Consider the following 143046-nt stretch of genomic DNA (forward strand, 5'->3'; position numbering starts at 1 on the left):
TGACTAGTTCACTACAAAGTTAAAGTTCTCTCCTTTATTTCCTATAGTTTTCTATTCGAAGAAAGTAAAGTTAATGCGTATTGCAACTTAATTGTAATCACATGCATAATCCTTTCATGTCTCTATGTATTTATCAAGCATCAATTAAACGAGATGATTGATACATTTAGTAAAGTTGTTTTGTCTTATGTTGACTGTTAAGGATAAATATACATGAATGTAGTGGTAAACGAACAAAGAAAAAGAAACAAAAGAAAGAGTAAACAACTCCTGCAAGCTTTCGTTTTCCAGTCTAAATCTTTCATTTTTTATGAGAAATCGGAACCAAGATCGTTGAAAGCTTAATGGGATTTTTATTTGTATTTAGGGATGGCAGAAATCCCTATGGGGCAGGTCCCCATTGGGTCCCCAATTCTAGCTAACAAATATAGATTTTTAAAACAAAATTCATATGCAAACATGTATAATAATCTATAAATTCAAATGATCCAAAGATAACGAAAATAATAAAACACCATAACAAATATTGATTTTTAAAAAAACAATTCATATGCTAACATGTATAATCAACAAATTCAAATAATCCAAAGATAACGAAAATAATCAAACACCATAACAAATATTGATTTTTTTTTTAAACAATTCATACGCAAACATGTGTAATCAACAAATCCAAAGATAATGAAATAGTCGAATACCATAACAAATATTGATTTTAAAAAACAAAATTCATATGTGAACATGTATAATTAAAAAATTCAAACAATCCGAAGATAACGAAAATAATCAAACACCAAACATCACCTTTACATTAGATAACTACTATACATACTAACGCAACAAAAACATTCGAAGTGAATCAATGTAGGGGGTAGATTAGAAATCCTCATCAATTGGATGACTAATGTAGATTAGTAATCGCATACCATTCTATGATAGAGGTAGACAAAAAACACATATTACTCTCTGTTGAGGCCTGAAAAATCCAAAGGCTGGGCCCAGGCTCATTCCTAGCCCAGCACAAACATTTAACCACAAAAGGAGCCCAATTGGGATATATGAGAGCTTGTGGGACGCACCCGCACTAGTTGTGGGCCACGTGCTGCGCCAAGCAAACAAGCGCACCTGCCATGCAAAAGGGTCAAAACGCACCGGCTCTATAAATTCATGCGTACCGACCTATCAAGTGCTATTTGGCCCGATCATAGCTTATTACGGCATAATAGAACTCAAGCACAAACATGCTAAATAAACATGCGATGCCAAATAAAAGGACTGCTATTCTAATGCCAAGTCATGCTACATGCTTAAGTGGGCCCAAGCCACGTAAATATCCGGGGCTTGCTGAGAAGGTTATGGTATGGATAGGTATGAGCACTCGCAAGGCCCATTGAGGATTCAAGGAATGGGAGTTTTGGGCTGCTTGGGAGCACTAAAACTCAAGCCCATTTCTTGGGCCCAAGCACATGGGTAAGCATTTGAGAGAGAAAAGTGATCCAATGCCTTGGGAAAAATATCTAATGGTCCACTGCAACACTTAGGAAAAACCCACATTCGTTAAAACATCCAACACCTCGTAAAAAACGAAACAAGTAAACTACTTCCAACAGCCTGACGAAACCAAACTCACAGGTTGCTGGAAATAGAGTGCCAATGACCCAATACCTTAGGAAAGCCCAGCCCGGCGCCTTATAAAAAATCTAGCATCGTGTTCAGCCCTTTGTCAAAGCTCCATAACAGAGTCAACGAGAAGCCATGGCAAGAACCAAAGGAAATTCACATGTGTAGGAGGAATACCCGTTGGGCAAACGCTCTATCCATTCTCTTTTTCCTCTGCGAGCTCTAATAGGGAAACCCAAAAGAAAAAGCGGGCAGCGCCTCACCCACATGGAGAGGTCCAGTTGCATAAAAATCTTGGAACCCCAAAGAACTTGTTACCCATGTGTTCTGGTTAGTGAAATTTCACCAAATAGGAGTGAATGGAAAGGAGTGAAGGAAAAGGAAGAAGGAGGTTCGATAAAGTTAGGGGTTCTAAGTGCCTATAAAAGCAAGCTTTCTCTACCCAACAAAGCACCCATCATTCAGAGCACAACCAAGCTTTGTCAAGCGACTGGAAATTTACTCTAGACACCCTATCTTCTACTTCCATTGTTTTCTCCCCTTTTTGAGATAGAAACCCTCCTAATTTTCCTATCCCCCCACTCTGAACCTTTTCTTTATGTAAGAAGTTCATGCTTTTCTCTCTCTCTCTCTCTCGAATTGCTAAACTTGTGAAGGCTTAGCTCCCATGCCACAAGCTCCTCAAGCAAGTCACATTAGTAATTTGCCACGGGCATTTGGCTTATTGGTGAAAGTAACCCAAGGTGTTTTCTAAGGTTTTCCGCAGACTTTTCAAAACTCTCTTGGAGCCTGGTCTTTGAACTCAGGAACAAAGGCAATTTTATCTATTCACCCCTTACAGTAGCCCAAGCCCATTCGTCTGGCTGCTGGAATAAAAAACCCCTACACTCTCATAATCAAGGTATCCATATACATATATGGAGGGAAGAAGAAGAGTCATATCCATGTACAGTTTTGGTGTTGAGAAAGAAGAAGAAGAAGAAAAATAATGAGACTTTTAACAAGATTCACAAAAATTATATGTCACTAGTTCACAAAAAATATTGTGATATAAATGAAGCATGTTTTTTTGACTAAGTTATGGACTTGGATTTATTTGTGCTTATTTTGATTAAGTTGTGTACTTATTTGTTTTTGTGAGATTGGGATGGAGTTTGTAAGATGATGAAGCTTTCAACTATTAAATGTGTTTGTGAGATTGAGATTGAGGCGATTTTAAGTATTTGAGTTGAATTTTATAATTATATTAAATGTGTGTAATGTTAAATTAATGTGAGAATAAATATTTTTTATTACAAAATTCGGGGAATCGAGGTAGGTGTAGGGGATGGTCCCCCAATGGGTACGAGGTAGGGATTCCCTGAAACCTATTAAACGGGGATTGGGGGGGGTGGGTTTGGGAATCGGGGATGGGGATGGTATTGGCATACCCAGACCATACCTGGCCCGTTGCCATCCCTAATTGGGATGCAACAAAGAAGATAATCATAGTTGATGAAGAGAATGTATGGGAAGAATATCTGAAGGTAATTATATATTTTTATTTGTTTTATACAAAAGAAGAGTTTATTGTAGCTTTTTTTTTTGGTGTGAATAAAAGGTTATTTAACTTTGATTCTTTACTTAACAATCTCATGAAGATGCTATAACTTTTTTATGGAAAGTAATTGCAAACTGAGATGATATAGTGTATTTGAAGGAAAACCTTAGGATATTCTAAATTCATTAAGCCACAAAGATGAGATTATACTTAATCTCTAGGCAACAAAAGTAAAGATTAAAACTTTGAGCTTAAAAACAAAATCTAACCCAAGTATCATTAGGCCTAAAGGGATTGAAGCACTTAGACACTTCTACAAACTACTAGAGAGAGAGTTTATGTAACCTTTAATTTATCTTTTGGAGTTTATGTAACCTTTAATTTATCTTTTGGCTAAGATTTATGTGTCAGTTAGAATATGTCCCTTTCACTTTGTGTTTGTGTGGTTTATGCATTTTGTTCCACATATCCTTTTTACATCCGTTTGATTGAGTAGGAATAATTCTTATTTGAATATAATAAACTTCATATAAACAAAATGTTATTAGCTATGCTAAAATCTTAGTAAATTCTATGACTATTCAAACACTTGAAATTGTAATTTCCGTTATTTTCTAAATTCTACGTGCATGACATCTAAACACTAGAATTTGCCTCTGATGAAATTTTAAATGAGCACTTCCAAATTCCATCATTTAAAATTTCTATTACAATTACAATCACTTCATTCAAACATACCTTCCGTTTAGATGAAGGAATTGAAAATTGCATAAAATTCTTAAATGATGGAATTTAGATCTCCATCGTTTAAATTTCTGGCAATTAATAATTTTAGTGTTTGAATTTATATATATCGAATTTTGTAAATGACCGAAATTACAGTGAAAAACGAATTTCTCCTTAGTAGAAATTGCAAAATGATGCCTCTTTTGGCAGAAATTAAACTCGGGAATCTTGATCCCCAATTTCCATGATTTTTCCCGTGCGTCATTTAATAAGTTCCATACTTAAGTCGCTGAACAATGGAAATATCAATTTCTTTTAGCTAACTCGCAAGTTATTTTCCTCCATCCAAATAGAGGGGTATAGAACAACTTGTCTGTGGTTATAAGGTCATATTTAGGGGGGGGGGGGGGGGGAGATATCCAATCCTTACTTATAAAGACTTTTTTAAGTGAGTGACTTTCATAGAGTTGACAAATTCTTAAATACTTTCATAGAGTTGATAAAAGTTACTAGTTGTTGAGGCCCAAAAAATCCAAGGTTGGGCCCAAAAATATTCCTAGGCCAGTACGATACCTTACTAAGAAGAAACCTGATTTGGGCACGCGAAAGCTCGTCATCCACGCTCGCACGAGTCACGATCCACATGCCATGCCAAATAAATATGTAATCCGCCACGCTAGAGCCTATAAAATGCACTGCCTCTACAAGCCCATGCTAATTATCCTGTCAAGCATTATATCCCTTTTAAAGGGGACAAAATTCAAGCACGCCAAGCGACATGCAATGCCAAGTGAAAATCATTATTATTACACCTAGCCACGCTACAAGCTTAAGTGGGCCCAAGCCACGCAAATGCCTGAGGCTTGCTGAGGGGGTTGTGGTATGGATGGTTACGAGCATTCACGAGGCCCATTGATGAGCCAAGAAGTGGAAGTTTTGGGTTACTTGGGAGCACCAAAACTCAAGCCCATTTCTTGAGCCCAAACATATGGGTAAGCAAAAGAGAGAGAAAAATGACCCAATGCCTTAGGAGAATGTCCAATAGCCTGCAATACTTAGGAAAATCCTGCACCAGCTAAAACACCCAGCGCCTTGTCAAAAAACGAAGCAAACAAGCTACTTCCAGCAACTTGACGAAACTATGAAGCCTTAGCTGGTTGCTAGAAATAAAATGCCAATGACCCAATATCTTAGAAAAAGCCCAGCCCAGTACCTTATAAAATATCTAGCATTGTCAAAAGACTCATAACCAAGTCAAATAGCAAGCCACTGCAAAAACCAACGGAGATTCATAGGAATACCCATTAGACTAACGCCTTTACCCTTGTTTATTTCTTCTGCAAGCTTTAATAGGAAAACTAGAGTAAAAAGAGGGTGGCGCCTCACCCACATAAAGAAATCCAGCTGCGTGAAGATCTTGGAACCCCCAAAAGGGCTTCATGCCTAGGTGCGCAGGCTAGGGAAGTTTTACCAAATGGGGTTGAAATGGAAGAAGCAAAGGAAAAGAGGGAATGGAGGATCGATAGAATTAGGGTTCTAAGCGCCTATAAAATGGAGCTTTCTCTACCCAGCAAAACAACCACATTCAGAGAGCAAGCTTCATCTCTCATCCCTGAAACCTTCACAATTTCGAGCCCCATTCCTCCATCTCTTCCCATTTTCTCTTCTGGTAAATCATCCAGAGCGCGACCAAGCTTTGTCGAGCGGCTGGGAATTTACTTAAGACACCCCATTCTCTATTCCCATCTCTACCTCTCTTCCTTAGTCAAAAATCTCTTCAGATCTCTCTATCCCTTGCCCTGAATATTTGTTTCCATAAGAAATTCAAGCTTTTGTCTCTCTCTCAAATGGCTAAACTTGTGAAGGCTTAGCTCCCATGTCACAAGCTCCTCAAGCCAAGCATTTCCATTGCTAATTGGTCACGTTTATTTGGTTGAATGGTGAAAGAATCCAAGGTGTTTTCTAAGGTTGTCACTACTCCTTTCAAAACTCTCTTGGAGCTCGGTCTTTGAACTCAGAAACAAGGGCAACCTTCTCCACTCATCCTTTACAGCAACCCAAGCCCATTCGTTTAGCTGCTGGAATAAAATGACCCCTACACTAGTAAATTAGCAAGAATTTTGCTATTAACAATTAGCCTTAAAAGTATGGAAAAGTCATTCATTTAATAAGCTTTTTAAAAGTCATTAACTTTTTGGATACCACCAACTTTTAAAGACTTTTTAAAAGTCACAACTGGATACCACCGAACTTTTAAATACTTTTAATATTCATCACTTAAAAAAGTCCCTTTCGCTTAGGTTAGGGTTTTGTCTTTTTCACTTTACAGTTGGTGCGCCGTCTCTTCCTTGTGAGGCATGGTTGGTCACCCTTCGGTCCTCTCCTGTATGCGTGGGTTGGTGGTGACTACTTGTGGTCTCCAATCTTGGCCTTTTTGTCTTCTTTTTGGGAGTCTACGCAGCCTGGAATGGGTGATGAAATCAATGGATAATATTGTGAATGGCTTCTCAAATAGCCTTGCGCTATCGGAGTCTAAGACAGTGGAGGTTGCTGGGGTGGAGGAGCTCACACACCTCAGAGCTGTGATATAACAAATATTTCGTACATTTTTATTATCTTTCTCTTAGATTCTTGCTATGTTCTTGAGTGAGTTTAGTCCATTTTTACTGAGTTTTGTGTTTTACTAGGTTTGAAGAGTAAAGATGGAAAAGCAAGCAAAAGGAGCAATTTTGGGATTCAAATACGATGTGCAATCCTGGGAGCAGAATGTGCTGTGCAGAACAGTCAACTTGACAGAATATACTGTACTTCCTCAGAACGAACCAGATGTTGAGCCTTATATCGTTGGAAAGATACAGATGTTAGATTTTTGTGATTCAGACGTGTGTGGAGAGAGTAGTGATCGTTTTAGTACAGACAGTTTGGGCAGAATGCGTTCTGCGGGTTTGGCAAAATAATCATTTTGAAGTTCAATCTTTGGAGTTTAATTTGTGTCAATTACATTTGGGAAGTGTCTATAAGGATGCAAGGTTATTTTCTAAGGTCTGATCCTATATTTATTAGGATTTTGGATGCCAACTCATCAAAAGACAATTGAAGCCAAACTAGGAAAGTATAGTTACCAAGTCAAAAGAGGATTTGTTCCTTATTTAAAGTAGACCAGAAAATAGGATTTTGGGAGGCTGGAATTGAAGGAGAGTCAAGAGTCGCTGCCATCGTCAAGTTCTCGAGCATTGTCACAATGCATAAGTTGTATTTTATGTTTTCTAGTTTTTCAATTATGTTTTCTTTGAACATGAGTAACTAAATTATTCTCTAGGGCGAGGATGACGCCTGAGCATGGATAGTCATGATTTCTAATGTTATTTAATGGATTCTAAGTTTCTTTTAGATGAATGTTTAATCACTATTTTAATTGTTGCTATTTGTTTAAGTTCTTTGACTAATCACCTTAGAGCTTTGCATCTAGTAAATTAGAAGATGAATTTGAGGCAGAACTCGCAATATAATTCAATTAGCTTCTTGTGATTAAGTGTGGTGAATTACATTATTGTTTGACGAAGAATAATGGTTTGCTTGGTTCTATCGTTTTCTAGAATGTAATGAATCCAACTTGTTAAATTTATGCCTTAACCAGGATAGATTGCAGGATTGGGTATATGATCTTTTTCTGAACTAGAAAAGAATTGCAGGATTGGGTATATGATCTTTTTCTGAACTAGAAAAGAATCTTACACTTAAGAAAAACTATGGTCTGAGTGCCTGAAAAGGACTTAGATATGGGAATTATCATATAAAGAATCGAAAGAATCTGTTGAATGCATTGAAATCTAATTTGGATTGCTTGTGGTTGATTCTGAAACCCTAGACCTTCATCATTGTTTTTCAACCTTAAAACTCAACCTTTTTATTCTCAATTATTTTTATTAATTTCTTTGTTTCATAAACTTTCTCAACAACAATCTCTATAAATTTACTTTTGTATCAGTTAGATTAAATTTAGGTATTCGAATATTAGATTAATTTAGAATCCTGGTGGGAACGATACTTGGACTTGTCAAACGCTATACTACATCAATCTTGTGCACTTGCAAGGACAGACCAAGCTGAGCGATTCTTGCTAGTGGGACGATTGCTCTCGAGTAAACCCTTCAACGATGTGCTACTTGGTACTATGCGAACTATCTGGCACACGAGGGAAAGTTTTACAGCAGTCCCTTTAGAGGATTCGAAGTGTCTACTTTTCTCTTTTAAATATGAGTTTGATAGAAGGAAGGTTTTAAAGGGATCGCCTTGGACATTCGATCAAGATCTCTTGCTATTGACGCTGACGGATGGATGTGTCAATCTGTTGTCGATTCCATTGGTACAACAAGAGTTCTGGATTAGGGTTCATCATATTCCTCCCATTTTTCTGACGACAGCTATGAGGGAGAAGATTGGGAACTTTCTTGGTAGCTTTGTTATGATTGACAAGGGTTTGAACGATGATTGTCTGGGAAGTTTCTCAAAATTTGGGTGGGACTGCTTGTAACATCCCACATCAACCAACGGAGAGAAGGTGATGTGCCTTATATGTACATGCCCACCTCCATCTAGCACGAGGCCTTTTGAGAGCTCATAGGCTTCGGATTCATGGGAACTCCAAAGTTAAGCGAGTTAGGGCTAGAGCAATCCCAGGATGGGTGACCCACTGGGAAGTTGCTCATGAGTTCCCAGAAACAAAACCATGAGGGCAGATAGAGGGGTCAAAAGCGGACAATATTGTGCTACGGCGGAGCGATCCTGGATGTGTCACTACGGGTGCTTGTGCCTCTCAAACGTTGTATTACCCTATGTCTTGCAACGGATGAGCCAGCAAAGCAGTACTAGATTAAATATGAACGATTGCCTTATTTTTATTTGTACTGTGGTCGGTTCGACCATGTGGGGGCAACTTGTGAACTTAAAAAGCAAGGAGTGGTGGAGGAGGAACAATATGGGCATTGGAAAACTATGGTGAAGGATGTTTACACTATACACAAAGAGAATGGTTTAAAGGATGTTAGCTATGGACTGGGGGGCGACACCACTCTACGACCAATAGTCCATGAACCTTTTCCTAATATTAATGGGCTTAGTTGAATTCATATGGTGGCCTTTGATTCTTTAGCGGTGGACACGTCTTTCATGGAGGATGGGGAATTGATGGCGATGTCTCCACAGCCAAATAAGAAATGTAGATTGGAGGTGGATGTGATTGAAGGGGGGTATAGTATTAGGCGGGAAGTTGAGAATGCCAATTTGAGTGAGGTCCAAGTCCAGCTGTGCTCTGAGCTTGTTGGGAGTCCAAGTTCAAGGAGTCCCTATGATGGTTTGAGTGGGGAAGCTGAATCCACTTTGTAGGGTGGGAGATCCGGTCCGAAGTCTCGGTTCGATATGGATTCAAACTCTACTAGGAAAGGATAGACAATGGGGTTAGTTTTCTTATGTATTGCGGTGCTGTGGTACTTTTTTTCCTTGACCGATTTCCTTCATTTGAGGTTTTTATGGCAAGGTTTTAATGAGGCCACTCTGTAGCACCTAGAGAAGTCAGGAGCTTTGGTTGTATTGATGTTGCTTCTTTATGAATGGAAGTTCTCATTATGATAAAAAAAAAAAAAATAAGAACTTTTTAAAAGTCACAATTGAATACCACTAGACTTTTATAAACTCATTAAAAATCTAAATTGAATACATCCAGACTCTCTAAACTCTATAAAAGTCATTAAAAGTTTGAATTGGAGACACCTCAACATGAAATTAGTCATTATGTGTAATTTAACTTTGAAACCCCAATATATTAGATACATTCCAATTTCAAACAGAGGGGTATAGAACAACTTGTATGTGATCATTAGATCATATTTAACATGAAATTAGTCATTGTAATTTAACCTTGAAATCCTAATATATTAGATACATTCCAATTTCAATCCAACTATTTTCAGAATTTTTGGATTTTGGAACTTTTAGATATCGAAATTGATTTGAATTTATCAAAAGTCAAAAATTTAGGATCGAAATCAGGAGGAATTGGAATTTCAAATTCAACTTGCACCCCTATGCGTGGATTTAAAAATTAAGGATTATATTGATTTGAAAATTTCTAGACTGAAATAAGGAATTTTGGAAAATTCAGGTAGAATTGACTAGAATACAAAAACGAATTGAAAAAGAAGACTCCCAAAACAAAAATTGGAAAAGAACAAAGAAAGAAGCGAAAAGACCAACAGCTCATTTGAACTTCTGCAGGAAAGAAAAAAAAAAACAAAAGACCAGCAATTCCCTTTGTTTGTTCTGCTCAGTGGCGAGGGCACTCCGATCACCGGATAAATGGTTCCGGTGGCCGGACCTTACACAGAAAAGCCCACAAATTCCCTCTAATTTTGGGGAAATACCAAGCTTAATGGATTCTCAGGAGGTCTCTGAGAAGGGCAACATGGCCTATTTAATACTGCGGTGGTCTCTTGCTCTCGTTTTACCTATCGTTGCTATCTTTGCACTATCACTTTTGGTCGGCTTCGTAGCCATTTTCGTCGCCAATTCCTCAGTTCCTAGCCCAATTTCTGTGTCCTCTCAGTGCAGGATCGTCTCCAGCAGTAAGTCATTTTTCAAAATTAATACATATAAATATGTATGTTCTGAATGAAAATTGAGTTGGGTCTGTTTGGATGCTTGAATGTCACTGTTTGGTTGACTTAAAATTGCGAATAGGAATAAGAAAAGTAGGATGTTTGCAGTCTGTTATATATGCCAAAGATATCATCCGGGTTGATTGTTGGAGCTATGACCAAAATTGCTTGCTTTTCTCGGGTTAGTTTATTCTGCTTTCATGAGTTTTACTGGCATTTTGAAGGAAGGTGCATTGAAACTACATACTCAGTATGTTACTTTGCTCTCTCATGAATACAAGTGTGTTAATTGAAATTCATGTCTTATGGAGTGGTAATTTTCCTATTCTTATATATACATATACAGGGTTCTTCTCTCCTGAGGTTCATAAATAATATAAGTCAGCTTTCTCAACTGTCTGAGATCATATATGAACTGAAAATTTTATATATGCATAATACATATAATTTTCTTAGTGCATTTTTCGATATAAAATTTTGTTACATTTGTCCTTTTTCTGTTAGTGTTATGTTTTTGGAAGATCCGTTATTATTGTGGTACCTATCTTGAAATCATAATAGGCATAGCTCTTCCTTTTTACAGGTGTTGACCTTAAGTCATCTAAGGTGTGTGAGCTTGGACTGTTCAATTACAAAGCCAAGCACGTGTTTTATCCTTTTGAAGGAAGAAGATTTCGATGTCGTTATGATTACTATTGGGCTTCAATTTTTAAGGTTAGCCTACCTTACCATCAAATTGTATATATGATCATATTGTTCTATTATATGCACAACTAATAGTAGCAATTTCTGGATTGTACCTTTACACGCAATTTGTAATTAGAAGTTTATTTTATTAAAGGTTTGGAGTAGAGTGCATGTCTATTAGTTTTTTTTATATAAAAGTTTGAGGTAAATGCAGTTCATCTATGAACCAAAAGAGTTGTATGAAAGATTCCTTGTGGGGTGGTCAAATGACATTTTTGAAGCCTTCTTGGCTGAAAAAGATAGTTGGCATGTGGGCTTTATGGGTGAGCTGGTAGTGCCACAGTTGTTTCAGTTGAAGAAATTCTGCTTTAAAGTCATGCTATGATGATTAACTTGACAAGAGTTAAAACACGTAATGTTAACTCTAATTATATGGGTCTCTTCAGTCAAATATTAATTCTTTTCTTTCCTGTTTGCAGGTGGAATACAAAGATCAGTCTTCTGGTCAGACTCAGCTTGCATTGGCAGAGGCTCCAAATGAGGCCCTTCCTCTTGATTGCAGACCTAATTTTGGTGCTGCATGGTTGACCAAAGATAAGTTCAAGGTAATTGCAAAGCTTTTTTATTATGGTGTGGTTCAGGGTTGAAATTATTATTGCACTTTGGTAAAATTTGATATTTATATGATATTAAATTTACTATGATTAAACATCATCGTCTGTAACTCCTTGATAGACATTTTTCATTTTCTCACCTTTGTTTGCTCAGGTCAATGAAACTTATGACTGTTGGTACACATATGGCATTTCCAAAGTAAGCTTATATCATGATGGTTTCTTCAGTTGCCAAGCTAAGGATCCGTCTACCTTTGAGATGATTAGAAGATATTTCATCCTGTGAGTAAACTGACTACTTTTTCTCCTTTTGTTTTTCCTTTTATCTAATCAGTTGTGCTCTGTCTTTATGGATTTCTTCACTTAATCTTATGAACACATTAGGATACTCTTCTAGATAAATAACTTATCTCATACGCAAGGGAACAATATTGGCATAGACGCACATATCGGGTCCCAAAAGATGAAAACATTGATAACAGCACACAAGAGAAACAATGAAAATAAGAGAAAAATATGAAAATTTTGAATGAAACTTCAAGAGATTTAACCATCTACCATTTGATTAAAAAGAAAGAAAAACATAGGTGTATTATAGATTTGTATTATCTAGGTCAAATACAGTGCGTGGTGAGAGACATTGCTACTTAAAACTATTCAATGCTCAATGGAATTGGACTGAATATATTTAAAATTTTCAATACTAATTTTAAACAATTGTTTACGCTACTTTTCATAGTGAATTAGACAAGCAATGGATACCACATAGAGTTCTTAGCGGTTTATTATACTTAATAAAAATTTAAACGAACTGGAAAATGTAGAGCTCACTTATAGGTTGTCTTTATTGGAGAATGGTAATTTTTCTTTTTTAAAGCTGCTAGGTCAGATTCTAGTAAGTGTGGTTTTTCATGCGAATCATACTTTAGAGGTTGTGTTAATTCATCCCTTCCCACTTTTCCTCTTCTTTAATTTGGAAGACTAAGGTACCTCCTAAGGTGCAATTTATTGCTTGGATAATTGCTCATGGGAGGGCTAATACCTGTGCTTTGATCGAAAGAGTACTTTTCTTTCGTCCAATTGGTGCATTATGTCCCAAAGGAAAGGGTAAAAGTGCAGATCATCTTTTTCTTCACTGTCCTGTAACTTTAAATTTTTGGTTCAGGTTCAGAGAAATGCATATATGTTGGGTATTTCCGGCCGGTTGATTTTCTCTTGTTTGTGAAAGGCAGAATGTGTTTGTTAGGAAAACAGCCAATAGAGTTAGGGAGTTTCTGTGTCTTAGCAATTTTTCGGTTATTTGGTTGGAGAGGAATAACTGGATCTTTTAGAATCATGTGGGGTGGGCTGAGGTGTTTTAGGGTAGAGGTAGACTTTTGTCTTCACTTTGGGTTTCTGTTTCATATGCATTTTGGGATATGCTGCTTTCTTTTATAATTGGAGCTTGGAAAGAAATAGTAAGTTAATAGTGTATTTTCAGTTGGGGTTCTGTTTGTAGTGAGAACTCTTCTGTTTTTCTTCTTTTTTGGATTCTTTTTATTTTATTTTATTTTTGTTGACTACTTACTTGTCCACCTTGTCTGCTGTGATTTACTGTATTATTTTCTTTATATAAAGAGGGAACTATTATTGGCACTCCAAAAAAGTCATCCTGCACTCCTTCCAAATTTTTTACAAAGGAGGAGTGTGTGATGACTTTTTTGGAGTGCCCCTAATAGCTCCTAGAAATTCATGTTTCTTTTCGAAAAAGAAAAGGGATTTACTATCTTCATCATCTCTGTGTAGTGTGGCATATTGTAAAGAATGATTATCAACTAATAATCTCCATGCTAGTTTGCTTGCAGTCATTACCAAACGAGATGTATGAATCTTGTATTGGTTTGTGCTTGTTTCTGCTCGTAGTGATAGTATGATCAGGGCACTGATTAATTTTGTCTGTGACTGTAGTCATCTGTTTCCATGATTAGGTACTTGGTTTCATCCCATAATAAGTGATTGTGATGGGTGATGTGATTTATGTGTATGATTGCATGGATTTATACGTGTACGAACGACATCTTTCATATCAAAATAAATGCTTGGAGATTATGCTTAGGACATTTGTATGTGAGAGCTTGTGATGAGGACATCTTTGTCAAACCCATTAGGGTTTACAAAAGAAAGAGATAGAAGAGGAAGTCATTTAATTTGGTCTTTAAATCTGGCAATTTTTTAATTCCTGCGTTTAGTTTCTAACTTGTTCTCTAAGTTTTCCAGATTTTAGTAAGATTTTTAAGTTTTCCAGATTTTAGTAGGATTTATAAGTTTCCTATTTTATTTAGGTTAGAATTTCTGTTTTAGCAAGGTATTTTTTATCCTATTGTCTCTCGGTTTTAGTTTGCTATAAATACCCCTCTCATATAATTCATTATGGAGTTCAGTTATTGAGATATAAAGAAAAGTTTATTTTCCAGAGATTGGAGACTACTTGGTGTGAAGCCAAACCCCTGGAGTGATTCCAGACCTGTCCTTGTTCATTCTATTTTCTGTTTTCCATTGTTTTTGCTTCCGCTTAACTACCTAAATTCTCAATTCACCCTTGTCCTACATCAGCTTGAATTCTTCCTCAATTGGGGAGTATGGAAATAACACAAAAGGGCAGAAACTGCCCATTCTTCCCCAATTCCTTTTCGGAGGTCATTGCTACCAGTGTCTTCTTGCTGAACTTCTGCTCACACTACTACATTGGCACAAGAATGCTAGTTCCATAGAAGGAACTATTGAAGGAAAGGAGGAAGTATCTGTGTTGTAATGCAGAGAAAGAGAGGGCACGACTGTCATCACTGTCCTTGTCATATATAGTGCATGTACTCTTTCTTATCATAGTTGTTTCTCACAAAAGTGTTATAAGTCTCATCCTATTCTCTTCTTCCCATGTCACCCTACTACATTTACATGTTTTCGATGTGTAGCCAGGTTATCTTTTTAGTGGCATGTCTATTCCAGCTTTTCCGTAATCTCTAGCATTTACATTATTTTCACATTATTTTCATAAGCTTTTCCACATTATTTTCATAAGCTGCAGGCATTTCTCTCCAGTAGGAAATAATCGTAACTAGTCCAATAAGTCTCTCTTGGTTGAGGTATCATTTTTATATTTCTGAGAGAATTTCTCTCTGTTTAACAATGGTTGAGTACTTGAGTTGCATTTAAATAATGTCTCAATCTAGATATGTTTTATGTTTGTTCTTGTAGTACGGTCTTAGTAATGCATCTACTTTTCAGTGCGACGAAGATTTTACACTCCTGGTTTGTCAGCCAGGAACAAGCGGTGTTTTGGAGGTGGGAAACTATAGCTGGAGTTATTGCTGGTTTTTCAACTTCATTAATCTCCATAAGCTTTATTAAACTCCTGCAACAAATGAAATCTCGGTTGCCTCAACTTTTTGCTGCAAGAGTGCTTCCTCTCTATATGATCCGCTTCAGGCGCACTTGTTTTCTCGTGGCATACATCTCTTTTATGAGTTGGCTGGCTATCCAGTACGGGAAAAGGCTTGGCCTCCTGGAGATCATCACTCTTCTTAAGAAGTAGGGGCAACACTCTTTTTTGGAAATGCAAATTCCTTTTTGTCTCCATGGGGTCGTAGATTCTGCAAATTTCGAGTTGCAGCAAGCAAATGTATCATTCCCTGTACAATGATATACAATAGTGGATACCAAATGCACTTAATCATCTTGTTGAATAGAATATATTGAGCAGAGACAGAAACTGTATAGGCAACTTACCCCAGTTGAAACATCAGTAATCTTGATATGTAATGTGTAAAAGTATCTTTGATAATGTACTCTATTTTTCAGTAGCGAATTTTCTGGCTCTCTGGAATACAAATACTTCACAATCCCTGAGAAACGACGTGTTTAATGTCCACAATTTCCTTTTCTTCTTTTATCTAGGTTAAAAAAGGTGCAAGCAATTCAGTACGGAGATGGAAGCCATTCAAGCCTTTCTTATTTATTCATGCATTTAATTTATTCATAATTTGGTTTCTTTTTTTCCCTGCTTTGAGATTACCCTATTTGATCCTTCCTCTAGAGTTCTGTTTCCCAACAGTCGCTTGCTGGTGCTGTGCATCAGCCATAAGCCCTACAATGGGGGAGGGAGGAGAGACCATGACAGTGATTCCCAAGTCCAACTTATGAACCATCTTTTGGTGATTTTGATTTGGTGGCAAGATTTGCACACAACGTATGACTCATCTTGGCTTAATTGGTTTGCAACTACATTTTATTCTCAAGTTTAATTACTTAATTACATCGACACCACTAAAGTTTTTCGTGTTTTCACATAACTCCTTGAGGTGTGCATTAACCCTTTTGTTCACCGTAAACATGAATCATTCTGCAACACTAATCTCTTGTTACTTGATAGCATCAAATCAATCTTGAGCATATTTGTAATGACCTCAAAAATAATATTTGGTTTTATTATTTTTGTGGAAAATATTATTAAGTCGTGTGACTATTTTGGATGTTGTATGATTTTGGTTTGGTGTGGAAATATTGGAATTAAGTGACTTAATCCCAATTTGGGACAAAATACCTTTATGATTAAGTTTATGATTTTTCAAAGGAAGTATAAGAAATTGAAATGAGAAAATTATGATTTTTGAATTGGAAAATCGAGATTGATCTCACGAACGCGTAGGCGCAAACGGTTCGTGAATCCGAGTTGAAACGAAGAAGTTATACTCGTTTGAAGTTTCAGGGACTAAATTGCAAACAGAGACTTTGCCTATAAATTTAAGATGGACACTGTTTGGATTCATAATTTGCAATTGAATCCGGAAGTTTGAGAGCTCGTCGGAGAGGCGATTTCCGGCGGCTTCTACGGCGGCGTACGGTGGAGGTGATCGACACCACCAATCCAGATAGGAAGCCTGCTATCTTGTGAACATAACCCAAGAAGAATCGGAGCCATCGGAGGTACGGTGAAGGCTGGGCGACGCCGCGAAGTTGGTTAGTCAATAGTGAAATCAGCAACTTCAACCGGCGGTTTGAGTCACTTACGCTTCGAATTGGACCTCGAGGTAAGAATTAAAGTTGTTCTACTCAGTATTACGAACATTTTGGCATAGGTCTTGACCGGCGATTTTAGGGTGGTCCGTCGCCGGAATAGTACCCGAACCACCACCGGCGGTGGCGGCGCGTGGCGGCGCTGGGTGGCGGTTCTGAGTTAGGGCTTTAGAGACAGATTGTAGTGCTGGAGTAACTGAACATGTTTTTATGTTTAAAATTGTTGAGATTCCGTCGTTTAATCGACGATCGGAGCCTCACAAATGTGGACCATTGATTTGAGATTATCGGACCGTTGGATCGTGTCCAATTTTGATTATGTTGTAGCTGGTGTTGTTAGGAGTCTGTGGGTTCAGACGGATTGATGATCGGACGTCCCGATCTTAAGTTATTAAATTTCAAAGTTAAGGCGAGCGATCGCCATTCGATCGTGTAATGTAGAATTATCCGACCGTTGGATTGGGCCCAAATTGTTGCAGGGTGATGTTGGGACTATTTAGAGTCCATTGGTGAGATCGGATTTGGAATCCGAGGTTGTGGGCCCAAGGCGGATTTTTGGGGTGTCGGTTAGACATGTGGGACCCACGGGACCCAAATAGTGACCTTTTGGACAATGGGTGTCATTGGTCATGATTTGACGTCGACAACACGTACGTCACAGTTTTGGAGTTGGTTGGATGAGATTTGATCACTTTGGATTCCCGGTTGGTCCAAAGGGCAATTTCGTCATTAGATGCGAAATCTTGGATTTTGGAGTTTTGTGCTAAGTTGAGCTATGTACTTTGCTTAGGCACTGTTGGAGTTTGAGTTGCTCGTTGAGGTTTGAGATTGAGGATTCGTTAAGTTGTTGAAGACGCAGCTTGGACGAGAGGTGAGTAAAACCATCCGAGTCGTGAGTAAAATCACGAATTATTATATTTATTATAATGCGACCTTGGATAATGTTAATGGCTATAATTAACATGTTGGTTGTGATTTTATAAAATGTTTTAATTGATTTAAAAACACATGAACTTGTTCTTCAATGGTTCATGAGGTAATTGAAATATATTTTGTTTTGCATTAATTATTATTATTGGAGTTTTGGTGTTTAACCATATAACATATGTTGTGGATGTATGGTGGAAATTCATTCGTGAATAACCACATAAATATATATAATAAATATATATTGCTGTGATTGGTGTATTTGGCTATAAAACAATGTTTAATGTGAAATGACATTTTATATTGTCAACACCTATGCCAAAATGTTCCGGCGACGGACCACCCTAAAATCGCCGGTGGTGGTTCGGGTACTATTCCGGCGACGGACCACCCTAAAATCGCCGGTCAAGACCTATGCCAAAATGTTCGTAATACTGAGTAGAACAACTTTAATTCTTACCTCGAGGTCCAATTCGAACCGTAAGTGACTCAAACCGCCGGTTGAAGTTGCTGATTTCACTATTGACGAACCAACTTCGCGGCGTCGCCCAGCCTTCACCGTACCTCCGATGGCTCCGATTCTTCTTGAGTTATGTTCACAAGATAGTAGGCTTCCTATCTGGATTGGGGGTGTCGATCACCTCCACCGTACACCGCCGAAGAAGCCGCCGTAAATCGCCTCTCCGACGAGCTCTCAAACTTCCGGATTCAATTGCAAATTATGAATCCAAACAGTGTCCATCTTAAATTTATAGGCAAAGTCTCTGTTTGCAATTTAGTCCCTGAAACTTCAAACGAGTATAACTTCTTCGTTTCAACTCGGATTCACGAACCGTTTGCGCCTACGCGTTCGTGAGATCAATCTCGATTTTCCAATTCAAAAATCATAATTTTCTCATTTCAATTTCTTATACTTCCTTTGAAAAATCATAAACTTAATCATAAAGGTATTTTGTCCCAAATTGGGATTAAGTCACTTAATTCCAATATTTCCACACCAAACCAAAATCATACAACATCCAAAATAGTCACACGACTTAATAATATTTTCCACAAAAATAATAAAACCAAATATTATTTTTGAGGTCATTACAATATTGAAGTATAATGTTTTGAGGCCATGAAGCAACTGTGAACCTATTTTATATTGCATTGGGTGTTTACAGCCACATATGGATGCAGCTTAGATATAGATTTCAAAATTTATATATAGTTTTGGCACATATCTTTTACTGCTCCTCATCCTCAGCTATTCTTGTAATCAAAAGGATAATAGAGCCGCAACAAAGCTTGTCACCACAATGTGGCACTAAGTTGAAGCTTTAGTTGATAAAAATTGCATGTAGTCTTAACAAAGTTTAATCTTTTCAACTTTTCGCCCAACTTTCCTATCGACTTTCATAATTTTCAAGTTATGAATTATTATGAAACAAGTGGCTTTCAATTTTTTTTTAACTGACATACATTTCTACATATTTAATTTTACTTCCTTCATCAGTTTTGTCGTGCTTCAAGCCCAAATTTGCTATTACTTAAATTATATACTTCTTCGTTTTAATTATAACCAAGTGAAAAAAACAAACCTCTTTTAAAAAAATTGAGTTATTTACACTAACAAACCAAAGGATCCACAAGTGTAGTAGTTTGGAGCAATTGCTCCCTTAGGTAAGGTCCTAGGTTCGAGTCCTAGTATCCATGTAGTGTGTGTGGTTTTTGAAACTTCAGGGGGTTTTGTGAAAAAACTGAAAACCTTAGGGGTTGTTAGTGTAAATAACTCAGAAAAGTTCATATTCACATGATACATACAATTTCTATACACATTCACATGAAAACTAATCCGTTCATTGGTATTGCACCTACATCTAATCCCGTCTTCATTTTGTCACCCGAGTTTCTTGTTTACGTAATTATCAACTTAATTGTATGTTTAAATATGAAAAAAAGGTTAAAATAATATTTTAGTTTTTTTTAGTACAAGCCATAGTCTAAACTAGAGGGGAATAAAGGTTTCACACACACACACACACTATCACGACACCATGGAATTTCGAACCTAAGACCACTGATTTGCAAATCAATGTCCTTTTCTACTGGGTTAGACCTTGATGGCAAAATAATCTTTTAGTTCTTTTATTTTATAGTAACTAGCCTCTCTGCACGTGCTTCCGCGCCTGCAAGAGGCTTTTTAAAAAAATAAAAAAATAAATTTATTTTAGGATTAAAAAAGATAATGGATAGTTATGCTCCATAAAAATAGGATCCATTATCTGATTTTTCTTTTAATTTTAATTTTTTAAATATGAAAAGTGTGAATTTACCATATTATCCTCATTTAATTAATAATTTTAATTCTTAATGTTTGTATTAACTAAGGGTATTTTCTGGTATTTTGAATGTTTCACCATTCTCTGCCTTTTGCTTTATATATATAGATACAAACGACGGGTGTAGAATGGGGAGCACATCTGCTCTAGCCAACTTGGCTAAACCCATGTATGCAAATAATCTTTTAGTTTAAAAATTCCTATTCACGTGAAGTGTCATTGGAATTAATGTGGCTCTTTATTTTTGTAACCGATGTATTCACGTGAAAGTACTGAAAATTTTGGTTTGTAGTTCAACAAACTTATTCCTAGGTTTTTCCGTCCAAAGATTTTATAAATCTACCATCTTCATCTTTCAAAACACACTAATTAAGTGACGGTTATCAATTTAGAATATGAGAAAATTAGAATTAGGAATTGCCCTGCGCTCTCCTCATTAGCCTTTTGCACTCAAGTTGAGGTAGACTCTAGGGCACATGTGGACCTCGAGATGGCGCCTTCCGAATATTCTCCAAGAAATATATTTTCCGATAGAAATGCGTGGCATGGGAGAAATTGAAGAACCAGAAGTGCTCTTCTAAAACATGGCATCCAAGCCTACGGGGTATATTTCCACCACACTAGCTAATTGCTTTCAATTTTTTAATTAATTTTTTCAAGTGATTAATATTATTCAATTAAAAAAAATCTTATGGTTGATTATTAGATTTGTGCTAACATGACAAAAATGTTAATGTTGTATTCTTCACACCCTCCTCTCTTTCTTGTGCAGGGGAGGGGAAACTTGACCTTGAAAACGGCAATGCATAACAATGAACAAAAAGGGATCAAGTTTTTCTTCAATAGTTGTCCTCGTTTGGAGACTCATCTCATACAATCGAAATAACCCTAAGAGAGGTTGAGATGAAGGCTTTCAAGGGGACACCAAATGAGCTCAACAATTGGATGCAATCAGAAGAGTGGCCAATTTGGAGCGGCCATTTACTCTATGTGATGAGAGAGGCAGCCATGCACCAGCTCAAAGAAAAGAAAAAGAAAAATTATTTGTTCAATTTCTTTCTTTTTGAAAAATTTGGACGGGTTTATATATAGTTATTGTTTTAAAAAAAAATGATGTATCTTAGGTCTCGTTTGGGAGTGATTCTAGATAGATCAATAATCAAGATTCATTGTAAAACAATTGCTGTATTTGGACATTGTATCAATATCCATTGTTAGTGATTTATGAGGACACTACGAGGAGATTATTAGGATCCATTGTAAATCGCTTAGTCTTGCCTGTTAAGATTGTTGAGAGAAAAAAAAAAAAAAAAAAAAAACACATTTTATTTTCAATAATATGAATGGTACGTTATTTTTCAGCAACCATTTGCTAAATATCGCGAAATTTTGCTGATAAGTGACCAAACATATGACCAACCAAAGTCTCTCCTTTCTCTCTAACCCTAGCCCCTCTTTTGAAACCTGTTGCAACGCCGCTTTGGGGAGGAGGCCTTAGTTCCTCCTCCCCTCTCCTTAGTTCCTCTACCCCTCTCTCCTTCCCACTTCCTCCCTCTCTCTCCTCTGTGAGAGTCTTCTCTCTCCTTTGTGAGAGTTCCTCTTCTCTCTCCTTTGTGAGAGTTTCTCTCTCCTTTGTGAGAGTTTCTCTCTCCTCTATGAGAGTTTATGTTTACTTCTTTGTTTGGGTTTACCTCTTCTCCTCTCCAACCCCTTTCCCTATATCTGAATTTCTCTACCTTTTTCTCTTCACCCTCACCTTAAATTTTCCTAAATTATGCCCAAATTTGGAAAACCCAAATCTGTACTTCCACTCTCCTCTTTCTTCCACACCCATAAATGTTGTTCTTCAATCTACTATTTTCACCTCTACATTCCTTGCCCCTTCTCTGTTACGGTGTCCTCCACATATTCCCTCCGGCTGTGTCCCGACCCGAGATCTCAACCACTAGCCACTGCTCCTCGGCTCCATGGATGAGGATGCTTCAAAAGTGCTCTTTGCACTAGCTTCTAGGATTATGGTAGCGCTCTTTGCGTGGGTGGTTTGTCCACCACCATTCTCCGTTCTAAGCAATGGTTTGTCTGGTTACTGGTTACCCATCTCTGGCGATTGTGGATTTGCGACGGCGGCGTAGCAAGGAGGTAGTGGCGGCAGTAGCTTCTCAGATCTAGGGTTCTTCCTTTGTTTTTGGTTTTGGGCTAGATGTTTGCTTTAGGGTTTTTATTTATGTTGGGCTGAGGCCTTGTACCTATCAGTGTTGGGTTGGTTTTTATTTTTAATTTTCTGACTGTGTAATCTCTTTCATATTTATGGAATGAATTACCTTGACCAAAAAAAAAAAAAAAAGTGACCAAACATATATTCGAGGATAAAATATAAAATATTGAGGACGGATGAAAGAATGATTTTTTTATTATTTAATTTTGGACGCGCATTCACAAGAGTGTTAATTAAGCTAATTTTACTACTTTCTTATTTCTTATTTTGTTAATAAGTTGCTCAGTTTATTTTCCGTTTCATGTAATGTTCTTTCAATAAAAATATAGATATTTAGTTATATACCCATTCTTAGCACTAGTGATATCGATAAACCTTATATCATTTAATTTTTATAAATAAACCAAAAAAAAGCCCCAAAGATGACAGCTGACCTTATTGAATTTAAATTTAATTATTAAATCACTTTGATACCCTATTGAGTGTTTTGGGTTTTGTTAGGCCTTCTCCAACTCATTTGGGGCTAAACCCAAATTTTTCCCCTAAAAAAAGTAACTATTTGGGTTTTGCCTGGTGTTGCGGTCTTTTTCCTTCCAATAACCAGATGAATGGGCTTGAGCTGCTGTAAAGGATGAGCGGAGAAGATTGCCCCTGTTTCTGAGTGCGAAGACCGAGCTCCAAGAGAGTTTTGAAAGGATTAGTGACAACCTTAGAAAACACCTTGGATTCTTTCACCGATCAACCAAATAAACGTGACAGATTAGCAATGGAATGGCTAAACTTAAGGAGCTTGTGGCATGGGAGCTAAGCCTTCACAAGTTTAGCAATTTGAGAGAGAGACAAAAGCTTGAATTTCTTATGGAAACGAATGTTCAGGGCAAGGGGGAGAGAGACTTGAAGGGATCTTGACTAAGGAAGAGAGGGAGATATGGAAATAGAGAATGGGGTGTCTTGAGTAAATTCCTAGCCGCTTGACAAAGCTTGGTCGCGCTCTGGATGATCGTCCCTTTGCTGGGTAGAAGATGCCTCCTTTTATAGGTGCTGGAACCCTCAATTTTATCAGGCCTCTCTCTCCCTTTCCCTTCACTTTCTTCCATTTCAACCCCATTTGATGAAACTTTCCTAGCCTGCGCACCTAGGCATGAAGCCTTTTTGGGGTTCCAAGATCTTCACACAGCTGGATTTCTTTATGTGGGTGAGGTGCCACCCTCTTTTTACTCTGGTTTTCCTATTAAAGCTTGCAGAAGAAAGAAATAGGGGTAAATGCGTTAGTCTAATGGGTATTCCTATGAATCTCCGTTGGTTTTTGCAGTGGCTTGCTATTTGACTTGGTTCTTAGGCTTTTGACAATGCTAGATATTTTATAAGGTACTGGGCTGAGCTTTTTCTCAGATATTGGGTCATTGGCATTTTATTTCCAATCGCCAGCTAAGGCTTCATAGTTTCGTCAAGTTGCTGGAAGTAGCTTGTTTGCTTCATTTTTTGACAAGGCGCTAGGTGTTTTAGCTGGTGCGGGATTTTCCTAAGTAACGCAGGCTATTGGACATTCTCCTAAGGCGTTGGGTCATTTTTCTATCTCTTTTGCTTACCCATATGTTTGGGATCAAGAAATGGGCTTGAGTTTTGGTGCTCCCAAGTAGCCCAAAACTTCCACTTATTGGCTCATCAATGGGTCTCATGAATGCTCATAACCATCCATACCACAATCCGCTCAGCAAGCCCTAGGCATTTGCGTGGCTTGGGCTCACTTAAGCTTGTAGCGTGGCTAGGTGTAATAATAATGATTTTCGCTTGGCATTGCATGTCGCTTGGCGTGCTTGAATTTTGTCACCTTTAAAAGGTATATGATACTTGACAGGATAATTAGCATGGGCTTGTAGAGGCAGTGCATTTTATAGACTATAGTGTGGCGGATTACATATTTATTTGGCATGGCATGTGGATTTGATTCATGCGAGCGTAGATGACGAACTTTCGCGTGCCCAAATCGGGTTTCTTCTTAGTAAGGTATCGTACTGCGCTCGGAATATATTTGGGTCTAGCCTTGGATTTTTTGGGCCTCAACACCTGGACTCAAAACGTTTTTTCTCCCAACCTTCCGGACTCAAATTTTAAGTCCGCAACTTTATTAAATTGTTTAAGGATGGTTTAAGTCTAAAAAGTAACTATTTGGGTTTTGCCCGGATTCAAACTGTTTTTTCTCCCAACCCTCCGGACTCAAATTTTAAGTCCGCAACTTTATTAAATTGTTTAAGGATGGTTTAAGTCTAATATATTTTTTTTGTGGAAAACTTTTCTTCATTTAATCTTTTTAAATAACTTCCTAATTTAATTTTTTGAACAATCTGACCTTAAAAAAAATTGAAATTCCACAAATATAATTTTATTCCAAAAGAAAACACACAACATAAAATAAACACACAAGATAATTGAAACACAAAATGAGGATTGAAACAATTGTCGACCTCATTCACCATCTTCAAAACTCCTCTAAAGGTGATCGATCAAATCATGTCGGAGACTCTAATGCACATGTGGAGATCTAACTCTATTATGACGAATCATGTAATTAGAGAGAGTCTACCTATCGTGGTGGTACTCGTATGTAATGCTTGGCTCCAGCTCATATTGTCTTGCTCTGGCCCTCCTGGATAGTTGTGGACACATATCCTCATCATCATATTTCTCTTCAACATATTCGTACTCATCCTCCACAATCATGTTGTGCAAAATTATACACGTCATCATGATTGAGTGGAGGTTATCCTTGCACCACATATGTGCAGGGCCCCGAACAATAGTTCATCGAGCCTGTAGTATTCCAAATGGATTTTTATAGAAATGTCACCTGAACTTATACCTCAGTTTCACTTTGTCATCTTAAAGAAAAATTTAAGAGAAATGTCACCTGAATTTTTCAAAATATATAATTTGTCATTTGAATTAATACCATCCAATTTTTCATCCATTATTAAGAGTATTTTAGTTTTTCTATTTTCAAGGGAAAAAAAAAAGTATTTCTCTTCCTCTCCTCCCCCATCCCTCTGTTTTTATCTCACCTGCGACTTGACCACCCGATCCTCACCTCACCCACAGCCCCAGCCCCCACCCGCCCCCACCCTCTCATTCTATTTGATGACTGCCTGCCAAGTACCTAAGCGAAAAACAAACAGCACGTAGAGTGCTCTCCCTGCCAACATATCAATAATCCAAACTCTAAATCCTTAATTTAATAAACCATTTATTTTTATTTCAGAAAAGTTTAGAAACTTTAGGAATTGAAACAAAGAGAAAAATTCGCAAAAATAAAAAACACAAACTCACAAAATATTATTATCTTGGTAAGCAGTAAGATAGTTTTATCCATGGGAGTCAAATACAGGGAGAGGGTGGGGGTGGGTTGCGGGTGGGGATGGGGTGCTCAGGTTGTGGGGGAGAAAAAAAACAGATGAGAGGGGAGGTGTGGTTGGGGACGAAGGGAGAATAGAGAGAGACGACAGGGGGATGGAAAAAAAATGCAATTTTCAATTTTCTTTCTTTATTTTTTTAATTTTTTAATGTTTGGTAGGAAGGACCCTTGATTTTTAATGGTTTATTTTAAAAGATATATATGCAATTTTTTATAATGATTTTTCCATTTTTAAACCACTCTTAAAAATGAAAAGACTAAAATACCCTTAATCATGGATGAAAAATTAAATGATGTTAAAGTCAGATGACAAATCATGGATTTTGAAAAATTAAGGTGACATTTCTCTTAAAGTTTTCTTTAAGGTGACAAATTAAAATTGAAATATAAGTTTAGGTGACATTTCTACAAATATCCCTATTCCAAATGCTCTTTCAACATCATTCCTGTACGCTTCTTGCATTTGTGCAAAAAGCCTCTTCTTTGGGTTATCAGGAGAAGAGATGGTCTTCACCAAAGTAGCCCAATGGGGGTAGATCCTATATGCTAAATAGTAGCCCAAATAGTATTGATTTTCATTGACAATATATTCAACATGAGGAGCCACTCCATGTACCACATCATTGAACAATGGAGAACAAGCTAAAATGTTGATATCATTGTTGTACTTCTTCATGAGTGCTTCGAATGGCTTGTTACAGAAGTGGCTGCCTCCATCACTAATGACAGCCCTTGGAGTACCAAACCTTGTGAAAATATTATCCTTCAAGAACTTCAGTACCACCTTATAATCATTGGTTTTGGTGGCTATGGCTTCCACCCATTTAGACACATAATCAACAGCAACAAGTATGTAAGTATAACCAAAGGAAGATGGGAATGGTCCCATGAAATCAATACCCCACACATCGAAGAGCTCCACAACAAGTATGTTATTCAATGGCATTTCATTCCTGCGACTTATGTTCCCCATCCTTTGGCACCTATCACACTTAACACAAAAATTAAATGCATCTTTAAATAGAGTGGGCCAAAAGAAACCAGATTGCAGAATCTTAAGTGCTGTTTTCTTAGCTCCAAAGTGACCTCCACAGGCCAATTCGTGGCTATGCCTAAGTATGCTTTCTTGCTCTTCTTCTGGAACACATCTTCTGATGAGTTGATCCGGGCAATGCTTGAATAAGAAAGGTTCATCCCATACATAATGTTTCACCATGGAAAAGAACTTCTTCTTATCCTGAGAAGTTAGATCATTTCTAAGAACACCACAAGCAAGATAATTAACAAAATCAGCATACCATGGCTCTTTGACTTGGGCAGCATATAGTTGTTCATCAGGGAAAGTCTCATTCAAGGGTAGCACAGCTCCTCCTTTTTCTTCAACCACAATTCTGCTCAAATGATCAGCTACCACATTCTCACATCCCTTCTTATCTCGAATCTCCAAATCGAATTCTTGCAACAAGAGAATCCATCTAATCAAGCGTGGTTTGGCATCCTTCTTAGTGAGCAAGTATCTAAGGGCTGCATGGTCAGAATAAACAATTACTTTAGAACCAACAAGGTAAGAACGAAATTTTTCTAAAGCAAAAACCACAGCAAGCAACTCCTTCTCTGTTGTGGAGTAGTTGATTTGAGCATCATTCAAGGTCCGGCTAGCATAATGAATCACATGGGGCAGCTTGTTCTTCTTTTGACCTAAAACTGCACCAATAGCAAAGTCAGAGGCATCACACATTATTTCAAATGGTAAAGACCAATCCGGAGCTATGATAATAGGGGCTGAAGTTAGCTCCCTCTTCAAGGTAGAAAAAGCTTCCATGCAAGCTTCATTAAACTCAAAAACAGCATCCTTAGCAAGGAGATTACACAATGGCCTTGTAATGCTTGAGAAATTTTTGATGAACCTTCTATAGAATCCAGCATGACCTAGAAAGCTTCTAATTCCTTTAACAGAGGTAGGGGGTGGAAGATTTGAGATGAGATCGATCTTGGCTTTATCCACTTCGATTCCCTTGCTTGAAATCACATGGCCTAGCACAATGCCTTGTCTCACCATGAAGTGACACTTCTCCCAATTCAAAATCAGATTTGTTTCCTGGCATCTTTTAAGCACTAGAGACAAGTGGTGAAGACAATTATCAAAAGAGGAACCAAAAACTGAAAAATCATCCATAAATACCTCAATGAATCGTTCCACCATATCTGAAAAGATTGACATCATGCATCTTTGGAAAGTTGCTGGGGCATTGCACAAACCGAATGGCATCCTTCTATAAGCAAACGTACCAAATGGGCATGTGAATGTGGTTTTCTCTTGGTCTTCCGGAGCAATGGGAATTTGATTATAACCTGAAAAACCATCAAGAAAACAATAGTAAGCATGGCCAGATAAACGTTCAAGCATTTGATCAATAAAAGGTAAGGGGAAATGATCTTTTCTAGTGGATGTGTTCAACTTCCTGTAATCAATGCAAACTCTCCAACCAGTGACAGTTCGTGTAGGAACTAGCTCATTCTTCTCATTCTTCACAACGGTGATTCCGGACTTCTTTGGAACAACTTGCACAGGGCTCACCCACTTAGAATCTGAAATTGGGTAGATGATTCCTACATCGAGTAGCTTTAAAACTTCAGCTCTAACCACCTCTTTCATGTTGGGATTTAGCCTCCTTTGGGCATCACGAGATGGTTTGCTGTCTTCTTCCATTAAAATCCGGTGCATGCACATGCTTGGACTAATTCCTTTGATGTCTGCTATGGTCCACCCAATGGCTGTTTTATGCTCTTTTAGAACTTTAATTAAGCTCTCTTCTTCATGTGAGGAGAGACCTGCAGCAATTATAACAGGGAGAGTTTCGTTAGCACCCAAATATGTATATTTAAGATTATTGGGAAGAGGTTTAAGTTCTAGCTTTGGTGGGATGACAATGGATGGCTCCAATTTCGTGGATGATGGTCCAAGAGGCTCGATTGGTGGCCTAAAGGATGGTGGGTATGGCGGAAACACTTCTAAGGCAGCCACCACTTCTTGGAACTCCGGTTCACAAAGATCTTCCTCTTCTTGTGTTAAGACAGCTTCTAGAGCATCATTAGACTTTCTCTGCAAAATTTTTGAAGAAACCTCATGATCCACAACATCAATTGAAAAGCAAGAATCAAGAGAGATAGAAGGTTGAGATAGAGCATTAAGCATTTTAAATTCAACAGTTTCACCCAAAACAGTCATGGAGAGGGTGCTATCTTTCACTTTGATGATTGTGTCTGCAGTGGCCATGAATGGTCTGCCTAGGAGAATGGGATCAACACGATCTCCATTTGGATTGTCTTCCATGTCCATCACTACAAAATCAGCAGGGAGAATTAGTGTATTAACTTGAACTAGAATATCTTCTACAATACCTTTTGGATATTTTATAGAATGATCAGCTAGTTCAAGTCGCATTGAAGTCTTCTTCATCCCTTCTAAGCCAAGCTCTTGATAAACTGAATATGGCAAAACATTGATGCTTGCTCCCAAGTCCAACATGGCTCTTCCAACCTTCTTGCCTCCAATGTTAATGGGAATGTCAAAGCTGCCAGGATCATCTAGTTTTGGTGGAAGCTTCCTTTGCAATACAGCACTTACATTCTGGTCGAGCTTTACTCCTTCATTTGGAGCGAAATTGAGCTTGTGAGTTTTCAAGTCCTTGATGAATTTTCCATATGCAGGAATCTGTTCAATAAGATCAAGCAAAGGCAAATTGATATTAACTTTACTCAAAATATCATAAATCTCTTTAAAAGCCTTATCTTGCTTTGCTTTCTTAAGACGGCCTGGAAATGGAATCTGTGGAACATATGGAGCGGGTGGCACGTATCTATCTTCTTGAAGATGTGGTGGCACAAATTTGTCATCCCTTTTATGCAATTGGAATTGATCGGATTTCTGAGAATCTGATTTGGCCTTAGGAGCAGATTGAGAAGTTTTGAGTTGTTCTCCTTCCGTGGCCATGGTCTCCTCCTCTTCATTTTCTACAATCACAACATCATTTGAAAGATTAGAATCATCTTTATTATCAATGATCTTACCTGATCTGAGCACATGAATGGCCTTGGCTTCTGGGTTCTTTGGATTGATCTCAGTTTGGCTTGGCCATTTCCCAGGCACTCTTTGAGTTATTTCAGCAGCTATTTGGCCTAATTGGACTTCCAATTTGGAGATGGCAGCTTGTGTAGTTTGCTGAAAATTGGATTGGTTGATTGCCATCTGCTTCACTATATCTTCCAATGATGATGATGATTGTTGTGGCCTTTGGAATGAAGGGGGATTTGCTTGATTCTGGGTATTTCTCCATGAAAAGTTTGGATGATTCCTCCAACCTGGATTATAACTTTGAGAGTATGGATCATTTCTTGGACCTTGGTTGTAGGAATTTACCAACTTAGCTTGCTCTTGCACAAATTCTGGATATCCAGCCCCAAGTGGACAAGCTGTGGTAGCATGGTCATGAGATTCACAAATGCTACACACTTCCTTCGGAGGGCTTCTTGAGTTTAATGCAAGAAGAGCATCTAGCTTTTGTTCCAGTTTTGAAATCTGCACACTAGAAGCATCATTAGAACCACTAATAACACGTTTACCTCTTGTATCCGTATGTTGGGTCTCCATTGCTATCTCCTCAAAGAGTTCGTACGTTTCTTCTGGAGTGTTGGTTTTAAAAGAACCACCTGCAAAATTGGTGACTATATTATGACTAGAAGGGGTTAGTCCTTTATAAAACATACGCATTTGAAGCTTCAATGGAATCCCATGATGAGGACATTGGTTGAGCAACCCATTGAATTTCTCCCATGCTTCACAAAACGATTCATCATCTTGCTGTGCAAATAACAAGATCTTGTCCCTAAGCATGTCGGTCTTTTGCGTGGAGAAGTATTTTTCCAGGAACTTCTTTTGAATGGCAGACCATGTAGTGAGTGAACCAGGCTTCAAAGAATTCAACCAATACTTCGCCTTATTCTGGGTTATAAAGATTCAAGTAACAAGTCTAATTCAGATTCAAAGATTGATTCTAGCTAAAGTATGATTAGGCCATGGTGTTTGGTCCTAACCTTGTGTTCCTAATTCCCTAATTTGATCATTTGTTGTCTAACCTAAAATTAAGCATTAGGAACCCATTAAGCATAGAAGAACATTTTAAACAACCAAGTATGTATCTAATCCCTGTTGTCGAATGTCCATACATACTCTTCCTATTCATAGTTCAATTCGAATTAAAGCATGGTGTATACTCTTAATTCAAACCAAGATAGTTAACAAACAAGTTCTAATGGTGATCAATCATTCAAACAAGCATGTTAACTTATAAGCATAATGAATAAGAACATGAATCATGAATCAAACTTGAAACTCCAAACTTATAAACCCAGAATATTCATGTTAGGTTACATCGAAGCCCTAGTTATGGATTTAGCTACTCATAATGGAAAAGAGACTTGAACAGAAATGAGAAAACATAATGAATACAATAAGAGTAGAAAAACCCTTTTTCTGAAGTTCTTGTGGTGTCCAAGGCTTCTCCAAGTGCTTCTCCACTTCTAATGCTTCTCCAAGAGCTTCCCCACTTCTAGAAAGATGTATGAAGGATATGGAGGTGATTTGGGATGAGTTTGAGTGAGTGGTGATGGCTAAGGAAGATGAAATTCGTAGGGAAATGGAAGAGAGGTTTGCTGGAGTTGTTTTGGTGATTGTTGGAGTGTTTGGGATTTTGAGAGTGTTTGAGGATGGTTGGAGTGAATTGTGGGGGTTGTGAATCTCAGGATTTGTTGTGTCTTGAATGTGGAATGGATGTGGTATTTATAGGGAGAGGGGAGTGACAAATCTGAATTCAATATGGCTAATGCATACAACACTTGCATTATAAAAGATGAATTGGTTGATGCACTTCACTAATGCATACAACACTTGCATTATAAAATCTGAATTGGTTGATGCACTTCAGCAATAAATCCCACCAGCAGCCCTAGCTCATCTTCATGTCACCATGACCAAGCTTCCAACCAGCTACAATAGCTCATGCCTAGCTCACCATGACCAAGCTTCCAACCAGCTCATCCTGAGGTCAGCATGACCAGCAACTTCAAGGGCTTACAACTTGGGCTAGGCTGAATCAAATGAAGACTTTAAGATGTCCATTGTGAAGTTCAGAATGTGTATGATCCAACCACACAAGTATTGGCCCAATCCAAGCTCGGAGGAGGAAGTTAAGGCCGAAACAAATTGCTAACTCAGTTTGCTCGCTGACAAAATCCATCCTGAGCATGGTTCTGTGTTTGCTAGGTGACGGACTCCAGATTTATCCAATGGGGCTGAATTTTGGATATGTTATAGTACACACCCATTGGAACAACTTTCATGAAGAAGGTTGCCTCATCCGAGCTATTTAGGTTGCTGAAACAAAGCTTGCAATATGACCTACGGAACTGGACTGGCAGGGGGCTGTAGCCAAAATGAGTTTGTCTTTAAGCTCTTCTTCTCTTCATCCAAATTAGGCCTTAACATGCATGAATTGCATGAATTATGCTCTCTTGCTCTTTTGGCCTACAAAACACACAAAGGGAGGCAAATAACTCAAAATTATAAGAAACTAAGCAAAAGAAGTAAGTAAATTGGGCATGTATATGTATGAAATTATGAGCTTAACAGCCTGCCCAAGAAGATGGGCAGTTCTTCCATTCTCAGTGCATGCAGTCAAGACTTCCTAACATGCTTGAGAAGCCTCGACAGCTTGCCTTGTGCAATAGCCTGTAAAGGTTAGTTGGATTTGGAAACATGAGGTACCATTGTCCATACACGGCTTCAACAACGCAACAAAACTTACGGAGTGATTCAAGAGCTGTGCTTTCACCCAATCTACAGTACTATTCAGTCGCGTCAGCCGAGAATCCCCATGCGAGCATACGAAAGACAACGGTTAACTTTTGCTCAGGGGATAGCCCTTATTGGTCGAGCCGGTCTTTTTTCTGGCAAAAGTATGGCTCGTGGTTGACAACATCATTCAAGATGTGGTAAAACAACTCTTTCCGCATTTGGAACTGCCTAAGAAAATCTGTAGTATTAAAATGTGGGCTTTCATTGAAGTAGTCGGACATGAGATTGCGATGACGATCTTCCCTCTCACGGTTCTTGTACTCACGATTGACTATCGACCCTCCATGTTTGGTGGCTTCATTCTCCAGTGAAGTATGGTGGACAATGGCTTGTATCACTCTATGATGATGTTCCTCATCATCTGAATCATCATCAAACATAAAGAAAAAGATGGCATTGCCACGGTTATCCATTGAAAGCTTGAAATGATATGAAAAGTATGAGAATGAAGAAGATGATGTGCTTGAAATGCTATGTAAAGTATGAGAATGAAACGAGATTGATGAAATTAACAAAGGAAAAATAAATTGAGAAATAGAAAAAATATTTTTGGTAGATTAATTGAGAGATTGGTGAGTATTTATAGGGTTTGGAGTGAGTTTTGGGTTTGGATCTGATTTAGATTAATGCAAAATATTATTTTGACCGTTGGATTTAAATTTCAGTCATTGGATCTTTTGTTTTATCGTTACAATAGCTTAAATTTAATCTATATCATTGATTTAAGTAACTATTAGATTTTTTAAAAAATGAAATTTGAATTGTGTGACACGTGGCAAACTGCTGCGTTAGGCAGTAGACAAGTGCAGCAGCGCGGGCCCCAATCTGATTTCTTGCACATGGGATGTGCTAGCTGTAGGTGGGCTTTATTGAAATTTTTTGAGTCCAGGCAATAATTGAATCAACTCGGATCAGGTGAGAACGCTTATGTGAGAACATTATATAAGAATAAATTGCAGCCATTGAAATGCATCTGAACGGTTGAAGAGAAAAAGCGAGCTTACGGTGCATTAGGGTAGGCTGCAGTTTCCCCTTAGCAGAGGTGTCAGGTCGCGCCTGGTTCGAAAAAATCGCGCCTTTCTTATTCCTGACAGTGGCGCCTTTCTTGTCAATGGAGTTATGAATGAACCCTAGTCATGACACCCAAATACCTACCAGACATCAAGTTCTCTATTCCTCATCTCTTCTCACAGAAACTCCTTGGTGTACTGTTTCTTGTTGACTTGCTCTTCTGTTGTGGCAGAACCTCCGTGATCGAGTAATTCTCATCTGAACTTTTGAATCGGTACGTTTCTGTCGAATTTCCTCCCTCTCTTTGATATTAAAGTTTGCATGTTATACTGCATTCACTTAATTGAAATTGCTTTAGGACTTTAGGGAGGATTTGAGGGCTTTGATTTTCTGGGTAAGAGTAGTCTGTCTCTGTACGGAGTGTTTGCAAAAATATAAATTGGCCTAAGTAATTTGTGTTGTGCGTTGTACTTCGTATTTTTGTTTGCATTCTGGTTGTTTGTTGTGTTTTCGTAAAATTCGAGGAATCTTCATCTGTTCCTCATTGTAATCCTGCTTTGGGCATGTAGTGGTGTGAGTGTTGGGCATAATTTTAGGGATTTAATGTGGCTTGGCAAACAAATAATAATAAGTACCAGTTGATCTACGCATAAGAGAAAATTGAATCTTAACTCTGAATATGAGATGATTTGGGATGCATAAGGAGCAATGCATCTTGTAGTAGGTATCAATTCTGTATCTGAATTTGTTGAAATTAGTGTTTGTAGGTGAAATTATGTATCTTAATGTGTTGAAAATAGTGTATCAGTTTTGTAACTTGATATGTTGAAGATTCTGTTAGTAGGTATCAATTATGTAATGTGTTGAAAATAGTGTTTGTAGGTTTAAAAATGTGTAGATAATATTGTGAGTAGGTATCACTTCTGTATGTTAATGTGGTCATAATATTGTCAGCACGTATCAGTTCTGTTTCTTAAGCAAAAGGTGTCTTTTGCAGGTATAAAATGGATTGTGGGTTTGAGCTTTGTTTCCTGGAGTTAGAGGTCTATTCTGCGTGGGTGAATAATCTGTGTGTGGCGCAAACAGTCCTGTGTAATTTTGGGGCGCATTTCAGTGAGTCGCTTATGGAAAGATTTAGAGAGAGCTGTTTTGGGCACCTGTTGGGACTCGATAAAATTGCATTTAGTGGTCAAATTGTGCATGGTCTGGCACTCCGGCGAGTCGGAGGACTTGGTGTGAAGGACATGATGGGCCTTAGTTATGCAATAGGGTCCAACGTTGCTCAATTCAGTGTAAAGGATTTTTGTTTGATAAGTGGTCTAAAATGTGGAAGCGAGCCTGACATAACGTCTGCCGGGGAAGATCATAAGCGATTTATGAAAGCGCATTTTACCAACAGGAGTCACATTACTGGCCAGGACTTAGAAAATGCATTCCTAAAGTCCGAAAGAGGAAGCGAGGACTCGTTCAAATTGGGACTGCTGTATTTTGTGGAGTCTGTGATAATGGGTAGACCCCAAAATGTAAAGATAAATGAGGACTACTTACATTTGGTTCATAAAATGGATGAATTCAACAAATATCCGTGGGGATCTATATCGTTTGAGTGTCTGCAAGATTCTCTGTTGTTTGTTCCCGGGAAGAAAGAGAGAGATGAAGACAAGGATGGGCAGGGGAAATGGGAGAAAAAGCGAAAAAAGGCGGTGCAGAGTTCAGTGAGAAAAGGGAAGAAAAACGTGGAGGATGAGAAGCCTAAAAGAATTAACAGACCTGCATGGAATATAAAGGGATTGAGCTATGCTTTCCAGGTATGATTTAGTTCAAAATTAGTGTTTGTAATATTTAAGTTCGTAACTAAGTACTGACTTTGATAATCTATTTGTTGTAGATTTGGGCGTATGAATTAATTGCTGAATTGGGACTTCCCCCCTTAGATATTGTAGGCGGATCGAGGAAACTGCATTAGTCCCTTGAATTTGCCGGTGGGAATCCACAGATAAAGTGCCTGAGTTTAGAAAGCTGAACGCTTATATATTTCAAAGCAAACAGGTGTGTAGTTAATAATTGAATTCAATAGTATGTTGGTTTCATGAGGAAAGCTGTTTACTATTGTATATGACCTGTTAACTGTATATGTTTGACAGCCTGTTATACTGCGGCTCTTACGTCCACGTGAATTGGAGATGAGGCAACCATATTGGAGTTGGGGATCAGTTGTTCCTGAATGTGATGCACCTAGTGCAGGCCCGCGGGTATGTAAGGACCTTGATGAATTAAACTCTGTTGTGCAGCAGTTGAGGAATGAGGTTGCACTATTGCACCGTGAGAAGGGTGAGCTGGAGGAGAGAGTTTTACGCTTGGAAAAGTGTACCAGTCATGCAGACGGCAGGAAGAGTGAGGATGATGGAGAGGAGAGACTTAAGACTGAGGATGCTAAAGAGGAGAGACATAAGACTGAGGATGCTGGAGAGTAGAGACATGAGACTGAGGATGCTGGAGAGGAGAGTGATAAAACCGAGGAAGGTGGAGTACCCGAATTGAGAGAGGAGAGTGATAAAACCGAGGAAGGTGGAGTAGCCGAATCGAGAGAGGAGTGTGTACAAAATGCGAAAGAAGAGGTGCAATATACAACCCCGGATATAAATTGGGATGATCCAGATGTGGTGTGTGTCACCCTTGTTAAATTCCTTACGAATCCTCCTTGAAAGATTGACATGTCCACTGCGGAGGGTGAATGTGGCGAAGATGTTATAGTTGGGGTGGGGCGAAAGAGGGGTCGGGGAAGGAGTTCGACGGTTGGTCCTGTGACGAAGAGGCCAAGGGCAGTGGTAAGGGAAACTCCATGGCAAGGTCAGGAGATTCCCAAAATTTCGAAGGACCCAATTGCTGACCCCTTAAGGCCTGTTCCTCGTGATTCCCTTCTGGAGGTGGAAAAATTCTGCTGGGAATGGGGACAAGAAGTAAAGTAAGTTCCCTTTGCCCGTCCTTAGTGAAATGTAAATGGTTTATTATGATTACCTATTGAGTCACTGGTGAAACGGAATTGATAATAACAATGATTGACAAATATAGTTCACATGTGCGGTTATGTGGAGACGAAGCTATGGAAGGTTCGCATAACTTCTTTGTTCGGTTGCTGACCAAGGATGGTTGGTTGGATGACTCGGTAAGCATTGATTGATTTGGGATTTTGTCGATAAGCCCTTGCTATGTAGTAATTGATTGATTTAATAATGGAAACAACCCTTTTATGTAGAACATTGACATGGCCTTGCATTTGCTACGGGAGCGGCACAACAGGTCTGGCAAGTGGGCAGGTTCTGACTGGACGATACTGGACACCACATTTCAGGTCTATATTATTTCATAAGCATTGTTTGTTTTGAAATTCCGTATCCGTTATGATGCATAACTCGTGTGCCACTATGCAGAAATGTGCTGCCTTAGATTACACGCAAATGAAGTCGTATATTGGAAAGGAGGAGAGGAAGCACAGCAACGGTCTAGTGGGAATGGTGAAGGGCGAAGGGCGAAGGGCATAAGTTGGCTAAATCATGGGGGTCTGTGAATCAAGTTTTTTTGCCCTTCAACCTAGAAAGGCAGAAGCACTGGATCTTACTTGTTATCGATTTAAAAGAGTGTGAGATAAGGGTATATGATTCAAAAGTAGATCTGTGCAGAACTCAAGCCATCCAACGGGCTGTGCAGCCGGTGTCCAAAATACTGCCCCGGTTGTTACACGAAGCTGGATATATTGGCAACGGTCTACTACTTAAAACTGAGTGGCCAGTTAGTCGCGTTTTGGATGCACCCCCCCAACAAGTAGGCGGGTGAGTCATATTCGACCTAAACACATTGTGTTATGAAAGTGTGCTTTTGTTGTACAATGAATGACAGCTGCTTCGCTATGTTTCAGGGGCGACTGTGGGATGTACGTTTTGAAATACTGTGAGTTTCTGACCTCCAATGTAGAACTAGCCAATATTTCCCATCATGCCATGCCCTTGTATCGGTTGAAGCTCGCTGTGCAGTTGTTGCAGGGATATTAACACGTGTGCTTACTTAGGAGAGGCAATATGACATAACTGGGTGGGTGTAGTATACGAACTTGCAAACTTCATTTCACTGGGTGGGCGGTTTGTAATTATGTAGGTAACAGTAGTTGAACTGAAGAAATTCATATAGCTTGGTATTGGCTCAATTCGCAAGATAGAGAACTAACCTTTCTATCATATAAGGAAAGCTCGAAGAGCTTTCTTCACATGCTTGAGGGCATCCTTCCCGTTTGTACGAAGGTTTTGAAAAGGTAGTTTTGAGTCTTACTTGTTAATGAACAAACTCTTCTTTATTATCCAACTACCCCTTTTGACTTAAAATTAAAGAATAAATTATTTTTATAGGGTTCAAATACAACCTGTACGAAACCGTCAACACATGTTGTTGATACTATGCTGAACCATAAACCGTAGGACCTGCCACACTGTGTTTTCAAATGTGAAGGTCAAGATGCAGGCATATCAAACGTTCAAAAATTCATTTCCTAATTATTGTCAATGATTAATTCATAATAGTAGATTTGCAAACACTTCTTCATATTTTATAGCTGTCCGAATTAGAAAATTACAAAATATATACTTGAAAAGCCAAAACAGAACACAATTTATAAATATATACTTGAAATAGCTGGAAGATTTCCAGACGCAAAACGTTTCTTACTTCTTCATCACTTGAACTGCCAAATTCAGAAATGATAAAACTAACAAAAGTAGGAGGATCTTTTTAATGCCCTTCACTATACGGATGACTTCAGCATATGCATTAAGTTCCTTCACATCCAGCTGGTTTTCAATTTGAGATTCAGTTGGCATGTTGCCTTCAGTCACCCATTCATAGCCACTACACCTTGTAGCTCCCTAAAAATACATAAGAAAGTTACATTTTTCATTTTCGGATTACAATGTCAGACCCAATTCTTCTACTCTGTAGCAGTTTTCGTTGGCTTAGGCAATGGCCGATCTGAGTTAGTGTTATTGGCTTAGGGAAGATAATACTTACATATGTTGTGAAGCACTTTCAATACGGTCTGCCCATATTCCTTTCAGATTTCGAAATTAGCATAACCATCTCAGCATTGCAGTGCCGACACCTCTTTCCTTGAGTGTTTGTTGAAGAATTCGACATGGCTTTGCCCAGAAGGGAAAATGAAGATAACAGAAGATGACAACCCTTCCAAAAATTTGCTCAAAACCCCCAAATAATTTTCCTTAAAATTTGAAAAGGAATGGTATTTTATTTTTTGGGGAGAACTAATATGGAGTTTCAAGTTTGAATTGTCCTGTTTTGGTCTTAACAATTCGTGACTGTGAGCGGCAAATTCAAAATTTGCAGGAATGTTTTTTTTTTGTTAACCCTAACCCATGAGCGGGAAAGAAAAGCATTGGTTTAATATTTTTGGTTAACCCTAAGCATTCGACAGTAAACCCTAAACCGTAGGCGGCAAGCCCCTACACCCTTGAAGTCGTTTAAAAATTTAATATTTAAGTGGAAACGATTAGAAAATAGAAAAACTTGCGTGTGGCGGCATGGGAGTGCGCCGCGTGGCGATCAGGCTTGCAGCTCCCCACTCCAGCGCCTCCACTTGGCATTTCTTGTATATTTTATTCAATTTTTTTCCCAAAAATCGTTAAAAATGCAGGAAAATTAAAGAAAAAATTGGGAAATTTCCTAACTGTGTGTGGGGATGAATACTTCATACGGAAAGTACAAACCCTGGTTTAGGAGCGAGTGAAAAATAAAATTTGGGAACCAACCCTACATTCGGATGATGCAAATGAAAACCCTAATACACTTTGTAAACCCCACACTCTCATATGTTCGATCACATTAATCCCGTATCCAAATTTGTTTGTCCTGCCCTTTTTCCGGATATGTCGTCGAAGGAAATCCCGTCCCGATCGCTGAGGAATTTTTCGAGATTTTTTCACCTTCAATTTCGATTTTTAATTGAATATTTAAGTGGAAACGATTAAAAAATAGGAATGTGGCGGCATGGGAGGGCGCCGCGTGGCGATCAGGCTTGCAGCTCCCCACTCCAGCGCCTCCACTTGGCATTTCTTGTATATTTTATTCAGTTTTTTTCCCAAAAATCGTTAAAAATGGAGGAAAATTACGGAAAAAATTGGGAAATTTCCTAACTCAGTGTGGGGATGAATACTTCGTCAGGAGTTTTGGGTTAATATTTGGCAAAATGTTTTTTGTGAAAATTGATATGTAATTCTTGATGTTAGTGAAAAGGGATTTCCGTACTATGGGATTCAATTTTTGTTTTGTTTGGTGCATAAATCCTAAAAATTGCTGGACAAATCCGAAAATAATGGGGAAATGTCGTAGATGGTTATAATCAAATTGGGAAAAACACTCCACTTAATTCGTAGATCCACATTGCGATATTTAAATAATTATGTTAGTGAAAAGGGATTACCGGATGACTTAATTACACTTCTGTTTTGTTGCAAATATAGTTTCAAATGCAGGACAAATCAGGAAATTAGGGTGATTTTTTTGGGGTATTTATGGGATCATCAGAGTATCTTAGAAGATCAAGGATGTGTCAGACATCCACTTGTCAACGAAGTGACTGAAAGGATAATCCCTTTTCGGGTTGACAACACGCAACCTCCCTGCCATATGCCTGTCTGTCATCTTTAACGAATGACTGTTTGGGGGATATGAACCAACAATTCCCCATTTGAGACTACTTACTGAAACGATATAGGACCCAAAACCATAAACAGACTTCAAATAAAAACAATACAAAGACTGTTTGGGGGATATGAACCAGCAATTCCCCATTTGAGACTAATTACTGAAACGATATAGGACCCAAAACCATAAACAGACTTCAAATAAAAACAATACAAAGACTGTTTGGGGGATATGAACCAGCAATTCCCCATTTGAGACTAATTACTGAAACGATATAGGACCCAAAACCATAAACATTTATAAAATAACAACAATTCAAAGTTCACACAGTTTCACCTTTACATAAAAACACTAAAAACCAAAACAACAATTTATTAATAAAACTCCTATCATACCATGTATATAGACTTATATATCAAACCCAGTGAGCAACTGGAGTTCGCGCTGGATGCAGAACAGCTCCCTCTTCCATTTGCAGGGTTCACAGCAGTTCCAAGCATCTACGTTGTGCCAGTCGTCGCCCCAGCGGTTCCATAACTGATACCACTCCCGATTACCTTCACAGTGAATGCATTCTTGTAAAAATCGTTCGTCTGCAGTAAACTTTTGAAGCATAGGAGGAGTCACGGGGCCACACATTGTATACCGACGCAGTCGATTGCTTATTGAATCCCTGCAAGCTTGCCTGTTCAGTTTCTTCGTTTTGTTGAGATGGCACAAAAACTTCATCGCATTCTCCTTGCCCTCGCTAGGGTTCAACAGCCCTAGCAAGCCAACAAGGTAGGAGGCTTCCTTATGCCCTGCCATCGCCGCCACCCGCAGGTTCTTCAGCACATCATCATCATTCTTCAAGAAGAAGTCCTGAATAGCGTCTCTGTAAATGATTTCTGGATTGTTATGTTCTTTGCACTTTTGAAAGAACTCAACAATTTTGCCTTCATCTTCACCGTACCAGTCCTCATGCCACTGGTACTTATCTACTGACACGGTTGTCCAAATCTCAGGATCATTCAGCATTTGTTGAAATAACTTGCATGTTCCTGCCATGCTGTACAGATCTTCAGAGGAGTGCTTTGCAACCGCAAGCAGCACCTTAAACCATGCCAAATGTGGAATATCCATCTTGGTTGTTGGAGAAGAGGGACTGAAAAGGGTCTGTGGAGGTTTTAATAATCAAGGTGTCGTTTGGGGACGAAGAAGGAAGTGCCGCATATAAACCCAACCGGCGTGACCCACTTGACAATGGACGAAGACAAGGGTTTAGATCAGTTTAAATTATATTATTCGTTTTCCAAGCGATGTAACTGAAACGAGAATTAACAGTTATCGCTGAAGCTGGAGGGACTCAATTGGTTTCGCGCGCTCCCATATTGAGAGCATTTATGATACCACTTGTCACCGGCAGCAGTCACAAAATTATAAATGCTTTTCGTCATAATTATTATGCTAAAATCACATCACCACTTTTGAAGCAAATGTGACACTTAATTTGTCTGCTTAACACCTGTAAAGAAAATGAATTAACTGTGTCTGATACTAATAATACAAATATGACATCACCAAGGAAATCAGGTATCTCAAGTGGCGGCTCCCCAGTCCAAGTGAACAAATTCATGTTGGCGGGAAAATTAGTAAGGGGACTGCTGTATAAATAACAAAGTTATATATTCTACTTCACATTGCACCACCAATTGGTCCAAACAACCCTTAACTCACCATGGGTTCACCTACGAAAATCCCCCCCATACTTATAACAACTCCACCAAAAAATGCAGACCCTATCTCACACAAGAATAAGAACGCTGAAGATGTTCCTGTAGGACCTGCGAAATCCATTAACTTTTCATCTGAGGACCACGATGATGCAGGTCGTATCGGCCAGATGCGGTACGATGCGTTGTTGACTGAAATAAAAAGTCAGAAGATACGTCTAAGATGGTATGAAGAAACATTGGGGAAGGAGAAAAGTCAAGCGAAATTACACCTTCGATCAGTCAAACTAATGAAACTGTGGGTTAGGCTTGCGAAAGGAAAAGGTTGTCGAAGGTTCAGGGGGTCGAATGACGCAGTCCAGATGAGGGAAGCAGAAGCACGTAAAGGATTTGACCTGTTCCGAGAGTATGCAAAATGTGTTGTCCCAAGCTACAACTGGGACCGAATCACCATGGAGTAAACCGTCGCTGGACAACGTTCATTTTCGTTATTTTCAGTAAGTTTGTTTGGAAAAAATGCGTAAACGTTCATTTTGACTACTTTTGTTCCAAGTTTGTGTGCGCTCCTGAAGGTGTAACCATTTTGCTTTGGACACGGATGATGGTATCTTATATGTATCCAAGCTGTAAGATGTGAAGAAAGAGCGAGTGAAAAATATGGGAAACTGCTTTTGGTTTATTATGCGTACTTTTGTAAAGCTAAATGGGTATGCTTTAATTGAAGTATGTTTACATTATTTTCTGTCAACATATTTAATTTCTCTTTACAAAATGCCAAAAAGGAATGGGATAGTTTTTAGCATTGATTGGATCTCTTATATGGAGTTGTTGTTCCTAAAATGGTAATATTAGGTTTGCTTATTCGTGTGAAATTTATAATTTGACCAAGGAAATAACAATAATAATATTCTGTGTGTCATTTGAAAGGATAAAATAAGACTAATTTTTCCCAATATTTAGATACGAAGCATAAGTTATTTTTCCCAATGAACAAACTCTTGTTTATGATGCAACTCCCCCTTTTGACTTAAAATTAAACAATAAGTTATTTTTAGTGGGTTCAAATACAACCTCTACGCAACCGTTAACACATGTTGTTGATACTATGTTGAACCATAAACCGTAAATGGTGCCACACTGTGTTTTCAAATGTGGTTTAGGTACCATTTAATTAGTTATTTCATGATATATTGTTATTTTCTTATTTAGGTAGTTTTAGGATATCTTTTATTATTTATGTGTGATTTTATAACTAATGAGTTTACTTTTGGACCAAGTCGCGTTGGTGCCCAAGTCTTGTAAAGCCTATAAATAAGGCTAATGTAATAGTTGTAGGGGAGTTTATGTTGATGATTAATGAAATAGTTTATTTGTGGCATGGATTTGCTACGATATATGTGAGTTTGCACTAGCCCTAGATTTCGGTGCTCGTGTCGTGTGTGTGGTTGGTGACCTATGTCCGGACCCCGATTCCCATCAGTACGGGGGGGATTTTCGTAGGTGACCCCATGGTGAGTTCAGGGTTGTTTGGACCAACTGGTGGTGCAATGTGAGGTTAAATATATCACTTTGTTATTTATACAGCAATCCCCTTACTAATTTTACCCGCCAAAATTAATTTGTTCACTTTGACTGGGGAGCCGCCACTTTAGATACCTACTTTCCGTGGGGATGTCATATTTGCATTATTAGTATCAGATACACTAGTTTCATTTTCTTTACAGGTGATAATCAGACAAATTAAGTATCATATTTGCGGATACTTAAGTGTTCGCGCGGCGCGGTTGAAATGTAAGTTACCTTGACAACGTGTGCTGTCATATTTGCATTATCAGTATCATAAACATAGTTTTCTTTTTCTGTACAGGTGATACGCGTTCATATTTAGTTCCATATTTGGCAAGAAGCAACTGCTTAGTTGTTAATGTTAAAATGCAAGTTACCTTCACTCGTTCTGATGTCATTTTTGCATTATTAGTATCATATACACTGTGATCATTTACTTGACTGATAATTGTGCGTTGATATTTAGTTTCAAGGTTTGCAAAATGAAACTGATTTCTTGGTAATGTTCAAATGTAACTAAGTCATTTGCTTCATAAGTGGTGATGTGATTTTAGCATAATAATTATGACGAAAAGCATTTATAATTTTGTGACTGCTACCGGTGACAAGTGGTATCATAAATGCTCTCAATATAGGAGCGCGCGAAACCAATTGAGTCCCTCCAGCTTCAGCGATAATTGTCAATTGTCGTTTCAGTCACAGCGCTTGGGAAACGAATAATATAATTTAAACTGATCTAAACCCTTGTCTTCTTCCATTGTCAAGTGGGTCACGCCGGTTGGGTTTATATGCGGCACTTCCTTCTTAGTCCCCAAACGACACCTTGATTATTAAAACCTCCAGAGACCATTTTCAGTGCCTCTTCTCCATAGACCCTTTTCAGTCCTCTTCTCCACAGACCCTTTTCAGTCCTCTTCTCAACAGACTTTTCAGTCCCTCTTCTCCAACAACCAAGATGGATATTCCACATTTGGCATGGTTTAAGGTGTTGCTCGTGGTTGCAAAGCAGTCCTCTGAAGATCTGTACAACATGGCGGCAACCTGCAAGTTATTTAAACAAATGCTCAACGATCCTGAGGTTTGGACAACGGTGTCAGTGGATAAGTACCAGTGGCATCAGGACTGGTACGGTGAAGATGAAGGCAAAATTGTTAAGTTTCTTGCAAAAGTGCAAAGACCATAACAATCCAGAAATGATTTACAGAGAAGCTATTCATGACTTCTTCCTATTGAAAGATGATGAGGGCATGAAGAACCTGCGGGTGGCGGCTATGGCAGGGCATGAGGAAGCCTCCTACCTTGTTGGCTTGCTAGGGCTAGGGCAAGGAGAATGCGATGGAGTTTTTGTGCCATCTCATGATGACTGCGTTTGATATATAAGTCTATATACATGGTATGATAGGTGTTTTATTAATAAATTGCTGTTTTGGTTTTTATGTAAAGGTGAAACTGTGTGAACTTTGTATTGTTTTTATTTTATAAATGTTTATGGTTTTGGGTCCTATATCGTTTCAGTAATTAGTCTCAAATGGGGAATTGCTGGTTCATATCCCCCAAACAGTCTTTGTATTGTTTTTATTTGAAGTATGTTTATGGTTTTGGGTCCTATATCGTTTCAGTAAGTAGTCTCAAATGGGGAATTGTTGGTTCATATCCCTCAAACAGTCATTCGTTAAAGATGACAGACAGGCATATGGCAGGGAGGTTGCGTGTTGTCAACCCGAAAAGGGATTATCCTTTCAGTCACTTCGTTGACAAGTGGATGTCTGACACATCCTTTATCTTCTAAGATACTCTGATGATCCCATAAATACCCCAAAAAAATCCCCCTAATTTCCTGATTTCTCCTGCATTTGAAACTATATTTGCAACAAAACAGAAGTGTAATTAAGTCATCCGGTAATCCCTTTTCACTAACATAATTATTTAAATATCGCAATGTGGATCTACGAATTAAGTGGAGTGTTTTTCCCAATTTGATTATAACCATCTACGACATTTCCCCATTATTTTCGGATTTGTCTAGCAATTTTTAGGATTTATGCACCAAACAAAAAAAAATTTGAATCCCATAGTACGGAAATCCCTTTTCACTAACATCAAGAATTACATATCAATTTTCACAAAAAATATTTTGCCAAATATTAACCCAAAACTCCTGATAAAGTATTCATCCCCACACTGAGTTAGGAAATTTCCCAATTTTTTCCGTAATTTTCCTGCACTTTTAACGATTTTTGGGAAAAAAAACTGAATAAAATATACAAGAAATGCCAAGTGGAGGCGCTGGAGTGGGGAGCTGCAAGCCTGACCGCCACGCGGCGCGCTCCCATGCCGCCACACGCCAGTTTTCCTATTTTTTAATCGTTTCCACTTAAATATTCAATTAAAAATCGCAATTGAAGGTGAAAAAATCTCGAAAAATTCCTCAGCGATCGGGACGAGATTTCCTTTGATGACATATCCGGAAAAAGGGCAGGACAAACAAATTTGGATACGGGATTAATGTGATCGAACATATGAGAGTGTGGGGTTTACAAAGTGTATTAGGGTTTTCATTTGCATCATCCGAATGTAGGGTTGGTTCCCAAATTTTATTTTCACTCGCTCCTAAACCAGGGTTTGTACTTTCCGTATGAAGTATTCATCCCCACACACAATTAGGAAATTTCCCAATTTTTTTCTTTAATTTTCCTGCATTTTTAACGATTTTTGGGAAAAAAATTGAATAAAATACACAAGAAATGCCAAGTGGAGGCGCTGGAGTGGGGAGCTGCAAGCCTGATCGCCACGCGGCGCGCTCCCATGCCGCCACACGCAAGTTTTTCTATTTTCTAATCGTTTCCACTTAAATATTAAATTTTTAAACGACTTCAAGGGTGTAGGGGCTTGCCGCCTACGGTTTAGGGTTTACTGTCGAATGCTTAGGGTTAACCAAAAATATTAAACCAATGCTTTTCTTTCCCGCTCATGGGTTAGGGTTAACAAAAAAAAAACATTCCTGCAAATTTTGAATTTGCCGCTCACAGTCACGGATTGTTAAGACCAAAACAGGACAATTCAAACTTGAAACTCCATATTAGTTCTCCCCAAAAAATAAAATACCATTCCTTTTCAGATTTTAAGGAAAATTATTTGGGGGTTTTGAGCAAATTTTTGGAAGGGTTGTCATCTTCTGTTATCTTCAATTTCCCTTCTAGGCAAAGCCATGTCGAATTCTTCAACAAACACTCAAGGAAAGAGGTGTCGGCACTGCAATGCTGAGATGGTTATGCTAATTTCGAAATCTGAAAGGAATATGGGCAGACCGTATTGAAAGTGCTTCACAACATATGTAAGTATTATCTTCCCTAAGCCAATAACACTAACTCAGATCGGCCATTGCCTAAGCCAACGAAAACTGCTACAGAGTAGAAGAATTGGGTCTGACATTGTAATCCGAAAATGAAAAATGTAAATTTCTTATGTTTTTTTAGGGAGCTACAAGGTGTAGTGGCTATGAATGGGTGACTGGAGGCAACATGCCAACTGAATCTCAAATTGAAAACCAGCTGGATGTGAAGGAACTTAATGCATATGCTGAAGTCATCCGTATAGTGAAGGGCATTAAAAAGATCCTCCTACTGTTGTTAGTTCTATCATTTCTGAATTTGGCAGTTCAAGTGATGAAGAAGTAAGAAACTTTTTGCGTCTGGAAATCTTCCAGCTATTTCAAGTATATATTTATAAATTGTGTTCTGTTTTGGCTTTTCAAGTATATATTTTGTAATTTTCTAATCCGGACAGCTATGAAATATGAAGAAGTGTTTGCAAATCTACTATTATGAATTAATCATTGAGCATAAACCCTGAACCCTAAACCCATAAACCGTAAATGGTGCCACACAAGAATAAGAACGCTGAAGCTGTTCCTGTAGGACCTGCGAAGTCCATCAACTTTTCATCTGAGGGCCACAATGATGCAGGTCGTATCGGCCAGATGCGGTACGATGCGTTGAAGACAAATAAAAAATCAGAAGATACGTCTAAGATGGTATGAAGAAACATTGGGGAAGGAGAAAAGTCAAGCGAAATTACACCTTCGATCAGTCAAACTAATGAAACTGAGGGTTAGGCTTGCGAAAGGAAAAGGTTGTCGAAGGTTCAGGGGGTCGAATGACGCAGTCCAGATGAGGGAAGCAGAAGCACGTAAAGGATTTGACCTGTTCCGAGAGTATGCAAAATGTGTTTTCCCAAGCTACAACTGGGACCGAATCACCATGGAGTAAACCGTCGCTGGACAACGTTCATTTTCGTTATTTTCAGTAAGTTTGTTTGGAAAAAATACGTAAACGTTCATTTTGACTGCTTTTGTTCCAAGTTTGTGTGCGCTCCTGAAGGTGTAACCATTTTGCTTTGGACACGGATGATGGTATCTTATATGTATCCAAGCTGTAAGATGTGAAGAAAGAGCGAGTGAAAAATATGGGAAACTGCTTTTGGTTTATTATGCGTACTTTTGTAAAGCTAAATGGGTATGCTTTAATTGAAGTATGTTTACATTATTTTCTGTCAACATATTTAATTTCTCTTTACAAAATGCCTACAAGGAATGGGATATTTTTTAGCATTAATTGGATCTCTTATATGGAGTTGTTGTTCCTAAAATGGTAATATGAGGTTTGCTTATTCGTGTGAAATATATAATATATGACCAATGAAATAACAATAATAATATTCTGTGTGTCATTTGAAAGGAGAAAATAAGATAAATTTTTCCCAATAATTAGATACGAAGCAAATGTAACCGATAGTTGTGTTATTTTAAATTAGATAATGAACATGAAGGAAATAGACGGAAAAGGTTTGCAAAACATAATGTTACGGTTGAAACGAAAGCGAGTTCAAACCATATTCTGAAGGTGAAGTGTACACTCTGTATTATCACATCTTATGAAATTGAGTACGAAAGTGAGTTGAAAAAACACTTTCGACGATTTATAGCTTGCCCCAGTTGTGTAATGCCCCAAGGAGCTGGTATCAATTTTGGGGCATTTTTTCCGATTTTTCTCCTTGTTATTACCATGTCTTCAAGAATTTTCCCCCAGTTGTGTAATGAAAATAACGAAATACATAAAAATGGCGGGACCTGACCGCATCAGCCTTGGGTAGGTGCACACGTGCACGTCAGTGACCATTCTCTCACCCTTCCTTTGCAAAAATCGGGATAATAATTTGACAAATGCTACCACCTCATTGAAAGTTGACAATTAAAAATTCATGTGTATGCTTTCTGTGATTAATACGAGGCTTTAATCCGAATTCAACCTAAATCAAATACTCTCATTACTGAACAAAAAAAAACAAAACTGATGTGACAGATGGGGAAAACAGATCAAACAAACTGCGGAATACTCCAGGACATCATATATAAACGGTGTCGTATGGCTATGGGATACTCATTGCCGTAGATCAACATCTTGTTTTCTTCCTGACTCTTCTTTGGAGTTGTGGTTTGTGCATACAACGAATCCCCCAATCTGAAGAAATTGAAGATTTGTCAACATGTCAACCAGTTCAGATGGCAATGCAAATCAGGGGGACTCCGATGGGTCATGGGAATATGCCCCCGATTATCCAAGATCCCCTCTACCACCGCTGCCACTTCCAACCTCCTTGGCAAGCGAGGGCGACTCCGATGATCCTGCTGTGGAAATAAATGATATGAAGAACAAACTGGAACACGACTCCTCCTTAGTCCATTATTGGACTCAAAAGTGTGTCGGAGCTGAGCAGAAGTTGGCGTATTTGACGTGCCAAGTGAACAAAGCGCGTTACAGAAAAGAGAAGCACAGAATTCGTGGCCAAAGAAGAAAGCACAAAGCAGAGGATTTGCAAATGACCCTGGACGATGCTACGTACGAATCTTTGAGCATCCACAAAGGAGGCAACAAGCATGGGCAGGCAATGCCTGTGGCTTTCAACGAAGGTTTTGAGCAATTCCGACGGGTCGCTGCAGATGTCCACAAACATATTGACTGGGACGTCATAACTCCGTCTGCTGCACAGCAAATCATCTCCGGCGGTGTACACCCACCAGAGCTAGGCCACCAACCAGCAAAGCCCAACGATAATGACGGTTGGTAGCCATATCAATCGCTAGGCAATCGTTATTCACTTGTTTGTTTTTTGTTAATGCCAGATCTGGGTTTGTGTTTACATGTTTATGCCCGATCTGACTTACGTGCAGCTTATTCGGGTTTAAATCTGCTATCACAGCCTTGGGTTCTATGTTCTTACCAGAGTTCAATCTTATTTCTTCGATCACTAACTACTGGATTAGTAGAGTTCAGTTACTAATAGTGCTCAAATTTTTTGTTTCAAAACTTGTCGGTGGGTCGATAAATTTTTTCAAGATTATCTGACACAGATATTCGGTTCTTTGACACATTACTGGCACATAGTGATGGTTTCAAGATTCCCTTGCTGACACACAGTGATGGTTTCAAGATTCCCTTACCTACATATTTCATTTTCCTTGCAACCATTGCAAAGGTGTATAAAACGTTACCCACATTGCATGAATCCCAAACGAATCCTTTCAAACACTGGCTCCACGTTCTGAAAACACCAAAGCCCCAGGATGGACATCCAGCTTCAACCAAAGATGGATCCGAAAGTTCGAGTTGCGCATAATTATTGCAAGCATGGTGCGTTCACCACCATCCTTGTGGGACGTGCAGGGATCTATTCCAGGTAGGTCCAGACAATGTTCAATACTATCGGTCCCCGACCCCTTCTCCCCCAAAGCCCCCATCTCTCATTGTTTGCATTACCCCCAGAGTGGTGCGAGGATTGCTACAATGACAAACGCATTCTAGATTGGGAGGAACGTGGCCGTTTTGAGTCAAGTGATGACTCTGATGCTGATTACTAAGTGGCTCTTCAAATAACTTATTATTGACTTTAATGTACTTTTTTTTTTTTCCAGGGGGTCGAATGTAAGTCATGCGATACGTGTGTGACACTTAATAATTATCGAATACAAAAGTTACTTTGTTTTTGGGCGATTTCACTGTTGCTTTTCACATACCTTAGTTCAGTATCAACATCCTTGAGGCACTTACATAAGATTCACTAACGGTTCCACATGGTTTCCAAAAAGACGCAAATTGGTATCAACAAATATTCAAACTTCGGGACCGTAAATGAAATCAAACTCTTGCAGAAATGACTCTGTCATAGTAGGTTCCCTGTCCTGCGTGCTCTGACTGGGCTGCAAATTCTCATCAACTGCAGCACCAACTTCTGCATCGGAAGATGAAGAGCTGCAACATCGAAACAAAGAAACAAGTCAACAGCATTTCTTGTATAAAATTCAAACCCAAACAATTATATATTCACTTACCCGCTCACAAGTTTTGGACAACTCCGTCTATCATGATCAGTCTTCCTACATTCACTGCACCGCCGTTTATGTCCTTCCGCTGCCTTCTCTTTTTGTCCTTTCATTCTTCTCGCACGCCCTTTTGCTTTTACACGATGGGGATCCTTCATTCTGACTTGGGAAGAACTAGTTCCGACCTCTCCATTGGGTTCTTCTTCGACACGAGCTCTTGATGACAACAACCTTGTAAGCTTCCCACGAATGTCATCAAATGAATTTTTCAGCAACTCAAAACCTTCATCACACAACAAAGCAGAATCTATCAACTCACCTGCAACTTTGCCAAGTTTCGATCTCTTAACCAAAACCAAACCGTCCACGCAATCTTTAACTTCTTTGTCATTCTTATCATATACTACACCGCACTTTGCACTTTGAAGCCATCGTTTCACTAAGTAATTGTCTGGCAAGTGCTCCACCTGCTTCATTCTTAAAAATGCTAGGATGTGTCGGCACGGAATACCCCAAAATTCAAATCCTTTGCAACTGCAATAAGCTTTATCGGCATCTTTATCATGCACAAGCTCCTTCATCCGTGTCACCCCCGGATTTACCCGCTCACTTACTTTGTACCTGCACTGGGTCTCATCTTGCTCTACAAGTTCGAACAAGCATAAAAGACTTCGGAAGTCTTCCCTTTCAAACATTTCAAGAATTTCCCGAGTGTAAATGCGTGTCATTTGATGTTGCATTGGTGTTCGAAATGGCAGTGGAGGTTTTTCATTGGTATCAACATGATCAGCCATTAACTCCTTGTGCCTCTATGAACCAAGAGCTCTTTCAAAACGTACAATGAATTCCATCAATGTGTTTTTCCGGTTAATATATTGCTTGAAAAATGCATGACAGCTTTCAGCCCGTTGACTACTTGACATCCCAGCCGAAAACACATGTTTTACATATGATGGAACCCAATTCTCCCGCAAAGCATGAATCGAGCTCAGCCACGGATGGTCTTTCAGCCCATTGCTTGTGACGATTTCATCCCATTTCGCATCAAATTCTTCTTTCGTGTCCATACCCCATATGCATTTGCACATTTCCGAAAAATATTCCCCAATGCCGGGTTTCTCCATAAACTTATTCAAGATATGCCATATGCAATATCTATGGAATGTTGTTGGGAGAGTTAAAGCAATTGCATTTGACATGGCTGCATCTTGATCAGTGATGATCATTTTGGGTGGCTCACCTGGCATGGCTTTCTTGAATTCTTCGAACAACCATACAAATGAATCCGTGGTTTCACTAGTTAGGAATGCACAACCAAACAACACTGTCTGCCTATGGTTATTAACGCCTAACAAAGGCGCAAAGACCATCCCATAACAGTTCGTGTTGAACGTCGTATCAAATACCACCACATCCCCAAAAAACCCTTAAGCTCGTTTTGACCTTGCATCTGCCCAGAAAACATTTCCCATCATTCCTTCCGAATCTACCTCCATATTGAAATAAAATGATTCATTTTTTCCTTGCTCAGCCAAAAAATGCTCCTTCAGCAGCTCTGCATCATGCCCAATCACCTCCCCACGCACGTCCCTTGCATAATTATAGACATCTCTCCTAACAAACCCAACATTTTCCAATCCCCCTACTTGCACCTCAAGAAGGCTTACCTGTTTATGTACAGGGATATTAACTTTGCTCATATGTGCACTATAGGCCTTTGTAGACTCTGTTAAGTTACGGTGAGATCTCAATAGATGGACTTTATCAACTGTGGTCATGTCATGGTTGTGTACCTCATTGAATCCTACAACAGTGTACTTATTCTTCTCGTTTACCTTCAAAATCGCAAGTTTAGCCTTGCACCCAGTTCGAGTACAACCTCGCTGTCTTCTCTTACGACTAACAGTGCTTGTCAACGCATACCCTTGTTTACAGCATACATATTCTTTCCTTGTTACCTCTCCTGTGAATGTGCACGTTCTCGTTGTAGAACACCGAATGCCGAATCCGGTTTTCGCGGCATACATATTATAGAAATTGAACACATCCTCACAGCAATCAAATTCAAGTCCCAATTTTGGTTTCAATTCCGAACTAACTTCCGGTGTCACCTGTCCTTCGCACTCCATTTCACAGTTCTTGCAATTTAACCCTGAATATCACATCATCACCATCATATATGACATTAAAATCACTATATGTGAAACATTAAAGACCTACATACACACTAACGTAACTCGTGCTGATGCCCAATATTTGGCACAGGCTTTCAAACAGCTTTAAAATATATATCAACTAACATATGACATCCAAATGACTCTTTAGTGAAACATTAAAGACATACATACAACCTAATCTGACTCATGCTGATGCCCAATATTTGGCACATGCTTTCAAACTGCTTTACAATATATATTAACTAACATATGACATGCAAATGACTCTCCGCTGAAACATTAAAGTCATACATACAACCTAAAGTGACTCATGCTGATGCCCAATAATGAAATTGACAAATACAGTATATGGCTTACCTCGTAACTGATTTCCAACTTCAAATTTTCAACAAATATGACAACGTAACGTAGCCCTTTTAGATCTGGACGTCAACCCCAAAAACTTTTCTTCTTCCTCAACCCCTATTTCGCCCGCGCTCAAGGATTTCAAAACCAATAGAGCAGAACCACAACGGTACGGTCAGCACTTTCCAACTCAATGCCAGTTTCGACGTTGCTCAAGGATTGACGTATGTCCCGACCCCAAAAACCCAACCACAAAGATGAAATTATCAAATCCTAGATTCCTTTGTTTCGCCTGAATGGGAAACCCAGAAAAATGAGGTTACCGTTTATGTGTTCTTTCTCAAACCGAAAAACCATTAACAGTGGTGCTCTCTCTTCAATGTTACAGTTCTTCCTCAATCAAAGCTAATAACAAAATGGCCTCCTCATTGAACTGAGTGAATAGCTGGTTTGGAGGGGACTTCTGTTTTGGAGGGGACGTCTGTTTTGGAGGGGACGTTTTGGAGGGAGAAGAGAGAAGAAGGCCTCGTTCTAATACAACGCTTACACTTACGATTGCTTTTCATACAGCCGTTAGATTGGATCCAACGGTGTTCTCATGTTATGTTCTCACATAGGCGTTCTCACTAGATCCCGACCCATAATTGAATTGCTATTTGACCTCAAGTTTGAATTTTCCCAAATTTTGGCCCCTTCATTTTTTTTGGTTAAGAGAGATTTTAGACTATAATTTGGGATATTTTGGGTTTGGCCTCGTGAGTTGGAGACGGCCTTATGTTGTAAATGGACTTTGGATGTGTTTCTAAATTCCATTTCATATAAGGTTTTTTTATTATTTATAATTTAGGCCCCTATATTGGGTTTAATAGTGAATCTCCCATAAAAATACCACTTTAATAAAAATAACTGCACAATTCCAGATCGATGCGAGAATTTTGTTCCATTGTCACCATTCTAAGACTTAAAAAGAAATACCTGCAAATGCTTCACCTTCTTCCCTTGTTCATTTTCAACAGTTTTATAGTCTCTCTAGTACAAGGGAAAAATGCGTCCGGCCGAACACAGAAAGGCTGGAAAACAGAAAACAAAGCTTGCATATCAGTTTCAAACTGACTGCTCACATTGTCACGAGATTGAAAAGCACTACAAGATATGAAACGGTCAAGCCCCTCAGCAACACATCTCCATAGATCTAAGAAGTCTTTAGGATTGAGACTCATTCTCAAAAGAACAAGATGACTTCTCAAAACATCCAACGGTTCGATAAACTCAACCGATATACTTAAATCCATGGCTGCTGATACTTCCACATGAGTCAAACCTTCTAGCTGCTGCTCATCATGTTTCAACTTTTGCACAAATGCCCTTGAAAGAGTTTCGAACTGACGAAGAAGAACAGAAATTATCTCCATCAACCAGTTGGTTGCGAGCTCGGCCAAGATTTTTATTTCTTCTCCGAAAAAACTGGAATCAGTACTCTCATCTTTGCCCAGGCCACTGGTATCATTTTCAGCAACTTTCATCTCCAAGAAGTTCACGTCATCACTCCACTGGCGAAGTTTGGATTCGACATATTTGGCAGCATTAATTGATCCAGAGACTCTAACTAAGGCATGATCATCAGGATTGTCTGGAAGAAAGGCATGATCATCAGGATTGTCTGGAAGAATTTCAGTTCTCTTGCACCGTAAAAGCAATACTTTAAAAAAGTACCAGAGGAATCGGACAGCAGCTGACCTAACAAATTGTATACGTGCTGAAGTGGCAGGCATAGTTTGGCATCTTTCAACCATTTCCCATGTGATTCCAAGAGCAGATTCTGCAATTAATGGAGCTCTATAATCTATTCTAGTCGAAAGAAGAAAGTGCTCCGATTGTGTATCAAAATGCAACTCATCTTGATATTTATCATCAACTAACCACGCCCTTTCATGTTTCAAATCTGTTTTGAGTTTCTTACAACCATTTTCAAGCTCTATCTTTGCCCAAATCTTGAGCCAATCTGGCCTTTTACAAAACAGCATCAACACTGAAATGCTTCCTGAGGGGCTTCCCACCCTTTCCGACTCTCCCAGAAATAGACTGATTTCTGAACTTCCAAGTGACTGTATTTGTTTATCAAATACAACAGTGAGGTCAATGAGATGAAGCCATGACTCTATAACTTCAGATTTTATTTCTTTCTGCTTGTATCTTTCAGCAAGAGTATAGAATATTCTTTTCTCCAAAAATTCAGAAAGTAGTTGCACCATGGCATAAACCCAAGCTTCTTTAGCACTATAGCTTCCCAATCTTGCTCTATCAATCAGGGGCTGCAAGACATCATCCACTCCTACAATAAAATCCCTTGTAGTTTTGTATGCAAGAGCGAATATAAGTTCAGGTTGATCAACCCACTTTGAAAAATGGTATTCCAACCGTGATGCAATAGGAGACACCAGCTCATCAATGGCCCAAAGCTGTCCCTTGAACACATTTTGTCCTAAGAGATTGAGCTGTCGTTTTCCCCTCCTTGTTTGTAGATGCTGTACAGCACAAAGAGCTAGAAAGCTATTTGAATAACTCTTTCTTTTATCTCCCTGCATTAAAACTAATGGGTTTGGAAGGCCTGAGAATTTTTCTCTTTCAATTTGCGATGTGGAAAGTTTTGGTGGCCATCCAAGAGAAGCGAGAAGAGCTCTATGATCTGCAAAAACTTGTCGGCGAAGAATAACCAAACTTTTATCCACCCTAGTATCAACAGATTTCAGAAGATGATGCCATTGTGGTCGAAGTTTCAGAAGATCAATCAATACTTCTAAATCATTCAATGCTTTTATGGCTTGAAGAAACTTTTCATGCTTTGTTCCAGAGTCCTGCATTTCAGAAATACAGTAATGATTAATTGACCCTTGTCAATTAATCCGCCATTCAAATATGCATTGAAATATAAGAAAAAAATAGCAAAATTGTTCCAGTAGCTACTGATGGATTTGCAGAGAACATTTTTCCACTGTGGCTATTCACAAAACAGAGAACTGCATCTTCTAGATCTCCAACCAGAGCTTCTAACTGTAGAGTAGTCTCTGAAATAATAAGAGGTAGTTTAGCTTGAGACTTTCTACGATATGAAGAGAGAGAGAGAGAGAGAGAGCACAGACAGTATTGAGTAAGCATTGACAATTAGGTTAACAAAGCATAGGCCTCAAACAAATTGCTAATAGGTAAACAACTTGAACAAGAAAAGAGTAAGGACAATTACTGAAAACAATATCAAACATGACAGGCATGACAAGCATCCAGAAGTGAAATATACAACTTATGGATTCCAAGGGAAAACAAAATATACACATACATCACAGATTAAAAAACATACAAAAGAGAATTGAAAATCAGAAAATAATGCACTAACATCACTATGTGGGAGTTCAATACCACAAGCATTTTGAAGAAAACACAAGTTGGAAAGCAATGTTAGCATCATAACAAATGAGGTTAGGGTTCAATATCAAGCATTTTGGGAAAAACACAAAGTTCAAAAAATAATGACAGCATTAAAACAAATGAGATTTGGATTTAGTTGTACACATCGTGACCATAAAACACAAGAATGAATTGAAGGGAAAAAAAATCAAGGTAAGTCAGGACAAGAAAAATTACCTTTCCATTTATGCAGTCCCATTTTTAGAAGATCAAATACTACATGGTAAGGTTTGTAGAATATATTATGTGATTTAAAGAATTATTGGATGTAACTAGATAAGTGATGAAGTGATGTGTATAAAGAAAACCATCGCAATATGATAATAAGCCCTGTAATGCAAATCATGGTGATTATTTCTGGAGACTGCAGATAGCAATGACTAGAGTTGTTAAATAAATATATATAATTAAAAAAATCAGAGTCTTTTATTCTTCAATCTTTGCAGGAAATGTTCAAGCTAGTTTTGGTTAGGTCACTGAACGAAATTTACCAGGGACATCATATCTGCTACATTTGAGCTATGAACCCTTAAGCATTTTGTGGCCCTAAAAGTAGCAAAAGAGTACAGGGAAATTCATAAGAATAAACGTAGTTCCATAAGGAAAGACATAGATGAGCTATAAATTTGCAGCCACCTCAAACAATTAATTTAAACAATCGCAGAGTTGAGTCACATTATTAATCTATTACACTCTCCCTTTTTGCATTGCTCTGTCAAAATATCCTCAACTATGATTGACAAATTACATACTTCAAACGAACAGTATGGAATGTGAATAATAGCTTTAAACATTGGTTTAGTTAATTCAATAAAGTAGCACTGAAATATTGACAACTGCTAGATTTTTTTTAATTTTTTTTTATACAAGTAATAGTTTCTAAATTAATCTAATCTACGGGGAGGGGGACTCGAACTTGAGTGCAAGGGGGCGGGCTCTCACTGCCCTAACTCACGTTTGCATACAACAGCTAGAATTGGATTTGGCAATGGTTATAGTCATAAAGCTTCATTTGACAAAAATGGTAAATTTTCCATGAATTCAAACAAATCGAAAAAACGTATAAAACAAAATAGTGAGTTCCTAACTCACCAAGATAACTGCGGATGGTCTCAATTCGCAGCACTTCCTTAGCAAGTCGAGGCAGTTCCATACCTAAAACTTTCTGCAACTTCTTTGAACCACTCCCGCCTACAAAACCCAAAAGATAAAAAAGAAGACCCAAATTTCAGAACAAAAGTAGAAAAACAAGGAAGATAATGAAACTGCGAAAACCCAGATGGAGATAAAGAGTATACGAACGTTGGGAAGTGAGGAGGCTCAGATTCTGAAGGCTGAGGTTGAGATTGTGGAGGGCGGTTTTGGCTGAAAAAGAGCGGCAAATCCATGAAACGGTGCGTCGGTTGAGAGTTGTTTGGAAGTCTAGCAGATGAGAAGTTAAATCAGAGCAGCGAGAGTGGAGGGCTGTTAAAAGATGAGGAGCTTTGTCAAGAACATCTTCTTGGGTTCGGAATTGTTGGTTCAGAAAGCTCAATTGGTCTTTGGAGATGTCAGTGTGTTTAGGCAAAGAAGGAACCTGAGAAGAGGTAGCACTTCTTCTAGGACAAGTAGAAGAAGGTTCCATTTCTCTGACCTTGAACGTGAATGAAGTCTAAGGACCTGAGAGTGAGAACCCAGAGCTACGAAAAAACACAGACGGCTTGGTTGGGTCTGATCATTTTTTTCAGTTCTTCTTTTTGGCCAAATGGTCTTTCACCTAGCGAGGTGTCAAATGGGATGTGTCGGCCGGTTTGGTCTATTTAGAATGAGATGTGTCGGCCAGTTTGGTCTATTTAGGATTGGTCCATTAAATAAATGAGTTGTGACGGTCCTCTTATTTAGAAAAACCATCAATTTCGGTCCAAGTTTACGGTCTTAGCCCATTTGAGATTGGGCTCGTATCGGGCTAATTTGGGCTCATGCTAATTTGACTTATGTATTGCATTTTTTTAATCTTTTTTACAATTTCATTTAAATATATATTTTCAATTATTATTGAGATTTTAAAAATTAAAACTTAAAAAAACAAAATTATTATTTTATATATAAAGAAAACATTAAATTTTAATATATATTATTATAGAAAAGAAATAGACTTGAATTTAAGATATAATTGTATTATTTTTCTCTATAATAGATAGGAAAATGCTAGGCTTACCACATTTTTCATACCACATTCATACCACCTCTCTAATAGAGGTGGGCCCCATTGTATTGGTGGGCTCCACCTCTCTTAGAGAGGTGATATGAAAAATGTGGTAAGCCTAGCATTACCCTAACAGATATAATTTAATAAATGGGCTTTAAACAAGCCGGTTTGGCCCATTAGACCTAATTACCTTGTTTTAGTCCATCTAAAGATACAAGTCATGCCATGTTGGGACTTATTTAATTGGATCATGCTCAGGCCAGCCCGGTCCGTTTGACAAATCTAATCATAGCTCAAATGTGATTATTATTTTTGTTTTTGTTTTTGCACTTAAGTATTATGAATTTTCCCCCATGAAGCACGTTAGTACCTATGTTTTCAATTGTGACATTTTACACTGCGTATCTTTCAACATTGCTTTGATGTGATTCTACTATTAGGTTGATCGTCAAACATTCGTAACATAATGACATGACACACATATTACTCACATTTGTTTTCTTAGGAAATAAAAAAGATTAGAAAAACCCAAAAAAACAAAACTAAGACACAACAGGTTTTGGTGTTGTCTCCATCTTTTGCATAAGCAATAAGTTAACTACAAATGTCAAAGGGGATATAACCTAAATGCAAAAGAATAAGGAAATTACAACTACTTAAAGCTTTCTTCAAAATCATTTAACAAAGATGGTAGATGTCTTCTTATTCTTAGGAAAAATGCCTCCAACATATATGTTATGTTGAATCTTCAGAGAATCTACCATCAAAAGGAGTTGACGGATGAGAATGTGTTGAACTAGCAGGAGTTCCATAACCTTCAGCAGCTACAAAACCATGTTGAAGTTCTGTGAGAAGTCGTCGAACTGATTTAAACATATGTTGCAACCTAACTCCATTAATGGGTGGAAGACCAGTTGGTCCAGTTTGCCCAAACTTCATTGTCACTGGGCCACTTGCCTCGTCCATTAGCAACTCTGAACCAATCCTTTGCTTCATGGATTCCACAAAATCCTCAGCTTGATCGCAAGTGACTCTGAAAAGTTCCCATTTATGCTTAAAAGCCTCAAGAGCAGCTTCTGTGACTGGTGTGTTTTGGGCACCAAAAGTTTCCTTGGCTTCGAGCACATCAGTTGCAGCAATGACAAACTCTTGGTACGCATTCTCTAGGGAATCCACAATGTTGTCCATTTTGCAACTCCTAGTGGCTAGTGATAATAAAGAAATATTAGGAAATTGAAATTGTGACAACTACGACGAGGTAAGAAATTACATAAATGGAGATTACTGGGATAAAAATTTCGGTTACACATTAGTTTATATTCAGTATGTTGAACCAACAAGAAAATGCCCACAAAAATGAATAAATAAATAGCTTTAATCTTAATTTCTTTTTTGTTTTTTCTATGGACAAGAATCTCATATTAAATCACAAACCTATATTACTTTAAACTTGGTTATACTTTACATATATTTGAGTAACAAAGTCCACTAGATATATAGTAAAGTCAAAGGAAAAAACATTCTAAAACATGTTGTAACATAAAAACACCAATAAGAATTCACCGAACTTTGCTAAGTTAAACATAAATGCAAGCTTAGAAAGGAGGAGGGGGTTCATTTTTATGACATTAACATGCATAATAGTAACAAAAACAAAAGCAAACTTCACAAATTACAAGAAAGGATATGTTCAACAAAATCTCAAGAGTAAAAATATTTACAAATTCTTTTCACAAATACTAAATTGCAACTAGCGAAATAAAGTTAACACAACTGTGAAAAGTTCTCTAGTTCACTTACGAAGCCAATGAAGGCTCAGGAGTGTCACTTGACCCTTTTAAACACATATTTGCATTTTTATTTTCATATGTTGTATTCTTAGCTTTGACCCTTCTAGCCCATGTATAAAATCATAAAAGCGAACATTTACCTTCTTTTTGTTTTTGTTTTTAAGTTAACCTTGACTTGGCTATACAATTTATTTCTAATTATTCTTGTGACTTATTATATATGTTATGAGTTGTTTATTGGTGATTTTTGTTTTAATTTCAAATGATGAATTATGTACTTTATAAGTGTTAAGGCCTGAAAAAATCTCAAGAAAAGCCCATGCATATTTTAAAGCCCAATGCATTATCAGGTTATAAAAGCAGCATGCCATGCCATGCCAAGCAAGGCTACAATTTGACACGTGGGGGTGGTGGTACGAGTTTACCACTTTTTACATGCAAACTTGTAAGAATTACAAGGTTTCACAAGCCCAAGCCACTGCAATACAGCAAAGCCCAAAGCCACTGCAATACAACATAGCCCAAGCATAAGCATGCAATAACACGCGATGCCAAGCAACCCCCTATTTAGTGTCAAATTACACAACAAGCTTAAGTGGGCCCAAGCCACATACATGCTCTGGGGCTTGCTGAGCGGGTTGTGGTGTGGATGGTTACAAGGATCCATGAGGCCCATTAAAGGTTCAAGAGAATGCAGGTTTTGGGCTGCTTGGGAGCCCCAAAATCCAAGCCCATTTTCTTGAGCCCACTAAATGGGTAAGCAGAGAGAAAGAAAAGCCCAGCACCAGCACGTTCTGTGCGACCGGTCGCCAGAACTGGGCGACCGGTCGCTTTTGCACAGAATCGAAAATCCAAAACAACACAGCTGCGGCGACCGGTCGCTTGCACCTTACGACCGGTCGCTGATCTCGATTTCCAGCTTCTTCTAATCTGCTTCAAAACGACCGGTCGCTCATCCCTTGTGACCGGTCGCTTCCCCCAACACCTACCCATATGTGCAGCACCTCTCCCATACGACACTAAACCAACCATACGACACCTAAACCTTATCTTTTCTCCCAAAAACCAACCACCCGGCACCTACATAGAATAAAGAAGCCTTGTCATCTCAACTGGGAGACAAGGGTGCATAGCCGGAGTAGCATGCGCGACCACCTCGATGCCGGAGTAGCATGCGCGACCACCTCGATGTCGGAGTAGCATGCGTGCATAGAGAAGTGAACTCCCAAGGCCTATAAGAGGGAGAGGAGACACAGCCGGAAGGGGCATCCATGGCGGGGGGCCCGGAGGAGACAATCGGGGGAACACTCAAAACGCCCAAGCTCTAGCCATTCTAAACCCAGAAACAACAACCATTCTTGCTGCCATACTCTTGCTGCGGGCTCACTCCAAAATACTCCAAGGTTTAACCCAGAAACAACCTTCATTTTGCTGCCGTAACCTTTCTTTTGCTGCCGTACTCTAGCAAACCATGCTTCCATTTTGCTGCCGTATTCTAGCAAACTTCCATTTTGCTGCCGTACTCTAGCAAACCATGTTTGCTGCCGTAACCTTCATTTTGCTGCCGTAACCTTTCTTTTGCTGCCGTGCTCTAGCCACAGTAAACAACCCAGCAGACCATGCACTGTCGTGCTCTAGATAAACACACAAAACCCAGGCATTAACCTCCCCATTCTCATTTTCTTCCATAATATCACCTTAAGCATTGAACACCATCCAATCATTCCACAATACACTGCCATAATCATTCGTTCCTCAAGCAAAATACTCTCTCCTGCTAAACTTATGGATTCTTAGCTCCCACACCACAAGCCTCTCATGCCAAGCTCATTATCTTAACTCATCAGAGGAAACTCCCATGCCAAACCTATCTCTGTGCAACACTAGCGCATCATCCTCAACTCTTTCCAGAGAAGCCGTACACCATCCAGCAGCAGTGTACACCGTCTAGAGCTGCCGTCCATCTATTCCACGTATTAGCATCAAAAGCCAGTCAAATATGGAGCTGCTGTAAGAATAACAGAGTACCCCCTAGGGCTTGCCTTCCCTTCGGGATGCTTTGGGCCTAGTTCTCGCTAACTCAGAAACGGGGACTTGAAGGCTTCACTCAAGACTAGCGACCATCCGGCCCAGCTAAGCCTTCCAGCAGAAAAAGACCCCCACATAAATTGGCGACTCTGCTGGGGACTAGGCCATTTTCTCTTGCAGTGGTTCCTTCACAACCACAAGCTTTATATTATCTTGTCAATGCACTAAATGGATCACTCATGCCATTGAGGTGCCAGAAGCACCCATGCAAACTCCACAATCATCCCCAAATCCAAATGACTCGGGGGCTTCATGCCAAGCAAATCAAGCAAAATCAAAGAAAAGTTTCCAAGCTCAAGAGAAATGAAAACTTGAGCTTAACATCCATTCACAGGCAAACTGATTGGGGGCTTCAGCTAAGATGCAAGCCCCTAACCACTGTCGTTCACCTCCATCTCCACCATGGTCCCTGAAACACCATCAACAAGCCTAGAGCATTGCCATAAATCACTTTTGCAGTAGCATTGGAGTGGCAAAATGATGCAAAAGGACATCTTCCTTTTCAAGCAGAACCAAGTAGCCATGATCCGGCGGCAACTTGTCCATCAGATTCAGTTACAAGAGATGCAACATCCCACGCCAAATGCAAAGAAAAACAAAGAAGGAGAACAAGTGTAGAGAATGGCAAAGCAGCAGTCTGCTTTACCACCGTCGCCGCTTAGCGAACCTATCAACTCGTGAATTTCTTGGTCCCCGCAGTCCATTTTTCGAACTACAATGGCTGGCCATCACCGTAACCTAATCACCTTCGCAGCAACCCTCACCTTTTTAGAGTTGTGCAAGCGCAGTGAGAGAGTGGGAAGAAGTAGAGAAGCAAGAGGTACTTCCGCTGGTCCTAATCACACAACTCCCTTGCATGACCGCACGAATGTGCAATAGGACTACAATATCACCAAGCAATGCGCTTCAACACCACCAGACAATCACTTCTGTCTAGGATCAGCTCGAACTCCATGGCTCATATGCAACAAAGATGGATTCCACCATTGCTCAACTAGGCCAACACCAGTTCTACTTCTGAGTTCCTCTCTCTCTCCCTTTCATCCAAGAACGCAGCTGCTGCCATGCACAGTTGATGGCGCTCCGAACAATTTCTTTGGACCTCCGATTGCATCATTGGAACCAGAGGATTTGACTCTATCAGTCTCTCCCCCGGATGCAGCTTGGTGCTAAGCTCTCCTCTCTGCCGAGACTTCAAACAGATGTTGCACACTATGCTCAGCTTACTCATATGCCTACAGTTGGGAATCAAGAAAGTCTTTTGTCATTATCATTTACACTTTTGGAGACACACCCATTTGAATAAATGAAAAATCTCTCATGCAAAATACGCCAATGAAGCAATTTGGAAACAAGCCAACAATAACTACTTTACATCATGCATGTCTTTAATCATGCAAGTAAGCAACCAAAAAAAAAAGGGGGGACGACCGGTCGCTACTGTTCATGCGACCGGTCTCTTTACAATCTGCTCCAAAACGACCGGTCGTCACTGTTCATGTGACCGGTCGCGCACTGTTCTCCAGGTGATAAACAGGTGATAAATATGTGGTAAACAGGTGATACAGTGGTGATAATGGTGATAAACAGGTGATAGAAATGGCTGCTAAGGTGATGAAAAGGGTGACAGAAGGGTGATACAAATGACTGTTTGTATTTGCTAAATTGCTGCCGGGTGCACATTCACCGCCGGGTGCACATCCAAACGCTGCTGGACATCTAAATCGCTGCCGGGCCAGTGCAAATCACCAAAATAGCTGCCGGGCCAATGCACAGCGCCTAAATTGCTGCCGGGCTACTACTAAATCGCTGCCGGGCCAGTGCAAATCACCAAAATAGCTGCCGGGCCAGTACAAATCACCAAAATAGCTGCCGGGCCAGTGCAAATCACCAAAATAGCTGCTGGGCCAGTGTAAATCACCAATATAGCTGCCGGGCCAGTACAAATCTCCCAAATAGCCGCAGGCCAGTGCAAATCTCCCAAATAGCCGCAGGCCAGTGCAAATCTTCCAAATAGCTGCAGGACTGGGGCACGGTGCCTAAATTGCTTCTTGGTGCCGTATGCAGCACCTCAGCACCTCATCCGAGTACAAAGCACTTCCAAAACATGCAAGATACATGTAGGCCTACCAAACCAATTTAATCAAAGCTTCAAAGCAGATCACTTCCAAGCCATGCTAAGCCGAAGCTAGCATCAAGTGAACATGCCCATTCACTACGGCGTTGTAAACCAAGCAAAGAAATTGGAGTTGGACAAGCCAATTAGACAAGCCAAGCGTCATGTAAATTACAAGAAACCTCAAAATTTTCTCATGCCAGACCAAGCTATACCTTGATTCCAAGGAATTATGTGACTCAACTTCATGCCAGACCAAGCTATGTTCAACTTAGCCATTTTACATCCTCAGAGAAAGTCCAGGCTATATCATGTCAAACAAAGCTACAATCTTCCACTACCTCTTCACGCACCTGCCTACTTTAAACATCCTTATGTACTTCATAACCTCCACAGCCTCCACAGTTTCTTATCACAGAGTGTTCTAGTGATGCAAACTCAAGCAAAGCTCAATCCATCCTTACAACAGCCCAACAAGCTCATTGCATCTCTAAAAACATTCAAAGCAACCTCAACAAACCATCTTGTTCTCTGTCTCAAACACCAGAATAGTTACAACATGCCTTGCCCGCATTGAAATTCAAGGCTTTTTGGTATCAGGAAACTAAAAAGTTGTCTCACCCCAAAGTCTCCCCTGGACAAGCAGTTCAAATCCTTCATAAGCCTTCATAATTTTCCTACACAAGTTGCAACCAACACTCACCTTCATGCTATCAAATTCACATGGCATAATACCAATCCGCATGCCAAGCAATTATATTTCATTAAGGTATTCCAAGCAATTTATGTCTTTCAAGTAAATTGAAGAATTCATGCTCTTGCAACAATACCATTCAACTTCACGTTGTCACAACAATATTGCTCAAAATCATACTTCAGAAATATCCAGATCAGCACTCAATGCCAGGATAAAGGAGGTGCTCAATTCTCATAATTCAAAGCAACATACCAAGCAAAAACAAGCACAAGCTTTCCAACCATTCTAGCTGGAACATCCAAACTTTGGAAAATCACTAGAAATCAAGCTTACAACCAAAAAATCCCAAACTTTCCAAATCAAGACTAGACGCATCAAGCTTCATTTCGCCCAAATTTCTTTGCATCTGGAGCTAGGGAAGCATGCCAAACAGATTCCCAAAACAGGCCATGCAGCAGAAACTGCACCAATTCAGCAGCTTAGTCCTTCTTTGAAATTGCACCAAATATTCATTTTTGCTTCAAATGACACAAGGCCAATTCCAGCACTACCATCAAGAAGCCTATTTTCAGATGTCAAAAGCTTCAGTTCAGATTCAAATTTCGAGATTTCGAAAGTACAGAGAATAACCCGCAGACTATTTTCAGACATTTTCTAAAACACTTGGCATGCATTACCCAAATGAGCTTGTATGAGCTTTATTTATCACCAAGCTAAAACCTTAAATCAGAAGCTCAAACTCAGAGTTAATTGCCTAAGCTACAAGTTTTGAGAATACAAAGGAACTCAAGCATTCAAGCATGGAAAATAAGCATGCAACAGAGGAAGCAACATCAATTCATGAACATACTTCAAAAACAATGAAGGCAGAGGACACTACAATGGTTGGATGATCTTCAATTTCGGATATGTTATGAACAACACAATTTCGAGCAACTTTCCTGAAGCAAGCACCATCATCCGAGCATCAGATATTAAAATCAAGTGCAGAAACCGAATCTGCAGAAACTCACCAGCCATGGATGAACACAGAAGCTGCAGACCCGTTTTGAGGCATCAGGAAAATTCAGAAAATTCTCAAAATTTCACAGGCTTTAGTTCCCAAGCGGATGAACAACTTTCATGAAGGAAGTTTTCTGATCGGAGCTTCTGAAAACTGACTTCTGGATTGCTGAACAGTACCCACGGGTTTGGTTCTTGAAGAAGAATAAGAAAAAGAAGCAAAAGGAGAAGGAGAGAAAATCAGAAAATAAAGCATGTGCCAAATGAAAGGAAAAGAAAGCACCCACTTGCAAATAGTAAAAGAACTTCAAACTGAAGGGGCAACGTAATTTTGCCCACTTGAAAGCCAAGCCGGTCATGGAGACAATGCGCACTCTCTTATGCTATCTCAAGCCCGTATCTCTCCTTCAACCCACCATGCATCAATACAAGCATTTGTGGATCAATCCACATATCAACTCATGCAAAATCACCGTGCGTAAGAAAAAGAAATTATTTTCTTTACCAAGCTTCCAAGCCAACAACAAGTAACATGCTAAGCAAGCTTACTTAATTGAGCAGAACTGTCAAGCCTGTACCATATCAACAAACTCTACACAACATGTCAAACAAGGCTCTTGCTAACGAAACAAGCCCCTGCCAACTCTCACATTCCGTTCTCTTGGTTGCGATAGAAAGCAAGAATAAAAGAAAATAAATACTGGGGGCTCGGATATGCCAGTCCTGAGTGACACCTCAGTCTTATGCTACCCGGATCCGCCGCAAGCACTGCTGACAATTCTTTGGACCTTGCTGCATTGCTCTGGGGAAGACCCAAGGAAAGTTTGCAAACTGCCGAAAGAGATAAGCCTCTTACCCATCTTCTTAAGCCTTTCTATTATTATATACTCATGCTTTATCACAAGGGCAGAGCTATATGCTATCTTTTAAATAAACAAATGAAAAGGCACTCCACTTATGAGAAAGTTGTTCATTCTCCACCAACATGCTCACCTTCTTTTTAAGTGAATTATTGTCTTTGGAGATGAATAATTTTCTAAGTGGGCATTTCCTTGTAGAGCCATTGAGTCCGTATTTCCTCAAAGACCTTTTCTACCCCACTCTCCTACTTATTGGCACCAACCCACTACATCATTGCACTACAATTATTCTAATCACTCTTGGTGCGTGAATCATCTAACAATCCCATGCTGCCACACCAGCCATCTTCATTACTGTCTTTGGGATGGGAAGCCATGCACTTAGAGCTATAACAACATGCTGTTAGTCACTCCTAGAGCTGTTACAATTCAGTTCCCCTTTTTCCCAAACTAATTCCTAACCCCTAAAATAACTCACAAGCTTCCAAGCAAACTCATTGATTTTGGGGTTACAAAGCTATTTGGAATGGGAACTGGAAACATGTGGAAAACCAAGCCAAAAAACCGAAGGAAAAACCCTCACACATGATAATTGCACGTGCTTTGGCAATTTCCAACTGTCTGTTTGCCAATTGCATTATGTTTTGCAATTCCCCACTATCAGCTTGTCAATTGCATTTCATTTTGCAATTTTCAAATTTCTGTCTGCCAATTGAATTCGGTTGTGCAAATTCCCACTATCTGTTCATCAAATGCAATCTTTCCTTTATCTCTTGGGTTAGCCAATCTTCACAACAATCACTTCAAATTCTTATTTGTTGCCCAGCATGCGTTATTGTCGCATGCATACTATCAAATGACAGTCACATGGGTTATTTGAATCATCCCCAGCCTTAAAGTCTTTGCGTAAGATATTATTTCGAAACACTGCAGAAAGAAAAGAAGTAGTCACCTACTATGGTTTTCTGTTTTGGGGCTGAAATTGATTATTTGGCCCATCTCGCTGCCACTTCATGGCCCCAATAATCAAGGGGGCTAATGTTAAGGCCTGAAAAAATCTCAAGAAAAGCCCATGCATATTTTAAAGCCCAATGCATTATCAGGTTATAAAAGCAGCATGCCATGCCATGCCAAGCAAGGCTACAATTTGACACGTGGGGGTGGTGGTACGAGTTTACCACTTTTTACATGCAAACTTGTAAGAATTACAAGGTTTCACAAGCCCAAGCCACTGCAATACAGCAAAGCCCAAAGCCACTGCAATACAACATAGCCCAAGCATAAGCATGCAATAACACGCGATGCCAAGCAACCCCCTATTTAGTGTCAAATTACACAACAAGCTTAAGTGGGCCCAAGCCACATACATGCTCTGGGGCTTGCTGAGCGGGTTGTGGTGTGGATGGTTACAAGGATCCATGAGGCCCATTAAAGGTTCAAGAGAATGCAGGTTTTGGGCTGCTTGGGAGCCCCAAAATCCAAGCCCATTTTCTTGAGCCCACTAAATGGGTAAGCAGAGAGAAAGAAAAGCCCAGCACCAGCACGTTCTGTGCGACCGGTCGCCAGAACTGGGCGACCGGTCGCTTTTGCACAGAATCGAAAATCCAAAACAACACAGCTGCGGCGACCGGTCGCTTGCACCTTACGACCGGTCGCTGGTCTCGATTTCCAGCTTCTTCTAATCTGCTTCAAAACGACCGGTCGCTCATCCCTTGTGACCGGTCGCTTCCCCCAACACCTACCCATATGTGCAGCACCTCTCCCATACGACACTAAACCAACCATACGACACCTAAACCTTATCTTTTCTCCCAAAAACCAACCACCCGGCACCTACATAGAATAAAGAAGCCTTGTCATCTCAACTGGGAGACAAGGGTGCATAGCCGGAGTAGCATGCGCGACCACCTCGATGCCGGAGTAGCATGCGCGACCACCTCGATGTCGGAGTAGCATGCGTGCATAGAGAAGTGAACTCCCAAGGCCTATAAGAGGGAGAGGAGACACAGCCGGAAGGGGCATCCATGGCGGGGGGCCCGGAGGAGACAACCGGGGGAACACTCAAAACGCCCAAGCTCTAGCCATTCTAAACCCAGAAACAACAACCATTCTTGCTGCCATACTCTTGCTGCGGGCTCACTCCAAAATACTCCAAGGTTTAACCCAGAAACAACCTTCATTTTGCTGCCGTAACCTTTCTTTTGCTGCCGTACTCTAGCAAACCATGCTTCCATTTTGCTGCCGTATTCTAGCAAACTTCCATTTTGCTGCCGTACTCTAGCAAACCATGTTTGCTGCCGTAACCTTCATTTTGCTGCCGTAACCTTTCTTTTGCTGCCGTGCTCTAGCCACAGTAAACAACCCAGCAGACCATGCACTGTCGTGCTCTAGATAAACACACAAAACCCAGGCATTAACCTCCCCATTCTCATTTTCTTCCATAATATCACCTTAAGCATTGAACACCATCCAATCATTCCACAATACACTGCCATAATCATTCGTTCCTCAAGCAAAATACTCTCTCCTGCTAAACTTATGGATTCTTAGCTCCCACACCACAAGCCTCTCATGCCAAGCTCATTATCTTAACTCATCAGAGGAAACTCCCATGCCAAACCTATCTCTGTGCAACACTAGCGCATCATCCTCAACTCTTTCCAGAGAAGCCGTACACCATCCAGCAGCAGTGTACACCGTCTAGAGCTGCCGTCCATCTATTCCACGTATTAGCATCAAAAGCCAGTCAAATATGGAGCTGCTGTAAGAATAACAGAGTACCCCCTAGGGCTTGCCTTCCCTTCGGGATGCTTTGGGCCTAGTTCTCGCTAACTCAGAAACGGGGACTTGAAGGCTTCACTCAAGACTAGCGACCATCCGGCCCAGCTAAGCCTTCCAGCAGAAAAAGACCCCCACAATAAGATTTCAATGATATTTCTAATGATTTATGAATCAATACAAAGTATTATTATATGAGTTTATTATGTTTTTCTTTAATTATAATGACAAAATTTCTGGTCATCGTCAAAAGGAAAGAAGTAGATTAACTTTAAACCTTACAAAATCAAAAGTAAAATTCTAAAAAAAGGGTTGACAAAATCACAAACACTCAAAATTGATCACCTTAATTTGATATTTTAGAGTTGCTCAACATAGTACCTAAGAACATATGTTGATCATCATGTATGATTATTTTCCCCACAACAAGTAACCGCAGTTAGGTTTGAAAATAAGTATTAACTACTAAGTATAGAGAAGAATGCACAATAATAATAAAAAACTTGGTTGAGTTAATTTGTGTTTCTTGCATCCACTATATGATACAATACATGTACAGAATTATCACAAAGTAGTAGACAAGTTGTTACAATTGACTACCCTTACCTGCATATATATAGCCTATTCGAAGTTCATTCCAATAGGCCTTTTTGAAGGTTTGGTGGATCGAAACACAAGGTAATTACACATGTTTCTTCACTCTCATGGCATCAAACATCACCATCGTAACAACACACAACATGCTAGAAAAACAAAAGAATTTTCCATAACATGCATTCTAACAACCAAAAACAATGCAAACCTCATAAATGGGGCATCATGTACATACTATACACCAAGAAACCACTAACAAGAGTAGAAAAATCTCCACCTGGTATTCAAACTATGCGTGCTGACTTTCTTGTTTAGCAATATAAATTTTCGTTAGCTTTAAGAATAATTACTAAATATTCACTTAAGAAATCATATAAATGTCAATACATTTTATCAATATATTAAAGAATAATGTAATTATCATCTAATATAATTACTTGAGTCCTCAATTCTACCCATGAAGTATAATCCCTCTATTATAGTAAAAATAATAATAATTCAACTATTCATTTTTAGACTCGTCTTTCAACTCCAATAAATTTTCTTTTTCACATAATTCCTAATTCTTAATTCAATAAAACTCACTTAATTCAATAAAACTTCCAAATATACTTTGTGCTCAGCATTTCAAATTAATTTAATTCTCCTCATAATCCAACAAAATCAAAAGTTTCCATATAATTGATAAACACATTCAAAATTTTCATTATGTGAAAAATTCTACCACTATCACCTTTCAATCTAGGTTCTAACAACAAAACAAATCAAAAATATTACCTTAAGTTCTCCAGAAGGTTCTTCAATCCTCACTCAATACCTTATTTCACAAAATTAAATCTTAATTAGTTAATAAATCCAAATTGGGGAAACTTTGAAACCTGTTAAAAACTCATAAAGATTTACCTCAAGTTGTAGATCTCGTGTCCAGGATCACAAAGCGAGAATAGCTCGAAATTTAAGTAGATTGAAAGTTCAGATTGATAGAGAACTGATGGAGAAAATGGGGCTCAAAGAAGAAGATTCTTTGGAAAAATGTTATCCCCAAATCGGGTTTCCTTTACCTTAAGCAAATTTGGTTGGGAACTAAGCCTCAGACAGGAAGCTGCATGATTAGAACATGTGACAAGGAGAAAGAAGAAGACGGGTAAGATTTAAAATACACACAATGCTTAAGAGGTGTGGAAACGGGTTGACAACTGCACTTTGTAGTTGGCGAATGTGTCACAAGTGTCCAAGCAGAGAAAGATGATTATAAAATGCTTGTCATTTTGGCGAGATTATGATGTGTGTTACACGACGGATGATTTGCTACTCCTATATCTACTGATATAGGAGTAGATATTCACACACCAATTAGCAGACGCCACGTGCATAGAGAGACATCCATATGGACTAAATTACCCCTAGTTAAAGGCCGAAGAAAGTTGGATACATCTTGTCATGCGTGGCTACGCATGAGCCCACGTCACATAGGAAGGCCCTGCAAGGCCTGCTGCCAAGATAGGCTAAATACAAATATGGTTCAACATGGGTCCCCTTGCCTTACGGGCCTTAGATAAGGTTTGCACCGGCTCAGAGGGATGAGCCCAGTAGAACTCTTCCCTAGGCAGCACACCTCCGATGAATCAGCCCAAATCCTTGAGTCCTTATTTATTACGATAGCAATAATTAAGGAGATTATGCTCACCTAATTTGAGTAATTATCTCACAAACCCCAAGTTAAACGACTAATTGACTTGATATATGGGCTAATGGGTCTTAACATGCCCAATAAACGTTCAACGCGTAGGCACCTACGACAACAAAGTAGCCAAGACAAATTCATATATAAACCAACTTTCTTCCTAAGAAGAAGATAAATGTTCCTTGAAATCGAGAAACCCTACTTTGCTCATTGCTCACAATTGACTTTGGCATTGTAGACTCTTCGGCTCACACCACACTCATTTAGCCTTGTCTCTTTCTTCTGAGTTTTAGGGCACAAAGGTCTTTCCAAGCAGTGGAGATATTAATTCTCCACAATTGAAGCAATAGAACATGTTAGGTGTCCTCTTGTGTGGCGAAACGCAAAACACCAAAGTCGCACACTGACATATATTCCTATAGATAAGATTGTGCCATGTTGTTTTTTTAATTTTTAAGTTTTTCAAATGAAGGGAAAAATCTAGTTCTCTATGCAATGAAAGCTTAAAATTTTTTGTATGAAAATTCATATGAACTCATGTTCATATGGTGATGCATTTTATGCCTAGCTGCATATTGTAAGAGACTTCATAAAAGATTTCCAAACTACTTGAGAAATTCATTCCCCACAATATTATTATTTTGTTTATTTTCCAAATACTTGATTGAAGGAAACCTTTTAGTTTTTAAAGATCATTTGAACATACATGCATACATAATCTCTATTATGTCAACAGAAGCTTAAATACAAAAACATGAGTTCAAAATATAATATTTTCCCATATCTTTAAGCCTAAAGACATTGAAGCACCTAGACTCTTCTAAACACTACTAGAGATAGAGAAGAGATTTCTTTATACCATTGATCACCCATGGAGGGCCTTCACCAAAAGATTCTCCAAGAAAACCACACAAGTGCATGACCTCTAATTTCATACACACCAATGAAGAGAGAAGGAGATGAAGCCTAGGGGTTGAAGATGCTAGTGTTCAACACCCCTAGGTTGTCGGCCATGGTAGAGGGGAGAGTGAGAGTGCCTCACTCGCCTCACTCAATCCCCTAAGATGACTCAAGGCTTAACTATATATTTATAGGCTAGACATTTTAAGTTGAGTCACCCATGACCCATATCCAACTTAAAATGACTCATGTGAGTCATCAATTGGGTCAAACCCATTCCACTTCCCTTCTGGTCGGTTTTGGTTTCTTTATTGAGCCCCTTGAGCTTCTTTAGTTAAGTTGTCATTTACAACTCATCTTATAAGCCCAATGGACCTCGAACCCCATAACTAATTTTATGCACAATACAATTCTCGAGCCTTGATCAATTAATTAATCTATATTTAATTAATTAATCATTGCTCATCATCTCATAATTAATTTTCATCTCTTACCTTTATGGGTGTGAGATCCATTAAGCTCTAATCGGCGAGGCAGTGGGGGATTTGGACTCTTTCTTAATCAATTGTGAATTAAACCCTATTTTTAATTCTCCCTATTATGAGAACCCAATTATGGTATGTCCTCAGGGCTTCCATAAACTGTGAGTGACGTCTAACAATATTTCACGGCTACCCAAGCCAATGTAGAATGAGGTAAAGAACCTATTTAGATGGAATTACAATGTACTACTACAATCATTCTCTAACTCAATGCTCTTGGTCGCATCATTAGGGCATGAAAAATATGACAAGCCCCTAATGAGAACTCCAAGCTTATATGACTCACACAAGTATGATTAGAATCCCTATTCTCAATCATATTATTGCTTCGGCCAAAGACTCCTGAATCATATCATTAGAGCATTCTCCCTCTTTATTGAAGGTAGAGATCTCTTGTTGTACACTCACCTGCCTACATGGATTGATCATGAACCCCAACCATACTATAAAGTCATGCCCTCAAGAGAACTCAACTATTTGGTATGATCTAAGATTCATAACGCTTCCACAAGACAACTGTGGTGCCTCGATCAATAACTAATTTATATTATTACAACTATGGAGATCTTGTTTGACATGTAGGTAAAACATCCATACAAGATCTCCCGGTTGATTGTGTTCAGTGAATTCACTCTCTAGTGAACACTCATACACTTATGTTAGTGTCTCTGCACAAATGACTTAAGACCGGTCATTCTCTCAATTGAGCAGATACAGTGTACATTGGTCTTTGCAAATTTTCATTGCTTAGTTGACAATCCTATGACTAGGAACTCCTTAGGATGTGAGTTATAGGGAAAGTTCTCATAGACTTAATTTCTTTAGATCGCTTTCTACATCTCACTACCCATAGACTTGTCTTTTAGGTAAATAGCTATTAATGAAACTATAACCTAAATTGACGTAATTACCCTTATGATTTACCGCAAAATGTAATAAAATATCCATAAAGTTACATCACATATTTGGCTTTAGGACATATTTCCAACATTGATCTCTTACTATTTTCTCATCTAACAAAAAAAAAGTCATTTCTCATGAAAATCTTGATTTTTTTCCCTTGCTCATTAATAAAAGATGCTAAACCTAATTGTAAATAAAATTGATGTGTATACAAACAAAGTAATTTTGTTAGTAACAATGTCTTTTATAAACGCATTAAAAGTATAAATTGGATACCTCCATATAATATAAACTGTATAAAAGTCTTTAAGGACTCGTTTGATAACCATTTCAATTTTAGTTTTTAGTTTTCATTTTTTGTGCTAGAGTTTAAAGGAAAATGAGAGTGAGAATGGGAGTGAGGATGAGAGGGGATGATGGGAGGGAGGAGTAACAAAAGTGAAAACAAAAACTTGAAAAGTGTAAACATTTCAAATAGATTTCACCTTTTAGTTTTGGGTTTCACTTTTGTTACTCCTTCCTCCCATCCTCCTCCCCTCTTTTCTTCCTCTCAATCCCATCTCCATTCTCATTCTCACTTCCATTCTCTCTATTTTTTTCTCTATATTCTAGCACAAAAAATGAAAACTTAAAACTAAAATTGAAATGGTTATCAAATGGGCCCTAAAAATTTGAATTGGATACACCCCTGAGCATCTCCAAGGGAAAAGGCAAAAGAGTAGGCAAACCTCATTTACCTTGCCACATCAGCATTTTCATGCTCTAACACCATCTCCAACCTATGTATTTTAAGGGGTGGAAATTTGAGATGGGTGGAATTCTGGGCGGAATTCCAGTCTGGGTTTTGCCTGGATTGGAAATTTTTTGTGGACCCCAACTCATGCTGCACAGCCCACGTGAAGAGTAAAAATGGAGCAAACCCATGTGACAAAAAGTTGCTGCTCTCCCTTTGCTTCCCCATGACAAGTGGTAGCTCACCATTTGTAGTTGTTATTTCTTTTTTTTAATTATTAAACTTGCAACTTAAAGTTGCTCTATTTTGTGGAAAAAAATTTAAGTTGATGTGCTTTTTTTTTCTTTTTCTTTTGTTGTACTTAAAAGTGGGGGTGGGCATCAAAACCGGAATACTGAAATTGTCCCAAAACCATGCCAATCTCGTGTCGTCCCATTTGGTGTTGATGTGTAAACGGGATGATACTGTGTCATCTCGTTACTGTTTAGCACGACACCGATTCCAAATTTGTGATCCCGTTTGGTGCCATATTGTACCGAACAGTACCAAGTAAATAATAAATCCCAATTTCAGTTCCTCCTTTCTCACGAACATTTAACTCAAGCTTTGTTTCCTCCGTCCTTTCCTTCCTTCTATCTATTCTTCTCTTCTCTTCTCCTTTCTCAATCATCGATTTGAAGCCGTAATTCCCAAATCCTCCACCATCGATCGATCTCATCTTCTCCTCCTCCTCCTCCCCTCTCCCTCTCTCTTTGTCACACCCTAATTCCCAATCCTCCATCAATTTGAATTCATCTTCTCAATCTCTATTTCTCTCTGTTTGACATCAGTCAAACCTTCTTCTCCTCTCTTAGCCTATGTTATGCAAACAGGTTTTTTATGGTATAAAAAATGACATCGAATCATACCGGTCCCGTTTGGGGCCGGTATGGTTCGAACGTTTTTTTAAAATCCCTCATCCCGTCCTGTCTCGATGCTTCTATCCGGGATTGACACCGGGATGACCTCCATCCCGTGTCATCCCGTACCGTGCCCAGGCCTATTTAAAAGTGAAATTATATTATGTTTTGAATTTTGAATTTTTTTAGGTTAAAATGTTCAGAAAATTAAATTATGAATGTTGAAACAAAAATAATGTCAAGAAAAATTAAAGGTTAACCATTTTAAAACAATTTAAATAAAGTTGCAGACTCAAATTATGAGTCTGCATGGTTGGAGATAAAAACAATTTGAGTCCTAAAAATACATGAATAGTTGTATTTTAGAGGGTGAAAATTTGAGTTTAGCCTCAATATGATTGGTGATGGTCTAAGGGAAGAGGCAAATGGGGTAGACAAAAATACCTACTCTCCCTAACAAGGCAATATTGGCTACTTCAAAGTAAATAAGTATATTGGACCCCACTTGCTTTTCATAATAAAATACCATTTACACTCTCTAACATACTTTCTATAAAATATAATAGTAAATGTAAAAGCTAAAAATAAATAATATAATAATAGTTTGTAGACTTGCATTGCCCAGTCCCTTTGAGTGACCAACTTTTTTCATAAGGCAAATGCATAGGCAAAACATGCCACCTAAGTTGTTATAATACAATTTTGCCTACTTCATTTGCATACTCCCTCGGAGAGAGTTTTATCGATCTTTTTTATTAAGTTAATAATTAATTAATTAAATAAATACGGGTCAAATTTTCATTAAAAATTTTCACAGTTTTTTAGTAATTTCCATAATGTTTATTCAAATTTTTTTTTTTACAGATAACAATCTCTACCTCGAAAACCAACCCCCCCCGGTCCCTCCCTTCCGAATAATTCCGAAACGTCCTTGGGTATAGTCCAGCTCATCCAGCCCGCCCAGCCAGTCCTCAGCCTTGCAGCCTCTCGCTCCACTGCTCCAGCCTCCTCGGTAAGTCCTTCATCTTTTCAGCTCAGCCTAGCCTCCTACTTCTCCTCTTCTTCTTCTTCTTCTTCTTCTTCTAATTTAATTTATTATTATTGTTTCTAAATTCTAGTTCAGGGATTTAGGGTTTTTATTAATTGAAATATAATCTAGGGACAAAGGGATTCAGGGGTTCAATTAATGTCTAATTTCTGATTTTAATTCTGCTTAATTTGCGAATTTAGGAATTTAGTTTAGGAAAGGCATTGGGATTTTGGAATTGAGTTGGAGCTCCAGACTTCTGTTGTTAAAATTTTGATTGATGTTTGTATAACTATGTTGCTGTGGCTTTATGAATTTTCGAGTGGACTCTCATTGTTTTATTTCGGCTTTCAGCCTTTTGGCTTTCCTCTGGTTGTTAGCTTAGCATCTTGTGGGCTTGCCAGCTACAATTTTGGGAAATGTCATAAAAGCAAATGAGATTCTTCAGATATTTAGAGTGAAACTTTTGATTTAAAAATTGGCTTAAAAGTTCAGCCAACCCCAGTTTCAATTCCTGGGTCTGTGTCTGGTACTCATCATTTGTGATTGTCACTAATGAATATGAAGGTTTCTTAAGACAATAGGAAAATGAAAACTGAATATGTGCGTGGGAAGAGCTCTTGTTGTTTCCCATTGCTGCAGCTGATTGAATTTTTTGTTTTTTGTTTTGTTTTTTGTATTCAATAAGTTTCGTGATTAAATTATTTCTCTAATTTCTTATACCTGAGACATCTTTTTATTCTTTGTGGGAAAAATATGTTGATTAAATGTTGATGAACTTTGTAATTTTCAGACTATTAATTCATCTTATGTTGCCACTGATGACAGGTAGAAAATGCCCAAGGTAAAGACAAACCGAGTCAAATACCCAGAAGGTTGGGAACTGATTGAGCCTACCCTTCGTGAACTACAAGCTAAGATGAGAGAAGGTTTGAATGTTTCCATGTTTTTATTACATTGTTCGCTGCACTTTATAAAATATGTGTTTAAGGACCCAAAGGGATACTAATGCATATTTCCTTATTCTTTTGGACAGCTGAGAATGATACTCATGATGGTAAGAGGAAATGTGAGACCTTGTGGCCTATTTTCAAAATAGCACATCAAAAGAGCCGCTACATTTTTGACCTTTACCACCGAAGAAATGAAATATCCAAGGAATTATACGAGTTCTGCCTGGACCAAGGCTATGCTGACCGCAATCTAATTGCAAAATGGAAAAAGGTTTTATCTCAGATCTCTTCTATCTTGATTTGTTTTCTTTTTCTTCATTTGGATTATTTGTGTGTGGAGTTCACTGCATGATATATCAAACTTGGAAATAAGTTGTCTGGTTTGGAATTGGAGTTCCTTGTAAATAAGGTTCAAAGAGTATAAGCATGAATATTTTATATTTGAAAATTGGAGTGAACATAGCATTGCTAGAAAATTGGCAAATGCAAGGGAAATACATACACATGGGACATGTGTAGTTATGACATGGATATGCATACCAAGAAGATATTAAGCAATATGAGAGATCTTTCAACATTTGATTGAACTCAGTTTGAAGTTCCCATTCTACATGTATTGCACCTTCTGTAATATATTTGCAGGTTGTACGTAAAACTATTGGATAACAGTTACTTTTATTAGAACATTGGAATTATGAGGAAAATATTGCAAACTCGTGTACCTTGTGTCATTTTATCTAAGTCTGTTGAATTATTATTATATTACCACTCAACTCTAATAACATACAATGACATATGGTTTGCGATTAAAATGCAGCCTGGTTATGAACGTCTCTGCTGTTTGAGATGCATGCAGCCTCGGGATCATAACTATGCCACTACATGCGTTTGCCGAGTGCCCAAGCATCTGCGGGAGGAGAAGGTTATAGAGTGTGTGCATTGTGGTTGTAGGGGCTGTGCTAGTGGAGATTGATTAGCATGTCATCTGTTCGTTGAAGTGTAATACCAGATGATTGGACCAGGTTAACCTTGTTACCATTAGTTGGGAATTTGTGACTGTTAGCTGACCTTAACTTTCCTGATTCTAGGCCCTTTGCAACTTGTATTAGTAGTATATATCTGCTTCTACTGTTCTGAACAACAGTTTGTGATAATCAACTAACTACAACTTGAAAGCTGAAAGAAAGTATGTTTCGTTTGGAGTTTGGAACTTCCAAGTTTGCCATCAATGAGTTTAAGTCATCCTCACCGTTTTTTGTTTTTGAAAACTTGATGAATGATTCTAAATTCTAATTACACATGGAGAATATTTTCTTTGGTTAAGATTGCGTTAGGTATATGCCTTAAAGTCAATCATAGGAACATAAGTATTTTTAAGGAGTACTTCTATTTCCGCCATCTGGTCCTATTTTCTCACCCATCTTATTTTTCCACTTACTATGTAAATTTGAAAAAGTGATTTTCTATTTAAACCCCACACTTCTCTTACCCTCCGTTTGGATGAGGGAAAATAACTCGGAATTTAGCTAAAAGTAGGGAATTTAAGAGGAGAAATTGACAATTCCCTTGTTTGGCAACTTAAGCGCGGAATTTATTAAATGATGCGCGGAAAAAATCGTGGAAATTGGGGCATCAAATTCCCGAGTTTAATTTCCACCAAAATAGGTGTCATTTCACAATTTCCATAGTGCGAGAATTCATATTTTCCAGTGTGCCAAAACTTACATAAAAAAAGGGCCAAACTTTTCATTAATAATAATAAAAAAGTACACATCTCTCTGGATCAAATTTGAAGGTTAGTCTTCAAGCTTTTCTCTCCTTCAATTTATGTTTTTCTATTTCAGGGTTACCACGGTTTCTAAATGGCTATCAAAATTGGGTGTTTCTGACTAAATTTATGAATATGTGTTGAATGGGTTTTGTGATCTTTGCAGCACTATGGCTAGATTTTGGGAAGTTTTAACAAAATATTCTATGTCGATGGATATTGGTGTGTGATGATTTGTGTTTATGGTACAGCTCTGTAGTTGTTTGCTAGCTTTATCGCTTCGTGTTATCGCCTTATTCAAGTTTTACCCTTCGTTTCCTTACTCTGAAGAAAAAGCCTATGTTGCTGAAAAGCTTTTTATATACTATGTAAGGAAATGAAAAGCTTTGTTGATTATTATATGCTGCTGAAAATCGATTTTGGTCTTCACTCATTCTTATTTGACATTGATTATTTGTTTGGTAGTCTGATGATGATGCTAGAGGTTTTCGATTTAAAGTTATAGAAAATTGGGATGATATAGTGGATTTGTGTAGCAAAGATAGAGTCACTGGAGAGGGCGCTGAAATAGGTGCAGATGCAACTGAGGTTATGACTCCTACTAATGAAGTTGATCATGTTGATTTGAATGGTGATACACAAGATTAAGAAGAGTTTATCTGATTGCTAGAATGGCTTTATCATTTGAAGAGTTTATTTGTGCTGATACTAAGAACCCTGATCCAGCAGAGGTATATGATGTAGTACAAGAAGTACCAGGTCTTAGTGAAAATGAACAACTCAAAGCATGTGCTTGGCTGATTGAAAATGACAAACAATTTCAGATGTTGAAGGCACTCCCAATTAAGAAAAAAAAGAGTATGTTGTTGATGTTTATTACACGTGGGGAGTGATTTGGTTTGCTAATATGCTTTGTTTGTTTAAGTTGAGTTATTTAGTTCATCAAACAATATGTTATTTTATACTTCGAGGAATACCTTCTATGTCAGTTATCAGTTTTTTTGTTCTTTCGAAATATTTAATTTCTGTCATTTACAATTTAAATGAGCTATCCAAACATTGAAATTTTCAATTTTTGTCAATTACAAAATTTGACGTACATAAATCCAAACACTCGAATCTTCAATTGCTAGAAATTGAAATGATGGAAATCTAAATTCCGTCATTTTAGAATTCTATGTAATTTGCAATTCCTTTATCCGAACGGAGCATTAGTTCACCCCATGTTCTAAGTTCACCCCATCTTTTAATTTAAATTGTCACAATTTCTAAGAAAACCTCACCATCTTCCCAAACTACCCTTAAATACACCCCAAACTGAAAAAATAAGAAATAAAAGAGATTTTCTATTTAAACCCCACAATTTTAGTTCCCAGAAAAAAAAACACAAACAAATAGAACCCCAAACCCGAAATTTAATACTTTCTAGAGAAAGAGAACAACTTTACCTCTCTCCAAAAACTGTAACTGGAATTCTAATACTTGGGTATTGTTGAGTTGATAATCAACAAGCCTTTCCATAAACTCCCACACATATTTAAAGAGGAAGGCTTGTCAATTTTCTACGTCTTTAAAAAAGAAGAGTAATCTGGCAATAGGATGTAGAGGAGTTTGTATTTTTCTAAAATTTAATATGAAGAGTGGTGGAGTGTGTGTATAGATGTACTAGGGTTAATTATTAAGTTGGATGACCTTTTTTGTCTTTTTACACAATAATAAAACTTACAGCTTAATGATTTAAGTATTGGGGTGAACAAAGAGAAGTTCGGGGTTTAAATAGAAAATCTCTTTGAAAAAACACAATCCTATTTTTCCACCCACCATTATTCCTAAATTACCCTTTAATTATTAATTCAAGCAAATTCTTTAATTATTAATCCATCGATCATCATGACCAATCACCATCATGAGAAAATCCCACACAATTTATCTGTTTTATTTTCTTTCTTATTGGAATAAGAATTCTAGTCATATATGTGATTACCCATACCCAGACAGTACGAAGAGCATCGTGAAATGGAGTCGGTGATGGAAGAATCAAGAAGATACAAAATAACATGATAAGTACGAAAAACAAGGTTCAGTGGGTAATTATTTTCCATTTTTCGGAAGTGGTTGCGTGTACTTTTCAGCCACTTATTCTTTTCAAATTTTTCTTTGTTATTTTATAATCCAAAAATCAAACCATCTATGATTTGCTAGGAGTTACTAGAATTCGTCTAGTTTCTGCTGTGATATGCTGTTGTAGGTTGTTCTTTGGGGTTTATCCACCCTTTTTCATAAATTTTAAATTTAAAAAAAAAAAAAAAAAAAAAAGTTCTTCCTAATGCCATACAAACGAAGTTCTTGTTCCAAAAGGTAGCAAACATCTTTGAAGGGGTACTTGCAATTGATAATGTCAGAGGGGCTGGGTTAAGTGAAATTCCTAACAAGGGCAATTGCTAGAAGTTAGGGTTCAGAAGTCAGGAAGGGGGCTTAGAAGTTGGGATTTCATTTTGCCAAAGGGGAAAACATGGATAAGAAAAAATAAAGAAAAACAAATGGATGGAATTGTGGGCTTTTTTTTTTATGGTGACTATTGACGGCGAAGAAATCACTGAATTTGTAGAGGTGATGAGAAGAAGATGAAAGGATAGAAAGAGTATTAACATGAGTTGATGTTTTTTCTTTAAGTTCTTAGAAATCATTTTATATAGGGGTAAATTTGTTTTTAAAAGAGTCCAACAAAGCGGATGGGGAAATAAGATAAGGGGTGGAAATAGTAACACTCTTTCTGAGTATATTAACGAAGGGAAACTCATTCTTTTATGCATTTCAAGCATAAAAGAGTTCAACAAAGCTTCGGCGAGGAAATAATGTTCTAAGAGCTACAGTTGGAGACTTCTACTTTGTACTAGTTCCTAAATAATTTCAGTCGTAAGACTATTAACTGGGCATTCACGTCGAAAGACACATTTTGTCTCTGCTCAATGGCGACGATAATTAGTCTCGAGTTATCTGTGTGGAGACTCTACCCGTTTGGTTCATGGGAAAGGAGGCTTGGGAATGGGAATTCAATTGCTTTCCCATGTTTGGTAAGTCCGGGCATGGGAAATGGACGCCTTGCACATGGGAAAGTAGGGGGGAAAGTGATGCCCTCCTCTTAACTTGGGTTTTGTTTTCCCTCCTCATGGGAAAGTTTGGGAAAATGAGCCAACATTCAACGCACAATTTTCATGACTATTTTGTCCCTATGAACAATTTATAATTACAACGTATCATTAAATGCATTCTTTTTTTATTTGATTTAATATGGATATAATTGGAAAATTATACAAACTTTGTTTTCCATTCCTACTCAAAACAAACATGGGAAAGGAAACAAAGTGAAATCTCCCGGTTACTTTCCCAACATTACCAAACGTGGGAAAGGAATCTTTCATTCTCATTCCTTGGGAAATGACATGGGAATTGATTTCCCCTCAAATCCATTCCGTGAACCAAACGGGGTGTAAGAGAATAATGTGAATGCATATATTGTATATGGGGGTACACTGAAAGTGACTGTATACATGAATTCTTGAATAAAGTTATACATGTCATGATAATAGCATAAGCTTAATGATTTGTGTATGGAGACAATGAATGTACAATATACGATCGATCACCTCTAGTAAAAGAGGATAATATTCCATGAGACATTATATAATATGATTCAGACAAATCTTGCCAGAGTGAATTAGAACTAGTTTTTTTAATTCTATCGAATCAAATACGAGTCATGTTTGATGGAGTGTTCTTCATAGTATAAAATTAGGATTTGATGGTAATTCCATGTGAAATTACCTGCAGGATTACTAAAAGGACAATGCTTGGCTCCTGACCATTCCTCCTAAACACCTAACGTGGCTTCTTTACAAAACAACACATGGGTTTTTTTTTTGTTTTTTTTTTTTTTTTCCAACTCTTTTAACTCAAGTCTTTGGCTGGTTTTTTAACTTGGGTAAGTTAAGGAGGAAGAGACGAAGGCAGGTGAGGGGAGGGTGACTTGCAGGTTTTTTTCTTTGTTTAAAAAAAAGATTTTTCATGGTTGTTGAAGAAAGGAGGAGGAGAGGGAGAGGGAGAGGGAGAAGGAGGAGAAAAGAAGGTGATAACCAGCTGGCGGAGAGAGGAAGAAGAACGTTTTAATATTTTTACTATTTTAACCTATATATTATATCTATTTCTTATAATAATATTACATATAGTAGCCTACCCAAGCCCAAGGCACAGCCCCTGCCTTCGTCTCTTCATCCTTAAAACTAACCCAAGTTAAAGAAAACCTACAAAGAGACTTGAGTTAAAGGAGTTGAAAGAACCAAAAAAGGCCAAAAAAAAAAAAAGAAACACGTGTTGTTTTGAAAAGAAGCCACGTTGGTTGTTGAGGAGGAATGGCTTCTGATATATCAGGAGCCAAGCATTGTCCTTACTAAAATGCTTAGAGGGGAGTGAACAATTTAAGATTGGATTAATTACAGTTTAGTACCTTATGGTTACACCCTTAAAGCATGTTAGTCCCTATCTTTTCAATTTTAACAATCACATACCCCGGTCTTTGAAATTTGTTACAATGTGGTTCTGCCGTTAGGGTTTTTGTCAATTCTCTCTGTTAGTTGCCTACGTGGCACGGTGGGTCCCATTTTTTTGAAAATTTTTAATTTTAAATTGATTAAAATATGAATAAAATATAAAAAAACAAAACAAATCTAAAAAATTAAATCTCTCTCTCTCTCTCTCTCTCTCTCTCTCTCTGTGTGCGTTTTCTCTTTGCAACGATTTCAAAACCTAGCTCTCTCTTCTCTCTGCTCTCTACCCCATGACACCACCACCGGCTCTCTCTCTCTCTTTCTCTCTATTGGTCTTGAAAAAACTGGAGGTTGTTGGGTTCTTAGGTTTGTGTGTATTTGGGTCAGTGTTTATTTTGTTAGATGAAGGCCATGCCCTTACCCTTTGAGCAGTTTCAAGGGAAGGGGGTGTTAGATTTCTCTTCTTCAATTTCAGATTCACAGCCACCGCAAAATCAACATCTCCACCACCACCACAATCAACAGCAGCAGCAACAACAACATAAGTGGAATCAAAACAGCAACAAGGAGAATTGTTATGTGGGCAGCACTGAGCCTACCTCTGTTCTTGACACTAGAAGAAGCCCAAACCCTCCCACATCCTCTTCAACACTATCTTCTTCTCTCGGCGGCTGCGGAGCCAGCGGCAGTGGTGGTGGCAATCCCCGAAATCTCCAAATTTCCCAATTTATCGGTCCCGTCATTGGCAGAGTTTTGACGAAGCTCCGCTCGCTTCTGAAAGAGAGTGGGATGAGCACCCACCGAAGGGAATACGTGAAGGGGTCTCAATGGTTTAGCCCTGTTGAGTAGCTGAGCACTGTTCGGTTCATTTTTACACATGATTTTTCATGTTATTCACCCACTATTTTGAGTTAGTTCTTGACATTTTATAGCTTTTTACTTCTTTTTTGTGTTTTAATAGGTTTTACCTTGGTTTGTATGAAAATGAGCTAAAAGTGCATTATTTGATATAAATTCTGTTTTTGTTCATTTTCGTAGGTCAACTTCGTGGCCTTGGATCAGCATGTTCCGGTCCTTGGATGAGGTGATGATCTTCATAAGACTTGTTCCAATGGATGTTAACTACAACATATCCAAATTTGAGCTCCATTGGGCAAGTGTAGCCTATCCAACTGATCGGACAATTGATGCTGGCTCTGGATGTTTGTTTTGGCCCAGTTTTCACCCCCACTTAATAGCATTTTATTTCTACTTGTTACCACACCTTTTGGTAACAATGGATTGCATTTGAGTGGCATTTCCTGAGTCAATTGGAGCCTTGGATTATACCTTAAAACAAGGCTTCATCATTTGCAAGGGGACAATGGGCAAAAGCTTTAGAGAAAGAATAAGTTTTATATTAAAAGTGAGCTGGAAAGAAGGGGCAGAAGTCAAAAGGGATTGCAATCAGATTTGGGGGAGCTTTGCAACGGGAGAGACGGAGGATTCTATCATTCGAGACAACTAGAGAGCATATTTTGGAGATTTGGAGCTAGGAGAAAGCCAAGGTGCAGCCAAGAAAAGTGGAGAAGAAGACTTCCACCATTGATGATCTTGAAGCTTTCATCATTTTCTGAAAATCTGTAAACTCTTTCTAATTTCATTTTGAGTTTGTATTTGAAATAAGTATGAGCAACTAAACTCCATAGCTAGGGCTTAGGTTGAAGCCCTAAACATGATTACCTTATTGTTTTGATGCTTGAGTGTATGAATTTCTAGATATTGTTGATGAATTCCAATTCACCAAATTAATCTATCCTTGATGTGTGTTTTTCCTTGGTTGGCCATCTTTGAAAGCATGCTTCTTGAGATTGTTGGGATTATGTGTATCTTCATGTTATCCTAAGCAATAAATGGATGAAGTAAGAATCATCCATGTGATTTGGTTTCTTGAATACCTAATGTAAACACCATGCTATTAGGATTCTTGTGATGTTCATATTCTCTTTGAACTTAATGGGTTCTCCTTGTAATTGAATCGAAGTACGAACCATACCTAGGTTCGGTTATGGGGAGGGCACAAGTATTGTAGCACGAACCATGCACTTTACGTATATTAGAGAGAATCAATGCGTCTTGAGCCACGACCCATGGTCTTGATTGCGAACATCTTCATCAACAAGTTTAGAGTTCATCACTTGAGTATCCATGAACATAGGTAGAATTGTTTAGGGTGGATTCCGAAACCCTAGTGTTTGTTACTTGGTACTTTCACATTTTGATAATTCATCTCTGCCATTCTCATTTAAATTCAAAGTCCATTTACTTTCATGCAATAGAATTAGGTCACTTGAACCAAACCAAACCCCCCCCCCCCCCCCCAATGTGTGTGTGAGTTGTGTGTTTGTTACATTGTGTGTCTTGTTTACTGAATTCTGTTTATTTTCGTAACTGTTTTGGACTTTTGGTCCACGTTGTGTTCTTGCATTTTCTGTGCTGAATCCAACCGTATAAAGAACGTGAATTTTGGACGTACGGTTGGAAAGTTATAGGCAAAACACTGGACAGAGGTCGAAACTGAAAAACAGAGAAAACGAATCTGCCCAAAAACGACCGGTCGCTTTTACCTGACGACCGGTCTCTTTTCACGTCAAAATTTGAGTTTCGACTCTGCCCAAAAATGACCGGTCGCTTCTGCCTCACTACCGGTCGCTTTAGCACTGTTCATAGGTGATAAAAGGGTGATAAAAAGTGCTGTTTGTGTTTTTCTTTAGTTTTCTTGTGTTGTTTCATTTCTTTTACACTTCTTTACTCATTTCTAGTTTCCCTCTTTCATTTGTGCATTTGTGGTGTGTTAATTAAGTGTTCTCTTTGTACTCAAATTAGAACTTATAGGAAGCCGACAAGTTCTTCGTGGGATCGACCCCGTACTTACATAATCTATACTTCAATAGATTCGTGCACTTGCGGGTATTTTTAATTGGTTGTTTGCACATTAATTTGTGTCCTTTTAGGAATGCAACAAGCACCCCAGAGCCATCGAAGCCTTGAAAGCCCGTAAGGTAAAGTCGCCATCGAGCTCAGTGTCGTTGTTGGGCGCTGGCAGCAACCGAGTCATTGGGAACTCGGCACTCGAACTCAATTCGGGAGTACCCATCTGAGACTGAGAATTGATGGTTATGAAACCCATCAAAGCAGAGGAATTGGAAGGTTGGTTTCCTTGGAAGGAGTTGAGAAAGCCACTGTCGCAACCCAAATCGAAGCCATTGTCAAAAGGGTTGGTGGAGACGACGTTGAGGAGAGAAGAGAAGCAGGATTTGGAGGGGAACATCCAAACGGCGCTACTGGACTTCGGTAGAAAATTGAGAAAAGGGTAGAGAGAGAGAGTTGGGTTCTGGGTTTGTTGCAGAGAGAGAACGCACGGAGAGAGAGAGAGAGAGAGAGAGAGAGAGAGAGAGAGAGAGAGAGAGAGATAATTTTTTAATTTTTAGATTTTTTTAAATTTTTTAGATTTTTAATATTTTATTCATATTTTAATCAATTTAAAATTAAAAATTTTGAAAAATATGGGACCCACCGTGCCATGTAGGTAACTAACATAGAGAATTTACAGAAACCCTAACGGCAGAACCACATTGTAACAAATTTCAAAGACCGGAGTATGTGATTGTTAAAATTGAAAAGATAGGGACTAACATGCCTTAAGGGTGTAACCATAGGGTACTAAACTGTAATTAACCCTTTAAGATTATAGTCAATAATTAAAAGTAAACTTCGGTAGTAGGATTGATATGGCTTATCAATCTTGAAACGTGCAGAGCATAAAGTAAAGGAACACGCAGAGAATTATTTTATGTGGTAAAACCCTACCTTTGGGGAAAATCCATGGGACTCTTCAGTCCAATACAAATCCACTATAGAATGATGATGAAAATACCTATAGGATGGCTTAAAACACTAAAAGAGTAAAGTCTGTGTTTTGAGTAGTCAAGAGTAATACGGTAATACAAATAAAACATGCCAAAGGGATTGATACGATGTATCAATCCTGTACAGTTTAGAACGTAAAAACAGAGAGAATACAGAAAGTATTTTACATGGTAAAATCCCACCTTTGGGGAAAATCCACGGGACCTGATAGTCCCAAGGCAAATCCACTACAGAACGATGATTAGAAGAAATACTCACACATTTATCCTAGACACATTTTAGATACTGTTTACCGACTTCTTCATAACTCAACTTCTGTCACGGGATGATCTTCGACACTCCTTAAGTTGAATGTCATACTGGTCACGATTGCTTCAAGCTCGCCGGAGTTCTTCCAACTCTCCTTATGTTGAATCTGATACTGGTCACGATAAATTCAAGCTCACTGGAGAAAAACCGCTATCATGGTCTTGGTACCCTCAACCGTATGAGTCACCAAACATGCAAATGAATGCAATATGAATGATAAAAGTGTTTGATAAATCACCAAGTAAACATGGAACACTTGATGATTTATCTCAAATTAAAAACGTAACTTTCTTAAATGTTTAAGCACACAAAATTATTGTTCAAAAGCTGTACCAGAAGAAAAACATCAAGCCTTATTTTATATAACTTTTTCTTCTCTAGGAAGAAAATTCCACGTCCAAAAAACAAGCAATTTCATTGAAGGCTAACCAAAGATATGTTTCCTAGTCAAAACCAAATTACTTGATTTGCACAAATTGAATAAAATCGAAAAGATATTTTCCTATTCTAATGATGATCACACGTGAAGCCCAAAACAATAGGAAAGTAAAAACCCAAATAAAGGAAATTTATGATGATCCCACCATTAAAGGAATCCTAATATTCTTAGGTCAACTACTAAGAATATCTCAACACTTTTAATAATGTGATCTGATTAAAACTTGATTTGCAAGTAAATTACTTTGAAAGATAAGTAACAAATCATGGATAAGAGAAAGAAAGAGTAAGTAAAAAGATATTGCAAAATATGCCTAAATGAGATGCACTCCTAAATGGATTCTAATTGATTAAAATCAAGGAAGATTAAGGAAATAAAATCATATTATAATCCAAAAAACGTTCCAATTATGAGTGCATGAAAAATGACATGTCTTAACACTGCTAGTTTCCTATGACATCCTATTTCTAATGCATGTCTACCCCTGTAATCTTCCAGTCTAGACTAATAACACTGCTAGTTTACTGTCATGTTGATTAATGCTTGTCATGTTGCTATTTCTAATACATGTCCACCAAAGAAAAGATGAAGAAAGAACAAACCAGACCAACTCAAAACAAGTCGAGCCCAAATTGTTAATACTATTATGTCATAGAAGTACATTGTTAATAGTATGTCATAGAAGTACATTGTTAAACAAAAATGAGATCCATAATTGAAATAATAACAAAAGATAAATCGATCATCAAAGCTTAAAATACATTTCGAAAATCAACTAAAATTCGAAGAGAAACACATAATTGAAGCAAAAGATCAAAAATCTCAAGTCCAAACCAAATGAAGACGACGACGACAACGATGACGACGACGTGGTGAAAGAGTAGTAGAGCTCAAAGATGAGGAGTAGAGCTAAGAGCATCTGATCGAGGTTCGTTCGAGGTTCTGAACAATTCGAAAAAAAAATATATCAATAGAAGCACGATTTTAGAACAAGAAATCAAAGGTGAAATATTGAAAATTGTAGATTGGAGATGAAGAATATAGTTGGACCTGAGACTGAGCTTCAATGGAAGCTCCTCTTGCTCCAACACCGAGAAAGCACCAGCGAGAAAGGAGAAAATAAATCTGATTTGGTTTTTTTGGCAAATTTGGTTTTTGGACAGATTTGGTCTTTTGGCAGATCTGATTTTTCTCTTTCAAATCCATAGTACAAGGGCAATATAGGTATTTTACACACACAAATAAACTAAAAAATAGCTATTAAATTGAAAATATTGACAACTATAAATTTTGGGGTTTTTTTTTGGGTGTGTTTATAGTTTTTAAATGGTATAGGGTTTCTTTATAAGACTAGGTCTAAGATTGGCTATATAACTAAATTTGTATATTAAAAATGAGTTCTAAATTGTAAACATTAATTATTGCTAAGATTTTTTATACCACTGCCGAATTGATTAGAATATAAAAGGTCACAAGCAATCAATAGAAATGAATAATGTTTTTTTTTTCGCAACGAGGAAACACCCCATAACAAGGCCCATTAGACCCACCTATGAGGTCTAAACCCCGAGGAGACTAGCGCAACAACCCACCGCCACGAACCCCCACTTAAATCTTGGTTTGATCCCATTGAGGATCCACTAATGGAGCACACACAAGCACAAATTCGTCCCAACAAGTGAATAGTGATTTTGGCAAAAGGGAAGGTAACATTAATTAAGTTGGTAATTAATTGGTTTAATTGAGTAATCGACGAAAGTCATATGTTGAATTGAAAAAGAAGCTAAGGTGTTTTCATAATTAATGAAGATTTAATTAATTCATGATGGGTTAGACCCATTTGGGCTTACTTTTTAAGCTATGTAATGCTTGATTGAACAAGATCAGGCCCAAAGGAAACTTCTACCCATTGTTTTATAAGGTTTTGGGACACCTAATAGTACTAAGATTGTTAGTTTTTTTGGGTCAACTAAGATTGTTAGTTTAGTATCAGTGAATGCTAACATTTGCATGAGTGCCTCGATATATTTTGGTTTAAAAATAATAATAATCGATCATATTAAAATTGGTTGGTAATTGGTTGATTTTGATATTCTTATGGTATTTTACAAAACCGAACCAACTCGTTTTTATTTATTTATGTATTTTTCGATTTCATATTGTGAAAACAGGTTACCATACTAATCTTCGGTTTGGTTTTTACCAAACCAAATGGCAGCCCTATCTTAGTAAGTACCCTTCTTTCATTCGCCGAAAGGGTACTGTGGAAGCAAATATTTACAGATCGTAGGTCAAATAATTAATCCAATCAATTTGAGAATTATTTGACTAAATTAGGGATCCTTGCCATAATTGGATCAAATAATTAACTCAATCTCTACAAATTGGGGGAGAATAATTCCTTTCCATGTTTGGAATTATTCTTCCAAAATCCTAGCCTCCGAGACTCCTATAAATACATGGCTACGCACAAGGTTTGAGGTACGTCCAAAACTCTATAGAAATCCCCTCTCATAGCCTCTACACACATTCTCTCTCTCTCTCTCTCTCTCACACACACACACACACACACACACACACACAAGGCTCCAACCATTCAATTCTCCCCGAGAGAAATCTTTGTACACTTTGTTAGCTATTGTTTCTTCTACACACAGTCGACCTCACTTAGGCATCAGAGGGCCTTTGGCCAACAACCCCTGGGTGTGGTCTTTTCACTTCATTTTGTTTTGCATGGAGAAAGAGAAGCGAAGAGGAAGAAGGAATCTTGAGACGAATATTCCCTAGGGAGGAAAATCACTCCCACAAATTGGTGCTTTTATTAAGAGCGCGAGTTAATACTCAACGTGTGCTCCAAACCCATTTCCACACTTTGTTCCAATCAACCATGGTTAGAAATAGACTTATAAGGAGTATGGCCACCGCATGACGCAATCCGAGACGGGTCAGAACCCTCTATCTCACGATTTCATGAAGGAAACCTTGCTACAACTGCAAGGGATTGCTGTTGAATCCACCTTGCTGCCGCCAAACGCAGCTGTCGGAAGTTCCTCACCACCGGAAAGCAGCAGAAGCTGCACCACACGGCTTCTGGAATTGTAGCACAGTTGCGCGGCCCCATGGCCTCCTCCTTCACCTTGCCGCTGCAAGGGCCAAGTATAGTTGTCGCTGTCCATGATGGAATCGCCATTCACGGCTACCTCAACGCCGTCTTGGGTCACACCCCGGTTTTGGAACAAATCCATCCATTCCTTCCTTTGCTGTCACACTTGATGTATGCACCTTGATGTATGCACCTGTATATGGGTCCAATGGAGCCCTAGCCCATATGCCTTTGGGCTTTATGCACACCACTCGTCCTGATCCACATAGTCAACTGGACCTTAACTCATGGGTTGATCAGCTGGCACAGAGAGTCGACGACCAAAAGAATTTGATTGGCCGGCTACTCAGGCATATCAACTTGGGTTAGGGCCCTGACCTTGGATCCGAGGGCGAGGAGAGAAGAACACATGGGCATACCAGCTCACAGTTCGAGAGGTCCCAGGCTAGTCGGATAGTGACAAACCAGCGAGGGGAGAGAACGAGAAAGTGTTGATGAGGCATAGACATCTGCATGTACTCGAAGCCAATCGATGATCCGTTCGAGATTAGGTCCAAAGACCAATGTACACGAGAGGCTGGGCCCACAGTCCAATGTTGACACTCGCCTGGGCCCACAAGGAAGTATACATTCTACACTGGGCCCGCAAGGAGCTCGAGTTGGTGAACAGTTGCGTGACAAACGCAACGACTAAAGCTCACCAACCCGCTCAAGAACCAACTCACCGGGACAAGCCGTAGAGGAACCCTCACAAGCTCAATCTACTAACGTCGTCCGAGGCACAGAAGATGTCGACCCGAGCCACAAGCCCTACAAGCAGAAGATGTTAAGAGGCTTGTGAATGACCGACTCCAAAGTCTCTAATTAACGGAAGCACGGAGGAGGCCTGCGCAAGGAAGTTGATCAAATCAAATCCTCGCCCTTCACCGACGAGGTGGAGCAGGCCACACCTCCGAAGTGGTTCACAACATCGTCCATCACACCGTTCAAGGGGGACTCTGACCCTGAGAGCTATTTGAAGCACTTCAAGAGTGCCATGATCCTGTACAAAGCAAACGATGCCTTGATATGTAAGGTGTTCGCAATGACCTAGTGAGGAGCAGCTCAAGGAGTTTACCCTTATTTTCACAAAGAAATACACCTCTTACCAGAACGTCAGAAAACAGCCAGACCACCTGTTTAATATGTACAAGAAGCCTGACGAGTCTCTATGAGACTACCTCAAAAGATTCAAGGCTGGAAAGGTGAACATCATAGGATGTGATGATCTAATCGCATCCTCAACTTTCTAGAAGGGCTTGCTAGCCGAGCATGAGTTATACTGTGAGTTAACCGTCGCTCCGAGCCAAACACTAGTAGAAGTCTTCGCGATGGCAGAGCACTACACACTCTAGGATGACAACCGTATCAATATGAAGAAAGTAAGCAAGCAGCCAATCAACGAGAGAGTAAATACTGAGTATTCCATAGAGAGCACGATTGTTGCATTCCTAAAAGGACACAAATTAATGTGCAAACAACCAATTAAAAATACCCGCAAGTGCACGAATCTAATGAAGTATAGATTATGTAAGTACGGGGTCGATCCCACGAAGAACTTGTCGGTTTCCTATAAGTTCTAATTTGAGTACGTAAAGAACACTAATTTTACACAACACACAAACACAATACAAATTGGAAACTAAAAATGAAGTAAGGAAGATAAAAGAAATGAAACAACACAAGAAAACAAAGAAAAACACAAACAGCACTTTCTATCACCCGTTTATCACCATTTGGACAGATTCGTTTCTCTGTTTTTCAGTTTCGACCTCTGTCCAGTTTTTGACCTATAACTTTCCAACCGTTTATCCAAAATTCACGTTCTTTATACGGTTGGAATCAGCACAGAAAATGCAAGAACACATCGCGGACCAAAAGTCCAAAACAATTACGGAAACAAACAAAATTCAGTGACAAAGACACAAAACGTGTCAAACACGCAACTCACACACACATTGGGGGGGTTTTTGATTTGGTTCAAGTGACCTATTTCTATTGCATGAAAGTAAATGGACTTTGAATTTAAATGTGAATAGCAGAGATGAATTATCAAATTGTGAAATTAAAATGTAACAAACACTAGGGTTTCGGAATCCACACTAAACAATTCTACCCATGTTCATGAATACTCAAATGATGAACTCTAAACATGTTGATGAAAATGTTCGCAATCAAGACCATGGGTCGTGGCTCAAGACGCATTGATCCTCTCTAATATACGTAAAGTGCATGGTTCGTGCTACAATACTTGTGCCCTCCCCATAACCGAACCTAGGTATGGTTCGTACTTCGATTCAATTACAAGGAGAACCCATTAAGTTCAAAGAGAATATGAACATCACAAGAATCCTAATAGCATGGTGTTTACATTAGGTATTCAAGAAACCAATTCACATGGATGATTCTTACTTCATCCATTTATTGCTTAGGAGAACATGAAGATACACATAATCCCAACAATCTCAAGAAGCATGCTTTCAAAGATGGCCAACCAAGGAAAAACACACATCAAGGATAGATTAATTTGGTGAATTGGAATTCATCAACAATATCTAGAAATTCATACACTCAAGCATCAAAACAATAAGGTAATCATGTTTAGGGCTTCAACCTAAGCCCTAGCTATGGAGTTTAGTTGCTCATACTTATTCCAAATACAAACTCAAAATGAAATTAGAAAGAGTTTACAGATTTTCAGAAAATGATGAGAGCTTCAAGATCATCAATGGTGGAAGTCTTCTTCTCCACTTTTCTTGGCTGCACCTTGGCTTTCTCCTAGCTCCAAGCTCTCCAAAATCTGCTCTCAATTGTGTAGAATGCTAGAATCCTTCCTTTTCCACGTTCAAAAGGCTCCCCAACTTCAGATTGCAATTTCCTTTGGCTTCCCTCTCTCCTCCTTTCCAGCTTTTACCTTTTAATATTAAACTACCACCTTTGATAAAGCCTTAGCCCATTGTCCCCTTGTCATGATGAGGCTTTGTCCTCAATAAGATGCCAATTGCTTCAGAAATATCTCAAAGCTAAGGTAACTCCTTGTTACCAAGAGTTATGGTAACAAGAAAATCAAGATAACACAAAGGAGGTAAAAGCTGGCCAAATCCGGATTTCCAGAGCTGTGGTAACATGCTGGATTGGTTGGATAGGCAATACTTGTGCAATGGAGCTCAAATTTGGATATGTTGTAGTTAACATCCATTGGAACAAGTCTCATGAAGATCATGACCTCATCCAAGCACCAGAGCATGTTGATCCCAGGCCAAGAAGTTGACCTACGAAAATGAACAAAAACAGAATTTATAACTAATAATGCACTTTTAGCTCATTTTCATCCCAACCAAGGTAAAATCTAAGAAAACACAAAAAGGAAGTAAAAAGCTATAAAATGTCAAGAACTAACTCAAAATAGTGGGTGAATAACATGAAAAATCATGTGTAAAAATGAACCGAACAACGATCATTACACAAACAACTTATTCGCCTAGAAAAGGCACCTCGAAAAGTTAGACCGTGATGCAGCTGCCAAGAAACTTCCCCAAAAAGTCATTCAAGTCAACACGATCCTAGGTGACTCCCAGGAGTCTGAGCTGACCACAAGGGAGCAAAAAAGAAAAATCAAACAGGCGACTTTCGTCTCCTAAGTCATAACCGGCAATCCAGCCATTGAGGACACTTTTATCATCGGCTTTCAGAAGAAGGACCTAATCGGGCTTGATTTGCCGCATAATGACGCCCTCGTCATTTGCATCTAGATTGAACAAGCCCTAAGATCAACAAACTTGCCAAATCGCTCACTGGCTTCAATTAGGCCACATTAATCACTGTGGGAATGATTGACCTTGACATCCATTCACCCTCGGTGGTCTGCTCGCAGACCTTCATGGTCATCAATGAGGTCTCCCCTACAACGGAATCTTGGGCTGACCATGGATCGGCAAGATTGACGTCTCACATCTGCCTCACACCGGAATATCCGCCACCCCATCCCTAGGGGCGGAATATGGCAAATCAACAGTTATCAAGCCATGACAAGGAGATGCACAGCCCAAGGGCTAAAAAAGAGCAAACAGTTACAGTTCACACCAGTGATGCAGACTGCCAAAGAGGCCGGTTGTGTTCCCAACGGTCAAGCAGACCTGAAAGGGAAAGAAGTTGCCACCTCCCAATAGCAACTAAGGAGCCACGATCAAGACGAGGGAATCCGCCCAGAGGCCTCCCCTGACAAAGGTTGGAAGTCCAAGGAAGACATTGAGCTAGTACCCCTTGATCCTGACTAGCTAGACAGAAGAGCACGGATCGGCTCGTGCCTAAGCCCAGACGAGAAGGTGGAGTTGACCACCTTCCTCCATAACAACAAGGACGTGTTCGCGTGGTCGCCCTATGACATGCCTGGCATGACCTGCGAATCATCTGCCACTGGCTCCACGTCCACTCAACCAACAAGCTAGTGGCACAAAAGAGACGCAACTTCGCTCCCGAGATAGATAAACTCCTAGCTGCCGGCTTCATCGAAGAGATCTCCTACTCATAATAGCTGGCCAACATTGTTTTGGTAGCAAAGAGAGACCAAGGCAAGTGGAGAGTTTGAATAAATTACACCGACCTGTTGCGTCGATTTAGCTGCACCAAAATGGATTCAGCTGCATCCTCAACTTGTGATACTCGCAAGTGCACGAGCCGTTCGGTAGTATAGCATATGTAAGTGCGAGGTCGATTCCACAGGGATTGGTGATTGAATAATCCAATTCAGTTTTCCTACACAAAACAGAAAAACAAGAAAGAAAATAAATAAAACAAGAAAGAAAGAAAAGAAAATAACTCAAGCAGATAAGTTCCCAAGTTCAATTAGATTAACGGATTGATTCTAGCTAAAGTATGACTAAGCCATGGTGTTTGGTCCTAACCTTGTATTCCTAATTCGCTAATTTGATCATCTGTTGTCTAACCTAAACTAAGCATTAGGAATCCATTAAGCATAGAAGAACATTTTAAACAACCAAGTATATATCTAATCCCTGTTGTCGAATGTCCATACATACTCTTCCTATTCATAATTCAATTCGATTTAAAGCATGGTGTCTACTCTTAATTCAAACCAAGATAGCTAACATGCAAGCCTAAATGGTGATCAATCATTCAAACTAGCATATTAACTTATAAGCGTAATGAATAAGAACAAAAACCATAATTGAAACTTGGAAACTAATCAAACTTGAAACTAAAGAAAAGAATTTACATAACAATGAAAAGTAAAGTGGAACTAAGAAAACTTAAGGAGAATTTCAGCACAAAGAATTCATTACAACAATTGAAAACTACAAAGAGAAACTAAGAGAATTTGAGGGAGAGAAGAGAGGGGAGCTCTAGAGAAGTGTTTGAGAGCTCCCCCTCTTGGGGGTGTTTTATGAAGCTTGAAGACTTCTCTATTTATAGGGCTAAGAGAGAGGAACATCATGATGAATTCCAACACCACCATTCCTCTTTTAATACAATCCATAACTCCCACTTCATCTTGTCTATGTTAGTGTGGTTGGAATCAATTCCATCCCATACTTATTTTGCTGCACCTCAAGCTTTCTTCACATGGAATTTCAAAGGCGTTCAATTGTGGCTGCCTTTTGCTGTCAACCCATGTGGGTTTTCATTTGGTTGTTGGGAAAAACGATTCTTCTGAACCAGGCTTGGTGTAGGAAGGCTTGAGGTTTTAATATGTATCTAATGGGGCTCAAATTTGGATATGTCATAATAGACACCCATTGGAACAACTTTTATGAAGAATGTATTCCCATATGAGTAGTACAAGTGTACGTTTGGGTCTTGCAAGTTGACTGCTGAAAATAGACTGGAATTGACAATGCATTGCAGTCAAGTTGTGGGCTTGTTTTGGGCTTGATCTTCCCTCCTAAAAAATCTGGAAAAATCTAGATCTTCAAACCCTTTGAATTATCTTTCCAAGCATATGCAGCCCAACTCAAGAAAAAATCGGAAAGACCTTCAAATGTCATTTTTGGCCCAGTAATGCAGATGCTGCTGAATTTGAACTTAAGCTGCCAAAACTTGTATAACTTTCTCTAGAAGACTCGGAATCATGAACCGTAAAATTCTCCAAAAAACTAGACTTCCGTATCTTTCCAATGATGTATGGCTCGTTATCTGGTTCTTCTTGAGCAAGTACAGTCCAATCCGTGAAGTTGACTGATCTGCAAACACCGTTTTGAGCTAACTTGTCTCCAAAATGCATTTAATGAGTCTCAAGCTTATTACACTAAAACAAACACAAAACTTATTAAAAGCACAATTTTAACTTAAAAACATAACCAAATCATAAGTTAGAAGGATACAAAATGATATGTAATTATGCACCGATCACGACCTCAACAAGGCATGCCCCAAGGACAATTTCCCACTGCCGAGAATCAACCAGCTTATGGATTCAACTTCTAGCAATCAACTACTCAGCTTCATGCACGCCTACTTCGGTTACAATAAAATCCTGATGGAAGAGAAGGACAAGGCGAAGACCTTTTTCATCATCAGGAGAGGAACCTTCAAGGTCCCCTTTGGGCTAAAAAACGGCGGAGCGACCTACCAAAGGCTCGTGAAGAAAATTTTCAAGGTTCAAATCGGTAAAACTATGGAAGTCTACATGGACGATATGCTAGCCAAAGATCCTGAGTGTGCAGACCACATCAAGAACCTTGCCGAAGCATTCCGCCTGCTCCGACAATATCGCATGAAGCTGAACCCAAGTAAATGCACGTTTGGTGTATCGTTCGACTGATTCTTGGGATACCTAGTCACTCAACAAGGTATTGAAGCACACTCATGCCAAATCAAGGACATTCTCGAGATAAAGTCACCCTCAACCGATTCCTCTTGAGATCTACCGATAAGTGCATACCATTCTTCAAAGCTTTGAAGAAGGGACAAAAAAATAAGTGGGATGAGGAGTGCTAAGTAGCTTTCCAGAATCTGAAGACTTACCTCACTTTGCCTCCCCTGCTCTCAAAACTAGTTCTTGGTGAAGACTTGTTCATGTACTTGGCATTGTCCAGCTCAGCCGTCAGCTCAGCTCTCATCCGAGAAGAACTAGAGGCCCAACATCTGGTATTCTACACGTCAAAAGCTCTCCTCGATGCAGAGACTCACTACCCGAAGTTGGAGAAGCTCATTTTGGCCCTTGTTATTTCTGTGAGAAAACAGTGACCCTACTACCAAGCTCACCGAATCATTGTCATGACCGACTTTCTTTGACACTTCTCAACGACTAATGAAGTGGGCTATAGAACTAAGCCATTACGACCTCCTCTACCAGTCGAAGACTGCAATAAAAGCCCAGGCTTTGGCAAACTTTGTCTCAGAATTCACTCAATCGGCTGAAGAAGAGAAGTTGGTCAACAAAAACACGGCGAACTTGACCAACCCAAAGACACGTGGCAATTGCGCGTAGACATGGCATCGAACCAAAAGGGAGCTAGAGCAAGCATCATCATAATCACCCCGGATGGAACCCTGTTAGAGCAAGCTATCATGCTTGGCTTCTCGGCCTCGAACAATGAGGCAGAGTACAAGGCATTGCTTGTTGGCTTGCGCTTGGCAAAAGAGCTATCAATCAAGAAGTTGGTCATCTACTCAGATTCCCAGCTGATCACAAATCAAGCCTCAGGAGAATACGTGGCGAAGCACCCAAGGATGATTTTATAACTTAACAAAGTCCAAGAGCTGTTGAAGGCATTTTCTACCTTCACCATCCAACAGGTGCCCTGGGTAGAGAACTTGCATGCAGAAGCACTGCAAGCCTGGGATCAGCGCTGGATACCCAGTTCAGACGCTTCATCCCAGTCGAACACCTTAACTGACCAAGCATTGAAGAGACAGAGTAACCGGACTTGATGCAGATTGACGAGGATCCTAGCTAGCAAGATCCCATCATTGACTACTTGGTGAATGAGAACTTGCCAAAAGACAAGTCCGAGGCCAGAAAAATCAAGCAGAAAGCTGCGAGATACTACATGAATGACAACATGCTTGTTCGCAGATCATACTTCGGTCCTTATCTCACCTACATCAAATACCCGCAAATGCTCAAGGTGCTCAGCAAAATACACCGCGACGAATGTGGGAATCACGCTGAGGGCAGATCGCTTGCCTAGAACGCTCTCATCATAGGCTACTTCTGGCCCATCCTGCGCCATGACTCCACAAAGTATGTTCGAAGATGTGATTGATGCCAAAGCTATAAATCAATCCCCGACCTACCAGCCGAGGTGTACAACTTGCAAAATAGTCTATGGCCATTCATGCAGTGAGTCATTGACTTGGTGGGATCTATGTCACCGGCACCTACCAAGAAGGACATAATGATCGTTGCCAATGACTACTTCACTAAGTGGATCAAGGTCGAGGCACTATCCTCTACCAAGGAAGCCAACGTTGAATCGTTTATCTGGAGGAACACCATCTGTAAATTCGACTGCCCACAATCGATAGTCACCGACAATAGCACATAGTTCGTTGGCAGGCAGATCACCACTTTTTTGCGAAATATGGCCTCATATAGAATTTGTCAACTCAAAGATATCCACAAGGTAATGGCCAAGCAGAGGCATCCAACAAGATTTTACTAGACTGACTGAAGAAAAGACTAGAAGGCGCATAAGGAAAATGGGTCGACGAGCTACCAGGAATCCTATGGGCTTATCGCACAACCAAAAGAAGATCGATCGGCCAGACACCATTTTCCCTGGCCTATGGGATTGAGGTAATCATCCTCCCGTACATCACAGTTCCATCCATGAGCATTGAAGTAGGCAATCTTGACCAAAACTGTAAGCAGATGAAAGTCAACCTTGATCTGCTTGAAGAAGAACGAGAAAATGCCATTGTTCGAGTTGCAGCTTACCAGTAGCAGCTGACTTCTTACTACAACAAGAAGGCCAAGATCATACAATTTCAATCTAGAGACCTTGTGCTTAGAAAAAACTTTCATCACAGCACCAAGGCAAGGGTCGAAGAAGATGAAGCCCAACTGTGAAGGCCCCTACATGATCCACCGGTCTAGGGGTAGAGAAAGCTATACCCTCGACACCTTAAAGGGGAAGGAAATTCTGAGACAATAGAATGCCCACCACTGTAGGAGGTATTATATGTGAAGCTCCTAACTGACTAGCTTAGCTCCAAGCCTCCCTCACCTCCGTTGAAGACAAGTTACTTTCGATGTTGTCACACCAACATTAATACAAGTTCAAGCTTTTCTTTCAATGGAGTATCTTATGAGAGCTATTGACATGCCTCCAGACATAGGCCAAATGGGCCACCCTCATCTACATATCTCTAGACATACACTTACGGGAGCTATCGACATGTCTTCGAACATAGCCAAAAAAGCTACTCCCATGAGAGCTATCGACATGTCTCTAGACATAGGTAGAACGGGCTACTCTCATCTACATGTCTCTAGACATACACTTACTAGAGCTATCGACAACTTTCTGGACATAGGGCAAACGAGCCACTATCATCTACATGTCTCCGGACATACACTTACCGTAGCTATCAGCATGTCTTCGGACATAGGCCAAACGGGCCCCTTACAAAGATTCAACTGCTTCTACATCCACAGCATTGATCTGCTCACCTTGAGCAGGAGGCACGTCAAGGTAGAGCAGTTCAGCATCTTCATCTTCGATGGGGCAACAAGAAGAAGCACCGTTACTGCAGTCCAAGTATCCCAGCTTTTACGCATTATTAGCAATCTCATCCTTGGACACCTCCATGCCTTCAACATGGGTGTCAAACTTGATCATCAGCTTGTCACAGTTTTGGGCTAGAACGGCATACTCATGTTCGAGGTGAAAGTAGGCCTCTTTGTGGTCGAGCAGGGTAGCAACAAGATACTTGAGCTCACAATCTTTTTGGCCAAGAGAACTCTTCAGTGCATACATACTCTCCTTCATCTTAGACATACTCTCCTTCATCTCGTTCGAGAGCTTGTTAGTCATATCAGTATTCTTCTTTGTTCAAGAGCTTGTCAATCAGATCAAGATTCTTCTTCGTCAGCTCATCGAGCAGAGCAGAAAAGGGGGAAACAACAAACGAGTTCCGCATGACCCCAACAGCAAAAACCATCTCCTTTTGAAGAGGATACATGGCAGCTTCTTCTTGCTTATTTAGGGAAAGGCTCAAGAAAGTGTCAAGGGCGCTAGCCTGATGTATATGGTCAACCAGCTTGGCACAAGCAGATAGACTTGACAGGAAGTTCGTTTTGAGCAGATCAGACAGATGCTCATCCCTATCAGAGCTATCACCAGCTCCCGGACCAGCAGTTCGCGCAACTGAATGACTCTTTGCTCGAGTATATGACTCTCTAGCCCTCTTGACCACAGCCTACAATACTAAATCAGCACATCCATATGCCACATATGATCGCCTTGACTCAGACTATCAAAAAGCTTGACGCGAACTTGAGCATACTTCTCGCAACGTCTCACCTCGAAGAAGTAAAAGAATTCCCACACTATCAAATCCAGCTTGAAGAAGCGGCTATGACTTTCATTGTTGCTTTCATTGAATTAGAGCAGCTTGAAGCAACCTAGGCAAAAAAAAAGCCCAGCGTGCTTCTAGCTCCAGTGCGTGTGCCAGCCCAGCTCGCGCTTGCCCCAGCCCAACTCATGCCTGCTCCAGCCTGGCCCAGCTCGCGCCAACTCCAGCATGAGCCTCGCCTACTCACCCTAGTGCGAGTCTCAGGCCCACGACAAGCACCTGAACCCAGCGTGCCTCAGCCCCAGCTCACCCTAGTGCGAGCCTCGCCTACTCCTACCCACATGATTACTTAGGCTTATCCTCTCCTCCTCGCTGCCAAAAATCAAAGAGCAGAATTATATGTTTGAAGGCTCAAGTTAATCTACCTTGGGGTGCACTCTTCTCCATGACAAGCGATGCAATCTTCCAAGAACTCTCTCACTCACAAAAAATGGGGGAAGAGACTTTGCAATTTGAAAAGAAGTAAGGAGGAGCCCTATATTTAAAGTAGCTGAGGTTCCTTGACCTACAAGGAGCCCTAAGCCCATTCCAACTGGGAACCCAATTTCAAAAAAATTAGCAAGTCAAAGACCTCTACCACTCAGAAGCCCAAGTCACAAAAGGAAGCCGAGTTGCAATTGGACAGCCCAACCATTAATTCACACCTCCATGCTACCATGTGCCATGTAGAAACTGGGAGACATTTGTGGAAGCAAATATTTACAGATCCTAGGTCAAATAATTAATCCAATCAATTTGAGAATTATTTGACTAAATTAGGGATCCTTACCATAATTGTGGATTTGATTTTAATCAAATCCCTAATTAACTCAATCTCTCCAAATTAGGGGAGAATAATTCCTTTCCATGTGTGGAATTATTTTCTCACAAATCCTAGCCGTCACTCTCTCTCTCTCTCTCTCTCTCTCTCTCTCTCTCTCTCTCTCTCACACACACACACACACAAGGCTCTGGCCACCCGGTTCACCCCGAGAGAAATCTCCGTACACTTTGTTAGCTACTGTTTCTCCTATACACAGTTGACCTAACATAGGCATTGGAAGGTCTTTGGCCAACACCCCCGGGGTGTGGTATTTTTCACTCCGTGTTGTTTTGTGGGGAGAAAGAGAAGCGAAGAGGAATAAGGGATCTTGAGACGAATATTCCCTAGGGAGGAAAATCACTCCCACAAGTACCGTAGGTGACCACTCATATCTCTCGTTTGAACATCAACACAAGGGCAGATTTATGCCTAGACTGGGGTGGGCTCCAGCCTAGGGGAAGATTTCTAAATATTAAATATGATTTAAATTTTATAAGTTTATTCCTACTCCAATAAATATTAGCCCACTGCACCAAATAAATATAATAAACTAATAATAGCCCAATCTAAGTAAAGTAAATAATAGCTCAATCCTCTAATTAAAATAAGCCTCACTTCTGAAGCATATAGGAAATAATAAACATCAATCCAAACCTTTATAAATTTGATTAGAAGCAAAACTCACGCCAAGACTATACCAACTTGAGCTATTCTAATGGTATTGATGTTGGGCTACACCCACAGAGAGCAAACACAAAAGATTTCTTCTAGCCACCCAAAATGCCATATTTGAACCTTGAGAGCCTAGAGGAAATAGCTCTCCTCCTCTAAAAAAATTGTACCAATCTATCTTCAGTGGGTTCTTTAATCCTAGTAAGTTTTTCTTTTATATATATATATATTCAATTTCCAATTTTAATTGTTGTTGTTAAGTTTTTGTGATTTAGGGTTTGGGTGAAATTTTTTGGAGATTGTTGATACATGTTTTATTTTTGCAACTTGAATTATTAATTAGCATATATGTTTTTTGTTGTCTAGTATTTCTTGTTAGGATATCATGTCACATGATGATAATAGACCGACAAAGAGAGGAAAAACTATTTATTTATTCTTCAAAAAAAGTGGTAACGATAACAAGGATACACCTTCTACTTCTAATGTTGATACTTCAATTCCTGAGAAACTTTTTGAACTCAGATCTCAAGTAGTTGAACCTAAAGAGTTTGATATTGCTTCTTTAGAACAGGATCCTTGGAAACGCATTCCAATTTGTGAACACCCAATCAATCAACGTGATGAGATTCGAAGGGCAAGCTCTTTAAATTTTTTTGCCATCGAACATATTTTTTGAAGTTGGACAATGTGTTTAATTTGATATTTATTTATATTTTGTACTTTTTGGTGTTATATTTGCTTGTAATGTGACTTTGTTTGATTTATAAAATTTTATTTACATTTTTGTTTCAAGAAAAAAGGCTTATAATATATCTCCTCTAGAAAAAAAAAATTATTTAGCCTATCCCTATAAAAATTCCCGGATCCGCCATTGCATCAACACACATAAAATAAAAGAGGTAGGTTATATTCATAGAAGCATGATTAAGAACGTTCATGACCAATTCATAGGCAGATTTGACACTTATTGGGTCCTCCCTAAATGCACCCTCCCCACTTAATCTCCCTAGGTCATAAGCCTTCAGACTGATCAGCAAAAACAAAACAAAACAAAACAAAAAGAAACGGGCTTGCAATGGAGCAATGATTTTTCTTTCCTCTAAAATTTTGCCACTTGACTTATATTAAATTCCGAATGGACCATTACCATATATAAAAAGTCTACTACTTCCCAAGCCTATGACAACGCCCTCCCAACGGCTACACTTTTTAAATAAAAAGCAATCAAGGACGGATGCACCAAGTCCCTTTCATTGCTGCCATCATTTCATTGCTGTTTCTGTGGTAAATTATCATCTGGACTTCTGCATATTGTTTATTATTTTGATATGAAAAAACCAAAAAATAAAAATAAAAAATTCACACATTTTTTGTTTTACTGAAAGATTACATTTTAAAAAAAAAATATATATATATATATAAGGGATATTGGGGATATGAGGAATCAAACTTGAGACCTCAGGTGCTAAGATAAATGCTCTTAACCACTTGAGCTACAAGTCTTCCTGTGTTTGACGAACCATTAAACAATTGAAGTAACTTACTGCAGCAAGAATAAACGTTTCATGAGAAAGAAGAGACAATGTATGGTTTTGGGAATTTTTTGAGAACCCGAAGTCATAGATACCGCGGTTTTTATAATATTTAGTTTTGTTGACCACAGCCCAACAAATGCTTGTAAAATTGCTCAAAAGAAAAATACGTGTAATGTTGGCATATAATGTCTTGGTACTTAGGACCTTTTCTTTATCCATGTATGGTTGGTTTTAATGTTTGAACTCTTCCCCAGCTGGTGTTATTGTTGTTTTGATAATTCACAGCTGGTGTTATTGTTGATCAGGTCAGACTTGAGACTTGAGAGATACAGTTTCTTGTCAACTTGGTTCGAAGTCGTTTCGCATGAGTAGCAAGTTTGAGAGGGATCAGAGGATCATCACCTGCTTCAGTACATAGTTCAATTATAGCTCACAGGTAATATAAGAGTTGACCCTTTTTGGGGGGCTTCTATTTTTTTGTTTGTGGGAAAAGTTAATAGTATGGTCAATGAAGGAAATAAGGGAAGCTCAGTGAATGATTCTTTTATGAAACCAGAAAGCAGTCGGCAGAATATAATAAACTCGTTCGAAGGTCAGGTGCTTGCAAGAAGTGAGGGGCAGCAGATGGAAGGAAGAGGGCTTTCTGACTTCTATAGGAATACAAGTGAGGAGTTGATCCTGAGATCTTATATGGAGAGCTCAGTTGCAACGCCTCTACCAACCATGGAGATGCTTGGTTTTAAGAATTTGTCTCAAAACTTTCGTACAGATAGCGAGGAGCTCTTCAAGAGCTGGCTCACAACTGGAGAGGCAAGCAGCCGTGTTATCCCTATATATTATTCATTGACTTAATTCTGGTTGACAGTTGATCATTCATCGGATGTCTGATAAAGTATCTAGCTTTGAGTCAGTTAAAATGGCATGTCATTCACATTCAAATACCATTCATTCCATGGGACTATGCTTCATTGTCTCTCATTTATGATTTTACTCTAACTTGGCAGAAATTCCTACTACAGAGCTTGATGAAACATTGAGCATTTGTTACATGGATTTTGATAAAAATCTGACTGGATATCTGAAAGATCCCAGCCCACTGATTTACTGACAGTTTTGCCCTATAGCATTTTTCGATAACTCTACAGTCTGATACTCAAGTCATTGGTTCACATACATTTAACAAATTCAATAGAAACTGGATGATATGGATTGATCTCCTAATCTGCTTTACCATCTAATATAACTTATCAACCAGCAGAAAAAATAAGGCTGCCAAAAAATAAATATGTGTAAGCACTTGTAGGTTTGGGCTCCTTCCTATACATGGCTTTCTATCCCATTCCTGATTGTCTTTTTTCTTTGATTGGCATATATCCTGTTCAGACCAATTGCTTCAACACATCAAGCATTGCACATCGTACTCGACAAGGATCACGGAGGTAAGTGGGTTGCAGTTCTAGCAACCTTTAAATGACAAGCATGTAAAATGTTGTTAGTTTCCAGACTGCAAGAATGTGGTACTTATATGGGTGTGTAATTGTTGATTCTTTAGCTAAAAATGATGCAGGGACAACATACTTAAATAATGAAGGGAAAGTGTTGATCTTGTATGTAATATCCATTAGCAGCTACCACAACAACAATGAAATTAATTCTCCTAAATTTACTATCTTTTAACTGAATTCTCATTACTTTACTTGAAAGTAAAGCGTACCAATAAAATCACTCAGATTCTATGTTCTGTTTCTAGTTGGTATAGGGTTAGTCTAGTTACCTCTTGTTTCCATGGATCTTAGACCCCTTATCTTTCATGAGGGCTTCCACTAAACATTGTTCTGCAATGTTATTGTAATTTCAAACTGCATAACCTCTGCAAGTAAATGTATGATGTATTTTTTATGATCATCGGTATGCCTCTGTTTAAATTTATTGCATACTAGATGAATATCTTGGTTGTAAAAAATGGTCTATCACGTTGATTTTTCATTGCACCTGCTGATTTATTCTCTCATTCTCTGAATTTTTTTTTACTACTTTTGAACTTCAAGATCTTGTCATCCTGATTTTCATCTTCTTGGTTTCCTTGCTCATAATTACTCCATACATCACAGGATATCTACTGAAATTGCTAGTTTGTCTGGTCAGCAACATATTGGTCTACTTCAAAAGAAAAGAAGCAATGATTGTTTATATCCACAAATTAATGTCATGCCTGACGAAATGTCTGGTGACAACAATCAAAATTCAATCAGGTGGCTACTGCTCCCTTCCAAGAAGTTGTCGTGTAACATATATGTGTATATAGTATGTGCCCCTTATGTTAAATTCCGGGAACCTTGAAAATGTTAAATTCACATTATGATTTTCTTTACATGGTAAACATTTGTCAAGATAAATATTCATTTAGTTTGGTCTCAATTTGTCAGGCATGGTGTTGAAAGAGGAATGCAGGCTAGTGAGTTATATTTGGCTAAGGCATGTTGATATTGATCCATTTCAGGATTTAGTTCAAGGATTCTTCATGTTATATCTAATATTTTACAATTAACGCAGGCCTGGTTTCACAGTTCTCAGCCTATGACAAGAAGCCGATCCTCTGAATTACGGTATTGTATATACATTTGTTAATAGATAACAACAGAATTTGAGTTAAAACTGTCTTCTGGAATCAGTTCACAATTGATTCTATAGAGTGTTTTCATGCCCTTGGTTGAGGCCTCAGTTGATGTTGTAAAAAATGTCAAGCCCTTTATTTTGGGATTTGGTTCTTTGACCCTTGGAAACCCATATAATATTGAATTTTTAAATTATTTTTGTTCCTTATGGAAACCATTGACACATAAATATAGAGTTTATTGGGATCTTCAGAATATCCACGTAGTGTTAGAATACAAAAATAAAGGTTTGCTGATATCCTAACAACTTAAGCTTGTAGAAATCATTAAACCTTGTAAATTATCTGTTCTACTTTGCTTTTATGGAGAGAACTGGCATCATCTCATTTCATTAAATGATTACATATTTGAATGACAGGAGGAGGTATGTTGCCATGCAAAATGCTCAAACTACAGTAGGTCTGGAAGGCCTGCAGACTGCTTCAGGGAATTGCCCCAATGTAGTTAAACAAGAATTTGCATTTTCGAATGCTTTCAATGATCCTTCTGTTTGTGAGGTCACCAATCAATTGGGGACCTTCATTTCTCCGTCCAATTCATCATCATCCACTTTCAACACCCCACAAATGAGTGACATGGATAAAGTTTCATCCGTGGTGAGCATGCTAAAGGGTACATTAGAGCGCAAAAAGCTTAGTAACCAGATTGAAAAAGAAGGTGTAGAAGATGATAGCTCCAATGGCCTTTTCTCTGCTCAAGAAATTATAGTCAACACTGGTTCTGATCAAGGGCAAGAGGATCGAATTCATGAAATGGCAGGAACATTTCAGGAAGTATCCACTATCCAAGTTAATAATCATAGAATTACACAAAACTTTGAAGGATCCCTGGATCTTGAGATGGAAGGTTTTGTAAATCTCAGAAACCCCAACCCTTTAAGCAGAAACTCTCAAGAACCTTCCCAAAGTGAATCATCTGCTGCTGCACCAGTAGTTTCATCTGGCTTTGATGCGTGTGATGGTCCCAGCAATTCAAGTCAAACACTGAATATTTGTGAAAGTTCAATGAAACGAGCTGGAAATAGGAGTTCAGAAAATGACTCTAGATCTAAAGGTAGTCATTTTACACAGTTGTAATAGATAACTGCATCTTTTCTTTTCTTTTTGCACTTCAATGGGACTCCTTGTACTTGTTTCATTTCACAAAGTACATGAAAGTTCGTACACATTTTCTGAAAGATAGATCATAAGCACACAAAGTAACTATGCCTGTGTAGAAGTTTCTGATGCATATACCAACCTTTCTTTCTTCCACCTTTATGTATAAAAACGTGTATATCATGAAGACATATTGGCAGGTCTCCTGTAAATTAATTGTGGAAAGCATTACTTTCAAATCTTTCAGGTATTTTGAATGCTGAAGCCCTTGCCAGAACAGAGTGTAGTATATATTAGTTCCTTCCATGCACAAAGTTAGACATTTATTTGATGTGGGATATTGAAACACAGCATTAAGCGTTTTTTTTTTCACTATTTTTCTTGAATTAGATATTCACTGCCTTTTCATGCAACTGTAGATTTCAGAGATCGGATAATTGGAAATTTGAAAGATGATCAAAAGGTATACTTTACTGTTGGGTTGTGAGTGTTGTTATGAAAATATGGTGCCAATATTCAAAAAATTTACTGAGTCCATTTTAACTGGACGTATTTCACAGAGGGGGGAGCGTTTAGATCGATATGGATCTGTGACATCAGCTGTTTCAGGTATGCTTGAAACTTCACCATCATGAATGTGGCTTTCCTCTTAAGATGCTGCATCTATAATTATAAAATAAAATAACTCTTTTGAAAAGATGCATTACTGTATTATTCAGAGTCATGGCATTCTCTCTAACCCAAAAAAAGGTTGTGCAGTGGACAAGGAGGATGCCACGAAAAAACGCAGGGTGGAGAGGTCACGCAAGTACGTACACTGATATCTACAATGGGGAAGAGTATTTCCTCCCTGGAACAAACTCTGTTCCTCAGAATTTGAGTTCTTTTTTTCCTTTCATTCCATTTTTGGCAATGGGAATAGATTCAGTTAATTGGCTAACCATTCAGTTGCAGTCACACAACACACATATCTGACATCACATGAAACATCATTCCATTTCACTAATTATTTGAAGTATTTCTCTTTCTTTCATTTTTACTGATTAGATGCAGGCGTAGGTTATGTTTAATGCATGAGTATCAAAGATTGTGAACTTTTATTAGGAAGTCTAGAGGATGAGAAGTTGAGGAGGATTGTATGTTAAGGTCAACAGAGCTGAAATAAAATCTTTAATTTTGTAGGCAACTATGAAAAGTATCTATAAAATGAGAACCAAAAAGAAAAACTATCTATAGAATGCTACATGTCTTAATATTTGTAGGCTACATGAAGCAATAAAAATTATGTAGAAAGTGCTACATGTCGTTTAGAGCTGCGACAGTTATATTTATCTGAAGTTTGTTGTTGATGTAGAATGGCAGAGGCAAAGGAAAGGAATTCAACTCCAGTAATTCCGTCAGATATACAATCTGTCTTGAAGCGGTGTGAAAATCTTGAAAAGGAAGTGCGATCCCTCAAACTTAACTTGTCCTTCATGAATAGGTAATGGAACAAATTAACTTATTTACTCAGAATTTTCCATTTTGATGTTTCCACGTATCGAGAATTTTCCATGAATTAATGCTTTTGTTTTGATTGCTAGAGACACTTCACGTTCCATCTGAGATATATTAATTAAATAAGTGTTGCATTGTTTCAGGAAGGATTCTGAGCAAACTAAGCAGATAGAGGAGCTGCAGAAGCAAAATGAAGACCTCACGGACGAAAAAGAGCGACTCCTAGAGGAGATAGAGAGGATCCTTTCAGAAACTGGCAAGATTTGAAAGTCCATCCTAGTTTTGCTAACTAGATTTCCCTCCTCTTTAAGATCCTGAGAATTTTGCAAAAGTTCAATTGGGGTATGTGTAGAAGATCCATGATCCTACCCTGATTGCAATGAACACAGAAAAATGTAATGCTTGATGCACACGTAAAGCATGGTTTGGTTTATTTTCTGAACTTAAGTTTGTGAATGTCAATCTGTCAGTTAACAAGTAAAGTCTATATATAGCTACTTTGTCTGGTAAAATCTAATGCGAGCAGTTTATTTGTAACTTCGGAAACTGTGGGAGTAGGGAAGACCAAGTTGCATTGTTTCAATACACTAATATGCTTGTTTTGTTGGAAAGGTGATTGTTCTCCTTACTTTAGTTGATTGTTCAAAACGATTCTCGAATCACAATGACTTCACCTCCCAAACTGTTTGCTACTTTGGCAAGTTCAACTCCCATGGCAAAGGAAGAAGAATCATAAAAGAAAGAAAGAGAAAAAGACTACAAACTTAAAAGAGAACCATAAGAAACTTGCGTAGTGTTGGTCTGACTTATTCATGACATGTGATCAACTTTAACTAACCACTTGAGTTCAGTTGCCTCCATCAGACTCATGATCCCCTTCTTTAATCTTCTTTACATAAATTAGGTCGTTCTGTAGAATTGCATGAGGTTAAGGGAATACCACAATAATGTCATATGACATCACTTGTTGTATATCCTCCTAGAGTGTATTCTTTGGCAGCAAAAAGGGTTCCTTAAAATTTATTAGGGGATTTAGAAATACGCACAGTGGAAGAATAAAGTGGGAAAGCATAACAAAAAACTAAACAAGTAAAAGTTTTTGATACCAAATATAAATAGGGTCTACCAAAACGAGCGCAATAACTAACATCCTTCACCTAATGAAGTGACCGGACCCAAAAGCCTGAAAATAAGGCCCAGAGACCCTTTATTTGCGCCTTAGGAGGCCCTCAGGATAAAGAGGCTGAACAGGCCCATTTTCACTCATGCAATCGGACCTAAAGGGATGACGCGTGGGCAACAACGTCCTCGGTGTACGCAGCGCCTGAGTACTTCGCCTAGAAACCCATGTTGCTCATATGGAAGGAAAAATCAGCCTATTTCACCCAAAAAGGAGAGACACACGTCTTTTTGCAACTCATTAGTCACCCAGAAGGTGCCACGTCACTAACCAACCTTCAATCCCACATCAAAACAACACGAGAAGTGGAGCCGACTCCCTTAGTATAAAAGAAGCGTACTTTTCAACCAAAAAGGTAATCTCAACTTCCTCCATACTTGAGTATAATACTTTTCATACCTCCTTTGAGGGAAGCACTTACTTAGGCATCAAAGGGTGGTTGGTAGTTCCTCCACCACCACTTTTCAATGACCACTCCTTGTCTTCTTGTAGGGATTAGCGTCTAGAATCTTACCCTTACTTGGCCACTCCAAGTGAGGTCAGAATACATCACCAAACACCATTGTCAGCTGAAGAATACTCTTGAGGGAGGGTTGACTAAGGCTAACTTCAACAAAAGTAATTTTAGAGATGTGAAGCCCGAACGCTACACATAGCTCCTACATAGACTTACTTAATAAAAATCTTTTCAGTTGATATGATACAAATCTATTTTGTTTGATTTATACAGTTCAAATGCGATCAAGAAGGTATTTATAGGAGTCACTTCATAATGATTGGATAATGTCACATACTTCTTTTAAACCTTTCATATTCATAACTCTTCATTCATGAACTCATATTAATAAGAGCAATGTGTCGTTTCCCCCCTTGAATTATGACCCTAATCGAACTTACCCCCCATGAACTAAAAAATATGCCAATTTAGCACCTAAATTAAATGAATTCGCTAATTTTTCCCCTCTTGTTAAATTTCAGATGATTTCATCCAAAGTTTCGTCAAAATTCACACATGGAATAGAATTGGAGGGTAATATAGTCATTCTAACACTTTCCCTACTGATCCTCATATTCCCTAATAGCTTGGCACCAAAATAAAAATATAGGAGTATGATAAGAGATTTTGAAGTTTCATGGGCCCTGTCCGATATTGTTGTGATTATAGCGTGGCAAGATATTGAAGTTTATTTTGTTGGTAAAGACATTTTTTTTCTCCGTCTCCTATTAACTGGGGACTTCCTTCCTTTGCCATTTTGGATAGATGGTGGTTGTTGTGGTTGACTGCTGGTCTGTTAGCAATTTTGTTGTAACTTTTTGTTCGGCAATATTGTAGTTTTTCTTTTCTTATAGTAGATCTAACCTTATCTGAAATGAAATATACACATATGCAATAGATCTAACTTTGAACGAATGAGAAGAAAGAAAGAGAGAAAACAGAGAATGAGAAGAAAACAAGAGAGAGAGGAGGAAGAAGAAGAGAAAGAATTAGAGAGAGGAAGAAGGGGAAAAGAGAAAGAGAAAGTTGTAGAAGGAAAGATGAAAAAGCCCGCGTGAGAGAGAGAGAGAGAGAGAGAGAGAGAGAGAGAGAGAGAGAGAGAGAGAGAGAAGAGAAGGAAGAAAAAGGAAAAGAAAGTGTATGTGCATTAGAATGACTATAACAGTTATGTCCCACATATGAGGCTCAAATGTGAATGTGGACGGAACTTTGGATGAAATCATCTGAAATCTAACGGTATATGTGAAATTAGCGAATTCATGTAGTTCGAGTGCTAAATTGGCAGATTTTTTAGTTCATGGGGTAAGTTCGATTATGGTGATAATTTCATACATATACATGCCCTATTTACTTAGTCCTTTTGCTTAGTTTCTTACAATTCTGAGTCATTTATCTCTCTTTGTGTGTTTTGTTGGTCAATAGAGCAAGAGAGCATAATTCAGGCAATTCAAGCATGTTAAGGCCTAATTTGGATGAATGAAAGAAGAGCTTAAAGACAAGCCCAATTTGGGGTACACTCCCTTGTCAGTCCAATTTCGTAGGTCACATTGCAAGCCTTATTTTAGCAACCTACACAGCTCAGATGAGGCAACATCCTTCATGGAAGTTGTGCCAATGGGTGTCTATTATAACATATCCAAAATCCAGCCCCATTGGATAAATATGGGGTCCGTCACCCATCAAACACAGAACCATGCTCAGGATGAATTTTTAATGCTCTACCAAATGAGTTAGCAATTTTTTCAGCCTTGACTTCTTCCTCCGACCTTGGATTGAGCCAAATGACATGTGGTTGAAAATATAACATTTTGACTTCAAGATGAAGGCTCAAAGTCATCATTTGCTTAAGGAAAGCCCAATCTGTGAGCCTATGAAGTTGTTGGTCATGCTGACCTAAGGATGAGCTAAGTGTGCTTGGTCATTCTGACCTAAGTATGAGGTGATTTTTGATGGTGAGGAAGTTAGGTGAGCTAATTCAAGTGGAGATTTCCAGCTGCCAAAAGAAATAAAGATGATGAAGTGGGTGTTGTTGATGAACTAATTTTCAATTACATTGGTGTGTTAGGTGAAGTGGGTGTTCTTGGTAAACTCAATAGTATAATCTGATTTCACCTAAATCTTGTGCCTATAAATAGAGAGTCTCCAAAGAGCTGAGGGGAAGAATTCATATTCCAGATTTTATACTTACATTGTACACAAAGAGGGGAGAGTTGAGAATCACAAAGGGAGAGAAGAGAGAAGGCAACAGTTGGGAGGCTTTGGCCTCCTAGCAACCATGGGAATGAAGTTTTTCCATCTCTAGCCTGATGTCCCTAGCTTCTTCTTCTCCCTTTTCCTTTTAGTTTCTTCTTGTATTTCCATAGTTTTACTTTGTTTTAATAAACACCATGATGATTTTAAGTTTTTGAAGTTTGATTGGTTTCCAAGTTTCAATTTTAGTTCTTGTTCTTATTCATTATGCTTATCAGTTGATATGCTTGTTTGAATGTTTGATCACTATTTAAACTTGTACATTAGCTATCTTAGTTGGAATTAAGAGTAGACACCATATGCCTTAATTCCAATTGAACCATGAATAGGAAGAGTATGTATGGACATTCGAGAACAAGGATTATATACATGCTTGGTTGTTTAAAATGTTTTCCTATGCTTAATGGATTTCTAATGCTTAATTTAGGTTCGACAACAAGGATCTAATTAGGGAATTAGGAATACAGGGTTTAGACCAGACACCATGGCTAAATTATACATTAGAGAGAATCAATCTTTTTACTTGAATTGAACTTCTTAACTTGATTGCTTGAAACAAAGAATTGAATTGTTCCCTAGTATTCTTGTCGCAATCATCTTTAAACTTTGTTTCCATTTCTGTTTTGGGCAGGGAATTGAATTAAATCAATCTATCATCAATCCTCGTGGGATCGACCTCGCACTTACACATGCTATACTACCCAACGGCTCGTGCACTTGCGAGTATCACAAGTTGAGGATGCAGCTAAAATCAATTTTGGCGCAGCTAAATCCGACACCAACAAGTTTTTGAGAGGGGAGAGTTTCTTACATTTACATGCCCTATTTACTTAGTCCTTTTGCTTAGTTTCTTACAATTCTGAGTCATTTACCTCTCTTTGTGTGTTTTGTAGTTCAATAGAGCAAGAGAGCATAACGGGGACAAGATGAAGGATGTCGAAAGTTCAACCGTAGCTAATGATGAACTTTTGACAGTTACGGAGGAACATAACGGGGACGTTGTGGCAAGTTCTTCGGGTATGGGTTCTACTTCAATTTGGATTTTAGATTTCAGATGCTCTTATCATGTGTGTTCAAATAAGAGTGTATTTGATACATATGAGGAAAGGAAGGGTAGCAAGATTTCGTTGAGGGACAAAACAAGTTGTGATGTTTTGGGAGTGGGAATAGTGAAGATCAAGATGCATGATGGTGTTGTTAGGAGCCTTAATAAGGTAAGGCATGTACCGGTACTAAGAAGGAATCTTATTTTCCTTGGCTCTCTAGATAGATAAGGGTATTCGTACAAGGCCAAAGAAAGGAATCTCTTAGTCACATAAGGTTCAGTGGTGATTATGAAGGAAGAGATTCAACCTAGCAACTTTTATCAGCTTTTCGGGGGAAAGAAAGTTAATCAAGGTTGTATAATTAACAGTTTATCATCAAAGGTGCTTGATTTCAAAGGTGTAGAAGTGGCGAAGTCAAATGACAAGGTCCACAAGGGTGAAGTCAAGACAAGGGATGATGGGGAGAATGTTGTTGGGTCGGTGGCAACCGAAAAGGTACTTCTTACCAAGGTGGTCATGGAATAAACTCCAAGGCCGGTGGAGCTTGGCATAAGTGTTGAAGAAGATGGGGATCAACAACAAACTCACAAAGGGGTTCTACTTGAGATGGGGCCTTCATCACAAGCAAGATTCGGGCCCAAGGAAATCCATCAAATCGTCCCAAGGTTTGAGTGGAAGGACAAGGTAGATTCAACTACATTTCGAAGTGCTTTTGGGGGCATGAAGAGGGAAGGTTGGATGTGTGCTTAGATGAAAAGGAAGGAGTTGGGTCATAAATCCAAGAGCAAAGTTGGTGGCTGCGTGGGGATTTATAGAACAAGGGTTGGTATGCAGTGTGCATATCAAGGCATGTCAAAAATTCAAGGTTCCAAGAAGGTGAGGAGCGAGTAGTTCGGTATGGGGGATCTCTCTTCTACACAAGAGGTCTAGGTGGCCCAAGTTTAGCATTGGGTGGAGCACCTTCTCACCTAAGGTGCGTTGAGGCAAGAGGTTTCTTGCCATGACGGAGCTCTTAGGTATTACTAGAACTATTTCCAAGAGGTTTAAAGAGGTTCTCGGAGTCAATGATGTTCCCAAGGTGTTTAAGGCTAGCCAGGGTAGAGATTGTTGAAGTTGGCTCGCTTAATTATCGGGTCGCCCACTTGTTTTCTTGCTTGGCGTGTTTTGTCATTTTACACCGGTTTTGGGTATTTTACTAGCCTATTTGGGCCAGGTTAAGTCTTTGATTCCTATTAAGATTGTACTTAAGTCTTGTGAACTATAAATAGGCACTTTAGTGCTAGGTTTCATAATATGAGAAGAGAGGAGAATTTTAGAGTGAATTTTCAAGGGAGAAACACAAGACAGAATTCAAGGGTGAATTATTTAGTGTTTACAAGGGCATCAAAGGGTATGAGCAATGGTGAGAGAAAAGAGAGCTAGAGTTCTTGTGAAAGCTAAGGGGGTTCAAGATTGTAACCAAAGTTGTTCTTACATACTAGTTGTTGGGGTCTTTTTCCGTCGGAAGGCTCGTCTGGGCTTGTTGATTCTCGAACCACCATAGAGTGGTGGATTAAGCCTTCGTTGCCCCTTTTTCTGAGTTAGCGAGGACTAGGCCCAAAGCATCCCGAGGGAAAAGCATGTCCCAGGGGGTACTCTGTTCTTCTTCCAGCGGCTGCGTGTTTGATGTTGACGTTTCCGGCAGCTTGACGAAAAGTTGAAGATGACTTGCTGATGTAGATCTGAGATTATTTTAGCTTGGCATGAGAGCTTGGAGTGTGGGAGCTAAAGATTCACAAGTTTAGCAAATGAGAATGCATGTGCTTGGCTTGGTGTTGGATATGCTTGAGTTTGGGGTGTTGATGATTTGTTATTTGTGGCTTTGGCTATGGCTATGGGGATTTAAGAGTTTCAAGAGGAGGATGGGAGGAAAAGCTTAAGGCTTGAAGGCTATGGTATTTATAGCTTGGAAGGGTATGAGGAGGACGGAAAATCTTGATTGTGATGGTTGATGAATAGCTGGGATGATTGCTGGAATGCTTGCAGCAGCCAAAGGGAGAAAGGAAAGTGGTTCGATGGTTGTTGGGGGCTTGAGCAACCAAGAGATGTTGGTTGACAGCTGATGGGATGCTTGCAGCAGTCAAAAGATAGAGGTTGATGGCTGGGATGGCTGCTGGAATGCTTGCAACAGCCAAAAAGAGAAAAGAAGATGAGTTCTCATGGTTGTTGAGAAGCTTGCAACAACCAAGAGAGGCTGGTTTTGGCTGGGCAAATGCCTCCCAATTTATAGAGGGGGAAGGCTCTCTTTGGTTTCCAATAGGTAAAAGGAAGTGTTGGAACTAGTTTATTTCCTATGGGTAAAAGGGAGCATTGGGGCATTCTTATTTCCAATGAGTAAAGCTAAGCATTGGAAAATGACTATTTCCAACGGGTAAAAGGAAGTGTCAGAATTGGCTTGTTTCCAATGGGTAATAGGGAGTGCTGGAAAAGGCTTATTTCCAACGGGTAAAGCTAGGCATTTGAAAAATGACTATTTCATATGGATAAAAGGAAATGCTTGGAAAATATCTCATTTGCTTACCCACATTGGAGAACTCTAAGTAATGGGCTTGGACTTTGGTGCTCCCAAGTAGCTAGCCCAAAGTCTCCATTATCCAAGAGCTTCCGTGGGCCTTGTGGACCTCCGTAACCTTCCACACCACAATCCCTCATGCAAGCCTCGTAACCACATGACTTGGGTTCATGTAAGCTTGATAGGTGATTGACAAATGAAAAATGTATTATTGGCTTTGCATGGCATGGACACTATTATTTATTTAATGAATTAATTCCCAAAATATAGCTTGGATTAATGCATGACCAAAATTATATGTTATATCGGGCCTTAAATGTCTTTGGGCTTCTCGTGACTTTTTTGGGCCTCAACACTAGTGAATTTCTCAGGTGGATCACCAATAAGACGTAGGCACGAGGCCGAACCTCTATAAATCTTTGTGTACTTGTGTGTTTGTTTTACTCTGTTCATGGTGTGTGTGTTTTATTTTTGTTGAGGCCCAAAAAAGTCACGAGAAGCCCAAAGACATTTAAGGCCTGATATAAAATATAATGTTGATCATGCATTAATCCAAGCTGTATTTTGGGAATTCATTCATTAAATAAATAATAGTGTCCATGCCATGCGAAGCCAATAATACATTTTTCATATATCAATCACTTATCAAGCTCACATGAACCCAAGTCATGTGGTTTACGGGGCTTGCATGAGGGATTGTGGTGTGGAAGGTTACGGAGGTCCACAAGGCCCACGGAAGCTCTTGGATAATGGAGACTTTGGGCTAGCTACTTGGGAGCACCAAAGTCCAAGCCCATTACTTAGAGTTCTCCAATGTGGGTAAGCAAATGAGATATTTTCCAAGCATTTCTTTTTATCCATAGGAAATAGTCATTTTCCAAATGCCTAGCTTTACCCGTTGGAAATAAGCCTTTTCCAGCACTCCCTATTACCCATTGGAAACAAGCCAATTCTGACACTTCCCTTTACCCGTTGGAAATAGTCATTTTCCAATGCTTAGCTTTACTCATTGGAAATAAGAATGTCTCAATGCTCCCTTTTACCCATAGGAAATAAACTAGTTCCAACGCTTCCTTTTACCTATTGGAAACCAAAGAGAGTCTTCCCCCTCTATAAATTGGGAGGCATTTGCCCAGCCAAAACCAGCCTCTCTTGGTTGTTGCAAACTTCTCAACAACCATGAGAACTCATCTTCTTTTCTCTTTTTGGCTGCTGCAAGCATTCCAACAGCCATCCCAGCCATCAACCTCCATCTTTTGACTGCTGCAAGCATCCCAGCAGCTGTCAACCAACATCTCTTGGTTGCTCAAGCCCCCAGCAACCATCGAACCACTTTCCTTTCTCCCTTTGGCTGCTGCAAGCATTCCAGCAATCATCCCAGCTATTCATCAACCATCACAATCAAGATTTTCCGTCCTCCTCATACCCTTCCAAGCTATAAATACCATAGCCTTCAAGCCTTAAGCTTTTCCTCCCATCCTCCTCTTGAAACTCTTAAATCCCCATAGCCATAGCCATATCCATAAATAACAAATCATCAACACCCCAAACTCAAGCATATCCAACACCAAGCCAAGCACATGCATTCTCATTTGCTAAACTTGTGAATCTTTAGCTCCCACACTCCAAGCTCTCATGCCAAGCTAATATAATCTCAGATCTATATCAGCAAGTCATCTTCAACTTTTCGTCAAGCTGCCGGAAACGTCAACATCAAACACGCAGCCGCTGGAAGAAGAACAGAGTACCCCCCTGGGACATGCTTTTCCCTCGGGATGCTTTGGGCCTAGTCCTCGCTAACTCAGAAAAAGGGCCAACAAAGGCTTAATCCACCACTCTATGGCGGTTCGAGAATCAACAAGCCCGGACAAGCCTTCTGACGGAAAAAGACCCCAACAATTTTTAAGAGGTTTGTGTGTGTGTCGTCGCATAGTCCATCAACGAGAAGGTCTTAGAGTGTTTTCGCATAACACCCACACCAACAATGCATAAGTTTGTGATTTTCACTGCTATTCAGAGAGTCATCAAAGTATAAACAACATTAGAGTTGTTGACTGTCCACTAACCTAGGCTCTCTGAATGTTCCTGTGCCTGAACCACCTGGACTTGATTTTCATAGAAATCTAAAAAGATCAAAACTCTTGTTTTAGTTGCTTGAGTCAGAGAATCCGGGAAAGGGTAGGGAATTGATTGTGTTGCAATAAGGAACGTCTTTAGGTAACATGGGTATGGGAATTAGGGTTTGTTATATTATTATTATATATTTGTTAATTAAAAATAATTATATCATTTATTGAGCTGGGTTCAAAATGGGGATAATAATATTGTACCTGGCCCATCTCCATTCGAGTATCTTTAAAAATAGGGGATCCCCGCACACCCCCAAAATCTCCCCACTTTAGAGCACTTCCATCCATCGACTACAGCCCGGGCAGGACAGGGCCCAAGCCTAGGGAAGATGTTCCAACGGGCCAGACTTGCCAGGACAAGGTGCAGGTCCCACGAAACCAGGCCAGGTCGCAGACAAAACGAGCCTGTGCTCTAGATTGGGTTTGCTGACGTCAGCAACAAAAAAATATTTTTTTTAAATCGAAAAAAATTCTAAAAATTCAAGAATTTTTTTAAATAAATATTTAGTCATATTCTTCACTTCCCACACCAAAAACCCTATACAAATTCCTCTCCTCATATCTCATGTAAATAGTGATTGTCGTGGCAAATAAGTGGAAGTGCTCTTAGGGCCGGGAAATAAACATTATGCACGTGCCAGCAAATTTTCCTGTTTGTTATATTTTTAATTTTAATTTTTGCCACTTTTTCTTTGTTTTTCATCCACTGAAAGAAAAAACAGAAGAACCAAGGTGGTTGGTGTGAGTGGTTCGGCACTCTCATTCCTTAAGAGAGGTCAGGGGTTCGATTCCTGCTCTCGTACGGAGTCACCATTTTGGCCAACACTTTACCCCTTACGGGCCGACCCGGTGTGAGTGGGGATTAGTCTGGGTTGTGGTTAAGGCTTAAAGGTGCAACCCATAGTTGGGGCACATACAAGACCACCTCATGGTTCAGACCAAAAAAAGAAAAAACAGAAAGAAAAAAAAGTAGAGGGTTTTCGCGTTTCAGACATCTTGCAGCACTCAAATTCAATTGTTTTTGGGAGCGTCCGCATACTGGAGAGAAGGGAAATGGGAAATCCACAGAAGTCGAGTAGTTGGAGCCAAAACCTTCATACAGCGGCAAGGTCCGGTGATCTAACTGCAGTACAGTCAATTCTCAGCTCCAATCCTTTGGCCGTCAATTCTAGAGATAAGCACTCCAGAACTCCGTATCCTTCTTTTCCCTCTTTACAAATCTCTCTCTCTATCTCTCTCAACTTGATGAAGATTTTATATTCTTCTTTCCTTACAAAAATAAATGTGGCAATGCATTTTTTTATGTTCCAATTGAATTCTTCTTCCTATGATTTGTTATTTCCATGATTATTTATCGAGAAATATTTGGTGGTATGCTTCAGTTACTCGAGGAGCTCTTGCCTCTGAGAAAAGAACCCAATAACCAGTTTCGGGTTAAGTCGTTATACATTTCATTTTTTATTTTTTATAATTAATCAGGAGGGTTCAGCCCTATACATTTCATTTTTTATTTTATTTTTTAAAATTAATCATGAGGGTTTAGCCCGATATAACAGAAAACTGATATATGCAGTGGGGATGTCTTGGATTAGAAATTCTATGAAACAGTTTTAATTTGTTTTTTGTTAAAAAATGATGCCATATAACATACAAAAGATGAGTTGTTTTATAATAAGTGTAGCTGCAGAAATGTGTTTCAACTTGTTTCTTGTGATTTGAAAATTTCACCCATCTGATATGTAGTACATGTGTGATTGCATTTCTCATCCGGTATCTAGAGAGTGCCTGATATCTTGCTGTGGTAAGGGATGGCCGAATCCATTTCACAGAGTCACCCGAAAAAGATGTATCTAGTCACGACATTGTTCATGGGATTTTAATTTGTGCTTACTTGACTTGTTTCACTTAGGAACTAACGTACTATGGCTTTTTTGTTGAATATTTATTCATCGTCGAAAACTGTTTATTGTTCTAGTCTAAACCTCGAAATCACTTGGTTCTGCTGTTTTTTTGTGTTGTTCAAGTTTCAACTTCCTACCGTTCACAGTGTAGAATTCAAATTAATGTTTCCTTGACAAGTGATCTTGATCAAAGACTGCATTTAGCAGCATGGTCTGGGCAAACAGAGGTGGTGAATTTTCTGTGTAGCCACAAGGCTGATGTTGGTGCTGCTGCTATGGACGACATGGGTGCTATACACTTTGCTGCCCAAAAGGGACATTTAGAGGTTGTTCGCACTCTCCTTTTATCTGGGGCTTCTGTCAAAGCTTACACTCGCAAAGGCCTCACTCCACTGCATTATGCTGTTCAAGGGGCCCATGTAGAGCTTATCAAGTATTTGGTAAAGAAAGGTGCAAATCTCAGTGCAAAGACAAAAGCAGGGAAGACCCCTCTTGATCTTGCTAGCAGTGACGAAGTCCGCTCGTGTTTGAAAGAGTGTGAAAGGTCATCTGAGAAAGGAGGTCTGAATGACAAAGAGAAAGATGAAGAATCTGATCCAAAGACATCCCTGCAGGAAGAAGTGAAATCAGAAGGTGAAGCCGCAAATTCTGGGAATGATAAACCGGCTGAAGATGAAAGTCTGAAGAGGAAGGCAGAAAAAGATGATTCTGAGGAAGCGTCAGGGGAACGGAAAAAGCCACGAGTTGTATTGAATCATCTTCTAAGTGCTGATGATACAGAAGACGAGGAATGAAGCTTCTAAAGGAGACTAGTATGGTAGAATGACTTTAATCAAGCAACTAACTGCTACACTGACTCACATCAACATGTAGCTCTTTGTACTATGTTATATAATTTCATCGGTTAATGATTGTTGAAAAGTATATTGGTTCTTTTCTTTTCTCCCATCTTTCCAATTGAAAACTGGTTCCAGTCATTCTGTGTTTTCTTTCACTTTGCTTGCCAGCATGATGGTGTCTGTCTTGAATTGGTTTCACGGTCAGGACAGGGTAATATAGTGTTTACTCAGTCATTTCATGCCTCATTGTTGCAAAAGCACTGTATGTCGAGGTTGCATTTGGCAACTATTTTTTTCTGGAATGCTCAAGTGAGTGGTACTGTCCTTGCTGAACTCAAAAGTTGTAGATTAGACAGTCGTTCTACATTAAAATAGGAAAATTATCTGGCTGCATTCCATGAGAAACCATGGGATTCTTGATGAAACTGAATAGTTGGGTGTTGATTTTGGCAATTAATATCTTAAATTTTAAGGTACTAGATCAATGGAATTTACATATAATATCCGAAAAGTAATTTCCATAGAGTTCAAATACCTATCCAGTTCTGATATCATTAAGGAAGTTAAGCGCGGGTACAATTATACATATATATTCATCGTGCAAAAGCATAGTACGGGTCCAAATATGTACTGTAACAGTCGGCCAGAGCAATGAATTTTTGTTTCATCACATAACAAATGCTATGAAATTCAGATGCTGCTTAGTATTGAAACCGCAAGATGGTAAAGAGTATTATGTTTCTAAATCCCTGTCATCGTATCAGTCTGAAGTAGAAGATCGGAGATCCTCGGGAATCCATACTGCTACCTTCTCCACTATTCATCCCTGAAAACATAACCCAACAGATAATGTAAAAGCCTCAGTGTACGGAACTAGGAGGGCTTGTCATGAAGGTATTACTCAAAAATATGACATCTGCGACTAAATAAAACCAAAATAAATGGGAATGTGAACCAAAAATCTGAAACTGTAACCATATGTCTAGACAAAGAATACAAATAGAAAATAGGACAGTCCAATTGCATATCTATGACTTCTGGCGAGATGATGAGCTGAGTACCATAATTCATATATATGTTTTTGCAGTTTATAATTCATATATGTATTGCATGCAATGCAGTTCTAGTAAGGGTCTTAACTGGCACAGTCGAGATGGTATCAAGGCTGAGGGTTAATTGTCATACTTCTTACCCAAACGTAGTTGGACATATATAAGATTGTCATACTTATACAAATTTGGTTGGGGTTATACAAGTAAAGTATTCTGCTTAATAGCATTTACTAGTACCAGAACAAGAAATTTGCACGAACGAAGGTACAGAAATACTTATTGGCAATGGGTACGTATAACAGTTAGGACAGATGCTACTAAAAAGGCCAATTATCGCATGTTTTTAGAGGCCATGCTTGACCCATCCAACCCCTTAAACTCGCAATTTATACAAGAATATAGTGAAATCTTAACCTCTGAAGACAATTGGATCCATCAATGTTCCTCCAAAATGGAACAATCATGAGCATTCCAACTCCTTTAGATACAGTAAAAGGACATGTCTCGAAAAAGAAAGTAACCTAGCAAAGTACAACTGTCCTGTGTACCATTGTTCTAGCGATGGCAATTTCATGAAAGCATGGGAATCTGCCAACAAAACATTAACATGTCACCTGGTTCTATAGTTTTCTTTCTTTGTATTCATCTTACAAATGATTTTGAAATTGTATCCAGGTTATCTATCTCCAATATTTTAATCATAATACTCTACGACTAATGAACTACCTTTGCTCTTCTTTCTTTCTTTCTTTCTTTTTTTTTTCATTTTCAAATTTAGTGCAGGTTGTAATGAATGTGAACTTATGTATAGCATATGAAATAATGTGAGACAGAGTAACCAGAGATGCTTAACAACCCAGACTACTGAATAATCCCACCACTAGTAAACGGTATTAAACAGTTAAGCACTCACCTAAAATTTCCGGTGGATATCATATGGCATGAACAATTGATGGCTAATTTGTTGAAATCCCGTAGCGGCTCCGAAGAGCATCAATTGCTTTCTCAAAGGACTGTGAAAACTCAGTGACGGATGTTTTGCAAGCTGAAAATATGAATCAGACGTAGAATGAATCAGAAGTAGTTTATAAATTGGTACTCAGAATGAATCAGACGTGATTTATAAATTGTTGAACAAAATTAGATTGTTGCATACTGCTATTACTTACAAGTCAGTTTAATGATACATAGGAGACAATTTTTTATTTGCCAATCTTTTTATTGGTTTTTTTAATCTTTTTTCTCTTCTCCACAGTAATACATTATATATGACAATGTGAAACTGAACAGGTCAAAAAGCTATCCGAGCTGACATGGGAATAGAACCGATTTCCACATATGGGACACAATTATCACTTGTCAAAGCCTCAATAGGGACTCCATCTCGAGTGTTTTAACGACATGGCATGTTAATTAATAAAGATATTGAGTCCAGACTCCAGTATAGCATTAGTACCAACACATGACCTATACGAAATCTTATACTTCAAGCAGGTCAGATAGATTTAAACTGAAAACATACCACGAGAAGCAGTGGTCTGTGCATCTGCCATGAACTCTGCATATGAAGCCTGAGAAAGAAGTAGTAGGTTGTCACACTCAATGAATTAGCACTAAGGACATAGAATTAGAAGGAAGGATATAAACAAAGGATACCATCATTGCTTCCCGACTTTCGGTAATCCTTTGGGTCATCTTCTTGTATTCCTTGTCTGTCTCATCCAGCACTTGCTGACATGCTTGACTTTGAATCTAATAACACAGAAAGCCAAATAAATTGGCGAAAAAATCCCTGCTCTAAATTCTAATGCTCCTCTTCCCTCTACTAGCACTACTACTAAACTCACATCAGACCAAACCTTGAAATTGCATTGAGAATTTCTTGTCATCAACATATGGAATTGATATGAAATTGAGATTAAATCACCCTAAACTTGCCATTATTTGGCGAAAATTCAATTTTCTGTTATCTTTCTTTCTTGTAACCACGTATAATCAGGAAGCCATTATATTACATTTGTTATACCAAACCCTGTAACAGAAATGAGATTTAACTGCTTTAAAATGATTATCAAAGCAAGACTAAATGAACATAAAATTGTTATTATTTGGCGAAAATTTAATTTAAATTCTGTGTCTTTGATATTTTTCTCAGTAACCAAACAAACAACAGTTCATCAATCAAGAAACTCAATCATGCAAATAAGTATCAAATAAGTACAACAGGATATCAATTCCAGAGAGAGAGAGACCTTGAACCGCTTGTGGAGGCGAGAATTAGAGGAATCGAAATCCTTGAGGATCTCAGAGTGAGAGCGATCGATGTGAAGCTTGAGATCGCGGAGGCGAGAGGAGGCTAGGTGCTTGAGATCAGGAACCGAAGCCAAACTATTGGTTTGAGGCGATTCCATGAGCGCGGCCACAGAGGCTGAAGGTCCTCCAATGACTGCTCCGACAGTGACAGTCGTCCTCTTGCGCTTGCTGCTGTTATTGAAAGTCGCCGATTTGGGAGTAGTTTGCTTTTCAGGAGAAGAAGCTACTGGCAAAGACGGCAATGGAGATTCCAGAAACTTCACAGCTGAAGACCTCCGACTCCGACTTCCACTTCCACCGCCTCTTTTCATTGCTCAGTCTCTCGAGTATCTTCTTCTCCTTCAGTCTTTTAATTTCTAATTTTCTAGGAGCATAGACTTGGCGCCTTGGCAGGTGGCTATATATGGGCTTTTATTTCGCACATTTTGGGCTTAATGACAAAAACTTATCCCCGGCTCTCAAAAGATTTTACTAACCTCTTTTTTATTTTTCCCTTACGATGACGAGGCTCGTTTGGTGTCTAGGGGGTGTATTCAATTGGGATTTTAAAAGACAATTTTGGGATAAATAAGTCTTGTGGTATTCAATTAAGACTTTTAAGTAATCTAAAAAGTCTTGTGATATTCCATTAAGACTATTAGGATTTTTTAAAGAGGGTTACCAAATCTGGTGGTATTCAATCAAGACTTTAAACAAGTAACAAAAAGTCTTATGGTATTCAAAGACTTGCTAATTTTGAAGGATTTTTTTAAAATGCAGAATGTGTGAGATTTTTTAGTGAGAGATATAAATACCAAACCCTATCTCAAATCCCACCTTAACCCATCAGATTTTCACGTGGGACTTTTTTTATTCATTCCTTCCTCACCTTGACCTCCACCAAGCAGTTGTGCACTGGCCTGACGACTCGACCACCAATACCTAGAGCTACTTGCTGTTGGGTGTAAGCAACGACCTTCCTTCAATTCCCCATCTCCCTCTCTGTTGCATAATAAAATCTTGTGAATTCTCCATCACCTTCAACCCCCCAATTCACCAATAGAAATCTCAACTTTGTTCTTTGATTTTTCTGTGGTGGGGCAGTGGGGCGGTGGGCTGACAAGAAAGAAGACATGGAGGGGCACATAGAAAGTTTTTCTGTTTGTTTTCCTCTGATTCTAATTCACCAATAAAAATCTCAACCTTATTCGATGACAGCTTTTACGACCAGATACTGATTTATCAATATAATTATATCTGCTTCATTAACTAGCTAGGGCAGGATACCGGTGCAATGGAATAGGATGGCATGGTATTAATGTTTCTTCCATCTCTTTCGTTATCTATGGTGGTTGGTTGGAAATGGCTTTCTACAATTGCACAACCACTTGATCAATATACATGTCAAATCTAATCTAATCAAAAACCTTGAAATGCAGGATGATTTTTTTAGATTGTCAATAACAGTTGTTAAAACTAAAACAAAAATGCATAATTTGGGTTTTGAAAATTCTCCTAAAGCTAGCAGATTGGTGCTGGTGCAGAACTAATTGCACCATTAATGAGCTCTGCTGCCAATGTGTATATTGGAAGATCTTTGGTAAGTTTTAAGGTACATCCAGTGAGTTACAGACTGCCTATAGGGTGTTTGATGAAATGCCTGTGAGAAATGTGGTGTCGTGTACATCCATTATTTCAGGGTTTGCACAAGAGTGGCAGGTTGATGTGTGTGTGCAGTTTTTCAGTGAGATAAGGCATTCTTCAAAACCCAGTGATTTTACGTATGCAAGTATTATGAGTGCTTGCACAGGCAGTGGAGCTCTTGGGCATGGCAGAAGTGCTCTTTGCCAGCAATTAGTGATAGGGTTGTCATCTCAATAAACAAGTCACTACCCACAGTCACAAACTAATAAGCCATAAAAGTTGAAGTCAACTAAAGAAATCTTTAAGAGCACTTTAAAAGTATTGCTTAGTTGTTTCATAATCAAGAATGCCCTTCATAAATTTAAGCAAATTGGACCCTGAAAAGGCACCAGAGACAAAACCTAGTTAATGAAAGAACTACAACTAGGTAATGTATCTTGGAAGGCAAAGATAATTTATCTTGGGGATGTCAAAGATGCGCAGTACATATTCAAAGTGTGGTTCTACCCATGTGCAATTGGCAAACATGTATGTTAGCGTGGGATGCTGGGACGGGGCAGTAAGAGTTCAGAAGTTGATGAAATAATATTATTTCCTATTTTTGTATTGAGAAAGACATACAAACAATGAAATAATATTAACTTTTAATTTTTATGGGTCTATTTTTCTTCGGAAAAAATCTTATGTTGAACCCAGAAAAATCCATGTGGTCCTTTCAAATCTTATAAATCCTATTATAGAAATCTTTAAATTTCTTAAGTAAAAAATCTTTATTATATAAATCCATAAATAAAATCCTATAAGTCATTATATTCTAGTTAAATCCACTAGACTTTTTTATCCCTAAATAGTCTTTTAAAATCTCAATTGAATAGATTGGATTGGATATTAAATCTAAGGTATGTTGATAGAGGAAATGAAAGTAAAGATGAATGATTTTTCCATTTTGAGGGGATTCGGAGGGATTAGTTATAAGATATTCTTATCCTACCATTTTGCGGGGATTAGATGGGATAAATTTTTTTTTTTTCATTAGTAATCCATCTTCTACCTTCAACTTGAAAAAAAAAAAAAATAATTCATTTCCTCTTTAAACATGCTTAAAGCCGCAAAATTTTCACATTAAATTGCTTGTAATAAAATTGGTATGTGGCTTTGTTCGATCTTATATTTACATATTTTGGAGGCCCTGATAGTTGTTTTTATTTTACAAACTAAACTATGATTCTTTTTTATCAGATACAAACTTCTTGATCAGATACACCAACATGAACACGAGCAAAGCTAACCTTTCTGCCTTGGGAGATGAACACAACAGTAGTGAAAGTACATTTGCCTTTCCATGTTTGAGGACTTACTAATCTACTAAGGAGTTGACACTCCCCTGATTAGCACCATGAAGATCTGGGAGGTCAGTGCTGGTCGAAAACTTGATCCACTTCTTTTTCTCCGCATGCATAAGACATGGCTGCATCACAAGGCCGATCATAATGGCTCCGCCGCTCACAACCACCACCTTGAGAGTAGAAAAAGCCAATACTGTACAAATCAGTATGGTTGGAGGAATGCACAAAAGAATGGCTCCAACTGTTCCAACAGGTATCTTGTAAGGCCGAGATGCTGCCGGGTACTTCACTCTTAAACGTATAAATGATAGGAACTCTAGAATCATTCCAAAACAGTACAAGAAGTTTTCTGCAGCTACAATCTCTTGAAAGCTCAGCCAAGATAGAAAAAGGACTCCAGAAGCTGAGAACAAAATGCCGATCACTGGGGTTCCATAGCGAGACCTTTTAGCGAAAAACTCAGGCAGCATGCCTCGTTCGGCCATCCCAAGAAGTTGGAAGGAGTCACTGCTCATTTCAGCCACAAACATCCCCATATTTGACATTGCTGCAGCCCCTTGGATCCACCATCTCAACCAAACTCCCCCAATAATTTTAGCAATATCTGAGAAGTATCCATCAGTCCACAACTCTCGGTTGAGGGGAACAGCCCCAGTACCAGTTAGAAGAGGGAACAAATACCCAACAACAACCAAAATCAAGGCACAAAACAGAGCCTTTGGTAGAGTTTTCTTTGGGTTTTCTACCTCCCCGGCAAGTGTACTTATCGAGTCCCAATAGTTCAGATTCCAAAAGAGAGTGTTCAAATACAAATTCCAGTCCACACTGTGTAGATTTACCACTAACCATCTCGAAGGCTGCAACTTGGGAATTGCCACAAGTCCCATAACCACAAAAGGAGTGAGTGAGAAAACCCCTAAAAGAACAGCAGCCCATCCCACAATGGCTAAACCCCTATAGTTCATGTAAGTGAGCACCAACGTCAAAACCAACACGGCTATGATTCTTGGAAGGCCACCACCTAAAGCCGGGATCCCCGACTTCAAATAGTCCAGAAACAGAACTGGGTACAGAGCATTATCAATAACCCCACTTAGCCATTTCATCCAGCCCTGCTGGAACCCCCAATAGGGACCCAAAGCCGACGAAACCCAAACTACATAACCGCCAGCCTCAGGGAACATGGTACCCATCTCTGCGGTAATTAAGGCCTCAGGAACACTCCAAATGAGTGGAAAGACCAAGAATCCGAGAAGGGCTAGAAGGGGGCCAGCAGCCTGGACACTATCCTCAACACCAAATGGTCCCCCAGAAACCTCATAGAAGATGAGGAAGACAAGGGGCAGAAGTGAGACCTTCTTGAAGTTATCTACCCTAGGGGAATCCACTTCACCCACTGAAACATATCGATCACCATTGCACTCTCCCATTGCAATGGAACCTTGCCTATTCTCTGTGGTCCTCAGTTTCTGCATTTAGTGCAAGTTTTCAACACAATAATATTAATTTCAATTTTTTGTTGGCATCAATCTCAAAGCAAACATAAAAATCTCTTACATGTAGAATGAAGGGGTTTTCAATTTAAACAAATTGATGAGCAGTATACATTAAACTAACAAATGGGTATTCTCAGTAACAAGGATTCACACATTAATCATTCATGCATATACAGAAAAGAGGAACTTTCAATCAAACACAGTAAACTTCACAAGTAGAGATGAGACTTCAAAAGTGCAAAGAAATTGGATGCTCGAACAAAATACAGGATTTGAGTTATTACAAAAACGACTTGAATAGCTAATGAGAGGGTGAGAAGATTATCTTTGAGTATTTACGAGTCATGGGTAGAGGATGACGAAAACCAAAAGATAAATCAATAAAATAAAATAAAAACATTGGTGAGACTGAGGAGGGAAATAGAAGATATATTATGGAAAATGGACAAACCAGGAATAGGAAAAGAAGGAAAAAATTCCAGCTGGGTTGCGGTACACAATCTCCGGCATTAACGAACAAAGAAAGCTCGAACTTTTACACCTCAGCGGCTCAGAGAGAGATGAACGATAAGTCAGCCGTGCAGGTGGGCTGGAAAAAATATGCAGATAGTAGAATATTTTCTATTTCATTTTTGCTAAGCGAATAGGAATATTTTGTTTGTTTATCAATTTATTTACGTAGTGCGTGCACCTCAAGGTTTTTTTTTTTTTTTTTTTTTTTTTGGTTCAATCTCACCTCGAGGTTTTATTAAAAAAAATGCAACATTCAAAAATTCTACCTATGATGGTTGAAAACTTGAACACATGAAGGAAAAGACGATGAATCCAATCAAAACTAGCGTTGAATATTATTACTAAAAGAAAATTGGAGCTTTGCAAAGTTGAAGCGATCTGATAGCTTAACAGATTAGTAAAGCTCTGATCTGACGATGAAGAAGAACTTGCATGTCTCGAAGTTAACATTATATTGTTATTTTCATCCAATCACGTTCCGTTGTGTGAAAAAAATTATCACGCATGACGGAAAGTGATTAATTAAAATGATAGCAAAACAGTGTTATTCGCGTGATAGACAAGTTTTTCTGGTAACGATAACCCAGAGTTGTTGTGGAACTAAATTGGTAACAATTAAAAATATATACTATTGGAGTTTGAATTTGTTGCAATTAAGAATTGTATCAAGATAAACATCAACCTTTAAAATATAACTAAAGGAAGCTATTGATGTTTTTGGCACTCACAATGGAAGTACCAAAAATTAAAATGGGACTGTTAGAATTGTAACCCACAAAGAAAACTTTAAAGAAATTTATTATGAGAGTGTTAAGGGTAGGTAGGTTAGATTAGGGTTCGTCACTGGGCCGAGATGGGGCAGGTTAGGTTTGCCCAGAATTTTTGGGTTTGGGCCAAGCTCGGGCTAGGCCTCACAAGCTTTTTTGAATTTTCAGGCCGGGCTGAGGTTTCAAATGTCAAGGTATGGGCCTACCCATTGGGCTAGGATGAGCCGGGCCTTTTTTTACTTTTTATTTTCTTTTTGTACTTTTTTTGTCTAAGTATTTTATAACTTTTTTTTTTTTTAATTACAAAGGAATAAGAGCACCACTACCACCAAGGAATTAGAGCACCACCAGCAAGGATGAGGATTTAGACAAATTGAGAAAATTACAACTTCAAATTTGAGAAAATAAAAGAATGAGAGCACCATCACCAGAGGAATGAGGATTTAGACATATTGAGAAAATTGAAGCTTGAAATTTGAGAGAACAAAACTTGACAAGTTAGAAAATTGAGTGAAGAAGTATAGCATTTAATTGGGTATTATATTTATGGGTGGGCCGTGCCAAGCATAGACGAGCTTAACCAGGCCATGGCTAGATGAGCTCAAGCGAGCCGGGCTGTGAGCCGGCCCATGATTTTCAAACTCTTGGCCCAAGCTCTATTCAATCTTAAAGAGGACCGAACTGCGTGGGCCTAAAAAATGGGTTGGGTCGGACTTTGACCCATTATTTCTTGGGCTATCCACTTCGGCCCATGACCCATAGGGCGAATGGTGATCCCTAGATGAGATGAGAACCTTTGCTTTGGGGTGTAAATACAAAGAAATTGTTTCAATGTTAATTTAGTTCTAAGTAAATAATTTTTTAAGAGAAGTTATAAATAAAATTAGACAATTTTTTGGTGGGAAAATGAAGTAGTTCTTTTATTTATCGTTTTCAAGAATTATTTTGTATACAAGCGATATTAGGAAGGGAATACCTAAGACCTGAGATGCAGGAATAAATGCTCTTACCTTTTTCAATAACTTTTTAAAGTCCAACAAAATAGAAATGAACTAATACTTGTTTTCTCTTTTCTTGTAGAAACAAAATGATACATTTTCGCTGAACAATATTTGAAAGTCAGGTCGGTCCACATTTTTCACATACCGTTTTAGGTTTTCTCACAAACATAGCTACCATTTTAGTGGCTGAATTTCAGGTTTTTGTTAACAAAAAATGAGAATAAAAAAAACTAAATAACATTAAAGAAGTGTACACGTGTCCAGGTTGTACGTGGAATCCAATCCGTCCACGTCATTAAACTTTTAAGAAGTCATTAGGCCATCTCCAACCCAAGGGATGGAATCCCAAATTATGAGTTTTGAGTCCAAAAATCTTCTCCAACCCATGTATTTTGGGGGGTGGAAATTTGAGAAATCTCAAATGTGGGGTGGAATTCCAGTCCAAGTATTGCCTAAACTGGTATTTTAAGTGGGCCCAAACTTTGCCTTTTTTTTTTCTAGCCTGGAAGCCCACGTGAAGACCAAAGTAAGATGGGCCCCACGTGAAATGTTTGCTGTCTGGCCATCAACAGCTAGGCCTCGCGTGAAATGATGGCTTGTGCAAGTTGATACCAACAACAGCTATATTTTCAAAAGTTGTGCTGTGCTATTTTATTTTTAATTTTTAATTTTTATTTATAATTCCAACAGCTTTATTTTATAATTCTCCCTTTGTTATATTTTCTCCCTTTTATTTATAATTATCGTTTATATTTATTTACTATTGTCATTTATTTTTTTTAAATTCAATGATAAACCAAATAATTCATTAAAATCACACAGCCACTTTTATAATTTATTCCAGGCATATGTATGGTGTTGTACTTGTTTTTATTTTTAAGTGAAATTCTATTATGTTTTGGAATTTTAATTTTTTTTTAGGTTAAAATGTTTAGAAAATTAAATCACAAATGTTGAAACAAAAATAATGTCAAGAAAAATTAACGAGAAAAAAAATTTAGGGGTTAATCATTCTTAAACAATTTAATAAAGTTATGAACTCAAATTATGAGTTTGCAAGGTTGGAGGAAAAAAAAAATTTGAGTCCTGTAAATACAGGAATAGTTGTATTTTCGAGGGTGGAAATTTGAGTTTAGCCCCAACATGGTTGGAGATGGCCATAAGGACAAAGAGCTAGTTGTAAAAAAACAATTTACATGTTTTCAATTACTTGGGAAATTTGGAATTCTTTATTTTTCAACATATTTTAAAGACATTTAGTTTTTTCTTTCTTTCTATTTTATAAATCTCCAAGCATTGCTGGAGTAAAACTGCTTGAATTTGGCTGGACTAGTTAAAAATTGTATCTGAAATTTGTGAAAATCTAAAACATATAAGTCAAAATTTGCCAATTGACTTTGTGTTGAATTACAATTTAACCACCTCAGAACCTAAAAGGTGTTGGTGTGCTCCTTAATTGGATTTCATTTTACTTCAGTTTGTTTATTTGTGTTTTGTTCCTGTGTTTTGTTCGTCTCGATGCTCTTTTGGTTCTGCCCATTTCATGATGAACAAGTCTTGCATTGTACAAAGGACTATTTTTACAAAGGAGGCCTTCTTTGACAAAACATGAGAGGCATTGGTGTGCTCTTTCAATGAGGTTTTCTGAGTTTCAATTTTGTTGGTGGGGTAGATTTGTTTTAGAGGAATATGTTCTGTGATTCTGATTTTGTCTGGACTCTTTTGTTAGTCTGTTGCATGTGTAGTACTCTTTCCTCACTTGGAATTTCCTGATAATGTTTTAATCAAGGCGCTATTAACATGCAGGTTCTTTTGTAATGTTCTTCGGATATTAATGGAATTGATCTTCTTCTCAAAGAAAAAGAAAACCACCTCAGCTTGAAACACTAGTCAAGTATGGAGGGAGGCAAGGACGGAACCTGGAATTTTTCAACGGGTGGACTAGCTAAAGTTATTAGTTTAAAATCTACTGATCTTTTTTTTTTTTGTATTTACAGATTATATAGTTTTTTCTAGAAATAAAAGTGTACATTAAATCATATAAACCACGCTAGTTGTAAACACAAGAAAAAATAAAATAAAATTATAGTCATATAAACCATATTAGTCGTAAACACAAGAAAAAAGAAAAAGAAAAAGAAATTATAGTCATATTATTCACGAAAGGGTGAATTTCATTTGGAAAAATACTTTTATTTTTCTAAGACAAATTAATGAAAAAGATTAAAATTGGAGAGTTAGAGCTACAGACTTTACCCTTACTATGCGTATTGGTGTTGCGACAATCTTTGCACCAAATACAAACACGGAAGACCTTTGACTATGCGTATTGGTGTTGGTAAGGTATGGAATTGTGTATTTATTTTTTTTAGGTTAAAATGTTGGGCTATATAGGTGTATTTTTTTTCTTCCCCAAACCTTCACAAGGCTACAACCCACTATGTGGTTCCGCTAGTGGAGGGAGGATTACAAGGGGTTTGTACCTCAATAGTTAAAAGCAATAACCCTTGCACCTAAGATCTTGCTTTCGAACTCCCCTACCCTATTAAAAAAAATTATGGAGAGAGGATTTAATTTTTTATACAAGCAATAATCTACTCTACATCAATTTAATCTACGAGAAGGGGAATTCAAACTTTGGGGCGAGCTCGCTGCCCTGTCCAACTCGCGTTACCCAAGTCAGCAAGATTTATTATTATGATATGAAACTGATGTGTGAAACGACCAAAACGGAAATGAGAACTATGCAAAATGATGGCACAACACAGAACCCAACAGATCATACAATACATGAAAACTAGCCACCAAATTAAAATGCATTTGGTGTTTGGTTCGCGGAAAATAGTTGAAGGGAAATAATTTCTCAAGTCTTTTTCCAAGGGATGAAAAATGGAAATTCATTTCTCATGTTTGGTAATGATGGGAAAGTAACGAGGAAGTACCACTTTTATTTCCTTGCCCATGTTTGGTTTGCGTAGGAATATAAAATAAAGTTTGTTTAATTTTCTAATTATACCCATATTAAATCAAATAAAAAAAGAATACATTTAATGTTATATTGTAATTCTAAATTGTTAATGGGGACAAAATGGTCTTGAAAAATGTGTAACCCCCAAATTTTTTAATCATGTATTAGACAACCATTTCTCATGTCTGCACTTACTAAACAAGCATATCCCACTTTGTTCCTATCCAAAAGGAACATAAAATAAATAAAATAATAATAAAAATTAAATAAAATGGTCTAGTCACTTTAACAAGGATATATGTTGTTTATAGAAGATTAGAATGACCCTATATATTTAAGAATCAAATTAATTAGTAATTACTATTAATAAATATATAGGATACTATAGATAGCTCATACCTGGTCATGAGTGGCGTCAGAGTTATGAATATCAGTGGTCTCCCCAGCACTCAGTGATGGAGGAGGAGGAGCTACTTGATCATCACCAATAAAGTTGCCACGCCGCTCTGCAGAACCATCATCCATCATGCTTTTGCACCACCAATAGAAATATGATCTCAAATATTTCAAATAACAGAATTGAAGACAACTTTTTTTTGCTGCATAATAAGAGGAGAGAAGAAGATAACAAAGACAGAGAGAGAAAGAGAAGGAGAACGAAATTCCCTTTAATGGAATATATGTAATTCCAATGCTTGCTTGCGCTCTCGTTTTCTTTTTGGTATGAAGAAGTGGGAAGTTATGTTTTTTTAATCAAACTTGTTGTTTTGCTTGCATTTGTATTTGCTCCATCGATGTCCACTTATTGGTGTCGGAATAGGACAAGGAGAAGTCACAATTATAATGCATGGGCCAAACTTGGCAGTTTTTTCCTTGATTTTTCTATTTTTTATTTCTATATAATTGAAGGAGCATTACCACCACATAACTATTAAGTATAGTTACCAAAGTTTAGTCAAGTGATATCTCTCCTTTCGGGTCTCTTATCATTGTTGAAAAAGATCTCAAGTTTATGTTTATGTTTCCACGTTGATTTAAAAATAAAATAAAAAATGTTATAGGCTTAGTTTCAATTTGTCAACTCAACAAAAAGATGAAATTTCTCAATTAGAATTTTATTGCAATTTGGCTCCTATGACTAACTTCATTAGTTTCTTCATCCAAAGGTTTGCATGTGCTTCACAAATAATCATTCAAAAAGAGTGTGTATCACTATTTCGAATGTCAATATACACTTCAAAAGGGTCACTAACAAATAGTCTAGTAATACTTCCCTTCCTGAGGTCCCAACCTTATAACTAAACTTTAATAAGGGGAGTGAATTTCACACTCTCATTTAGATTTCCTTCTACTTATTAATGTTTCCAAAAAAAAAAAAAATTCTTTTTGTAACTTGGCTGACCAATTTTACCATTTAAGATTCACTTCTATCTTAGATAAAAACAAACTAAAAGATATGAACCCTACCCCGAAGCATGGTGGAGCACCAACCAGACAACCAACGAACCCCCATAAGAAGCATTGTCATGTTTACTAATCCATAATCGGAATCAAATTAAGGAGTTGAATTATGATTACAAATGACTCATGTGTTTACTTCATATTGAGGAATGAAAATGCAAGTGGAGTCCACAAACAATTAGAAATTCAACTCCTGATTTTGGAGGAATCAGACTCCTAGGTGGGATTATAATTCCTAGAGAACTAAACCATTAGGAATCCATCTTTTTTAACCATTATATCCTCACACAATGTTAAATTTCCAATTTTGTCAGCTTCTTTAACCCAACAACAAGAGTATTTTAGTAATCTAACTAGTTTGAATTCTGATTCATGATGATTTAGTAAACAACTTATAAGGAATCCGTATCACTCTTACCAGATATCATATGTTTTAGTAAACAATTTCAATGGAAATCTGGATTCTAACTCTCCTCAATCCAACACCTCCTCAATTCAATTCATCCTCACCCGATTACGGATTAGTAAACATGCCATAAGTCGAAAGAGTAGAATTCGAAATATAAACAATAAAAAGATAGAAATCACATTAAAACAAGGGGTGAAAATGACTCCCTTAAAATTGTTGAATTCTCTAGAGATACAGGAATAGTCGTATATTTTATTCTTCTCCCAAAAGGAGGATTAAATAGTACACAGCCAATTACAAGTATGGAAAGAAAATAAAGGCTAAAAGTCAACTCCTATGAGGAAGCCTCTGACTATGCTAATCCGCTATTATGTACAATTAAGTATATACAAGTCAACATTCCCCCTCAAGCTAGAGAATAGATATCTTGAATTCCCAACTTGGCTAAAGAAGACTCAAACACCTTGCTAGAAACTCCTATAGTAAGAATATCAGCAAGTTGATAATCGGTTTTCACGTAAGGAGTGCAAATCAATCCTTGTGATAATTTCTCCTTAATGAAGTGTCTGTCAATCTCCATATTTTTGGTTCTATCATGTTGTACAGGGTTGTGAGCAATACTAATGGCTACCTTATTGTCAAAAAATAAATCTCATAGGACCCTAAACAGTAATCCTCAGATCTCGAAATAAAATTTTCAACCATAATAATTCACACACACCATGGGCCATAGCCCTAGTCTCAGCCTCAGAACTAGATCTAGCAACAACTGATTGCTTTTTACTATGCCAAGTGACTAGATTGCCACCCACAAACGTGCAATATCTTGTAGTTGATCTCCGATCTGAAACTGAACCAGCCCAATTTGCATCTGTATAGGCCTCTATAGCAAAGTTATCATGCTTTGAAAATAAAAGGCCCTAACCAGGTGCTGATTTCAAGTATCTAAGTATCCTTTCAACTGCCTGCATGTGGACCTCACGTGGTTCGTGCATGAATTGACTGTCGACACTCACTGCATAAGCTATATTTGGTCGTGTATGAGCCAAATATATCAACTTCCCTACCAACCTTTGATATCTCCCTTATCAATAGGTGTATCATTAGTTTGCTCGCCCAATCTACGATTTTGTTCAATTGCAGTGTATTAAAATATGTCTCCAACGTCTTACCCTGTTGAGTAGTGGCTTGGATCTGACATTTCAACTCATAAATCTAGGCATCACAACCTCCCTCAAAATAAGTTTGAGAAACCGCATCCCATATAGCATGAGCGGAATCGAGACGCATATAGCCAAGACTAATATCCAAGGTCATAGCCTAAAGAAGCCACGATTTAAGCATAGCATCTTCTTCAACCCATGTTATGAAACTTGGGTTATTATCATTTGGTTGCTTCTTCTCTCCAGTCAAATATCCAATTCGACCTTTACTGGTAATATATAATCCCACAAAATGAGACCTTGACAAGACCCGCCCCGAATACCCCGGAATCTGTGACGAACCCTGTGATTTTTCCGACATCCACCCGATGCCAGGCCCACTTACTAACAACATCCTCTTCTCCAAAAATAAAGGAAAAGAGGGTCTCCCCTGAAAAAACAAACTTTTACATTGCTGAACAACACCTTCCAACTAAAAATCAGACATTCATACATGTGTAGAGTACTCATGAAACACAATCCAAGAATCTCAACCCAAAACGAATCCACATATATATATAGTATGTCTGTAAATATTCAAATATATATATATATATATATATATATATATATATGAATATACACACCTCACACCATCATCATGTACCAGGGGAAAACAATCCAATCTGGGGATCGTTTGACTATACCACATGGAGGAATCCTCAACAACCATGTGGCTAGGGATGAGCCGCCCAACCGAGGGACTAGGCTCCCAGCACGCACAACAGAATCCCCAATACTCCTGCGCTTGTGACAAGTCCTACGCGCGCACACTACCCCGCTAAGGGTCTACGAAACAACCCACCAAGGGTGCCCGGGTTCCAACATATTCAAGTATCCATATCCGAGTATTCATATTCAAGTATCCAAGTGTCGAGGAGGGGAAACAATCCAACTGGGGATTGTTTGGCTGAACCATACGGAGGAATCCTCAACAACCACGTGGCCAGGGACGAGCCGTCCAACCGAGGGGCTGGGCTCACCAGAACGCACAGCAGAATCCTCAATACTCGTGCGCCTATGACAAGCCCTACGCGCATAGACTACCCCGCTAAGGGTCTACGGTAGCACCCGATCAAGGATATTCAGGTTCTGATCATATCCAAACCATAACCACAGTTTCCAAGGATCCATTATCCGTAAATTCCAGGATCAGTATCCAAGGGGAGTACATGAGATGGTGTGTCATCACAAGGATCCAAAATCCCCTTTTTTTAAAACTAATATATAATAAAGATAATATTCTCAAAATTCAGTTTCCAAAACAAACCGTTTCCATATAACATAATTATATATAATAAAATAACACCCATACCAAAACACCCCATAATACCTATACCTACATGATCAAGACACCGAGTGGAGCAACTTTTGCTCTTGGACCAAGGCAAAAAAGTGATCTGAACTTGCGGAAAACTCGAGCCGAAAACCGGCCAAACTTTAAGTTGTAAATTGAGTTTCAAAACTCAAAAATCAATCCTAATCAACCCAACCATTAGCTAGAATACGTTGAGAGGATGAGAAAGCATACCTGAATCAACAAAAATGGTGGCTAGGATCGTCGGAACGAACGCCAGAAAGTTTACGTAAAATCCGGCCTGTTTTAAGCAATTTCCAGCGACAGTGGCTGCAAGTTTCGTCGAAGGTGGGGTGGGTCGGGAAGAGGAAGTCGAGGTGGTCGTTTTGGTACCGGTCTTGTGAGAATTGGTGGCCGGAGGTGGAAGTTACAGCCGATCAAAGTCGCCAACTGTGCAAAACCGAGAGGTGAGAGAGAGAGCTATAGAGAGAGAGAGAGAGAGAGAGAGAGTGAGAGAGAGGAAAATCTGGTTTTTAAAAATCCCACTTCGAAATATTTACGGTTATGCCACTGCACTGCCGTTGATCGTAACTTCTTTGTTACAACTCCAATTTGAGCCCACTACGTGTCTACGAACTCATATCGACGCACTCTATGCAATGGTGCCATTCATTTCCCCAAAATCCTAATTAATTAAAAAGTGACCAAAATGACCCTATCCCCGAGGGCAAAATTGTAATTTCATTAGGGTTTAATTAAATCGAATAATTTAAATGGATAATTACAATAGGGTCGGGGTGTTACACAAAATTCCAATTTCCCAAAACAAATCGTTTCCATATAACATAAATATATATATATAATAAAATAACACCCATACTTCCTTTTTGAACACCATAATAAAACCATAATTAAGAAAAACACCAAAACTAAATAAGCCCATTCAATTTTATTAATATTCAAAACACTTTTCATATACTTAGGGAAATATACAACCTCTGAAAATCCCATAAGACAAGATAATAAAATCCAAAACATCATATTTAAAATTCCCAAAACCATAGCCCATCAATGTATACACACCAATTCCGAAAATCTCAAAGAGATTGAAATTCAAAGTCTGATAACCACATAAACTAGTGCACCAAAACCAAAATCCATATCATACCCAAAGTCGCCATAATCCTTTATAAATAATATTAATAGCACTAGTAATAATAGTAATAATAATAATAATAAGCATTCCCGAAGTTCCCATAATCATGTATTCCATCCTAAAAATTCACTAGTTTGAATTAGATCACCCATAACTTTCAATATCTGTTCTCAAATCAATTCCACATACGTATAATATACCATTTAGCAAACCAAAATTCATAACCCTTATTATTCACTTTCCAAGACAACCTTTTAAAACCCGCATCAATATCCAATATACCCATTACCCAAACACATAGACATATATTTGAGTGTAAACATATA

The 143046-nt window shown here is 38.6% G+C and overlaps 10 protein-coding genes, 2 long non-coding RNA genes, 1 other non-coding gene and 2 pseudogenes across 23 annotated transcripts; 6 read left to right on the plus strand and 9 right to left on the minus strand.

Moving 5' to 3' along the window:
* Positions 1–10090: 10090 nt before the first annotated feature.
* On the plus strand, positions 10091–15729 carry LOC110768280 (exopolysaccharide production negative regulator). The gene is made up of 5 exons (XM_021971983.2): positions 10091–10506; positions 11123–11253; positions 11706–11831; positions 11995–12122; positions 15105–15729. The coding sequence occupies exons 1-5, from the start codon at positions 10314–10316 to the stop codon at positions 15409–15411; spliced, it is 885 nt and encodes a 294-aa protein (XP_021827675.1). The 5' UTR covers positions 10091–10313; the 3' UTR covers positions 15412–15729.
* Positions 15730–16524: 795 nt separating this feature from the next.
* On the plus strand, positions 16525–22477 carry LOC110768274 (uncharacterized). 2 transcript variants are annotated; one of them, XR_015835704.1, is made up of 3 exons: positions 16525–16906; positions 17683–20747; positions 20916–22477. It is a non-coding gene; the product is annotated as an uncharacterized LOC110768274 (long non-coding RNA). The 2 variants fall into 2 exon arrangements; XR_015835705.1 differs by having other exon boundaries at positions 16553–16906; positions 17683–17763; positions 20916–21451.
* An 8077-nt stretch (positions 22478–30554) lies between these two features.
* LOC148294293 (small nucleolar RNA R71) lies at positions 30555–30661 on the plus strand. The gene has a single exon (XR_015836212.1). It is a non-coding gene; the product is annotated as a small nucleolar RNA R71 (small nucleolar RNA).
* Positions 30662–40804: 10143 nt separating this feature from the next.
* LOC148294294 (uncharacterized) lies at positions 40805–41518 on the minus strand. The gene has a single exon (XM_088253686.1). The coding sequence runs from the start codon at positions 41516–41518 to the stop codon at positions 40805–40807; it is 714 nt and encodes a 237-aa protein (XP_088109812.1).
* A 9324-nt stretch (positions 41519–50842) lies between these two features.
* On the minus strand, positions 50843–51846 carry LOC148294295 (protein FAR1-RELATED SEQUENCE 9-like). The gene is made up of 2 exons (XM_088253687.1): positions 51062–51846; positions 50843–50981 (listed from the first exon to the last, which is right to left on the minus strand). The coding sequence occupies exons 1-2, from the start codon at positions 51844–51846 to the stop codon at positions 50843–50845; spliced, it is 924 nt and encodes a 307-aa protein (XP_088109813.1).
* Positions 51847–51861: 15 nt separating this feature from the next.
* LOC148294296 (protein FAR-RED IMPAIRED RESPONSE 1 pseudogene) lies at positions 51862–52422 on the minus strand (annotated as a pseudogene).
* A 57-nt stretch (positions 52423–52479) lies between these two features.
* On the minus strand, positions 52480–53181 carry LOC148294297 (protein FAR1-RELATED SEQUENCE 5-like). Its single transcript, XM_088253688.1, has one exon. The coding sequence runs from the start codon at positions 53179–53181 to the stop codon at positions 52480–52482; it is 702 nt and encodes a 233-aa protein (XP_088109814.1).
* Positions 53182–54497: 1316 nt separating this feature from the next.
* LOC110768272 (RINT-1 / TIP-1 family) lies at positions 54498–58816 on the minus strand. Its single transcript, XM_021971977.2, has 4 exons — positions 58339–58816; positions 58129–58227; positions 56539–56639; positions 54498–56429 (listed from the first exon to the last, which is right to left on the minus strand). Exons 1-4 carry the CDS (start codon positions 58658–58660, stop codon positions 54561–54563), a joined length of 2391 nt encoding a protein of 796 aa, XP_021827669.1. The 5' UTR covers positions 58661–58816; the 3' UTR covers positions 54498–54560.
* A 980-nt stretch (positions 58817–59796) lies between these two features.
* LOC110768264 (mediator of RNA polymerase II transcription subunit 32 pseudogene) lies at positions 59797–72361 on the minus strand (annotated as a pseudogene). The gene is made up of 3 exons (XR_015836097.1): positions 72053–72361; positions 71927–71966; positions 59797–60429 (listed from the first exon to the last, which is right to left on the minus strand). The product of XR_015836097.1 is annotated as a mediator of RNA polymerase II transcription subunit 32 pseudogene (transcript).
* LOC148294298 (uncharacterized) lies at positions 64400–70683 on the minus strand. The gene is made up of 2 exons (XR_015836036.1): positions 66766–70683; positions 64400–66477 (listed from the first exon to the last, which is right to left on the minus strand). It is a non-coding gene; the product is annotated as an uncharacterized LOC148294298 (long non-coding RNA).
* A 5327-nt stretch (positions 72362–77688) lies between the features above and the next one.
* On the plus strand, positions 77689–80002 carry LOC110768273 (protein BUD31 homolog 1-like). Its single transcript, XM_021971978.2, has 4 exons — positions 77689–77822; positions 78666–78766; positions 78874–79061; positions 79608–80002. The coding sequence occupies exons 2-4, from the start codon at positions 78673–78675 to the stop codon at positions 79761–79763; spliced, it is 438 nt and encodes a 145-aa protein (XP_021827670.1). The 5' UTR covers positions 77689–77822; positions 78666–78672; the 3' UTR covers positions 79764–80002.
* A 26183-nt stretch (positions 80003–106185) lies between these two features.
* LOC110768271 (protein CYCLOPS-like) lies at positions 106186–112309 on the plus strand. 8 transcript variants are annotated; one of them, XM_088252898.1, is made up of 14 exons: positions 106186–106204; positions 106761–106891; positions 107012–107265; positions 107839–107894; positions 108567–108707; positions 108882–108930; positions 109009–109061; positions 109489–110183; positions 110475–110513; positions 110647–110690; positions 110788–110836; positions 110978–111035; positions 111582–111710; positions 111868–112309. In XM_088252898.1, the coding sequence occupies exons 3-14, from the start codon at positions 107080–107082 to the stop codon at positions 111989–111991; spliced, it is 1623 nt and encodes a 540-aa protein (XP_088109024.1). In that variant the 5' UTR covers positions 106186–106204; positions 106761–106891; positions 107012–107079; the 3' UTR covers positions 111992–112309. The 8 variants fall into 8 exon arrangements, with proteins under 8 accessions (XP_088109024.1, XP_088109025.1, XP_088109022.1 ...); XM_088252899.1 differs by lacking the exon at positions 106186–106204 and adding an exon at positions 106486–106504; XM_088252896.1 differs by lacking the exon at positions 106186–106204 and adding an exon at positions 106527–106674.
* Positions 112310–122325: 10016 nt separating this feature from the next.
* LOC110768276 (Ankyrin repeat family protein) lies at positions 122326–124254 on the plus strand. Its single transcript, XM_021971980.2, has 2 exons — positions 122326–122569; positions 123471–124254. Exons 1-2 carry the CDS (start codon positions 122430–122432, stop codon positions 124069–124071), a joined length of 741 nt encoding a protein of 246 aa, XP_021827672.1. The 5' UTR covers positions 122326–122429; the 3' UTR covers positions 124072–124254.
* A 385-nt stretch (positions 124255–124639) lies between these two features.
* LOC110768278 (uncharacterized) lies at positions 124640–127863 on the minus strand. Its single transcript, XM_021971981.2, has 5 exons — positions 127421–127863; positions 126825–126920; positions 126691–126739; positions 126082–126213; positions 124640–124942 (listed from the first exon to the last, which is right to left on the minus strand). Exons 1-4 carry the CDS (start codon positions 127790–127792, stop codon positions 126125–126127), a joined length of 606 nt encoding a protein of 201 aa, XP_021827673.1. The 5' UTR covers positions 127793–127863; the 3' UTR covers positions 124640–124942; positions 126082–126124.
* Positions 127864–130218: 2355 nt separating this feature from the next.
* Positions 130219–137951, minus strand: LOC110768269 (putative polyamine transporter At1g31830). 2 transcript variants are annotated; one of them, XM_021971970.2, is made up of 2 exons: positions 137595–137951; positions 130219–131919 (listed from the first exon to the last, which is right to left on the minus strand). In XM_021971970.2, exons 1-2 carry the CDS (start codon positions 137721–137723, stop codon positions 130462–130464), a joined length of 1587 nt encoding a protein of 528 aa, XP_021827662.1. In that variant the 5' UTR covers positions 137724–137951; the 3' UTR covers positions 130219–130461. The 2 variants fall into 2 exon arrangements, with proteins under 2 accessions (XP_021827662.1, XP_021827663.1); XM_021971971.2 differs by lacking the exon at positions 137595–137951 and adding an exon at positions 132398–132589.
* Between the last annotated feature and the right edge of the window lie 5095 nt (positions 137952–143046).

This window comes from Prunus avium, chromosome 5, assembly GCF_965620075.1.
Source record: "Prunus avium chromosome 5, drPruAviu1.hap1.1, whole genome shotgun sequence".
In the NCBI taxonomy this organism is placed as follows: domain Eukaryota; kingdom Viridiplantae; phylum Streptophyta; class Magnoliopsida; order Rosales; family Rosaceae; genus Prunus; species Prunus avium.

Excerpts from the sequence above, each read along its gene's own strand:
- LOC110768280 (XM_021971983.2), top strand. The coding sequence starts at position 10,314 with ATGGATTCTCAGGAGGTCTCTGAGAAGGGCAACATGGCCTATTTAATA. Across the intron at positions 10,507-11,122 it reads GTGCAGGATCGTCTCCAGCA|GTGTTGACCTTAAGTCATCT; the intron begins GTAAGTCATTTT and ends TCCTTTTTACAG. Across the intron at positions 11,254-11,705 it reads ATTGGGCTTCAATTTTTAAG|GTGGAATACAAAGATCAGTC; the intron begins GTTAGCCTACCT and ends TCCTGTTTGCAG.
- LOC148294294 (XM_088253686.1), bottom strand. The coding sequence starts at position 41,518 with ATGGATATTCCACATTTGGCATGGTTTAAGGTGCTGCTTGCGGTTGCA.
- LOC148294295 (XM_088253687.1), bottom strand. The coding sequence starts at position 51,846 with ATGGCTGATCATGTTGATACCAATGAAAAACCTCCACTGCCATTTCGA. Across the intron at positions 50,982-51,061 it reads TGTCCAAAACTTGTGAGCGG|CTCTTCATCTTCCGATGCAG; the intron begins GTAAGTGAATAT and ends TCGATGTTGCAG.
- LOC148294297 (XM_088253688.1), bottom strand. The coding sequence starts at position 53,181 with ATGGAGTGCGAAGGACAGGTGACACCGGAAGTTAGTTCGGAATTGAAA.
- LOC110768272 (XM_021971977.2), bottom strand. The coding sequence starts at position 58,660 with ATGGAACCTTCTTCTACTTGTCCTAGAAGAAGTGCTACCTCTTCTCAG. Across the intron at positions 58,228-58,338 it reads GAGCCTCCTCACTTCCCAAC|GCGGGAGTGGTTCAAAGAAG; the intron begins GTTCGTATACTC and ends TGGGTTTTGTAG. Across the intron at positions 56,430-56,538 it reads TGTTCTCTGCAAATCCATCA|GACTCTGGAACAAAGCATGA; the intron begins GTAGCTACTGGA and ends TCTGAAATGCAG.
- LOC110768273 (XM_021971978.2), top strand. The coding sequence starts at position 78,673 with ATGCCCAAGGTAAAGACAAACCGAGTCAAATACCCAGAAGGTTGGGAA. Across the intron at positions 78,767-78,873 it reads ACAAGCTAAGATGAGAGAAG|CTGAGAATGATACTCATGAT; the intron begins GTTTGAATGTTT and ends TCTTTTGGACAG. Across the intron at positions 79,062-79,607 it reads TAATTGCAAAATGGAAAAAG|CCTGGTTATGAACGTCTCTG; the intron begins GTTTTATCTCAG and ends ATTAAAATGCAG.
- LOC110768271 (XM_088252893.1), top strand. The coding sequence starts at position 106,957 with ATGGTCAATGAAGGAAATAAGGGAAGCTCAGTGAATGATTCTTTTATG. Across the intron at positions 110,514-110,646 it reads CCTTGCCAGAACAGAGTGTA|ATTTCAGAGATCGGATAATT; the intron begins GTATATATTAGT and ends ATGCAACTGTAG. Across the intron at positions 111,036-111,581 it reads AGGGTGGAGAGGTCACGCAA|AATGGCAGAGGCAAAGGAAA; the intron begins GTACGTACACTG and ends TTGTTGATGTAG.
- LOC110768276 (XM_021971980.2), top strand. The coding sequence starts at position 122,430 with ATGGGAAATCCACAGAAGTCGAGTAGTTGGAGCCAAAACCTTCATACA. Across the intron at positions 122,570-123,470 it reads GATAAGCACTCCAGAACTCC|ACTGCATTTAGCAGCATGGT; the intron begins GTATCCTTCTTT and ends TCTTGATCAAAG.
- LOC110768278 (XM_021971981.2), bottom strand. The coding sequence starts at position 127,792 with ATGAAAAGAGGCGGTGGAAGTGGAAGTCGGAGTCGGAGGTCTTCAGCT. Across the intron at positions 126,921-127,420 it reads GCCTCCACAAGCGGTTCAAG|ATTCAAAGTCAAGCATGTCA; the intron begins GTCTCTCTCTCT and ends CTGTGTTATTAG. Across the intron at positions 126,740-126,824 it reads AAAGTCGGGAAGCAATGATG|GCTTCATATGCAGAGTTCAT; the intron begins GTATCCTTTGTT and ends CTTCTTTCTCAG.
- LOC110768269 (XM_021971970.2), bottom strand. The coding sequence starts at position 137,723 with ATGATGGATGATGGTTCTGCAGAGCGGCGTGGCAACTTTATTGGTGAT. Across the intron at positions 131,920-137,594 it reads CTGACGCCACTCATGACCAG|AAACTGAGGACCACAGAGAA; the intron begins GTATGAGCTATC and ends CACTAAATGCAG.